At 45.4% G+C, this 122877-nt stretch overlaps 3 protein-coding genes across 5 annotated transcripts; 1 reads left to right on the forward strand and 2 right to left on the reverse strand.

Annotated features, from left to right (window-relative positions):
- Positions 1-4183: 4183 nt before the first annotated feature.
- On the reverse strand, positions 4184-12311 carry MARS2 (methionyl-tRNA synthetase 2, mitochondrial). The gene is made up of 3 exons (XM_067471528.1): positions 11975-12311; positions 10375-10709; positions 4184-7136 (listed from the first exon to the last, which is right to left on the reverse strand). The coding sequence occupies exons 1-3, from the start codon at positions 12198-12200 to the stop codon at positions 5985-5987; spliced, it is 1713 nt and encodes a 570-aa protein (XP_067327629.1). The 5' UTR covers positions 12201-12311; the 3' UTR covers positions 4184-5984.
- Positions 12312-14331: 2020 nt separating this feature from the next.
- AIFM1 (apoptosis inducing factor mitochondria associated 1) lies at positions 14332-39421 on the forward strand. Of its 2 annotated transcripts, none has more exons than XM_060756339.2 (17): positions 14332-14548; positions 19372-19514; positions 25805-25898; positions 27135-27164; positions 29295-29419; positions 29510-29640; positions 31727-31817; positions 33049-33133; positions 33368-33444; positions 33627-33735; positions 35040-35147; positions 35553-35641; positions 36068-36208; positions 37360-37502; positions 38450-38574; positions 38865-39061; positions 39172-39421. In XM_060756339.2, the coding sequence occupies exons 1-17, from the start codon at positions 14347-14349 to the stop codon at positions 39241-39243; spliced, it is 1962 nt and encodes a 653-aa protein (XP_060612322.2). In that variant the 5' UTR covers positions 14332-14346; the 3' UTR covers positions 39244-39421. The 2 variants fall into 2 exon arrangements, with proteins under 2 accessions (XP_060612322.2, XP_060612323.2); XM_060756340.2 differs by lacking the exon at positions 19372-19514 and adding an exon at positions 21471-21601.
- A 3010-nt stretch (positions 39422-42431) lies between these two features.
- Positions 42432-105748, reverse strand: BCORL1 (BCL6 corepressor like 1). 2 transcript variants are annotated; one of them, XM_060756338.2, is made up of 14 exons: positions 105614-105748; positions 70894-71026; positions 69094-69184; positions 65529-67946; positions 62972-63104; positions 59544-59624; positions 58976-59440; positions 52678-52898; positions 49533-49739; positions 49278-49444; positions 46568-46713; positions 46100-46177; positions 45635-45788; positions 42432-43908 (listed from the first exon to the last, which is right to left on the reverse strand). In XM_060756338.2, exons 2-14 carry the CDS (start codon positions 70977-70979, stop codon positions 43635-43637), a joined length of 4521 nt encoding a protein of 1506 aa, XP_060612321.2. In that variant the 5' UTR covers positions 70980-71026; positions 105614-105748; the 3' UTR covers positions 42432-43634. The 2 variants fall into 2 exon arrangements, with proteins under 2 accessions (XP_060612321.2, XP_067327630.1); XM_067471529.1 differs by lacking the exon at positions 105614-105748 and adding an exon at positions 82986-83273.
- Between the last annotated feature and the right edge of the window lie 17129 nt (positions 105749-122877).

The raw sequence follows: 122877 nt of genomic DNA on the forward strand, positions 1-122877 counted from the left end.
CTAGACCATGGCCCTATAGCCCAAAAAAACCCACAAGAACTGAGTATATGGCCATGTTCTAGAGGCATTCTCTCCTGACGTTTCGCCTGCATCTATGGCAAGCATCCTCAGAGGTGAGGTGCATCTTGCCATAGATGCAGGCGAAATGTCAGGAGAAATGCCTCTAGACCATGGCCATATAGCCCGAAAAACCCCACAAGAACTGAGTATATGGCCATGTTCTAGAGGCATTCTCTCCTGACGTTTCGCCTGCATCTATAGCAAGCATCCTCAGAGGTGAGGTGCATCTTGCCATAGATGCAGGTGAAACGTCAGGAGAAATGCCTCTAGACCGTGGCCACATAGCCCGAAAAAACCCACAAGAACTGAGTATATGGCCATGGTCTAGAGGCATTTTCTCCTGATGTTTCGCCTGCATCTATGGCAAGCATCCTCAGAGGGGAGGTGCATCTTGCCATAGATGCAGGCGAAACGTCAGGAGAAATGCCTCTAGACCATGGCCATATAGCCCAAAAAACCCCCCCACAAGAACTGAGTATATGGCCATGGTCTAGAGGCATTCTCTCCGGACGTTTCGCCTGCATCTATGGCAAGCATCCTCAGAGGTGAGGTGCATCTTGCCATAGATGCAGGCGAAACGTCAGGAGAAATGCCTCTAGAACATGGCCCTATAGCCCAAAAAAACCCACAAGAACTGAGTATATGGCCATGTTCTGGAGGCATTCTCTCCTGACGTTTCGCCTGCATCTATGGCAAGCATCCTCAGAAAAGTGGGGTCTGTTTCATCCTCAGAGGTGAGGTGCATCTAGATGGGGAACGGGGAATGCTAGAATGGCCTAGTGCGTTCGCTGCATATGGAAGAAAGTGGGGTCTGTTGGAACTAGGCAAAAGGGTTTATAATATCTGTGGAATGACCAGGGTGGGACAAAGGATTCTTGTCTGCTGGAGCTTGGTGTTATTATGCTTCTATTGCTGCAGCCTAGCACTACATTGCCTTGTTGTAGCTGCCACATCACACATTTCAAGACTAATGTATCCTTGAAGGCTTTCATGGCTGGAATCACTGCGTTGTTGTAGGTTTTCCGGGCTGCATGGCCATGCTCTAGAAGCGAAATGTCAGGAGAGAATGCTTCTAGAACATGGAGCCCCCGGTGGTGCAGCGGGTTAAACCCCTGTGCCGGCAAGACTGACAGGTCACAGGTTCAAATCCGGGGAGAAGCGGATGAGCTCCCTCTATCAGCTCCAGCCCCTCATGCATGGACATGAGAGAAGCCTCCCACAAGGATGATAAAAACATCAAGTCATCTGGGTGTCCCCTGGGAAACATCCTTGCAGACGGCCAATTCTCTCATACCAGAAGCAACTTGCAGTTTCTCAAGTCTCTCCTGGCACGACCAACAAAATAAATAAAATAAAAATGGCTATACAGCCCAAAAAACCTGAGGATGGCTGCCATAGGTGCAGGCGAAATGTCAGGAGAGAATGCTATAGAACATGGCCATATAGCCTGAAAAACCTGAGGATGCTTGCCATAGATGCAGGCGAAATGTCAGGAGAGAATGCTTCTAGAACATGGCCATACAGCCCAAAAAACCCGAGGATGCCTCCCATAGACGCAGGCGAAATGTCAGGAGAGAATGCTTCTAGAACATGGCCATACAGCCCAAAAAACCTGAGGATCCCTGCCATAAACGCAGGCAAAATGTCAGGAGAGAATGCTTCTAGACCATGGCCATACAGCCCGAAAAACCTGAGGATCCCTGCCATAGATGCAGGAGAAATGTCAGGAGACCTTACAACCTCTGAGGATGCTTGCCATAGATGCAGGCGAAACGTCAGGAGAGAATGCTTCTAGACCAGGGGTTCTTAAACATTTTAAACAGAGGGCCAGGTCACAGTCCCTCAAACTGTTGAAGGGCCAGATTATAATTTGAAAAAAGCGTGAATGACTTCCTGTACACACTGCACACATCTCATTTGTAGTGCAAAAAACACTTTAAAACAATAATTAAAATGAAGAACAATTTTAACAAATATAAGCTTATTAGTATTTCAATGGGAAGTGTGGGCCTACTTTTGGCTGATGAGATAGGACTGTTGTTGTGAGCGAGGGCCGTGTAAATGACCTGGAGGGCCGTATCCAGCCCCCCAGGGCCTTAGTTTGAAGACCCCTGTTTTAGAGGATGGCCATATGGGCCGAAAACCCGACAACAACCCCTATCAAGACTCTTAGATCCCTTTGACATGTATTGTTTTCAATATGGCCCTGGACTTCAACAGCCAGCTAAGGATCACAAAGGATGGCAGCTGCAGCCTCTCCTCATCAGGAAGATGGAGATTTCTCACCTGCTTTGCATACAAAGAAACAGCCTTTCCTCCTTGTGAAACAGATCTGCGCTAATGAAGTTCTTCACATCCATTATTAAGGCCTCTTCTTTCTTCAACCTGGAAAGAAGTCAGGAGTGCCATAAGCAGGGTTCCACTCTGGGCCCAGTCCTGTTCAGGATCTTTATTAATGACGTAGTCAGTGGTTCTCAACATCTGTTATAGAACTCTAGTACACTGATGACAACGTCATTTGTGCACATTCAGAAGAAGACCTACAAGTCACTCTAAACACCTTTGCAGAAGCATATGAGAAGCTCGGCCTGTCATTGAACATCGAGAAAAACCAAAGTGTTCTTCCAGCAGTCACTGGCCAATCCCTCTCCAATGCCAGAAATACAGCTCAATGGGGTAACATTAGAAAATGTTGACCATTTCCGCTACCTTGGCAGCCACCTCTCCACCAAAGTCAACATCAACACTGAAATTCAACACCACCTGAGCTCTGTGAGTGCAGCATTTTTCCAAATGAAGCAGAGTTGTTGTAGGTTTTTTCGGGCTATATAGCCATGTTCTAGAGGCATTTCTCCTGACATTTCGCCTGCATCTATGGCAAGCATCCTCAGAGGTAGTGAGGTCTGTTGGAAGTAGGAAAATGGGTTTATATATCTGTGGAATGATCAGGGTGGGACAAAGGACTCTTGTCTGCTGGAGCTAGGTGTGCAAGCTTCATCTGACCACCTTGATTAGCATACAATGGCCTGACTGTGCCTGGAGCAATCTTTTGTTGAGAGGTGATTAGATGCCCTTGTTTGTTTCCTCTCTGTTGTTGTGCTGTTCTAATTTTAGAGGGGTTTTTTAATACTGGTAGCCAGATTTTGTTCATTTTCATGGTTTCCTCCTTTCTGTGGATATTGTCCACATGCTTGTGGATTTCAGTGACTTCTCTGTGTAGCCTGACATGCTGGTTGTTGGAGTGGTCCAGCATTTCTGTGTTCTCAAATAATATGCTGTGTCCAGGCTGGTTCATCAGGTGCTCTGCTATGGCTGACTTCTCTGGTTGAAGTAGTCTGCAGTGCCTTTCATGTTCCTTGATTCATGTTCGGGCAATGCTGTGTTTGGTGGTCCCTCTGTAGACTTGTCCACAGCTGCATGGTACACGGTAAACTCCTGCAGAAGCAAGAGGATCCCTCTTGTCCTTTGCTGAATGAAGCATTTGTTGGATTTTCTTGGTGGGTCTGTAGATGGTTTGTATGTTGTGTTTCCTCATCAGCTTCCCAATGCGGTCAGTGGTTCCCTTGATGTATGGCAAGAACACTTTTCCTCTGGGTGGATCTTCGTCTTTATTCTCATGGCTTGTTCTTGGTCTTGCAGCTCTTCTGATGTCCACCTCAGAAGCAGAGAGTGTTTGAAGACCGGGACATCCGTAGGGAGCCCAAGGTGCTTGTCTATAAAGCTATTGTCCTCCCAACTCTGCTATATGCCTGAGAAACGTGGACTGTCTACAGATGTCACATGCAACTCCTGGAACGATTGCCTCCAAAAAATCCTGCAAATCTCTTGGGAAGACAAGTGGACAAATGTCAGCATGCTGGAAGAAGCAAAGACCACCAGCATTGAAGCGATGGTCCTCCGGCATCAACTCCGCTGGACTGGCCACGTTGTCCGGATGCCCGACCACCGTCTCCCAAAGCAGTTGCTCTACTCCGAACTCAAGAACGGAAAACGGAATGTTGTATGCTAATTGGCAGGGTGTACAATACCATTTGTGCAATATTTTCCTCCTCATTTCTCGTACTTTGGTATTCCTTTCCCTCCCTATTGTTTCTACCACATTTGTAACTCCGTTACCCACATAGTTTTGATAAATGTTTTTAATGTTTACGCATATTTATATGAATTCTTGTCCCAGCATTGAAGGAGGGCCCAAGTTTGCCCATGCCTGGTGTAGAGGAAACCCAGAGCAGTGTTTCTTATGGCATACATTATGTGTCTTAAAAGCGATACCAGTGAAACCATGAAAGGACAATGCGCTCCAACCATCCTGATTAGCTTTCATTGAAGCACTTGGAATACAGTAGTTCAGTGTTTCTCAACCTTCCTAATGCCGCAACCCCTTAATACAGTTCCTCATGTGGTGGTGACCCCCAACCAGAACATTACTTTCGTTGTTATTTCACAACTGTCATTTTGCTCCTGTTGTGAATCGTAATGTGAATATCTCATATGCAGGATGCATTTTCATTCACTGGACCAAATTTGGCACAAATACCCCGTACGCCCAAATTTGAATTCTGGTGGGGTAGTGATTGATTTTGTCATTTGGGAGTTGTAGTGGCTGAGATTTATAGTTCACCTACAATCAAAGAGCATTCTGAACTCCACCAACGATGGAATTGAACCAAACTTGGCACACACAACTCCCATGACCAATAAAAAATACTGGAAGGATTTGGTGGACATTGACCTTGAGTTTGAGAGTTGTAGTTCACCTACATCCAGAGAGCATTGTGGACTCAAACAATGGTGGATCTGGACCAATTTGGCACGAATCCTCAATATGCCCAAATGTGAACCCTGCTAGAGTTTGGGAAAATAAACCTTGACATTTGGGAGTTGTAGTTGCTGGGATTTATAGTTCACCCACAATCAAAGTACATTCTGAACCCCACCAACTATGAAATTGGGCAAAACTTCCCACACTGGACCAAATTTGACACAAATACCCAATACGCCCAAATTTGAATTCTGGTGGGGTTGGGATTGATTTTGTCCTTTGGGAGTTGTAGTTGCTGAGATTTATAGTTCACCTACAAAGAGCATTCTGCACTCCACCAACAATGGAATTGAACCAAACTTGGCACACAGAACTCCCATGACCAATAGAAAATGCTGGAATGGTTTGGTGGGCACTGACCTTGAGTTTTGGAGTTGTAGTTTACCTACATCCAGAGAGCACTGTGGACTTAAACAATGATGGATGTGGACCAATTTGGCACGAATCCTCAATATGCCCAAATGTGAACACTGATGGAGTTTGGGAAAATAAACCTTGACATTTGGGAGTTGTAGTTGCTGGGATTTATAGTTTACCTATAATCAGAGAGCATTCTGAACCCCACCAACGATGAAATCGGGCAAAACTTCCTACACAGAAACTCCATGAGCAACAGAAAATACTGTGTTTCCTGATGGTCTTTGGCGACCTCCCCCCCCAGGGGTCCTGACCCCCAGGTTGAGAAACGCTGTTCTAATGGGTACAGATCAGGCAAGGGTAAACTTTGGCCCTCCTGGTGTTTTGAACCCCACCAACGATGAAATTGGACCAAACTTCCCACACAGAACCGCCATGACCAACAGAAAATACTGTGTTTTCGATGGTCTTTGTTGACCCCCTCTGACACCCCCCTTGCGACTCCTCCAGGGGTCCTGACCCCAGCCTGAGAAACACTGCAGTAGCTAATTTATCCAGGGAATTCGTGTGAATTAAACTGGCAAAAGAGTGTGCATATGCATGCACAGTGCCAGCACTCATTTGTCACCAAGTCAGCATAAGATGAGCTGCTGAATTTCATCTTTTCGACACTCTCAGCAGCTAAGGTCCCCACATCTTCACCAGAAAGATTTTAATGAGCCTGACTGCCTTGGAAAAATCACATTTAGGTGTCCCCAGGGTTTCTGTTTTTGGGTTTCTCCAGCCGAGGAAACAGGAGGCCAGGATCAGGCCCAAGCCTCCTCCCTTCGAACGGGGACTTCTCACCATGGTAGCGAGAAAGAAAATGCAAGTTCCTGAAAGACCTCTCTGTGGAACTGACTCCCAACCTGGACAGGAGTTTATCAGCCATGGTTGGGATCACCGGTTGCAGGAGAACCCCATACACTCGAAGACACTCCAAAACAACATGGATGATGGTGTCGCGCCAGCGTTCCTGCTCAGGATCCTCACATTGCAGCTTCCAGGGCGCATGTCTCTGGATGAAGCCGTTGGTTTGCCTCACGCAATCCATGATGGATTCTAAGGCCTTGTAGATCTGGAAGCACTCGAACGAGGCGTTGACTTCTGAAGGGAGAGCTTCAACGGATGACACCAGCCTGTAATCCTCCGGCAAAGTTCTGCCAGATCCTCTCCTGGGGAAGCAGGCCTCTGAAAAGCCTGGGTAAGTCCCACTGGGGTTCAGACTGGGGGCTGTGCACCGGTTGAGGAGCCCGCCCAAGGCATCCGCCAGCTCCGCATTGACTAGGTTGATGGCCTTCTCATCGTAATAGTCACAGTCACGATCAGGGACGCCCTGCCTCAGCAGAAAGTACCTAAAGCCATCCACGGAGTACTGTTTGAAGCAGGCCACTGGGTCCACCACGTTGCCCAGGCTCTTGGACATCTTCTGCCCTTGAACCGTCCAGTGAGAGTGCACTAAGATCTGTGCCGGAGGCTCCAGTCCCACTGCCATGAGAAGAGCAGGCCAATAAATGGCGTGGAACTTGAGGATGTCTTTGCCCACAATGTGGTAGGCGTTGGGCCACAAGGCGTGGTGGGCCTCGGGATAGCCGGCGACGGTGAGGTAGTTCACGAGGGCATCCACCCAGACGTAGATGGTTTGGGTTGCGTCGCCAGGAACAGGGATGCCCCACTGGAGCCGGTTTCGGTCGCGGGACACGGAGAGGTCGGGCAAGTCCTGCTCCAGCCACTGAAGCACCTGCTGGTAGAAGGGCTCTGGGGTGATGGCCGCCTTGCTCTCCCGAAGCCATTTGAGCAATGGCTCTTGGAACTGGGAAAGTTTGAACATGTAGTTCTCCTCCTTGGTCCAATGTACCTGAGACACAAAAGATACGCTGATCACAACTTTACTCCTTATCTTTCTCTTCCTTCCGTGTATTGTAGGCATCGGCAATTGTGCTTCCACCATTTAGTAGCCAAACTGGGCTCTGACCAACTCACCAAATAGATCAAGTATGGGCAAACCCAGGCCCGGGGACCCAGATGAGGCCCCTTGTGCTCTTTCCTCAGGCCCTCCCCTCTCTCACCATCATATCCTTCCCTCCTTCTCTCTTTCCTTTCTCCTTCGCTTCCACCCTGTCATCTTTCCCTCCCTTTTTGTCTTTCCTTCTTTCTTTCATTCATTCATTCCTCCTTCTCTCCCTCCCTTGCCACCCTCTTTCTCCTTCCCTTTCACCCTTCCTTCCCTTTTTCTTTCCTTCTCTTTCCTTTATCATTTCCTTCCTTCCATCCTTCTCTTCATCCTTTTCTTCTTTTCTTTTCCCTTCCTCCTTCCCTTCCACGCTTTCATCCTTCCTTCCCTTTTGTCTTTCCTTCCCTATTTCCTCCCTCTCTTCCTTTCTCCTTCCTTCCCTTTTGTCTTTCTTTCCTTCTCTTTCCTTTATCCTTCCCTTCCTTCCTTCTCTTCATCCCTTCCTTCCTTCTTTTTCCTTCCATCCTTCCCTTCCACCCTTTTGTGCTTTCTTACTTCCTTCTCTCTTTCCTTCCTCCTTCGCTTCCACCCTCATCTTTCCCTCCCTTTTGTCTTTCCTTCCTTCTTTCTTTTGTTCCTTTTTCCCTCCCTCCCTTACCTCCCTCTTTCTCCTTCTCTTCCACCCTTTCGTCCTTCCTTCCCTTTTTCTTCCCTTTATCCTTTCCTTCCTTCTATCCTTCTCTTCACCCCTTTCTTCTTTTCTTCTCTTTTCCCTTCCTCCTTCCCGTCCACGCTTTCATCCTTCCTTCCCTTTTGTCTTTCCTTACTTGCCTATTTCCTCCCTCTTTTCCTTTCTTCTTCCTTCCCTTTTGTCTTTCTTTCCTTTACCCTTCCCTTCCTTCCTTCTATCCTTCTTTTATCCCTTCCTTCCTTCTTTTTCCTTCCATCCTTCCCTTCCACCCTTTTGTGCTTTCTTACTTCCTTCTCTCTTTCCTTCCTCCTTCGCTTCCACTGTCATCTTTCCCCCTTTTGTCTTTCCTTCCTTCTTTTGTTCCTCCTTCCCTCCCTTTCTCCTTCTCTTCCACCCTTTCATCCTTCCTTCCCTTTTTCTTTCCTTCTCTCTTTCCTTTATCCTTTCCTTCCTTCCATCCTTCTCTGTATCCCTTTCTTCTTTTTTCTTTTCCCTTCCTCCTTCCCTTCCATGCTTCCATCCTTCCCTTTTGTCTTTCCTTCCTTCCCTCTTTCCTCCCTCTCTCCTTCCTTGCTTCCCCTTGGTATTTTCTTCCTTCCTTATTTATTTATATTTATTTATTTACTGTATTTGTTTACCGCCCCTCTCAGGCTTCCGGCGACTCAAGGCGGTTTACAGGGCAAAGTTCAATACCATAGAAACACAAGTACTATATAAAAAAGTATTAACATCCATAAATCATTCTCTCTTTCCTTTATCCTTCCCTTCCTTCCTTCCATCCTTCTCTTCATCCCTTCTTTCTTTTTCCTTCAATCCATTTGTCCTTTCTTATTTCCTTCTCTCTTTCCTTCCTTCCTTCCTTCCTTCCATCACTGGGGAGCTAATATTAATTATTAGTATTATTATTACATTTCTTATTTTACTGTATTTATTATTATTATTATTATTATTATTAATATTATAACATTTCTTATTCTATTTATTATTTTGATTCTTATTATTATACTTATTACTTTAATCTATTATTATTAGTATTACATTTCTTATTTTACTCTATTATAATTATTTTAATTACATTTATTGTTTTACTTTATTGTTATTGTAAGGATACGTAAGCACATTTACATTGAAGGTTAGAATAATGGTTTTAATCAGAGTTGGGCAGTCTTATCTTAAATTACAGCATTATGTAAATATTCAAAAATATTTAACTTATGGATGCTTCAATTACTGTAATTTTATTGGTATCTATTTTTATTTTGAAATGTAACAGTGGCTGCTGCATTTCCTACCCTCTTTTTATAATCGAGTCAGATTGTTTTCTCAGTTTTTCTGTGGCAAAATTATGTTCCTCGGCTTATATTCGGGTCGGCTTATACTCAAGTATATACGGGTATTTTACTGTTTTAATGCTTGTTGATGTATTGTTTTAATTATGATTTATGTTTAATTGTGGTTTTACTATTGTAATTGTTTTTATTAGCATCATATCGGTGCCCAATGTTAGGTATTGAATTTTGCCATTATTTATGTGTAAACTGCTTTGAGTCCCTCCAGGGGTAAGAATGGGATTGTGGCGCAGCTGGCTGAGTGTCAGCTGCATTAAGATCACTCTGACCAAAAGGTCATGAGTTCGAAGCCAGCCTGGGTTGGAGTGGGTTTCCAACCAATTGTGTGTAGCCTGTTGTCGACCTTTGCAACCCGAAAGACAGTTGCATCTGTCAAGTAGGAAAATTAGGTACCACCTTAAAATGTGGGAAGGCTAAATTAACTAATTTATGAGGCCATAAAGAAGACTCTAGCAGAGCATTCCAGCGGGGAAGCATGCGGGGAATGCGGAAGTGCTTCATCAGCGTCGCAGATGGACGATGAAAGCGACAGCTCCCCTGGCGGCCAGAAAAAGTTAAATAGCCTCTGTGTATGTCTGTATATGTTTGTATGTCATTGGCATTGAATGTTTGCCATATATGTGTACACCGTAATCCGTCCTGAGTCCCCTGCGGGGTGAGAAGGGCGGAATATAAAAGCTGTAAATAAATAAATATAAATACTGTAAATAAATAAATAAATAATATTTTAATTCTGTTTTCACCACATTGTTACTATTTAATTGTTTTTTAACTTTTGTATTGCAGGGTTTAAACTTGTCTAGTGTGGGATTGTTAACTGCCTTGAGTCCCCACAGGGAGAAAGGTGGGGTGTATATATATAAAGTAAACAATAATAATCATTATCATAATAAGCCTGGACCATTGCAAAGAAGTCTCTGAGGCAAAGCCCCAAAGGCATTTCCCAAAGTGAAGAATTGCAAATAAGGCATTTCCAACAGTTAGAAATTCCCAACCACCATGCCCAGTGGAAGTTGCCCAACTTTTCCAAGCTCCAAGGTTTCCTCAGCATAAAAAACAGTAATTTTAAATAGAGAAAATGGTATGTTTAGGGGCTTGGTACCTGGTGGCCGCTCTCCAATGAAACTTTGTGGAGCTGGCCCTGGGAGTCAGGGCGCTCGGTGACCTGGGAGGCAGCCAAAAAGCTTTCCTCAGCGGTGCAGTACCAGCCTTCATAGTGAGCCTGGTAGAGCCAGCCCCGTTCCCGCAGAGCGGTCCAGAAGTGCTCCACAGCCCGCCTGTGCCGCGGTTCGGTGGTGCGGATGAAATCCGTGTAGGAGATGCCCGCCTGCGTGAAGAGCGCCCGGAACTGGGCAGAAACGTGGTCGCAGAAGCGTTCAGGGGAAGTGCCTGCCGCAGCAGCCGCCGACTGGATCTTCAGCCCATGTTCGTCGGTTCCTGGGAAAAGAAACAAGAGACTGCAATAGACACAATTGGTGCAGAAACAAGGGTTGTGTCGCACCCCAGACCTGAAGCCACCAATGGCCACAGCATCACACAGGAGTCCAGAGTAAAGGCAAGCAGTTTATTGTAAACAACACACAAAAGTAATAGGTAGTAAAAGCAGGAATAAGGAAAGCAGTTGTAAAATCCAAACAATCATTGTGGCCAATTGAAACATTCACACCTACCTCCAACAGACAAGAGTTGTCGAAGGCTTTCATGGCCGGAATCACTGGGTTGTTGTAGGTTTTCCGGGCTGTATGGCCATGTTCTAGAGGCATTTTCTCCTGACATTTTGCCTCCATCTATGGCAAGCATCCTCAGAGGTAGTGCATCCTCAGAACTACCTCTGAGGATGCTTGCCATAGATGCAGGCGAAACGTCAGGAGAAAATGCCTCTAGAACATGGCCATATAGCCCGGAAAACCTACAACAACCCAGACAAGAGTTCTTTGTCTCACCTGGACATTTCAGAGATACACAAACCCCATTATGTCCTGGTCTATGACCAAAATAAATAAATGATTTGAAACCCAATTTTCCTAGTTTCCAACAGACCTCACAATGTCTGAGGATGCCTGCCAGAGATGCAGGTGAAATGTCAGGAGAGAATGCTTCTGGAACATGGCCATAAAGCCCGGAAAACTCACAGCAACCCACTATCTCTTGGTCAGTTGCAAGGCCCAACAGGATATAGGGTCACAGCCTGTGCTGGAAGGGGTCACACTCCCCTTGAAGGCACAGGTTTGCAGCTTGGAAGTTCTCCTGGATTCATCACTGAGCCTGGAATCCCAGTTTGCAGCGGTGGCTAGGGGACATCCACAATGAATCCAGGATGGTTTCACTTTTGTTTCTACACAGAATGACTAAGTATTATTGTAGTTCAGGCTTGGGCCAAGTTAGGCCTTCTCTCCAGGGGTTTTGGACTCCAACTCCCACCATTCCTAACAGCCTCAGGCCCCTTCCTTTTCCCCCTCAGCCGCTTAAGCGGCTGAGGGGGAAAAGGAAAGGGCCTGAGGCTGTTAGGAATGGTGGGAGTTGGAGTCCAAAACACTTGGAGGGATGGCTCAAGTTTGCCTGCCACTTTTGGACTCTTGCTTGCTGAGTTGTTCCTGCCTAAGCCTACTGTAGTTGAAAACAAAGGGTTTCCTGTAATGAGAAGGAGGAGAGGCACCGAGAGCAAGGCATGAGGGCCTTGGGAGTGATGCAGATCTGCTCACCAGTGGTGAAGAGGCCTTCCCCTCCTTCTCCTCCTCCCTGGAGTAAGCGGTGCCTGTGCAAGGCGTCGGCCAGGAGGGCGGAGTAGAGGTGCCCAATGTGCGGGGAGCCGTTCACGTAGAAGATGGGCGTCGAGAGCAGCCTAGGCCCGAAGGACGAGGAGGAGGAAGAGGGCCTCCTCCAACTCCGCCACAGAGAGGACGCCTCACGCACCCTCCGCCGCCACATGCTCTTCCCAACGCACTGAGCTCTGTTTACCACTCTCGGACTTCATTTCACAGAATGCCTCCTCATTGGCCCAAACGGTAGAGGCTTCTGGGAGTTGAGGTTTTGAGGGGGTGGGAGAATCACTGGACGCGCCTGCGCAGAACAAGCCCTTCGCAAGGAGTGTTTCCCACACTTTGGACTTCATTTCCCAGAATCCTTCCTCATTGGCCCAAACGACAGAGCCTTCTGGGAGTTGGGGTTTTGATGGAGTGGGATAATCACTGGACGTCTTGCGTTGCCTTGCATTGGAGGCGAGTTTCCCACACTTTGACTGCATTTCCCAGAATCCTTCCTCATTGACCCAAACGGTAGAGGCTTCTGGGAGTTGAGGTTTTGAGGGCTGGGGAGAGAGGCAAAGACAGAGCGTTCCTGGACGCGCCTGCGCACAACATGCCTTGCATTGGAGGCGTGCTTCCGACACTCGAACTTCATTTCCCAGAATCCTTCCTCATTGTCCCAAACGGCAGAGGCTTCTGGGAGTTGAGGTTTTGAGAGCTGGGGGGAGAGGCAAAGAGAGAGCATTCCTGGACGCGCCTGCGCACAACATGCCTTGCATTAGAGGCGTGTTGTCCACACTTTGGACTTCATTTCCCAGAATCCTTCTTCATTGGCCCGAACGGCAGAGGCTTCTGGGAGTTGAGGTTTTGAGGGCTGGGGAGAGAGGCAAAGACAGAGAATTCCTGGACGCGCCTGCGCACAACATGTGTTGCATTGGAGGCGTGTTTCCCACACTCGGACTTCATTTCCCAGAATCCTTCCTCATTGGCCCAAACAGCAGAGGCTTCTGGGAGTTATTATTATTATTATTATTATTATTATTATTATTATCTTTATTATCTTTGCAAAATCTGTATGGTTTTTTTTTCTTTCTTTCTTCTTTTTCCTTTTCTTTTTAATCTCTGTGTTTGTTTTGCTCTGTTAGAATTGTAATACAATGGTTGCTGATGACACGATAAATAAATAAATAAATATTATCTTTATTTGTACCCCGCTAGCATCTCCCGAAGGACTCGATGCGGCTTACAAAGGCCGAGGCCCCAAAACACAACATAACAATACAAAACCTAAGGCAAATTAAAAACAGTTACAGCAATATTAAACAACAAGCAATAAACAATACATCAAGGCACAATAAAACTGGGCCGGGCCAGAGTAATGGGTACAGATTAAAAGTGCTGATGTGACAGGTGATATGTAAGGATTGTAGGGTAAGTGCAGTGTGCAGTGATCTTAATTCTAATAAAGTGCTTCTGGGACTTGGTATTGGAGTTTTCCTATTCTGGAAAGGCACATCGGAACAGCCAGGTCTTCAAGTTCTTTCTGAAGACTGCCAACGTAGGGGCCTGTCTAAGATCTTTGGGGAGGGTGTTCCGAGTTGGGGGGCCATCACAGAAAAGGCCCTGTCTCGCGTCCCCACCAGACGCGCTTGCGACGCAGGCGGAATCACGAGCAGGGCCTCTCCGGATGAACGAAGTGAGCGAGTGGGTTCGTAGACGGAGATGCGGTCACGCAGGTAGGCTGGTCCCAAACCATTCAGGGCTTTGTAGGTAAGCACCTGCACCTTAAATTGGGCTCGGAAAATAAACGGCAGCCAGTGGAGCTCCTTGAACAGAAGGGTTGACCTCTCTATAAGGAGCCCCAGTTAACATCCTGGCCACTGCCCATTGGACCAATTGGAATTTCTGAGCCGTTTTCAAGGGCAGCCCCACGTAGAGCGCATTGCAGTAATCCAATCTAGAGGTGACCAAGGCATAGACCACCCCAGTTGAGGTTTTGAGGGCTGTGGCGAGAGGTAAAGACAGAGCATTCCTGGATGCGCCTGCGCACAACATGCCTTGCCTTGGAGGAGTGTTTCCCACAGTCGGACTTCATTTCCCAGAATCCTTCCTCATTGGCCCAAACGGCAGAGGCTTCTGGGAGTTGAGGTTTTGAGGGCTGGGGAGAGAGGCAAAGACAGAGCATTCCTGGACGCGCCTGCGCACAACATGCCTTGAATTGGAGGCGTTTCCCACACTTGGACTTCATCTCCCATAATGCCTCCTCATAGGCGCAAAGGGTAGAGGATTCTGGGGGTTGAAGTTTTCGAAGGAAATCACTGGCTATAGGCATGCGCAGGCGAGCGGGGGCTGGAGACGGGCATGCGCAGAAGGCTCCTGGAAGGGCAGGGACCGGGAGCAGCCGGCGTGGAGGACGTTCTGTCGGGTCGGGGGCTCGGAGCGTGGCCGCCATCATGTTCCGGTGCCGCGTGGGCATCCGGCTGCTGAGGGGGCTGGGCCCAAAGTCTCGGAGCCGGGCTGGAGGAGGAGGAGGTGAGTGGGAAGGCCGCTCCAGAAGGAGGCCTCAGCCTTCCTGTCAGAGAAATGGGCTCAGTGGCTCTGGAGTTGGATTGCGGCCTACAAGACAACAGCAGCAGCAGCAGTCCCTCAGAATTACCTCTATAACTGCGTCTGGAATATCTTTCATTGAGTTTTCCTTACCCAGAATCCCCAAATGGGCCACTTGTGTGGCTGAGACAGTGTCACCCTTTGCTCCCAGGTGATCAAGACACACACAACTCAAAAACCACTGGACGAATGGACACCAAATTTGGACACAAGACACCTCTCAGGCCAACAAGTGACCATCACTCATAAAAACACTGGAAAACAAAGCGGAAGAGACTTAAAAAGCTAAAAAACAAAAATTACATTACAACGCATGCACAAAACCACATATATACGCAAACACATATACACAAATATATACATACACATATCCACATACATACATATACACAAATATGCATCTAGACAAGCACACACTTATACACAATATGCATGTACACATATAAGCACACAAATACACAAATATATACACACAAATATATACACACATATAATATGCATGTACACATCTAAACACACAAATACACAAATATATACACACACATATATACACAAATATATACACAATATGCATGTACACATATAAACACACAAATACACATATATGCACCCATATATAAGCAAACACACATATATATATATACACAAATATATACACACACATATATATATAATATGCATGTACACATATAAGCACACATATATACACAAATATATACACTCATATACACAATATGCATGTACACATATAAACACACAAATACACACACATATATATAAGCAAACACACATATATACACAAATATATACACACATATACATAATATGCATGTACACATATAAACACACAAATACACACACACACACATACATACACACATATATATAAGCAAACACACATATATACACAAATATATACACACACATACATATATATACACACAAAACACATATACACAGACTGGGCCACAGCAACGCGTGGCAGGGGATGGATAGTCTATATAAATGAAAATGTAATGTTCATTTGTGGGATTAATATAACTCAAAAACCACTGGACGAATTGACACCAAATTTGGACACAATACACCTCTCAGGCCAACAAGTGACCATCACTTATAAAAACACTGAAAAACACAGTGGAAGGGACTTAAAACACCCAAAAATAAAAATACATATAATGCATGCGCAAAACTACATATATAGATGCAAACACATAAACATATATACATACACATCTATATAAATAAAAATGTAATGTTCATTTGTGGGATTAGCATAACTAAAAAACCACTGGGCAAATTTACACCAAATTTGGACACAATACACCTATCAGGGCAATGAGTGACCATCACTCATAAAAACACTGAAAAACATAGTGGAAGGGACTTAAACAGCCAAAAAAGCAAAAAGGCACTACAGCCCATGCGCAAAACGACTTCCCCCCCTCCCAGGTAAACAAAACACCCAATAGCATATCCACATTCTCTTCCGAACTACAGCTCCCAGCATCCCCTAAACCAGGCCCTTTAGGTCTGTTTTTTTGGTGTGTTTTTTTTGGTTGCAGCAGCATTTATGCTTGTCCTGGAACAAGCCTTGCTGAAGTTGGTGCTGAACAGCAAGGCATAGAAGTGTGCTGTAAGGCTTGCGTTCTTAAGCTGACCATGCTGGCTGGAGATGAGGGGACAAGAATAAGGCAACACATTGGGGAAGGCTATGCTGAAGGACAGAAGTAGGTTTAGTAGGTCCCTTCCAAATCAGTTCATAAAATCTTAAACAACTTTGTCTACACTGACACAGTAATCCAGTTTGGAACCACTTTGGCAGGAACTGCCTTATAGTATGTTGAAAACATAGGCCCCATCTACGCTGCCAAATGACACAGTTTGGAACTGCATTATATGAGCAGTGTAGACTCAGTTTCACTGCATTCTATGAGTCTACACTGACCATATAATGCAGTTCCAAACTGCATTATTTGGCAGTGTAGATAGGGCATAGTCACTTAAGGAAATCTTTCCTGTTTGCTAAACACCAATATGTATTCCATGGACTCCATTAATAATATATATGTTGTTTCTTGTGAAATTTTATTGTGTGTTTTTTTATTGATCTGCACTGTTTTTTAAGTGTTTAGATATAAATAGTCTATATTTGGAGCCCCTGGTGGTGCAGCAGGTTAAACCGCTGAGCTGCTGAACTTGCTGACTGAAAAAAGGTCGGTGGTTCGAATCCGGGGAGTGGGGTGATCTCCCACTGTAAGCCCCAGCTTCTGCCAACTTGCCAAACTTCATGCTGGCCACATGAGCTTGGAGGTGCCTGCTGACAACGCTGGCTTCTGGGCTTAGAAATTGAGATGAGCATCACCACCCCCTAAGTCGGACATGACTAGACTTAATGTTAAGGGGAAATCTTTATCTTTTAGTATATATTTGGGTGTAAACAAGCCATAAATATTCCCAAATAAATAAAAACTTAGTAAACTATGGATTCTGTTCTTACTAATTAGAGTGAAATCAAATAACTTACTTTATTTTATTTTTTATTATGTGCATACTTAAAATTGTCATTTCTCAAGGTGGAAAAGTACAAGCTTTTTCAACCTAATAAGTAGAACTAATGTTTTTCGTTCTACTTATGAGTTCTACTTATGAACCGCATAAGACTGACATTTGCGTTACTCATCTGTGCTTTTCTCCTAAACCCTCAATTCACATCCATATGCAAGTATTCTTGAAATATTTAGAAACTTACGTTAAAACCTGGCATTGATTGCAACCGTGGTTCGCAAGTCGGTGCTAAAACGTTCATGTCAGATTAAGCCACAGGGAGAAGAGAGCAGAGCATAATTGGATGGAAAAATACAAAAATGCAGTCTGTAAGGAATATGGAACGAACTTAGCAAATGCTAAAGCAAATGACAGAAGAGCCATCATGTCTAAAGCCTTCCAGGTGGAAGTATTAGGATCTTATTTCCTTTGGTAGGGCTTGTTTCATTCCACATTTTCTTCCCTGCCTAATGTAATACAATATATTGTATATACATATAATATTTATATTGTAATTTAATACAATATAAAACTTATAATAATAATAATATGATATTATAATTACATATTTATATTACACTAGCTGTCCCCTGCCACGCGTTGCTGTGGCCCAGTCTGTGTATATGTGTTTTGTGTGTGTGTGTATATATCTGTGTATATATGTGTGTTTGCATATATATATGTGGGTGTATATATGTGTGTGTATATGTGTGTATATATTTCTGTGTTTATATGTGTGCATGCATATTGTGTATATGTGTATGTATATTTGTGTATATATTTGTGTGTGCTTGTGCTTGTCTATATACATATTTGTGTGTATATATGTATGTATGTGGATATGTATATTTCTGTGCATGTATATATGTATGTGTATGTATGTGTGCATATTTATTTTATTTATTTATTTACTGTATTGTATACCGCCTTTCTCAGCCAATTGGCGACTCAAGGCGGTTTCCAACAAATCAGTATAAATACACACACACAATACATAAAACATAATAGATAAAATCATGAAACAGTATAAGACATCACAAAAGCAATAAAAGCAACATCATCAGCGTCTCATTATTCTCAAGCATTGTCCAATTCCATTGTCAGGTCATTCGATTTTCTATATTAGCTACTCTGTTTTTGTAAACACTTGCTCAAATAGCCACGTTTTAACTTGCCTCCAAAACATCAAGAGGGAGGGAGCAGATCTGATTTCCCTAGGAAGGGCATTCCATAGCTGAGGAGCCACCACTGAGAAGGCCCTGTCTCTCGTCCCCACCAAATGTGCTTGTGACGAAGGCAGGACCAAGAGCAGGGCCTCCCCAGATGATCTTAAAGTCCTCAGTATATTTGTGTATATTTGTGTGTGTTTGTGCATATATATACGTGTGTGTGAATGAATGTGTGCAAATGTATATGAGTGTATGTATATATGGTGTATTTTTGGGGTTTTTTAAGTCTGTTCCACTGGGGTTTTGTGTGTGTGTGTGTGTGTGTGTGTGTGTGTTTATGGGTGATGGACACTCGTTGGACTGTTGGGTGTGTTGTGTCCAAATTTCGTGTCAATTTGTCCAGTGGTTTTTGAGTTATGAGTAACCCAAATATCCTTATATTTCACTTAACATACTCAGCACTTTTTAATCTGTACCCATTACACTTGGCCCGGCCTCAGTTTTATTGTGCTATGTGTACTGTTTTTAATGTTTCCTGTTATTGTTTTAATGTTTGATTTGCTTTATGGTTTATGTGTATGTGTTATATTGTTGTTTTATTGAGGCCTTGGCCTTTGTAAGCCGCATCGAGTCCTTCGGGAGATGTTAGCGGGGTACAAATAAAGTTAATAAATAATAATAATAATAATAATTATGTTAATCCCACAAACGAACATTACATTTTTATTTATATAGATGTAATATTACTAATAACATTACAATATAATGATATAGTACAATATAGTAATATTTAATACTGATATTGTACTATGCTAATAATATAATATATTGGATGTATTTATATATCTTGTAAGCCACTCTGGTTGAGAAAGGTGGCATATAAATGTCATAAATAAATAAATGTCCTTGGTAGGTTTGCAGAAATCTGCTGCAAGATTCAACTGTACTACCACGGATTTCAAACAAACGTAACACAGTGGTTTGTTTAAGGGTTTTGCGGGTGATTCTCCCTCTCACCAATTGTGTTTCCAGGCCTCTTGTGTCAGCGATGGAAAGTTCCCATAGAAGGCCAGCTGAGCCGGCACATGGCTTCTTATGGTGCTCCAGGGGGGAAGAGCGAAAACGTTGTCTTTGCTCTTCTTGTGGGATTCACCACTTTAGGAGCAGGGACCTATGTAAGTAGAAAGGCCGGGTGGCCAGTACGAGAACGGCGCAACTCCTGCTTCCTGGTGGCGGCTCTTTTCTTAGTGTTTACTTTTTTCATATCTCTTTGTTTTTCTCACTTCTCTGCAAAAAATCTCACAGGGATCTTAACTCTGTCAAGAAGCAGTGCTGTCCTTCTGCTCTGCATCAGTTTCTCTCCACGCTGGCATTGGAGGGACACTCACTAGAAGGACGCTGGTGTAGAATTAATGCAGTTTGATACCACTTTACCTACCATAAAAGATGGCCTTTCCCCCTCTATATTAAAAAAAAATTCTGATGGAACAGTAGGGTGCTGTGTTTTGATTGGAGATTATGACATTTTGGACTATAGCTTCCAGAATCCCCAAACCAGCATGGCCAAGCTCTCACCTAAAGTAAACAACAACAACAACAAATCTTTATTGATTAATAAATAATAATAATAAACCTTTATTTGTACCCCGCTACCATCTCCCGAAGGACTCGGTGCGGCTTACAAGAGGCCGAGCCCAAATACAATAGTAAAAACAACAGCAACAACAAACAGCAAAATAACTCAAAAAACAAAGCAATAAAATTGACAACACACAATAACACAATTAAAATCAATGGCAGTATAGATTAAATAATTAAATAATCTATACTACATTCATTATTTAAAACATCATTATTGAATAATAATCTAATGTTTGTTATTAAATAATAATGAATAATTATTAAATAATAGTAATATTTATTTATTTTATTTATTTCATACACTTCTACCCCGCCCTTCTCCCCCCGAAGCGGGACTCAGGGCGGCCTCACACACTGTACGATGCTATCACCAAATAAACAGTCAAAAAATACTTTAAACATTAAAACAATTCATTAAAACAATAGATTAACACACCAATTAAAACCAAATTCAAATCTGGGTTAATTCAATGTCGCGGATAATATAAAATAATGTTAATAATGATTAAATCTTTCTTAATTAATAATATTTAATCTTTGATAATTAATATTAAAATTATTAATCAATAATAATTATAAATTATCCTTAATAAAGATCGAACTGCAAAGACTGGCAAAAGCTAGTCAAGGCGGTCCCAGTTGTGATCGGCACGCTGGGCGCAGTGCCCAATGACATTGGCCTGCACTTAAAAACACTCGGTGCTAACAAAACCACCATCTGTCAGCTGCAAAAGGCCACCCTGCTCAGATCTGCATGCATTATTCGCCGATACATCACACAGTCCTAGACACTTGGGAACTGTCCGACGTGTGATCAAATACAAAAGCCAGCATAGTGATCTTGTTTGCTGTGGACTCATCTTGTTATGTATCTAACAACAACGACAACAATATGGCAAAGAGTTTGGCACAAACCAGTAAAGGTGGCCCCAGTAGTGATCGGCACACTGGGCGCAGTGCCTAATGACCTTGGCCTGCACTTAAAAACAATCGGCACTGACAAAATCACCATCTGTCTGCTGTAAAAGGCCATTCTACTTGGATCTGCACGCATTATTCGCCAATACATCACACAGTCCTAGATACTTAGGAAGTATCTAACGTGTGACCAAATACAAAAGCCGGCGTGGTGATCTTGTTTGCTGTGTACCAATCTGGTTGTGTAACAAATAATGTTGTTGTTGTTGTTGTACGGCACTACCATGCCTTCATTGCACAGGAGGGAGGCAAGTGCCTTCTTCTCTCCCCGTGGAGAAAACTAAATCCTCAGTGAATCAGGATGAAAAGAGGCCGCTGTTGATGCTACAAATGAATGTATTTTAATTTCAGTCACACTTTCTATCCATCCTGGTTACTGAAACAGCAGGAAACTCTTGCTTGGTCCACGATGTATCTAATCCAGTGTCCTTATTAAATACTCAGAGTGTTTGCTTTGTTTTTCTCTTTCTCTCTTTGCTCCTCTTTCCTTCCTTGCCTGTTCCCTCCTGTAGTTTTGCAGTGCCTGCATCTCCGATCCCCTTCTCGGTGGCTCATGTCTTCAGGGGCTCCCGGCAAGGACAGCGGCAGCAACCTAGTGTACTTCTTAATAGTGGGAGGAACAGTCGTTGGGGCAGGCGGTTATGTAAGACGCTTCCTGTTGCATTTGGGAGTGGGGCTGGGGTGGGAGGTACATGCTTGGGCGGGTTTAGCCTTTTGGGGCGTCCTGAGTCAGTGAAATGCCTCCTGACTCATTCAGTATATAAAATTATCCCTCCTTGGAAGTGAATTAAAAAAAATATTTTCTCCAAATGGGTAGCTTTTTTGGCATTCAAAACAGTGAAAAGATATAGGCACCCCAAAGGCTGGCATGTGATTCATGTGTTGTCGAAGGCTTTCATGGCCAGAATCACTGGGTTGCTGTGAGTTTTCCTGGCTGTATGGCTATGTTCCAGAATCATTCTCTCCTGATATTTTGGCCACATCTATGGCAGGCAACCTCAGAGGTTGAGGGGTCTGTTGGAAACTAGGCAGGTGAGGTTCCACAGATATATAAATTGCACTTATATAATAATAATAATAATAATAATAATAATAATAATAATAATAATAGATCACAAGCCAGAAACTAGGCAGGTGATGTTCTACGGATATATAAACGCCACTTATATAATAATAATAATAATAATAATCATCATCATCATCATCATCATCATCGACTTGTGATTTTGTGATACAAAATCCAGTGTATAGATCTCGTTTGCTGTGACATACTGTGCTTTTGTGTCAATAATAATAATAATAATAATAATAATAATAGTAAATGATCACAAGCCAGAAACTAGGCAGGCGAGGTTCCACAGATATATAAAACCCACTTATATAATAATAATAATAATAATAATAATAATAATCGACTTGTGATTTTGAGATACGAAATCCAGCATATAGATCTCGTTTGCTGTGACATACTGTTCTTTTGTGTCAACAACAACAAAAACAACAACAACAACAACAATAATAATAATATGAGATCACAAGCCAGAATCTAGGCAGGTGAGGTTCCACAGATATATAAACCCCACTTTAATAATAATAATAACAACAACAATAATCGACTTGTGATTTTGTGATACGAAATCCAGCATATATATAATCCAGCAGGTGAGGTTCCACAGATATATAAACCCCACTTACATAATAATAATAATAATAATAATAATAATAATAATAATAATGGATCCCAAACTGGAAAAAGATGTGGGTGAAATGTCAGGAGAGAATGCTTCTGGAACATGACCAGACAGCCTGGAAAACTCACAGCAGCCCTGGCATGTGATTATTTTGATGTCAAACCTTTATTCAGAAGGCTACTGTTAGGTCAAAATATGGAAAAATAGAATGTTTTCCATTTGGCAAAATCCTGAAATGTCAAGATATGCCACTGAATACCCATGCCATTGTATTTCTCTTATGTATAGTTGTGAAAACAGGACAGTGAAGAGTACTAAATAGGAAGAAAAGCCATTCTAAATATAGGAGAGCCCATGCATATATCCTTGGATGTGTAGACATTCACACTCTTCCTTTCGCAATCTGCATTTCAACATAGTTAGGTTTGTTCTTTATCCATCTCTTCCTCTTTGCTTTCTTCATTCATTTCTATATTTTCTTCTTGCTATTTGAGTCTTCATTTTTGCATGAAACTGAACTATTCTGTTTTTCCACTTTCAAATTCTTCTTTGAGAGCTGACATGGATTTGTGTATGTGTTGAGTGGGTGGGTGGATGAGCCTACAGAAGCATTATGAATAATCCCTTTTGCTAAGAAATAAACCCCTCCCCAGTTAGCAGCGGCTTTGGGAGCATATGGGAGAAGACTGTCTAACTAGACCCCTGTGGGGTCAGCATGCAGGCCGCAAGGACGCACACACTTTCCCCAAGGAAAGCAATCCCTAATATGTTGTTGAAGGCTTTCATGGCCAGAATCACCAGGTTGCTGTGAATTTTCTGGGCTGTATGACCATGTTCCAGAAGCATTCTCTCCTGACGTTTCGCCCACATCTATGGCAGGCATCCTCAGAGGTGGTGAGGTCTGTTGGAAACTAGTCAAGTGGGGTTTATGTATCTGTGGAATGTCTAGGGTGGGAGAAAGGACTCTTGTCTGTTGGACACAAGTGTGAATGCTGCAATTGATAACCTTGATTAGTATTTATTTATTTCGAACATTTTTACCCTGCCCTTCTCAACCCCTAGGGCAGTGGTTCTCAAACTGGGGTCCCCAGATGTTTTTGGCCTTCAGCTCCCAGAAATCCTAACAGCTGGTAAACTGGCTGGGATTTCTTGGAGTTGTAGGCCAAAAACACCTGGGGACCCACAGGTTGAGAACCACTGCCCTAGGGGGACTCAGGGCAGCTTACAATTGGCAACAATTCAATGCCGTCATAAAATACAATAGCAAAAATAACAATTAAAACTATGAACATTAAAATAAAAATTAAACAGTATACTTACGATCCATTTAGCTATTGCCAGTCTGGTGGCTATTTATCTAGCCATATACTAATGATAGCTCTGCTTCACTTATCCAAATCCTCTTCCAAGCCATAGTCAAATATTATCCATTGTCCTTTAACCTGATTGTCTGGTCCCACAACCACGATTTTACCTTCTTTCTGAAAGTGAGGAGGGATGACGATGATCTAATTTTCCCGGGAAGTGTATGCCACAGGCGGGGGGGCTACCACCGAGAAGGCCCTGTCCCTTGTCCCTGCCAAACGTGTTTGAGATAACGGCGGGGCCGAGAGTAGGGCCTCCCCAGAGGATCTTAAGCTCTGAGGTGGGACGTAGAAGGTGATACATTCGGACAGGTACACTGGTATTGAATAGCTTTGTAGCTTCAAAGCCTGGCTGTTTCCGACATTGGGGAATCCTTTGTTGGGCGATGATTACCTGGCCCTGATTGTTTCTTGTCTGGAATTCCCCAGTTTTCAGAGCGTTCTTTATTTACTGTTCTGATTTTAGGGTTTTTTAAAATACTGGTCGCTAGATTTTGTGCATTTTCATGGTTTCCTCTTTTCTGTGGATATTATCCACATGCTTGTGGATTTCAATGGCTTCTCTGTGTAGTTTGACATGGTGGTTGTGAGAGTGGTCCAGCATTCCTGTGTTCTCAAATAATATTATGTGTCCAGATTGGTTCATCAGTTGCTCTGCTATGGCTGACTTCTCTGGTTGAATTAGTCTGCAGTGCCTTTCATGGTCCTTGATGCGTGTTTGGGCGCTGCGTTTGGTGGTCCCTCTGTAGACTTGTTCACAGCTGCATGGTATACAGTAGACTCCTGCAGAAGTGAGAGGATCCCTCTTGTCCTTTGCTGAACGGAGCATTTGTTGGATTTTCTTAGTGGGTTTGTAGATTGTTGTGTTTCTTCATCAACTTCCCAATGCGGTCAGTGGTTCCCTTGATGTATGGTAAGCACTTTTTTCCTCTGGATGGATCTTAGTCTTTACTCCTTTGGCTTGTTTTAGGCCTTGCAGCTCTTCTCATGTCTGTGGTGGAGTCTCCATTGGCTTGTAGAGCCCAGTTTAGGTGGTTCAGTTCACCTTGGAGGAGGTGGGCTTCGCAGATTCTTTTTACGTCGTCTGCCAGGGCTTTAATTGTGCTTCTTTTTTGAAGCACAATTGGAGTTTTTATGTCGGATTCCCTCAGGCAGGAAGCAGCCAAGCTTTGAAGCTGCAAAATCAGGATAGTAAATAAAGAGCAACACTCAAAAAGCAGGGGAATTCCAGACAAGAATCAATCAGGGCTAGCTAACAGCTCCTAATAAAGGATTCCTCCAAACAGCAACCAGCCAGGCTTTGAAGTTGCATGGCCATTCAATGCTAATCAAGATGGCCACTGGCAACATTCACACCTGCCCAACAGACAAGAGTTCTTTCTCCCACCTTGGACATAATTCCACAGATATATAAACCCCACTTGCCTAGTTTTGAACAGACCTCACCTCTGAGGGTGCCTGCCATAGTTGTGGGGGAAAATCAGGAGAGAATGCTTCTGGAATATGCCATACAGCCCCAAAAACTCTCAGCAACCCAGAAATCCCTAATATCTTGGCCCCCAAACTGGATAGTTGCCAGTCCCAGTCCCTTGGCATCTGTTAATGTGAACTTTGTGTGCCCCCTTGTAGCTTATCCTCGCACCCCTGCCATGCACACCCTTCTTGCTTAGTGGGCAGATTCCGCTTTATTCCCTTGAAATGAACCCTCTTTTCTGAGCAGGCAGGTGGAGAGAAGCCTGTGGCTTAGCAGAATCCCTCACCAGCTTTATCTTACCTGTTTGGGCATTGTAGGTCTACAAAACCCTGAAGGAAGACAAGGAGAGGTACAATGAGCGCATTGCAAACCTGGGCCAGCGCCCCTCCCAGGATGCAGAGCCTTCAGCAGGTAAGTCCTTGGCCACTTTGCAATCTGGTGAACAAAGATGAGGAAAGTTGCCAGCTTCTACTTGTTGGAGGGGTCACCAAAGACCATCAGATGGTCAGGGAGTTTCTGTATGGGAAGTTTGGCCAATTCTATTGTTGGTGGGGTTCAGAAGGCTCTTTGATTGTAGGTGTACTATAAATCCCTGCAACTGCAACTCCCAAATGTCAAGGTCTATTTCCCCCAAACTCCACCACTGTTCACATTTGGGCACATTGAGTATCTGTGCCAAGTTTGGTCCAGATCCATCATTTTTTGAGTCCATAGTGCTCTGGATGTAGGTGAACTACAGCTCCAAAAGTCAATGCCCACCAAACCCTTCCAGTATTTTCTGTCGGTCGTGGGAGTTGTGTGTGCCAAGTTTGGTTCAATTCCATCATAGGTGGAGTTCAGAATACTCTTTGATTGTAGGTGAACTATAAATCTCAGCAACTACAACTCCCAAATGTCAAGGTCTATTTCCCCCAAACTCCACCACTGTTCACATTTGGTCATATTGAGTATCTGTACCAAGTTTGGTCCAGATCCATCATTTTTTGAGTCCTTAGTGCTCTGGATGTAGGTGAACTACAACTCCCAAACTCAAGGTCAATGCCCACCAAACCCTTCCAGTATTTACTGTCAGTTATGGGAGTTCTGTGTTCCAAGTTTGGTTCCATTCCATCATTGATGGAGTTTGGTTCCATTCCATCATTGATTGTAGGTGAACTATAAATCCCAACAAGTACAACTCCCAAATGACAAAACCAATCCCCTCCCCTAACCCTACCAGTATTCAAATTTGGACGTATTGGGTATTTGTGCCAAATGTGGTCCAGTAAATAAAAATACATCCTGCATATCAGATATTTACACTACGATTCATAACAGTACCAAGTAGCAACGAAAATAATGTTATGGTTGGGGGTCACCACAACATGAGGGACTGTATTAAGGGGTTGCGGCATTAGGAAAGTTGAGAACCACTGTCTTAAAATGAGATTAGATGGCCATCTGTCAGGGATGCTTCTCGGTTGGTTTCTTCCCTGGCAAGGGGTTGAACTAGATAAGCTTTGGGGTCTCTCCCAACTCTGTGAAGCCATGGCTGCCTTTATTAGCCACTGCAGATGGCCCCACATCAGTAGGTTGCAGTCGTGATGCAAAATGTGTCCTCTTACCTGCCCTGGGCACCTTTCCAAATTACTTCTCCTTTCTTTCCAGAGCCAGCTTCTGCCTCACAGAGCACAGCAGGTAAGGGAGGGCTTAAAGACGCAAAGAATCTGTTCCGATAAGAGTGGTTGAGCTTCTAGTCGTTCGGCAAGGCATGTTGGTAACGGTCCATCTGTCAGAGCAGAAAACACCTCTGATAAAAATGAATCTGTTGGTAATAAGGGGAGAATGTGATGAGCCTTGGGATTCACTGGACAGCTCTTGTTGGGCTGAATCCCCAGAATGGTTTGGGCCCTGCAAGAATAGAGGAAGCACCGGGACTGTGGCGTAGCTGGCTGGGAGTCCGCTGCATTAAGATCAGTACTGACCAAAAGGTCATGGGTTCAAAGCCAGCCCCAGTCGGAGTGAGCTTCTGACCAATTTGTGTAGCTTGCTGTTGACCTTTGCAGCCCGAAAGACAGTTGCATCTGTCAAGTAGGAAATTTAGGTACCGCTTATGCGGGGAGGCTAATTTTAGCTACCATATATTAAATGTTTTTTAATGTTTATGTATTGTACCCAGGCATTGAATGTTTGCCACGTATATGTTGTGCACCGCTCTGAGTCCCCTTCGGGGTGAGAAGGGCGGAATATAAGTGTTTTATATATATATATATATATATATATATATATATATACATACATACATACATACATACACTCGAGTATAAACTGACCCGAATATAAACCGAGGCACTTAATTGTACCACCAAAAAATGGGAAAACTTATTGACTCGAGTATAAGTCGAGGGTGGGAAATGCAGCAGCTACTGGTAATACAAAATAAATATAGATACCAATAAAATTACATTAATTGAGGAAACAGTAGGTTAAATGTTTTTCAATGTTTACATAAAACTGTAATTTAAAATAAGACTGACCAACTTTGATTAAACTATTACTCTAACCTTTTTCAGTGTCAATGTGCTTACGTATCCTTCCAATAATGAGAAAGTAAAATAATAGATGTAGTAACAACAATAAAGTAAAATATTAAATGTAATAATAATAAAAATAAATAGAGTAAAATAAATGTAATAAAATAATAATAGAGTAAAATAATGTAAATGTAATAATGCCAATAATAGAGTAAAATAATAAATGCAATAACAACAATAATAAAGTAAAATAATAAATGTAATAATAATAAAAATAGAGTAAAATAAATGTAATAAAATAATAATAGAGTAAAGTAATGTAAATGTAATAATGCCAATAATAGAGTAAAATAATTAATGCAATAACAATAATAATAAAGTAAAATAATAAAAGTAATAATAATAATAAATATAGTAAAATAAATGTAATAAAATAATAGAGTAAAATAATGCAAATGTAATAATGCCAATAATAGAGTAATAGAATAAATGTAATATAAAATAATAGTAATAACAGAGTAAAATAATAAATAACTTTGACTCGAGTATAAGCCGAGGGCAGCTTATGTATTATGTATGTATTATTACATTTATTATGTTACTCTCTTTAATATTATTGGAAGGATATGTAAGCACATTTACATTGAAGAAGGTTAGAATAATGGTTTAATCCGAGTTGGAGAGGCGTATCTTAAATTACAGTTTTATGTAAATATTCAAGCACATTTAATATAATAATAATAAATAAAACTTTATTTATATACCGATCTATCTCCCCGAGGGGACTCAGAGCAGTTCCCAGGTAACATCACGAAACATACTAAGTAAAAACAACATAACAATAAGATTAATAAACAAAATATAAGCATAAAAATTGTCGCCATAACACACATATATTAAAAGTAATCCTGCCTGTTCAAGGCAATTAAAAATTTAAAAGGCCGGGCCAACATTTAACCTACAGATGCCTCAATTAATCTAATTTTATGGGTATTTTATGGGTATCCTCGGTTTATACTCGAGTCAATACGTCTTCTCAGTTTTTTGTGGTAAAATTAGGTACCTTGGCTTATATTCGGGTCGAATTATACTCGAGTATATATGGTATGTTTAAATATATACTATATATATGTTGAATACAGTGCAATGAAGCTGAATCTTGTCCACCAGTAATTATAATCGCCATCATTGCTCCATCCAAAGTATTCAAATCACTGCTTTTGTGTTTCTGTTGTGTAGCTCTTCCTCCGTCCCCTGTTTGTGCTTGTGCCTTGACTCTCCATTTTGCTTGCAGCCCCAGCGGCAGAGGCAGCCCCTCTCCCAGAATTTCCATCCCATGTCCCTTTCCTCTTAATCGGTGGAGGCACGGCCGCTTTTGCTGCTGCCAGATCCATCCGGGCACGGGATCCCGCGGCCAGGGTAAGTCCCAGAAGCCACATCCCATTGACCGCCAATTTTGTGTTGGCCTTCAAGACGTGAAAGCTGTATTTCCGTCATCCCTCATTCCAGGTCTTGATTGTGTCAGAAGATCCTGAACTTCCTTACATGCGGCCTCCGCTTTCCAAAGAGCTGTGGTTTTCAGACGACCCGGATGTCACGGAAACACTGCGGTTCAAGCAATGGAATGGCAAAGAGAGGAGGTCAGTTGCCAAATCCTCTAGTCCCAGAAAATGTGAGAATTCCTGGGAGGTTGTGTTGATTCCAAATGTGGCTGAAGAAGGCAGCAGGACCCTAAAGGCACCCGATCATATCTGGTTGTGGAAGCTGAAGGTCGACCCTAGATTTTTATTATTATTTTTTCATGTCAGGAGCGATTTGAGAAACTGCAAGTTGCTTCTGGTGTAAGAGAATTGGCCGTCTGCAAGGACGTTGCCCAGGGGACAATGCCCAGATGTTTTGATGTTTTACCATCCTTGTGGGAGGCTTCTCTCCTGTCCCTGCATGGGGAGCTGGAGCTGACAGAGGGAGCTCATCCATGCTCTCCCCGGATTTGAACCTGCAACCTGTCGGTCTTCAGTCCTGCCAGCACAAGGGGTGTCACATTACCAGGGCTCTACCTTGTTTAGTTAGAGATGAATCAAAACTCCCAGTTTTATCAAACAGTTTAATTAAAACAGCACTTACTTGCTGTCTGTTTTAATAGACCAAAATATAAAACACAAAGATAGCACTTAGCTACAGAATAAACAAAAACTGATAGCAAAAATAACTTCGTAGTCAAAAGGGTCCAGTCCAGTGGTCAAATGCCGAGAGTTCAATAACAGAGTCCAGGGATCTAGAGTCTATACCGTAGTCAAAAGCCAGTCCAAAGGTTTGAGGTTCCGGGATTACAGGAGACAGATCAGGATACCGAAAAATCCAACAGACCTGGGGGGAAAACTAGCAGCATCCACCACCAAAATACAACAGATACTTTTCTCCCAAAAATCAGTCTCAAAGTTAGTTCCTTAAATCCAGTAACACCCAGCTGCAACCCACTCCTGCACACCTCCACCCTTAATTGCTTTTACCTGTAAACTGTTACTTACAAACTACTCAGCCCTTTAGAACCAAGACTTTCATTAACCCTTCCATCACCAATTTCCAGGTCTACCACTACCAACCACCATCAACTGTGGAACATACGACAGGGGGCTCCTAGATGGGAGATTGCCAGTGAATCCCAGGTGTTGTAGACCAGGGGTCCTCAAACTTTTTCAACAGAGGGCCAAGTCACCGTCCCTCAAACTGTTAGAGGGCCAGATTATAGTTTGAAAAAAACCTGAATGAATTCCTATGCACACTGCACATATGTTATCTGTAGTGCAAAAAACTATACAATAATTAAAATGAATAATTTTAACTAATATAAACTTATTAGTATTTCAATGGGAAGTGTGGGCCTGCTTTTGGCTGATGAGATAGGGTTGTTGTTGTTGTTGTGTGCTTTCAAGTCATTTCAGACTTAGGTTGACCCTAAGTGAGGGCCAGGTAAATGACCTTGGAGGGTTGCATCTAGCCCTCGGGCCTTAGTTTGAGGACACTTGCCTTAGGGCTGATGAGATAGGATTGTTGTTGTGTGCTTTCAAGTTGTTTCAGTTTTAGGTTGACCCTGAGCAAGGGCCAAGTAAATGACCTTGGAGGGCCGTATCTGGTCCCTGGGCCTTAGTTTGAGGACCCTTGCCTTAGGGCTGATGAGATAGGGTTGTTGTTGTTGTGTGCTTTCAAGTCGTTTCAGACTTAGGTTGACCCTAAGTGAGGGCTGGGCAAAATGACCTTGGAGGGTTGCATCCGGCCCTCGGGCCTTAGTTTGAGGACCCCTGTTGTAGACTCTATTTCAGAGGAAGGAACTGAGTGTATATTCCTTGCATAACAAAACTCTGAAATTCATAGAACCACAGATATTAAAAAGTCAATAAGTGACCTGAAGACACACAGAGATATTTTGCATTGTTTTGTTTGGTACGACTTCAAGTCAATTCTCACTTATGGTGACTTTATCAGAGTTTTCTTAGCAAGGTGTATTTAGAAAAGCACCTGTCATTGCCTCCTTCTTGTCTGCGTAAGGTGACAGAGTGGGATACTAGGGCTGACAGGAAGGATCCTTCCCCACTGTTGTGGGTCTCTCCTTCCACCACATGGAGAGATTAATCTATGTGGGTTGTGGGCCTTAGTGATTCCCTCCAGGGACTTACACTGGATCATCTCCTTTTCTGTGCCTTTCCTGTATCTATCTGTCCGTTGCAGCATATATTTCCAGCCGCCATCTTTCTACGTATCGCCTCGTGACCTGCCTCATATAGAAAACGGTGGAGTCGCTGTCCTCAGTGGAAGGAAGGTTAGTGCAATGTCGATTGTCACTGTTGTAGAAATGGGTTGCTGTGAGTTTTTCAGGCTGTCTGGCCATGTTCCAGAAGCATTCTCTCCCACGTTTCGGCCACATCTATGGCAGGCTTGTCATGCAAATCCTCCTTAGGAAATGCCTAGTTGACATAATTTGGTCTGTTTCTATTGGAGGGCTGCTCAGGACCAGAGGCAGGGCACCCCAATCTTTTTTATTTTTCCTCCCAGAGAATAAAATAATAGAATAATAGCATTGAAAGAGACCATATGGGCCATGTAGTCCAACCCTTACCAAGGGAAGAGATGCTGAGAGGTAAGAGATGGGAAAGCGAAAACACGGTGGTTTGAATATATGTTGTTGACAGCTTTCATGGCCAGAATCACTGGGTTGCTGTGAGCTTTCCAGGATGTATGGCCATATTTCAGAAGCATTCTCTCTTGACATTTCACCCACATCTATGGCACACATCCTCAGAGGCTGTGAGGTCTGTTGGAAATTAGGCAAGTGGGGTTTATATATCTGTGGAATAATGTCCAGGGTGGCCAACTAACAGCTCTCAACAAAGGATTGCGTCGTGGTGTTATTGTTTAATGTTTATTGCTATCGTTTAATGTTTATTGCTTTGTTTTATGAGTTTATTTATTGTTGTATTTGTTATGTTGTTGTTTTGCTGATGTATTTGGCCTCGGCCTCTTGTAAGCCGCACCGAGTCCTTCAGGAGATGTTAGAGGGGTATAAATAAAGGATTATTATTATTATTATTATTATTATTATTATTATTGGATTTCCCCAAGCAGGAAACAGCTGGGCTTTGAAGCTGCAAGGCTAATCAGTGCTAATCAAGGTGGCCAATTGCAACATTCACACTTGCCTCAAGCAGACAAGAGTTCTCTCTCCCACCTTGGAGATTCTACAGATATAGAAACATCACTTGCCTAGTTTCCAACAAACCTCACAACCTCTGGGGATGCCTGCCATAGATATGGGGGCGAAACATCAGGAGAGAATGCTTCTGGAACATGGCCAGACAGCCCCAAAAACTCACAGCAACCCAGGGATTCCGGTCCTGAAAGACTTCGACAACATATGTTGCAGATATATTGTGAGGTGACGGGGTTGGGGGGTAAATATCAGAAAGCAAGAGGGTGAATTTTACCAATGTTTCAAAGCTGTGGGCATCTTTGGGCCAGACCAAAAGAGACACAAACATGTGCTTGACTTGCAGGTGGTCCACATGGACGTCAGGGGCAACGTAGTAACGCTGGACAATGGCACACAGATCTCCTACGACAAGTGCCTACTTGCTACTGGTGAGGATGGACGCCCTGCAGCTTTTCCTTCTTGGCCTGCTGGGCAGTGGTTCTCTCAGCCATGGGTCCTCCTGATGCTTTCGATCCTGTCTATCAGCCCTGTGGACCAATGGCCCTCTTTACTGGAGTGGGACACATTTAGATAAGCCCAAACCACTGTCCTGAGGGATGGCCAAGATGCCAGAGACCTCTCACCTTCTCTCCATGACCTAATTCTCTCTTCTCCACCCTCAGGGGGTTCCCCAAGGAGTCTCCCAGTGATTGAGAGGGCAGGCAAAGAGGTGCAGGAAAAGCTCACGCTCTTTCGGAAGGTAGGCCTGAAGGGGTGGGCAGCCAACATCCATGGTATCATCAGAAATATTAAAAATTAACTCTCATGTGCATGTAAGCCTGCAAGCAGGGACAGGGTGAAGAAAGAAGAACATGAATTCATTGCAAGCTGCTGTAAACCTTTTGGGATGTAGTAAAATAATTCCTCTGCCCTGTCTTGTAGATTGAAGACTTCCGTTCGCTTGAGAAAATTTCCAGAGAAGTCCAATCGATCACCATTATTGGTGGTGGCTTCCTGGGCAGCGAGTTGGCCTGTGCTCTGGGACGGAAAGGTGAGTGGGAGAGTTTGTTTTTGATTCCAAAAGTGTGAGTCGAACACTGAAAGAGTTAGTAGGCCAAAGAGTCAGTGTGCCAAAGCTAGTGTTGTCCTGAGGAGTGTGAGGTAAATCTCTGTGTGAGGGAAGCCTCATGTGAGAAGGTTTCAATGTGAAGGCTGCTGTGTGTTTGTTTATTTGTGTTATGGAAACCTTGACTACAAAAGTGTGTCAAGCACTGAAAGAGTTAGTAGGCTGAAGCCTGTTAGAGTCAGTGTGCCAAAGCTAGTGTCATCCTGAGGATTATGAGGTAAACCTCTGTGTGAGAGAAGCTTCGTGTGAGAAGGCTTCAGTGTGGAGGCTGCTGTGTGTAAAGCTACTGTGTGTTTGTTTATTTGTGTTATGGATACCTTGATTACAAAAGTGTGAGTCAAGCACTGAGTTAGTAGGCCAAAGCCTGTTAGAATCAGTGTGCCAAAGCTAGTGTCATCCTGAGTAATGTCAGATTAACCTCTGTGTGAGAGAAGCCTCATGTGAGAAGGCTTCAGTGTGGAGGCTGCTGTGTGTAAAGCTACTGTGTGCTTGTTTATTTGTGTTATGGAAACCTTGATTACAAAGGTGTGAGTCAAGTACTGAAAGAATTAGTAGGCCAAAGACTGTTAGAGTCAGTGGGCCACAGCTAGTGTCGTCCTGAGGAGTGTGAGATAGACCTCTGTGTGAGAGAAGCCTTGTGTAAGAAAGCTCCAGTGTAAAGCTACTGTGTGTTTATTTGTGTTATGAAAAACTTGATTACAAAGTGTGAGTCAAGCACTGAAAGAATAAGTAGGTGGTGGAAGCTCCTTCTTTGGAAGCTTTTAAACAGAGGCTGGATGGCCATCTGTCAGGGGTGATTTGAATGCAATATTCCTGCTTCTTGGCAGGGGGTTGGACTGGATGGCCCATGAGGTCTCTTCCAACTCTTTGATTCTATGATTCTGACTGTGGGCCAAAGCTGGTGTCATCTTGAGGAGTGCGAGGTAAATCTTTGTGTGAGAGAAGGCTCATGTGAGAAAGCTTCAGTGTGAAGGCTGCTGTGTGTAAAGCTACTGGGTGTTTGTTTATTTGTGTTATGAAACCTTGTTGTAAATAGTGCAACCATATTATTTTACTACAAAGAAAAGCCTCCTATGAAAAGCCAGGAAACAACAAGGATTAAGTTTTGGTTTATAGTGGGCAATAAGGTGGCATGGGTAGCTTGGTACCAGGCTATACATCGTTCAAACTTTGCATTGTGCTCAGGAGTGAATTGGTGCGGCACCTAAGCTTTCTGCTTCCCTTTGCAGCACAGTCGAGGGGTTTAGAGGTGATCCAGATGTTTCCAGAGAACGGCAACATGGGCAAAGTTCTTCCAGAGTACTTGAGTAACTGGACTACCAACAAAGTCAGGCAAGGTAAAATGCCTCTTCGCTCGCCCTTCCCCTTTATCTTGGCAAAAATGTGCTTAGTCAAAAAACAAATAACAAGAGAAAATACGTTTTTTAGAGATTGGAGCAAATGAACATTTCTTGGCCAGTAAAGATTATGTTTCAGAATTGCATGAATTCCAAGGGTCAATGGAATAGGAAATTAATTCTCTCAAAGGATCTGGAACCATTATTTTTGCATGTATGGACTCAAAGACAAGTGTTAGTCTAAGTGATGTATCTTTAAAGGCCCGATGCCATTACATTCGAGAGTCATGGGTGCTGCAAGTTGTAGCCCCGTGTGCCTGAAACGCATTCTTCAGGACCTATAGGTCCTGTTTGTGGGGAGGCTGTGGTTTCAATAGCCTCTGAGTGCCATTTATTTCCTTTTAGAGGGAGTGAATGTGATGCCCAACGCAGTTGTGAAGTCTGTGTCTGTTGCTGGGAACCGGTTGCTCATTAAACTGAAGGATGGAAGAAAAGTGAGTACCACAAAGCATGGTTCTGTCCAAATCCTTCAATTGTTTGTGAATTGCTGTTTTCTCAGACGAACTTGCTTGGATGTTGATGTTTAGTGCTTTTAAAAATCCACATGCTCTTCATTTGGCTTCAGTTGTTTAGCTATGTTATGACGCTATAGTTTATATGTACCATTTGTGCTTTAAGTCCAAGTTTTGGAAGTTAGGAGGGGTATAAATTAGAGAAATAAGCTCCCTCCATTCCTAACATATTGCCCATGCTGGCTATGGCTGATGGGATTGGTAGTCCAGAATTTATGGAGCGAGCCAGACGACATATGACTAATTGGGAAATAAATCTCTGTATTTTCCCTCTTAAACATACCTCTATTTCATTGTCTGTCCTCTGTATCAAATTTCAGTTGAGTTTGCCCTTTTTCTGCCACTCAGGTAGAAACGGATCACATCGTAGCCGCCGTGGGCCTGGAGCCCAACGTGGAATTGGCGAAATCGGCCGGTCTGGAAGTGGACTCGGATTTTGGGGGCTTCAGAGTGAATGCGGAGCTGCAGGCTCGCTCCAATATCTGGGTGGTAAGTCAAAATGGGGTTAAAATTCCCTTGCTTTGGCTTCAGGTGCTAGCAGCAAGGCATTGGCCCTGATAAAAAGTGAAACTACATTCAGCACATTCCTTCAGATGTGTACTACTTGAAGGATGCAATCTGGCAATGCACAATTGTCAGAAATATTGAAAATTAACTGGGTATTTTTGATTACAAAAGTGCGAGTCAAGCACTGAAAGAGTTAGTAGGCCGAAGCATGTTGGAGTCGGTGGGCCAAAGCTAGAGTCCTGCGGAGAGTGAGTAGACCGAAGCCTGTTAAGAGTTACTGGGCCAAAACTAGTGTTGTCCTGAGGAGTGTGAGGTAAACCTATGTGTGAGAGAAACCTTGTGTGAGGAAGCTCCAATGTGAAGGCAGCTGCATGTAAAGCTATTATGTATTTGGTTCTTTTTTTTGTTTTTGGTTATGGAAACCTAGTTCTTGTAAATAGTGCAACCAGTGTTCTGAGGAGTGTGAGGTAAACCTCTGTGTGAGAGAAACTTGTGTAAAAAAGCTCCAGTGTGAAGGCTGCTGCGTGTAAAGCTACTATGTATTTGGTTCTCTCTTTTTTGGTTATGGAAACCTAGTTCTTGTAAATAGTGCAACCATATTATTTTACTACAAAGAAAAGCTTCCTATGGAAGAGGTAATATTGATCTGTGTGTTTTTGTTCTTTTCATCACTTTGGGCTATTGGTGCTGAGTCACATTGCTGATAAGTTACTCTACTATGCATTTATGAGGGTCTTTTGTTAACACGTCCACTCGCCCAACAAAGGTTATGAGCCCAGCATGCTTCCGTTGAGGTCCCATTCGAAAAAAAAGTGGCGATTGTATGTTATACGCCTTGTCCTCATTATGACCCTATTGTTCCCTTCTCTCCAACCTCTAAGGTGCTGATAATTTCAGCTAACTGAAGAAACAAACCACAAATGGGATATATTTGTTGGGCGGGATTCTCAATAATTCCTGCCTGGGACTGGTCTCTTCTCTTTCATTCTGTATCTCCCACATCACCTTCTTCAGATTGGGAATGCCCAAACAGCAGCTAGTCTGGGAGTGTGGGGAAGCCAAAATAGTTACGTTATTATTACGTCATTCCTTCCTGTCCCAATTCTCCCTCATTTGCCGTTGTCCTTGTCCAGGCAGGAGACGCCGCTTGCTTCTATGACATCAAGTTGGGCAGGCGGCGCGTGGAGCACCATGATCACGCCGTTGTGAGCGGAAGGCTGGCGGGAGAAAACATGACGGGGGCAGCCAAACCCTACTGGCACCAGTCCATGTTCTGGTACTGTGCTTTCTCTTTCTATTTTGTGCAGTTGGGAGCCTCCATCCCTTCTCTTTTCATGGTTTTCGTGTTGGAAGACAGGACAACATCCTTAAATAAATTCAGACTATTTCCTGACCTCATTACATCAGGGATTAGAGTCACGTAACCCCGCCAGTGCTGGGTTTTTGTTTCCGTTTGGTTGGGAAGGAAAGACTTGCTCCTTGTGTTATCTTCCAGGGGCAGCTCTTCTCCTTTAAAACAAAGGACAGCCTCCCTTGGGCCTTGTTTTGCACAGAAATCTTTCCCGGAAGCCCTCTTTAATCCATCATGGCCTTCCCTTTTGCCTTTGGCAGAGCAGTGAACCTGTAAGGTTTTGTCTTGGTGGTCCCATGCAAAAAACGGAAGCCAGAAGCCCACTTATGGTTTTGTAACCTCCCCTTTTGCCATAGCTATGTGATCCTGGAAAGAGTGCATCTGTTAGTGTAGGGCACCAGCAGGATTAGTTCTCCAGACTCTTAGGTGAAGAAGTCTATCCTCCTCAATACAGGGGAAGGAAACCCCTGGCTGCTGCCAAACTTCCCACACAGAACCCCCATGACCAACAGAAAATACTGAGTTCTCTGATGGGTTTTAGTGACCCCTCTGACAGCCCCTCATAACCCCCCCCCCCCGGGGTCCCGGTTGAAAAACGCTGAACTAGGAAGACATTTTGAGTATTAAAGACATTTCTCTTTTCCATTGTTCTTCTGCACTTCAATAGTAACAGCAAATGGCTTAGGCCAGTGGTTCTCAACCTGTGGGTCTCCAGATGTTTTTAGCCTTCAACTCCCAGAAATCCTAATAGCTGGTAAACTGTCTGGGATTTCTGGCAGTTGTAGGCCAAAAACATCTGGGGACCCCAGATTGAGAATCACTGGCTTAGGCCTTGCAAAATTAACCCCTGCAATTACATATTTTGTCTTTAGGAGTGATTTGGGCCCAGATGTTGGGTATGAAGCAATTGGCCTTGTGGACAGCGGCTTGCCCACTGTGGGGGTGTTTGCTAAAGCCACAGCAAGGGACACCCCAAAATCTGCCACAGAAGAGTCAGGTAAGGTTGCTCCTCCACTGTACTGTGCTTGGGAGGCTGGGTGCCATTGCTGGGGGCATTTTTGAGCTTCCCCAACACTTGCTTGAACTGGAGGCAGGCCTAAAAGTTCCCATCTGCAGTGCTAGAGGATTGTGTTTCAGGGTAGGGAGGAGGAACCTTTGTTTCATACTTAACCTTGCAGAAGCCCAACTTATGTAGGACTGACTGTGAGAGTCATCATTCAGACTGTGAGAGAAAGTTCTTCTTAGTGTGTGGGAAGTTCCCCAACTCTTTTCTCTCTCGGTATCTAGGAACTGGAATCCGCTCAGAGAGTGAAACTGAAATGGAAGCATCGGAGATCAAAGTCTCGGCTGCCTCGCCGTCCAGCTTGCAAGCGCCCCAGCAAGGGGAGGACTATGGGAAAGGCGTCATTTTCTACCTCAGGGACAAAGTGGTGGTGGGCATTGTGCTGTGGAACATCTTCAACCGGATGCCAATCGCTCGAAAGGTCAGTGTTTTGCTTGGACTAGGTGTTGTTTTCCCTTTGGGTAGTTATGTTGTCTGCCGCTGAGCAGTGGCTGCTGCTTTGAAGCTGAAGTCCTTTACTTTCTCTTGCAGATCATCAAGGATGGGGAAGAGCACACTGACCTCAATGAAGTTGCCAAGCTCTTCAACATCCATGAGGACTGAGCACCTTGCCCAGGGTTGGGGGGCATTTGGAAACTGGATCTGTGGCAGAGGAAGGACCCTGGTGCAGACCATGCGAGCGCCTTCCGTTCTGTGGCCCATGAGCGTGAATGTTCGTGAATGCTTGAAGTAGCCCTGAATTTGCACCGTGAATTAAACCAGATTAACTTCTGAATTGCAATCCAATTGCAGTCCAGTTAGTGCTTGCCACCTCTCTGCTCTTGGCTAGGGCTCCCAAGTGTGCTAAGAGGGGTCCTGCACAATTGTTCCCTTCTTGTGGCACCTTCTTGTGATTTGTATGTGTTTAAAACAACAAAGCACTGGCTTTGTATGTGGCTGAAAGAGGTTAACAGAAAAGAGTATATGGCTTCTCCTTGAAGATTACCATGCTTTGCTACTTTAGGTAAAGGTAGTCCCCTGACATTAAATCCAGTCATGTCTGACTCGGGGGTGTGGTGCTCATCTCCATTTCTAAGCCGAAGAGCCAGCGTTGTCCATAGACACCTCCAAGGTCATGTGGCTGGCATGACTGCATGGAGCGCCGTTTGCTACTTTAACCTGCAGGAAATATAGAAATGCAGGAAAACAGGCCACATGAAAACTCCAGATAGCATCCCCTGCAGCTGTTTGGACCTGCACCTTCCATATTCCCCAGCCAAGGGCCATGGTGCATAGATGTGATAGGCACTCTAGTTTAAACCATCTGTAAGGCTGAACAGAAATCTTTAAATCTGCCTTAAAATTGGAGCAGTACTGAAGGAAAGGACTTTCCTGACTTTCATTTTTGCCAAATAAATCTCACACACCATTATTTGCATTTCTAGTTTGGAAGGGATGCAGAGAAGCACAAGAGGGTGGCTTGGTTAGTATGAGCCCAGGCTCTGCCTTCTGGCCTCTTCCATCCCTTGTGGCCTCTGAACCCCTTCTTCCCTTCTGCCTCCATCCCCAGCAAAGCCATTAATGTGACGGTGCTTCTCAGTCCCTTAGACCAGGGGTCCTCACTTTTTAGACAGAGGGCTGGGTCACAGTCCCTTAAACTCTGGGAGGGTTGGATTATAATTTTTTTTAAAAAATGAATTAATTCCTATGGACACTGCACGTATCTTATTGGTAGTGCAAAAAACACTTTAAAACAATACAATAATTAAAATGAAGAACAATTTTAACAAATATAAACTGATTAGTATTTCAATGGGAAGTGTGGGCCTGCTTTTGGGTGAGGAGATAGGATTGTTGTTGTTGCGTGCTTTCAAGTCGTTTCAGAGTTAAGTTGACCCTGAGTGAGGGCCGGGTAAATGACCCCCTTTCGCCTTCCTTCCCTTTTGTCTTTCCTTCCTTCTCTCTTTCCTCCCTCCCTCTATTCCTTTCCACCTTTCCCTTCCTTCCTTCCTTCCTTCCTTCCTTCCTTCCTTCCTTCCTTCCTTCCTTCCTTCCTTCCTTCCTTCCTTCCTTCCCTGTTTCCTTCCTTCCCTGTTTCCTTCCTTCCCCGTTTCCTTCCTCCTTTTCTCCTTGGGAATGTTTAGCTGGGACATGAGAACCATGTTTCAAGATTTCAAAGGGTGTCCCATTAAGAAGAAGGAGGGAGGGGAAAATTCACTTTCTGCTGTTCTCGAGACCAGGGCGCAAGGGAGCAATGGGTTCAAATGGCAGGAAAGAGATGCAACTCGAAAGATTAGGAAGATCTTCCTGAGAGTAAGAGCTATTGGCGAGTAGCATAGACTGCTTTGAGTTTGGTGGAATCTCCTTCTCTGGAGACTTTTCCACAGAGGCTGTCTATTGGGAGTGCTTTGATTGTGCCTTCTTACATAGCTGCAGGGAGTTGGGCTGGATGGCCCTTGAGGGTCTCTTCCAGCTCTAGGATTCTACACCAGGAGTAGGCAATACAGGGTCTCATGGATACACTTTTTCCTCTCCCATCCACCATCTCATCTTAACCAAGACCAACCCTTTTGGGATCCAAATATTTCCCATCTTTCCTTCGGTTTCTGCCTCCAAAAGAGAAGAGGAAAGGACAGGGAGGGGGCTTGGGGAGAACCAAAACAAATGGATGCATGTCCTGGCCATTGACTGTAAATAAATGTGTGAAGCATGGCCATAGAAGAGGCTGGTTTAGTAAGTATGGGCCCAGCCTCTTCCATTCCTTGTGACTTGTGAACGACATACATTCTCTTGTTCCCTTCTTCCCCAGCAAAGCCATTAATGTGATGGTGCTTCTCACTCCCTTAGACCAGGGGTCCTCAAACTTTTTAAACAGAGGGCCAGGTCACTATCCCTCAAAGTGTTGGAGGGCCGGATTATAATTTGGAAAAAAAAGTGAATTCCTATGCACACTGCACATATCTTATTGGTAGTGCAAAAAAACACTTTAAAATATAATTAAAATGAACAATTTTAAGAAATACAAACTGATTAGTATTTCAATGGGAAGTGTGGGGCTGCATTTGGCTAAGGAGATAGGATTGTTGTTTACTTTCAAGACGTTTCAGACTTAGGTTGACCCTGAGCGAGGGCCATGTAAATGACCTTGGAGGGTTGTATCTGGCCCCCCGGCCTTAGTTTGAGGATCCTTGCCTTAGGGCTGATGAGATAGGATTGTTGTTCTTGTGTGCTTTCAAGTTGTTTCAGATTTAGGTTGACCCTGGCTGAGGGCCGGATAAATGACCTTGGAGGACCGTATCAGGCCCCCGGGCCTTAGTTTGAGGACCCTTGCCTTAGGGCTGATGAGATATAGGGTTGTTGTTGTTGTGTGCTTTCAAGTTCTTTCAGACTTAGGTTGACCCTTAGTGAGGGCCAGGTAAATGACCTTGGAGGGCTGTATCCAGCCCCCCGGGCCTTAGTTTGAGGACCCTTGCCTTAGGGCTGATGAGACAGGATTGTTGTTGTTGTTGTGTGCTTCCAAGTTGTTTCAGACTTAGGTTGACCCTGAGTGAGGGCCGGGTAAATGACCTTGGAGGGCCGTATTCAGCCCCCGGGCCTTAGTTTGAGGACCCTTGCCTTAGGGCTGATGAGATATAGGGTTGTTGTTGTTGTGTGCTTCCAAGTTGTTTCAGACTTAGGTTGACCCTGAGTGAGGGCCGGGTAAATGACCTTGGAGGGCCATATTCAGCCCCCGGGCCTTAGTTTGAGGACCCCTGCCTTAGACTATCAACACACAAGACACAAGACTCAAAGGATGAGACGGGAGACGGGGGTCCTGATGCAGGTTTTTCTGTACATAAGTGTTTTTGACACCAAAGCGTTGCTGAAGAATAAAACAAATCAAATGAATGGGGAAGAAAGAAAGGGGGGAAAAAAGAAACAGCAGCCGGAACACACTCACCAAAGGCGCCAAAGCCTTGGTGCAAAAGAGAAAAGGTAGGGAAACGGTCGTTTTTCCAAAGTGGGAGGCCGGCAGGGTCAGCCTGCGGAGAAAATGGCGGAGGGGACAAGGGGGAGGAGGAGGTGCAAAAGAAATGCAGCTCCAAAGTGGGAACACAACACAAAATAAAATTAAAAAATCAACACCCAAAGACCCCACCTGGTGCAGGGAAGAGCCAGGAAACAGATTGTCCAGTCCTTGTTAGCACCTGTACATTAAAACTGTACCATCTATACTACCCTCGCCCTCCTGCCGGGCGCCTTTCTCTGCCGCACTCGCCCCGCTTGGGCCACTGCCTTGCCACCTGAATTGATAGAGCAAAGGGGGCCTCGGGAAAGAAAAACCAGGGATGGGGAGGTGGCAAAGGGGCCAGGAAGAACAGCCGGGAATACCGGGTGCCTTTGGCTGTGTACTGATCCAGCCTCCGCCCCCCTCTCCTGCACTCCAGAGGCAAAACAACGTGAGAGAGAGGCTTGAGCAGAGGGCGAGGGGGGTGGAAGTGCCCTCGGAAGCCCTCGAAGGAAGAAGATGAAGCCTCGGCTCCCTTTCACGACGCCTTGGGGACGAGAAGGAAGCGGCCGACTCGCTCCTTATAGCAAATTCCAGGCCATCGAAATGCCTCCCGCCCGCCTCCTCCTGCCCCACAAATCACAGTGATACAGACTTTGCAGGAACAAAAAAAATAATAAAAAGGAACACCACAAATTAAATACTAATTAAATAAATACTCTGGAAGAGCCTGGGGCCGGAGCAGGGAAGAAAGGGAGGGGGGAGATGCAGTTCTATCACAGAGAGGCTTCCAAACCACCAAGGGCCAAACAATTCAGAGCCCGGGGCCAGGGAGGGGGCTGCTGCGTATCCTGCTGACCCCAAACTCTGCTCCAGCCGGGCGGGAGGCAAGCACCTGCCGACGGTCGTCACCAAGACCCCCCTGCCACCAATGCCGCCACCTCTGGCACAAAGGCCACCTTCTCCTCGGTCCATGGCATAGTGCTGACGGCAGAGGCAGAGGGGTCGTTCTGTGGGGCTTTCCTCGTCAGCTGCTCCAGGCCTCGAACGCCACTTCGGAGCCCAGCAACCGAACCAGTTCCGGCTCATAGCGCACCAGCTCCACCGTCTCTGCGGCGCCGGGCGGCACCATGTGCTCCTGGATTTCTTCCGGGGCCAGCACCTGGCTCAAGGACAGCTGGCGCTGGAACTCCGCCTTGGGGAGGGTGGCCACTTCAAAGTGCGGGAAGCGGGCCTGGAAGATGCGGGAGGAGAGCTTCAGCCGCTTCAGCACATCCGAGAAGATGAACCAGTTGCAGGGCCTGAGGGGGGGGGAGGAGGAGGAGGAGGAGAAGGAGGGACAGCCATCAGAGTGAGGGGAGGGGGCGCGCTCCCTGCACCCACAAGCCCCATCCATCCCCAGCCGTTCATCAGGGCTGCAAGGCATAAGCCTGCCTCAAAGCAATACCCAGCCATTTCAAGAAAAGGTCAAGGTTTCCCCTTGACATGATCCTTGGATCATGGCAGCCAATGCAATTCTTCCTCTGCTCTTCGCTGTATCAAAAGAGCCCCATGTGCAGCAGGGCAAGAGAATGTGGGAAGGGCCCTTTCCTCAAAAGAGGGGAGTGTGGAGAAAGGACAAGCACCAGCTCCTGATAGCATGGCCTTTAGCCTTCGTGCCAGAACTCTGGCAAATGTTAGTCAAGGTGAAGGTTTCTCCTGGCATTAAGTCTAGTCATGTCTGACTCTGGGGGTTAGTCCTCATCTCCATTTCTAATCCGATGAGCCAGCGTTATCCGTAGACACCTCCAAGCTCATGTGGGCGGCATGACTGCATGGAGCACAGTTACCTTCTCAAAGAAGCGGTGCTTGTTGGTCTACTCACATTTGCATGTATTCGAACTGCTAGGTTGGCAGAAGCTGGGACTAACAGCAGGAGCTCACCCCACTCCCCAGATTCGAACCAGCGACCTTTCAGTCAGCAAGTTCAGCAGCTCAGTGTTTTAACCCACTGTGCCAACGGGGGCTTCGGTGTTTGAGTACTGTCTTTATTTACCTTCCCACAGAAGCGGTACTTATTGGTTTACTCACATTTGCATGTATTCGAATTGCTAGGTTGGCAGAAGCTGGTCAGCAAGTTTAGCAGTTCAGCGGTTTAACCCACTGCGCCACTGAGGGGCCCATTTCAATAGAAACACATTTTCACACCAATGCAATCTATGGAAGCTGCTTTGGGAGGAGGCAAAACGGTGCCTATTACATCATTTGAAAACTAACTGAGATGCTCAAGACCTCTCCTGCACACTATAAAGCTAGTAAAAAGTGCATGCATTTTTCTGGGATCAGAACTGTGCAGGGAAATGGCTAAGAATAAAATTCTCCCTCCTTCTTTAGTATCTTGTTTGTCACTGGCCGTTGTAGGATGTAAACAGCCACTGACCACATTACAGAAGCTGAAGAAAATGCAGTTTACTCTGGTCAGACAGAGCTTAGCCTTCAGGGCTCCCACGGCCTGCAACTTCTGTCTTTCAAATGTGGAATAAGAGATGGAATGAGCTATGTGTCACTTATTCCGCGTACAGTCCAGTACCAAGCCTGGAATTATAATTTTTGCAGATGCAGGGTTCTCCCGCAGTCCCTAAACCCACTACCCCAAAGAATCAGTCCTTTTGGAAGGGCTCAATTTCAAAATGCAGAATGAAATGCATGCTGTTCTCCAGCACCACTTTTGTTTCTCTTTTCCACCCTGCCCTTTGCCACCGCAGGCCATCTGAATGCCTTTCTCCCTCCTCAGAGCAGCTGGCAACGCTCCCCTGTCCCCGGGAAGGCAAAAAGGGGCAGGTGGGATTGAGCTTGGCAGTCAGATGCAAATGCGCCCACTCCTTCTCCAAAGCTCCCCAAAGCCGCTCCTGGCTCCTTTGTCTCCTAATGCCCGGCCCCCTCCTTCCCCTACCGGTCAGCTGCCAATCAGACAAGGGAGCAAAGGGGTGGTCCGCTGGCACGGTCCCAAACGCCCGGCCAAGCTCTGCCCCGCCAGCCAGCACTCACCCCCGGGAGACGGACACTTGCAGGTTGTAGCAGGGGAGCAGCTGCTTGTCGGAGAACTCAAACACGAAGCGGTCCGAGTCCTGCTCGTCTTCCTCCTGGTCGGAGCTCCCGGGAGGGTTGAGCAGAAGGTCGCAGCCGATCTCCTCTTTCGCCTCTGAAAGGAAGGCCGCAGGGGAGGGGGAGGTGAGAGGAGGGGAAACAATCACAGTGCCCACACAAACCAACACCGCCCTCGCTCTACCCAGTTCACTTGCTGGATGGCCTGCCATTACCATAGCAACCCCAACACTGGAAACCCATTGCAGAGGGGTCTCCGGCATACCCAAACACACACCATCCCCATTTGGAGACCACCCACCCACCCAGACGTGGCATGTTGCATTTTCCCCATTGTGTCAGAAGCAGGAAAACAACCCACTATCCATAGAAACGTGGGGTTAAACACCCCAGGGGTCTCTGCCTCACCTAGCACAGCACTGCTGTAGAAGTCCCAGGCTGTGTGGGGGTCCTCGCTGGCCCGCCCCTGCAGATCTAAGAGGTAATCTGCAAGAAGACAAGAGAAACAAGTCAGTTGCGCTTTTCAAAGGTTTATGCATGGTGTATGAAAACAATATCATACAATGAATAATAATAATAATAATAATAATAATAATAATAATAATAATACTTTAATTATAGCCCGCTCCATCTCCCCCAGGGGGACTCGATGCGGCTTACATGAGGCCACGCCCATCAATACAGTACACAATTAAGCAGCTGAGGGGGGAAAGGAAGAGGCCTGAGGCTGTTAGGAATGGTGGGAAATGAAATCCAAAACACCTCCAAGGCCCAAGTTTGCCCGTGACTGCAATAGGTATATCCTCACAGAAACTTTGATGGAAGAGGGGGTAAAGGCAGGAAAAGAAAGCCAAGGCAAACTCAAGAATCTCTTACCATTAAGGAAGGTTTTCATCCCATCACTGCTGGCCAGCTTCAAGGCGGTCTGCCCTGAGTAGGTAGCCAAGGTGGGGTCAGCACCATAAGAAAGCAGGAGCCACATGGTCTCCAGGTTGTCATTCACCACTGCATCGTGGACAGGCCTGCACAGCGAGGAGAGGGGGCTCATTATGTTACATCATAACCAAAGATCTGGAGCAGATCAACGACTTAGAAAAATGGGTTGTTGTCATTTTTCTTCGGGCTATACGGCCATGTTCTAGAGGCATTCTCTCCTGACGTTTTGCCTGCATCTATGGCAAGCATCCTCAGAGGTTGTGAGGATGCCTGCCATAGATGCAGATGAAACGTCAGGAGAGAATGCCTCTAGAACATGGCCGTATAGCCCGAAAAACCCTTCAACAACCCAGTGATTCCAGAGGTGAAAGCCTTCGTCGATATACATAGAAAAATCATTTTTTTAGACTGCAACCCCCATGAATTCCCATCATGATGATGCTTGGTGGGGAATGATGGGAGTTGTAGTCCAAAAGCAATGTGCCCCATCTCTGGTCAAAGATCATCCAAGTCTCCCTAGTCTCTCCAGACATAAGGGACAAGGTGAAACATGAGAGCTAAGAGGAAACCTATTTCATTAACTCACAATGGGCACCATTCCACCTGCTTGTATCCACACAACACTGAGTGCTTTTCTGGGTTCCGGTTTTGCTCTTTCTCTGGCCAGATTCCCAGAATAGTCTTAAATGTGGGGAAATATGGCCAAATCTCAAAAGAACTGTTTCCAACACACCTCATAACCTGCACTTGCCTAGTTTCCAACAGACCTCACAAACTCCGAGGATGCCTGCCATAGATGTAGGCGAAACATCAGGAGAGAATGCTACTGGAACATAGCCAGACAGCCCAAAAAACTCCACTTGCCTAGTTTCCAACAGACCTCACAATCTCTGAGGATGCCTGCCGTAGACGTAGGTGAAATGTGAAGAGAGAATGCTACTGGAACATGGCCAGACAGCCCAAAAACTCCACTTGCCTAGTTTCCAACACATCTTCACAACCTCCAAGGATGCCTGCCATAGATGTAGGCGAAACGTCAGGAGAGAATGCTACTGGAACATGGCCAGGCAGCCTGGAAAACTCACAGCAACCCTGTCCTCAGTAAACTATGGAACCACTGAGATATAAATAAATAATGTAACGCTCTTTTAAATATCAGACAAAGGAGAAGAGACCTCACTTAGAGGCCAAGGAGAAATATTTTCTTTACATTCAGTCAAATCAGCTGAACAGACTTCTGTCAGAGACCTCGCTGCCAGTCAGTGAACCCATTCTGCCAATCCCTGCCATGGGTTGCCAGCCTACAGGGTCTGGAGAACCATGTGGAGCCAATTGCTGTTGCCTTGTGATGTCAAAGGCTTTCATGGCCAGAATAACTGGGCTGCTGCGAGTTCTCCAAGCTGTATGGCCATGTTCCAGAAGCATTCTCTCCTGATGTTTCGCCTGCATCTATGGCAGGCATCGTCAGAAGTTGTGAGGTCTGTTGGAAAGAAGGCAAGTGGGGTTTATATATATGTGGAATCATGTCCAGTGTGGGAGAAAGAACTTGCCTGTTGGAAGCCAAGTGTGAATGTTGCAGCTGACCAACTTGATTAGCATTGAACAGTCTTGCAGCTTCAAAGCCTGCCTGCGTCCTGCCTGGGGGAATCCTTTGTTGGGAGGTGTTAGCTGGCCCTGATTGTTTCCTGTCTGAAATCCCCCTGTTTTTTGAGTGTTGCTCTTTATTTACTGTCCTGATTTCAGAATTTTTGAATACTGGTGGCAAGATTTTGTTCTTTTTCATGGTTTCCTCCTTTCGGTTGAAATTGTCCACATGCTTATATAAACCTCACTTGCCCAGTTTCCAAAAGGCCCCTCAACATCTGAGGATGCCTGCCATAGATGTGGGATTAGGGTTAGATGTGGGCCACCTTGATTAGAACCAAATAGCCTTGCAGCTTCATAGCCTGGCTGCTTCCTCCCTGGGATAATCCTTTGTTGGGGGATGTTAGGAGGTTTGTTTCCAGTCAGGAAACAATCAGGGCCAGCTAACACCTCCTAACAAAGGATTCCCCTGGCAAGAAGCAGCCAGGCGTTGAAGCTACAAGGCCATTCAGTGCCAATTGCAACATTCACACTTGCCTCAAATAGACAAAGAGTTCATTCTCCTACCCTGGACATTACACAGGTATCTAAACCCCATTTGCCTAGTTTCCAACACACCTCACAAGCTCATAGGGGTGGGTGAAATGTCAGGAGAGAATGCATCTGGGACATGGCCATACAGACCGGAAAACTCACAACAATCCTGCTGTTGCTTTGTTCAGAATTCAGGCTGAAAACTGATCTGCTTTTTGTTTTTAGATTTTAAGCATTTCGACAGAGATCTCTCCTGCTGTCTGATTCAAATGGTCCAGAATTAACATGGATGAGCCCTTGGAAGTGAAGCAAAATTGCTTGATGTCATTCCATTTCTATACTTCCTTTCACTGAAGGAATTCAAGGCAACAGGGATGGCTTCCTTTTCCAATTTTATCCAAGGACAGGCTAAGAAATGACTACAAGATCCATCAGTTTGGATGGACCAACTAAGATTCTTTACTCAGAGGAAAACATGGCACCTTTGGCCACACCTCCAATGATTGTGGCGCCTGGCTGGCAGTGCACTTGCCTGGTGCCGTCCTGTGCGCTACAGTTGACGTTTGCCCCATGATCCAGTAAGGTGTGCAGGATGTCTATCCAGCCTCGGGCGCAGGCCTCGTGCAGGGCCGTGTAGCCGGCGTTATCCCGATGGTTAACGTCGTTGTTTTCCTTCTGCAGGCAATACATCACCACATCCTGAAGGAAGGACAAGCCACAACATCAGTAACAAGGCCCACCAGGCACCATTCGCCATCTTACTCTTTCCCATCCAAGTGGGACCCACCTTGTAGCCGAGACGGGCCGCTCTCTGCAGCAGCGTTTCCCCGGCGTTTTTGTTCACTATCAGGCGCCGGGCTTCAGGGGGCACCGGAGGGGCTGCGGTGGGCTCCATGTGTTTCTCTGAGCTGTGCGACCGGGATTTGCTGGTTGGGGAGGGCTCCTGAGCCTTCTTCGGGGAGCGGGGCTTTGACTGGTTCCAACGGGCCTTGCCCTAAAAATTCGAGACAGAGCAAGACTGATGGGACGGACTCAGGGCAACATTAGGTTGTGCTAATAATAATAATAATAATAATAATAATAATAATAAGAATATAAAACTTTATTTATACCCCGCCACCATCTCCAGTGTGGAACACATCTCACCACACTAAAACAGTAGATGTGGCTCTTAATGAGACATGCCGCATTATCACAGGGTGTCTGCGCCCCACACCACTGGAGAAATTACACTGCTTAGCCGGTATTGCACCACCTGACATCCGCCGGGAAGTAGCAGCCAATAGTGAAAGGACCAAGGCAGAGACATCTCCAGCTCATCCCCTGTTTGGGTATCAGCCAGCACGTCAACGACTTAAATCAAGACATAGTTTTCTTAGATCTACAGAGACACTCGCTGGAACACCCCAGCAAGCGAGAGTCCAGAAGTGGCAGGCCCAAACCCAGCACCTCAATTCATGGGTGATACCAGATGAGAGACTCCCCCCTGGGCACTCAGAAGACTGAGAGACTTGGAAGGCGCTGAACAGACTGCGCTCTGGCACCACTAGATGCAGAGCCAATCTTAAGAAATGGGGCTACAGGGTGGAATCCTCGGCATGCGAGTACGGAGAAGAACAAACCACTGACCACCTGCTGCAATGCAACCTGAGCCCTGCCACATGCACCATGGAGGACCTTCTTGGGGCAACACCAGAGGCACTCCAAGTGGCCAGATACTGGTCAAAGAACATTTAACCAACTACCAAACTCACAAAATCTGTGTGTTTTTTTTTTCTTTTTAATCTGTGTGTTTGTTTTGCTCTGTTAGAATTGTAATACAATGGTATGGCTGCTGATGACACGATAAATAATAACCATCTCCCCAAGGGGACTCGGAGCAGCTTACATGAGGCCAAGCCCGAAAATACATCAATAAAACAAAAAACAATATGCAAAACCAATACAATTAATATAACGTATATACTCGAATATAAGCAGACCCGAATATAAGCCGAGGGACCTAATTTTACCACAAAAACTGGAACAACGTATTGACTCAAGTGTAAGCCGAGGGTGAGAAATGTAGCTGCTACTGGTAATCCTCAGTAGGTTAAATGTTTTTGAGTATTGCCAATTAGCTTCCGAGCACAATTCAAAGTGCTGGTGTTCACCTATAAATGCCTAAACGACACAGGCCCAGTTTACCTGTCCGAACGTATTCTCCCCTATGAAACATCAAGATTGTTAAGGTCACCTGGAGGGACCCTGCTCTCGGTCCCACCAGCCTCACAAGTGCGTCTGGTGGGGACGAGGGACAGGGCCTTCTCGGTGGTGGCCCCTCGGCTCTGGAACTCTCTCCCACTGGAGATCAGAACTGCCCCTTCTATCCTGACATTTAGAAAACAGGTGAAAACGTGGCTCTGGAAACTGGCATTCGACGAGTGAGGCAATACCCTGTGATATGGATGGATGATGATGAACAACGATTTTATTGTGACGACTGACCACTGTTAATTATATGACTGTATTTTGTTCTTTTAATGTTTTAGTGTAATATGGAATATGATGTTTTAATGATTGTTTGTGATATTGTTGTTGGAAACCGGCCTGAGTCCCTCGATGGAGGTGAGAAGACAAAATTTCTAAATAAATAAATATTTACACAAAACTGTAATTTAAGATAAGACTGCCCAACTCTGATTCAACCATTATTCTAGCCTCCTTCAATGTAAATGTGCTTACCTATTACCTATAATGATAGAGTAAAATAATAAATGTAATAACATGTAATAAAAATAATAGAATAAACAATGGAAATTTAATAATAATAGTAATAATAATAAAGTAATAAATGTAATAATAACAATAATAAAGTAAAATAATAAATGCAATAAATATAATAATACAGTAAAATAATGTAAATGTAATAATAATACAGTAAAATAATAAATGTAATAACATGTAATAAAAATAATAGAGTAAATAATGGAAATTTAATAATAATAGTAATAATAATAATAAAGTAATAAATGTAATAATAACAATAATAGAGAAAATAATAAATGCAATAAATATAAGAATGCAGTAAAATAATGTAAATGTAATAACATGTAATAAAAATAATAATACAGTAAATAATGGAATTTAATCATAATAGTAATAATAATAATAATAAAGTAATAAATGTAATAATAACAATAACAGAGTAAAATAATAAATGCAATAAATATAATAATACAGGAAAATAATGTAAATGTAATAATAATAATAGAGTAAAATAATAAATGTAATAACATGTAATAAAAGTAATAATAGAGTAAATAATGGAAATTTAATAATAATAGTAATAATAATAAAGTAAGAAATGTAATAATAACAATAATAGAGTAATATAATAAATGCGATAAATATAATAATATAGTAAAATAATGTAAATGTAATAATAATAGTAATAATATTAATAAAGTAATAAATGCAATAATAACAATAATAGAGTAAAATAATAAATGCAATAAATATAATAATACAGTAAAATAGTGTAAATGTAATAATAATAATAGAGTAAAATAATAAATGTAATAAAAGTAATAATAGAGTAAAATAATGTAAATGTAATAATAATAATAATAATAGAGTAAAATAATAAAAAAATTTAAGCAGCTGAGGGGGGAAAGGAAAGGGCCTGAGGCTGTTAGGAATTGTGGGAGTTGAAGTCCAAAACACCCGGAGGGCCCAAATTTCTCCATGCTTGGGTTAGCCCATCACTCCCTACTTCAATTGGCAGTGCCCCCCCCCCCCCAAGGGTTCCGGATGTGACCTTCCCCATCTCCTGCCAATGGATGGTTTCTCATTTGGGAAGCCAAACAATACACTTCACCCATGAGCGAAGGACACTGCTTGAGTTCCCATCCCTGCTGTTTGATCTTCCCTCAGACCACCGCACTCCATACCTTTCCCTCTTCACAGGCGCTTGACAGGTGCTTGGTTTTGCACTTGCGTTTCCCGGAGGGTTTGTCCAGAACCGCCTGAAGGGGCGCCGAATCGGAGTGGTCCAGAAGGAATCCGTTGCGGAAGTCCAGGTGGTTCTGGAGGGCTTGAGGGAGCTTGCTCCGCAGGCACAGCTCGGAGCCCTTCCTGGATTCCGAACCCTTGTGCTTCCGATACCTGAAGTCTAAGGAGCAAAACAGAGAGGAAACAAGACGGTCAATGAGGATGGAAAACAGAGGAACTTGGTGAAGTGGCAGACTTTGGATGAGCATCAAATGACCTCCCAAGCAGAAAAAAAGAAGGGAGGAGCAGGAGCAGGAAAGATGGCACAGCCCCTTCGTTGCCTTTGTCAAGAGGCCCAGAATTGGACCCCCCGGTGGCACAATGGATTAAACCCTTCTGCTGGCAGGACTGCTGACCGAAAGGTCGGCAGTTCAAATATGTGGTGTGGGGTGAGCTCCCATCTGTCGGCTCCAGCTTCTCATGCAGGGACATAAGTGCATTTGTGTTTATTGTAATTTTATATTGTTGTATATTCATATGTAATTATGATGTTGTTTATTGTTTGCATTTTCGGTTTGCGTTCGGTCGTTCTTTATTGTAATTGTTGTTCGGGCTTGGCCCCATGTAAGCCACTCCGAGTCCCCATTGGGGAGATGGGGCGGGGTACAAATAAAGATTAGTATTATTATTATTATTAGTGACCATATATCCTATTTCTGTCTGTTCCATCCACAGTGTTGTCCAATCTCACTGTTCGTCTTTTCTGGACTCCTCCCTCACAAATATACTTTTTACTCTTATTTCATCCAGGCTTTTATCATTTTGTCTTGTGCCTTTGCCCTGCCCATGGCGTTTCGACTTGTTATGTTGTTTTGCACTGTTTATCTTGTTTATTTATTTTATTGTGTTGCAATTTTTGTTGTTGTTTTGTATTTTATTTTATTTTGCTGTATTGTATCTTTGGGCTTGGCCTCATGTTAGCCGCTCCAAGTCCCCTCTGGGGAGATGGAGGCAGGGTATAAATAAACTTTATTATTATTATTATTATTATGGACACAAAAGCACAGCATGTCACAGCAAACAAGATCTATATGCTGGATTTCGTATCACAAGTCGAACACTTCCCAAGCGTCTAGGACTGTGTGATGTATTTTCGAATGATGCGCGCAGATCCAAGTCAGGTGGCCTTTTGCAGTTGACAGATCGGGATTTTGTCAGTGTTTATTGGGTTGTTGTAGGTTTTTTCGGGCTATATGTCCATGGTCTAGAGGCATTCTCTCCTGATGTTTCGCCTGCATCTATGGCAAGCATCCTCAGAGGTAGTGAGGATGCTTGCCATAAATGCAGGTGAAACGTCAGGAGAGAATGCCTCTAGACCATGGTCACATAGCCCGAAAAAACCTACAACAACCCAGTGATTCCAGCCATGAAAGCCTCAATGTTTATTGTTTCCAAATGCCGGCTGAGATCTTTTGGCACGGCACCCAGTGCGCCAATGACCACAGGGACCACCTGTACTGGTTTATGCCAGAGCCTTTGCAGTTCTATTATTATTATTATTATTATTATTATTATTATTAGAGAAGGCTTCCACAAGGATGGTGAAACATCAAAACATCCTGGTCAGTGGGCAGTGTCCTTGCAGAGGGCCAATTCTCTCACACCAGAAGCGACTTGCAGTTTCTCAACTCACTCCTGACACACAAAGCTATGGATTGTAGCCTGGATGACAGGGCCTTCTCTGTGGTAGCCCCCCGACTCTGGAACTCTCTCTCCAAGGACATCAGACAAGCCCCAACACTGGCAGTCTTTAGGAAGAGCTTGAAGACCTGGCTGTTCCAGTGTGCTTTTCCAGAATAGGAAACTCCCAGCATCATGTCCCAAACGCACTTTACCAGAGATTTAAGATTGCCTGCACGTCACACCTACCCTAAAATCCTTACATTTCACCTGTCATGTCCAGCACTTTAAATTTATTCATTACATTTGGCCCGGCCCTAGTTTTAATTGTGTCATGATGTATGGGTTGATGTTTTACTGTTATTGTTTTAATGTTTATTGGTTTGCTTTATGAGTTTTATTGTTGTATTTGTTATGCTGTTGTTTTATTGAGGGCCTTGGCCTTTGTAAGCCGCACCGAGTCCTTCGGGAGATGTTAGCAGGGTACAAATAAAGATTATTATTATTATTATTATTATTATTATTATTATTATTATTATTGTGGGAAGCAGAGGGAGGCCAGGAATGCCACAAATGCAACAAGGGTTGGGAACAGAAGCTGCACTCAAACCCACACATTTTATGCCTATTTTTTGTTATTGTATTTTGTTTTTGTTTGTTTCCTATCAAGGCACACTCTGCTCTTTCTCAGCCTCAAGGCGCCTCTACGGATGCAGAGCATGTGCGGGGGAAGCCTGCCCCCTGGTGGACGCTGCTGCCCATGCGCAAAGAGGCTGTGGCGCCGTCCTACGCAGCGCTGGAAGCTTCGTTTCCCCCGGATGAACAGGGTCGCAGGCAACGGCTGGCCTTCCTGCAGCAGGAGGCACTTGGCAATCCTAAAACATCAGTCGTTCATCTGTCTTCCAGTGTCTTGTGCTTATAAAAATATATAAATGTGCACCAGAAGGACAGAGTAGTGACAACTACTTATTTCCCATCTTGTGAAGTATAACATTTAACATTCCAAGAGGGAGCCTTTCTTGGTTGTCAAGAATAGGACTTTTGGGCCAAAGTCCAGGTGAAGGAACACCAAATGGTTCATGAAAATGAACAAAATTTGGCTACCAGTGTTTACAAACTCTAAAATCAGGAGAATAAATAAAGAAAAACACTCAAACACCAGAGTCCCCGGTGACACAGTGGGTTAAAACACTGAGCTGCTGAACTTGCTGACTGAAAGGTCGCAGGTTCAAATCCGGGGAGCGAGGTGAGCTCCTCCTGTTAGCCCCAGGTTCTGCCAACGTAGCCGTTCGAAAACATGCAAATGTGAGTAGATCAATAGGTACTGCACCGGAGCCCCCAGTGGCGCAGTGGGTTAAACCCCTGTGCCGGCAGGACTAAAGACCGACAGGTCACAGGTTCGAATCCGGGGAGAGGCAGATGAGCTCCCTCTATCACAGTGATGGGCAACCTTTTGAGCTTGGTGTGTCAAAATTTGCCAAAAACCTGAGCATAATTTGGGCGGGGTGTCAACTTCAAGAAAAAAACAACATAATTTTGCAATATTTATAGTTTAAATAAGAAAAATGTATAATCCATGCTGAGTTATGGAGTGAACAATGCTCAAACGTGCAGATGTTAAATTGATAGAGCCTTTTTCCAAATTAAAGGATGGAATTAGATTGGCTCTTATAAGGTGTACTTCTCTGTATGCAGTCGCATGTGGCCACGTGCCATCAAAAATAGCCATGCGCGTCAGTGCTGACACGCATGTCATAGGTTCACCATCATGGCTCTATCAACTCCAGCTCCTCATGTGGGGACATGAGAGAAGCCTCCCACAAAGATGATAAAAACATCAAATCATCTGGGCGTCCCCTAGGCAACGTACTTGCAGACGGCCAATTCTCTCACACCAGAAGCAACTTGCAGTTTCTCAAGTCGCTCCTGACATGACAAAAAAAAAAATGCTCCGGTGAGAAGGTAATGGTGCTCCATGCAGTCATGCTGGCGAAATGAACTTGGAGGTGTCTGTGGACAACGCCGGCTCTTAAGACTTAGAAATGGAGATGAGCACCAACCCCCAGAGTCGGAGCACTATTACCTTCCTGCCAAAGAGGTACCTATGGATCTACTCACATTTGCATGTTTTCGAAATGCTAGGTTGGAAGAAGCTGGGGCTAACAGCGGGAACTCACCCTGCTCCCTGGATTCTAACCGCCAACCTTTTGGTCAGCAAGTTCAGCAGCTCAGCGGTTTAACCTGCTGCATCACCAAAGCACCTGATACTCTCCAAAATCAGTCAAGGAGGGCAAAGAGGTCTATTATACGCATTTCCTACTCTTTTCTATAGTTAATATGCCAGCCAGAGACCACACAGTGCCAAGTTTCCAGCACTGGAAATCAATGGACTGATGTGTTTGATAAGCCTATAATTTGGGCTTTTGTTTGTTCTAAGCAGGCCAGGAAAACCAACACTATCACGAAATCTCTTCACCTGCCAGGCTGTGAATTATATCATATAGAACAGCATTTCTCAACTTGGGGGTCGCAAGGGGGGTGTCAGAGGGGTTGCCAAAGACCATCAGAAAACACAGTATTTTCTGTTGGTCTTGGAGATTCTGTGTGGGAAGTTTTGGCCAATTCTATCATTGGTGCAGTTCAGAATGATCTTTGATTGTAGGTGAACTACAAACCCCAGCAACCACAACTCCCAAATGTCAAGGTCTATTTCCCCCAAACTCCACCATATGGGCAAATTGAGTATTCATGCCAAGTTTGGTCCAGATCCCTCATTGTTTGAGTCCACAGTGCTCTCTGGATGTAGGTGAACTACAACTCCAAAACTCAAGGTCAATGCTCACCGAACCCTTCCAGTATTTTCTGTTGGTTGTGGGAGTTCTGTGTGCCAAGTTTGGTTCAATTCCATCTTTGGTGGAGTTCAGAATGGTCTTTGATTGTCGGTGAACTATAAATCCCAGCAACTACAACTCCCAAATGACAAAATCAATTGCCCCTAATCCCACCAATATTCAAATTGGGGCGTATTGGGTATTTGTTCCAAATTGTTCATGCCCAGTGTTTATTTTTTAAATTTTAAACTATTACATTTGGCCCAGCCATAGGTTTTTAAATCCTTGTGTGTTATTGATTATATGTGATTTATATTAATTGTATTGTATTGTATTGTTTTTGTTTATTGCTTTCCTGATTTAGTGATGTGCTGTTGAGCTTGGCCTCATGTAAGCCACTCTGAATTCCTTGGGGCGATGGTGGTGGGGTATAAATAAAGAAGTTGTTGTTGTTATTATTATTATTGTTGTTGTTATTATTATTGGGTCCAGTGAATGAAAATACATCCTGCCTATCAGATATTTACATTACGATTCATAACACCAGCAAAATTACAGTTATGAAGTAGCAACAAAAATAATTTTATGGTTGGGGGTCACCGCAACATGTATTAAGGGGTCGTGGCATTAAGGTTGAGAAACACTGATATAGATCTTATTATTATTATTATTGGGTCCAGTGAATGAAAATACATCCTGCCTATCAGAAATTTACATTACGATTCATAACAGCAGCAAAATTACAGTTGTGAAGTAGCAACTAAAATAATGTTATGGTTGGGGGTCACCGCAACATGTATTAAGGGGTCATGGCATTAAGAAGGTTGAGAAACACTGATATAGATCTTATTATTATTATTATTATTATTATTATTGGGTCCAATGAATGAAAATACATCCTGCATATGAGATATTTACATTACGATTCACAACAGCAGCAAAATTACAGTTATGAAGTAGCAACAAAAATAATTTTATGGTTGGGGGTCACCGCAACATGTATTAAGGGGTCGCGGCATTGAGAAGGTTGAGAAACACTGATATAGAACTTATTATTATTATTATTATTATTGGGTCCAGTGAATGAAAATACATCCTGCCTATCAGATATTTACATTACGATTCATAACAGCAGCAAAATTACAGTTGTGCAGTAGCAACTAAAATAATGTTGTGGTTGGGGGTCACCACAACATGTATTAAGGGGTCGCGGCATTAAGAAGGTTGAGAAACACTGATATAGATATTATTATTATTATTATTATTATTATTATTATTATTATTATTATTGGGTCCAGTGAATGAAAATACATCCTGCCTATCAGATATTTACATTACGATTTATAACAGCAGCAAAATTAGTTAGCAACAAAAATAATTTTATGGTTGGGGGTCACCGCAACATGTATTAAGGGGTCGCGGCATTGGGAAGGTTGAGAAACACTGATATAGAACTTATTATTATTATTATTATTATTATTATTATTATTATTATTGGGTCCAGTGAATGAAAATACATCCTGCATATCAGATATTTACATTACGATTCACAACAGCAGCAAAATTAGTTATGAAGTAGCAACAAAAATAATTTTATGGTTGGGGGTCACCGCAACATGTATTAAGGGGTCGCGGCATTGGGAAGGTTGAGAAACACTGATATAGAAAGAAGGCTGCCAGAAAGATCAACAGTGCAGAGGTTAAGCCAAAAGACTCGTGCTCCACCCCGCCTTCCCCTTCTCGTTACCTGCTTTTGATTTCCGCCGCTTGTGGCAGCAGCTGGTGTGCTCTTCTTTCTCCCGCTCGATCAAGTACTCTCCGGTCTGGTACTTCCAGCTCTTCTGCCGCCGCCTTTTCTTCCTTTTGACGTGGCCGGCCTCCTCCTCCTCCTCTTCCTCCTCCTCTTTGCAGCCCCACAGTTGCCTCGCAGCGTCTTCTTGCCACAGAGAGTCCCTGCTTTTGCTGAGGGGGAAGGAGCCCCTTTCCGACCGGTCCCGCTGCCTGTCTCTGCAGCTCTGGTGAGCAGAGAGGCGGTGGGACTTCCTCAGTCGGTGATGCTTGGAGGAGAGCCCTATCTCTTCCTCGTCACTGTCCTCGTCACTGTCTTCCTCCTCCTCCATTTCCTCTTCTTCCTCATCCAGCATGGGCATGATTTCCTGCCCGGCAGCATCACAGTCCCCTAACACACTGCCTGAGGATCCCCCTATGCTCCCTGCAGGAAAAAGCATGAGAGAATGAGCATATATATACACACTTACTCAAGGGAAGGCTCGGGGTTCGATCAGCCCAGGAATCCCACTTGCTCAACCACTAACCTGACTGGCTGCGGGTCCGGCTGTTCAGCACAACCGGGATGAAGTCCCGGAAATTGTTCTTCGCCTTCTTCTCGGCGTAACCTGGGAATGGGTCAAAGAAACAGAGTGAGACATCTCTGAAAACCAAACCCAGCTCCCAAAAGACACAACTATCGACTCAGGAAATCGTTTCGCACAGACTCCAGCTCCCAGAAGAAAAATTTAAGTATCCAGCAGTGAGTCTGTCAAAGCCAAAGGGAAGTGGTTCTCAAACTTTTCCTCCTCAATGCAAGGGGGAAAGGTTTGCCACAGATGCAGGCGAAACTGCTTCTAAAACATGGCCATACAGCCCGAAAAACCTACAACAGTGGGTTGTTGTAGGTTTTTTCGGGCTATATGGCCATATTCTAGCAGCATTTTCTCCTGACGTTTCGCCTGAGGTCACTACCTCTGAGGATGCTTGCCATAGATGCAGGCGAAATGTCAGGAGAGAATGCCTCTAGAACGTGGCCATATAGCCCGAAAAAACCTGCAACAACCCAGTGATTCCGGCCATGAAAGCCTTCGACAATAGAAACCTACAACAACCCAAGTTAAAGTATGCTCCCAGTCTTGGCAGGCCATCTAATAAACATTTCTGCAAAGCACAGCACATTTAATTTGTGAATGCGGCAATTAATCGCTTTGATTAGCATTGAAAAGCCTTGCAGCTTCAAGGCCTGGCTGATTCCTGCCTGGGGGAATCCTTTGTTGGGAAGTGTTAGCTGGCCCTAATTGTTTCATGTCTGGAATTCCTCTGTTGTTCTTTATTTGCTATCCTGATTTTAAAGTTTTTTTAAAAAAATACTGGTAGCCAGAATTTGTTTATTTGTTTAACACCTCCCAACAAAAGATTTCCCCAAGAAGGAATCAGGCAGTATTTGAAGTTGCAATGCCATTCAGTGCTAATCAATTGAAGCATTCACACTTGCCTCTAACAGACAAGAACTGTTTCTCCCATCCTGGACATTATTCCACAGATATATAAACCTCACTTGCTTAGTTTCCAACAGACCTCACAACCTCAGAGAATGTCTGCCATAGATGTGGGTGAAACATCAGGAGAGCATGCTTCTAGAACATGGCCAGACAGCCTGGAAAACTCACAGCAACCCAGTGATTCCGGCCATGAAAGCCGTCGTCAACTCTCATAGTTCAAACATCAACTCCATGGGTCCATTGCTTTGAGCCATTAGTTAAAATGGTGTCAAACTACATTTAAATTAACAGTGTAGATGCTCCCTTAAACTGAATAATAAAAAGGCAAGTATAATGTATTGCTGAAGGCTTACATGGTCAGAATCACTGGGTTGCTCTACATTTTTTGGGCTGTATGGCAAGGTTCCAGAAGCATTCTCTCCTGACATTTCACCCACATCTACGGCAGGCATCCCCAGAGATTTTGAGGATCTCACAACCTTTGAGGATGTCTGCCATAGATGCAGGCGAAACGTCAGGAGAGAATGCTTCTAGAATCTGGCCATATAGCCCAAAAAACTTACAACAATCCAAGGTATTGATAGATATTAAATGCAGCTTGACACCATTTTAACTAATGGCTCAATGCTATGGACCCATGGGAGTTGAAGTTTGAACTATCACAGTTGACAAAGGCTTTCATGGCCGGAATCACTGGGCTGTTTTAAGTTTTTCAGGAGATAATGCTTCTGGAACATGGCTATATAGCCAAAAAAAACTTATAACAACCCAGGGCAGGTATAGATATTTAAAACTATTAAAATCTAAGCTACCTATAAATCAATTCAGAACTAGAAAAAAACAAACAAACCAAAGCAATAAAATCTACTAAATAGTGGCGTAGTGCACCGAACATTTAGTATACCTTTAAAAACTGGCATTAAACACTCAGAAAATTAAGCTATAGTCATCCGCAGAAGTGCCAATCAGTAATTTGGGGGGCTTTGCTGCTATTATTTATGTATGTATTTATTTACAACATTTATATTCCACCCTTCTCACCCTAAAGGGGGCTCAGAGCGGCTTACAAGTAAAATGTAAATACAATATATTATATTATTTCCATAGCATTATACTGTAATATTATTAGTAATATTACATGTAATACAAAATATATAATTATAATATCATATTATTATTATTATTATTATTAGTAGTAGTAGTAGTAGTAGTAGTATAATATTTTATTACATTATATTATCATCAATGTTATATGTATATACAATATATTATATTATTATTAGCTGATGTACAAGAAAACTGAAAAAGGCTTTGCTTCTCACCCCGAAGGGGGCTCAGAGCGGCTTACAAGTAAAATGTAAATACAATATATTATATTATTACCATAGCATTATACTGTAATATTATTAGTAATATTACATGTAATATAAAATATATAATTATAATATTATATTATTATTATTATTATTATTAGTAGTAGTAGTAGTAGTAGTAGTATATTTTAGTATATTATATTATCATCAATATTATATGTATATACAATATATTATATTATTATTAGCTGATGTACAAGAAAACTGAAAAAGGCTTTGCTTCTCACACCGAAGGGGGCTCAGAGCGGCTTACAAGTAAAACGTAAATACAATATATTATATTATTACCATAGCATTATACCGTAATATTATTAGTAATATTACATGTAATATAAAATATATAATTATAATATCATATTATTATTATTAGTAGTAGTAGTAGTATATTTTATTACATTATAATATTATCAATATTATATTTATATACAATATATTATTATATTATTATTAGATGATGTAGGAGCCCCCGATGGCGCAGTGGGTTAAAACCCTGTGCTGGCAGGACTGAAGACTGACAGGTAACAGGTTCGAATCCGGGGAGAGCACGGATGAGCTCCCTCTATCAGCTCCAGCTCCTCATGCGGGGAAATGAGAGAAGCCTCCCACAAGGATGGTAACACATCAAAACATCCTGGCATCCCCTGGGCAACGTCCTTGCAGATGGCCAATTCTCTCACACCAGAAGTGACTTGCAGTTTCTCAAGTCGCTCCTGACACGACCAATAATAATAATAATAATAATAATAATAATAATAATAATTAGCTGATGTACAAGAAAACCGAAAAAGGCTTTGCTTCTATTCTGAGCAATCTGACTAGAATGCTCCTTGCACATTTTTATTTTGACCTGTAAAACATCATAGGAACAAGGTTCTTGTTTATTTTTAATTTACACGCCTTGAGTAAGAAAGTGAAAAGATCCCAGTCCACAGCCAAGGACTGTTTCTGGAGCTGGTAATGAAGATCCCAAAAAAAGACAGAGAAAGCAAGGAAAAGATCCCTGCTCACATCTACCGAAGGTGTCCATTCGGTCGGCACAAAGAGGCCCGTGGGAAAGGGGAGGGGGCTGAAGCCCTGGCCCCAGCTGTCGCTCAATACCTTCTTCGTAACGATATCCTGGAGATGTTTTCCGCCGCTTGCGCTTGGCGCGGAGACTGCCCCGGTCTTTTGTGGAGCCCGAGCGGCCCTCCCTTTTGCTCGTCTCATGGAGGTCCCCATGGTGCTTCCGCCACTGCAAAGGGAGGGGACAGCACACAACAACTGTGAGCGCATTAGACCAAGGATTGGCAAACTTTGGCCTTCCCGCCAGGTGTTTTGGACTTCAACTCCCACCATTCCTGGCCTCAGGCCCTTTCCTTTTCCCCCTCAGCCGCTTAAGCGGCTGAGGGGGGAAAGGAAGGGGCCTGAGGCCAGGAATGGTGGGAGTTGATGTCCAAAACACCTGGCGGGAAGGCCAAAGTTTGCCCATTCCTGTTGTAAACTTTGCATATTTATCCCACGACTCCCTAATTTATTTATTTATTTGGTAGTTTTGTATACCGGTCTTCTCACCTCTATTCGAGGGACTCGGGCCGGTTTCCAATATTACAGACCGTCATTAAAACATCATATTTCTAAATCACACTAAAACATTGAAACAATTAAAATGGCAAAAATACATTCATATGATTACAGTGGTCAGTCGTCATTAAAGTCATTATTCGTCGCCATCCATCCATATCACAGGATCATGGCTCATTCGTTGAATGCCAATCCCAAAAGCCAGGTTTTCACCTGTTTCCTGAACGTTAAGATCGAAGGGACAGTTCTGATCTCCAGTAGAAGGGAGTTCCAGAGTCGAGGGGCCACCACCGAGAAGGCCCTGTCTCTCGTCCCCACCAGCCGCGCCTGTGAGGCCGGTGGGATCGAGAGCAGGGCCCCTCCAGACGATCTTAGCAATCTTGATGGCTCATAGGGGAGGATACGTTCGGACAGGTAAATTGGGCCGGAGTCACAAAGCCAAGTAAGTGCAGGAAATAAATATACCAGAGTACACCAGCAATTGAAACTAAATGGGAACTCATCAGACTCACAAAAAGTCTGCTTAATATACCTTTTCCCAACCTGGTGTTCGCTAGAATACATTGCATTATAACGCTCTTTGTCATCAACCATTATTGTCATGCAAATATAACATGCAAAGAGGCTCGGCTTTCCCAAGATAAGAAGAAAAATACAGGGACACCCTGAAAAGGGGCCTCCCCTGACTACCACCCAACCACAAAAGGCAGGGATTACCCTCATATGGCAAAAGCTTAGCGAGCTGGGCACACTGCCATGGGGAAAAGACAGCTCAAGAGATATCTGCCCACAATACGACGTGCGGCTTTAGGAAATGGTCGCAACTAGGCCTGCCCTCGGGGTCAGGTTGTGGTTTCTAGAGGGCAGAGACTCAACCTGGGACTGTGGTGAGCACTAGAGTGGATCAGAACCCTTTGTGGCACATGAAATACAACTATGTGCCTTTCGGTGCGTGTGGTATCTCAAAATACAGCCTCTTGGACTCAAGACAACACCTGCAAGAGAGCCTCGTGCACTCCTCTTCCAAGACAACACCTGCCATTTTTTGCATAGCGGAGGCCTGAGATGCATAGGGTCACAGCCTGTGTTGGATGGGGTCACACTCCCCCTGAAGACATAGGTTCTCAGTCTGGGTATGATCCTGGACTCATCGCTGAGCCTGGAACCCCAGGTCTCGGCGGTGACCAGGGGAGCATTCGCACAGTTAAAGCTTGTGCGCCAGCTGCGCCCGTACCTTGGGAAGTCTGACTTGGCTATGGTAGTCCACACTCTTGTTACATCTCGTATAGACTACTGCAATGCTCTCTACGTGGGGTTGCCTTTGAAGACCGTCCGGAAGTTTCAATTGGTCCAACTGACGGCAGCCAGGTTACTAACGGGAGCATCTCTCAGGGAGCATACAACTATAAAGCCCTATAAAACCCTAAATGGTTCTGGCCCAACTTACCTGTCCAAACAAATCTCCCTGTACAAACCTGTGAGGACCTTAAGATCGTCTGGAGAGGTCCTGCTCTCAGTCCTGCCATCATCACAAGTACGGCTGGCAGGGACGAGATCCCTGATATAAATTCTATATTTCCACAGCTCACACACTACCCCTAAATCTGACCAGAATGCATAGAGGAATAATCTGCATTTTGAAAATGCAAATAAAAATGTCATACTTGGCACCTTTTCATAGAGATTTCCCATGGATTAGTTTCATGAGCAGGAGGTGCCCAAGAAAAGACAAAAACTACATCAAAAACAGTCAAATATGATACTAACGTTAACAAACAGCAGTTATAACAACTGTAGCCTCATGCACTTGCCATGAGGTAGTTGTGACACAATCAGGTAAGGTATACCCCCAAATATTCCCAAATATTGCTATTAGGGCCATGAGAAAATCTCTTTGCTTGCAATGCTGAAAGAACCACCAAGGAACAGTGATCAGCATTCCCAATTAGTTGCTAGGAATCAATCCTTTTATCTGCTTTCAGGTGTCAGTTCTATTCCAACTGCTCTCGGCGATATCACTCAGCAAGGAACTAGTGCAGACGGAGGGTCCCCAATCCCACTCTGAAGCTGTTCCAGCAACTGCTGTGTCCCTTACCTTGCGGCTGTGCTGGCTCTGGCTGTCCGACTTGCAGGACGCCACCGATTCGTTGCCCATTCGGCACTTTGACTTCTTGTGGGCCTGACGGTCCGGTCCCTCGTGCTGACGGTTGGGCTTGCAGGGGAAGCCGCCTTCCACTTTGATGTGGGCCACCCCTTTGACCTTTGCCTTCTCGTGGGGGTCTCGTGGGGAGCCGCCAGAGTGCAGGCAAGTGCCGGAGGGAAACGAGATTTCTGGCTCCACCGGCTCCTTCTTTACCCGGCTCAGGTCTACCTGAAACACCGAGGGAGAGGTTTCTGTTTTCGGCTGGCTCCGGGGGAGCTCGCACCTCCGATCCTTGCGCTGGCTCTCAGCGGGGGGTGCTGATTCGGAGGCGGTTCGCACATTTGGCTGGTTGGCCAGGGGCAAGCCATGGGCCAAGTAGGCAGTCAGAAATTGATTCTTAGGTTTAGTGTCCGTGGTGCGTTTGTGCCTGCAGCCTTCTTGGGGTGCTTCAGCCTGTGGGGCGGCTTCAGCGACAGAGTCGGATGCCGCTCTCTCAGACTCACAGTTTGGGGCCACGCCTTTAGAGCCCCGGGCATCTGGGAGGCTGGTCTGAAGAGCCGGCGAGACGCACAAAGGGCTGGCTGCATTGGGCAAGGCCACCTTGCAGTCCTTGCCCTGAGTGGGGGCTTCAGGGGGCTTCTGCACCACTTGCGCAGGCTCAGCAGGCTGGACCGCAGGGAAGGTGGCTGGCTCACTAGCGCTGGCTGGCTTTGTAAGTCCAACGGGGTTCAGGGGCAGCTGCCCAGCTGCCGAGATACCGATGGAAAGGAGAGGCCCTGGCTGGAAGTGGGACCACCCGACAGGCAGGAGATGAGGGGTGGCAGGCCTCCCTTTGACCGAACTTCGAGAGAAAAGGTTGCCCTGGCTGGGGCTCCAAAGGGGCAGCTCCTTGGCTGGGCGCAAGACGGGCCCCGCAGTGCCTCGGCTAGGGAGCGGCTGCTTTGGAGGATCCGGCTGCCCCTCTCCAGTGCCCTTCTTCCCAGGTGGCGGCGGCACAATATTGCGAGGCTCCCCCTGATCAATAATGGAAATCACTTCCTGCTTGGGAAGATGGTGCGGGTCCTTGTTAAAGGTGACACCACCGGAATCCTTGCCCAGCAAGACGGAGGCGGGCACTGGGTTGGCCACCCCGACGTAGGTGCCTGGGATGGCGCTGATGAGGGTGGTGGAGCTCTTCACCCAGGGGCCCTGCTCCCCGTTGCGCAGGAACTCCGGGAAGATGACAAAGGGCGAGGCGGTGCCCGGGTTTCCCACAGCTTGAGCCAACCGCTGGGATTTCGGGAGGGCCGTGGCCAGGAGCGCTTTGCCGCTGGCGTGCACTGGGGTCAGCACAGGCATGGGGGGCGTCTTGCGCTGGCTGGGGGGAGGGAGTTTCTGCCGATTGGACTTGGAGGAGAGGTCGAGGGGCATCTCGCTGCATTCCGGGGAGGCCACCATCTCACGCTCCAGCTGTGGAGGGGATTTCAGAGGGGAGATGGAGGCCAGCAAACCTGAGGCAAGTTGCTCCGGGGCGGCTGAGGCCCTGGCAAGCACAGCGTTGGCCCCCGACAAGGGGATGGCCGTGGCACAGGATGACACCACCAGAGCAGGAGTGCTGGGAGAAAGATCCGAACCATTGGTGGGAAGGGAGGGGGCTGGGGGCGCAGGAGTGCTATTCTCTCCCGACGCCGAAGGGCAGCTCAACTGACTCGCCTCCACAGAAACTGTTTTGGGATCGGCAGCCATGGGCCTGGACACAGAGAAGGCATACGGAAAAGGACGCAGTTCGGAGGGGGTAAGGAGACCAGGAAGACAAGCGTCCTGCTGGAAGGAGGGTAAGACGGGCAAGGCGAGGGTGGAGGAGACCCCAAGTGTATTTGGAAGTGGTGGGAGGTAAACCACAGGCTGGCTGGGGGTGAGGACTGCTCCCGGGGGGAAAGAAAGGGCCATTTTTTGCATAGCGGAGGCCTGAGATGCTGAGAAGCAGACACTTTTCAAGGTGATGGTGGCTGGGACAGAGGCCAAGGTGTTGCCGCTGCTGCTGGCGGTTGGGGCAGCAGTGGAAGCAGTCAGGATTACGCCAACGGCTGGGCTGCTCTTCTCTTTGCCCGTCTGCTCGCTCTCCGGAGCCTTCGGGCAAGCGGGGGGAACGTCCGCCGCCTCCTTAGCAGAAGGCCACATACAGTCTGGGCTGCTGTTCTCCGGCTTTGCAGGTTCAGCCTCTTGAACTTCATCTGGCTTGGCATCGCTGCCCTTCAAGGCCTTCTTAGCACAGTCTGCTCCGCGGGACTGCTCTTCAAGCTTGGGCCCAAATTGCTCCTCCACGATGCCTTCAGCCTCAAATCCCTGGCTGCTGCTGCTGCCGCTACCCGAAACTGCTGTGAGCTCCACCTGCAACAGCACAGAACAGAGTAAGGGAACACTCGATAACTTGGGCATAAGGGTTCCAGATCTGGTTGGGGTGGAAGGGCTTTGGAGCTCCAACCTTAACATTTAAACTGGTGAGAATAAACCAGAGACATTGTATATGCAAAGCAAACACCTTGCTACTAAGGTTAGATCAACACTGCCATATGATCTAGTTCAATGGAGTTAATCTGCATTCTGAAACTAGATTACATGGCAGTGTAGATCGATCCTAAGATACAGAAAATAGACAGCTATGTTGGGTGAGTGGGCTTATTAATGAAGTTACACAGGAACTTCACACTAAAGCTTCTCACACTGAAGGTCTCTCTCACCAAAGCTTTTTCACACCAGGCCTTCTAACTCTGAGGCCTACTCATACTGAAACCTGCTAACACTGAGGCCTCTCTCAGACTGAGGCCTCTCTCAAACCAAAGCCTCTTCATACTGAGGGCAACTAACACTGAGGCATACTAAGCTACATTACATAAGCTACCGGCACATCCACGTATATTGAACTGCAGCTTTTGCTGAGCCATTACATCCATTTAACTTCCTCTCACTGAAGCTTCCCACACATGGCCTACTCACACCATGGTCTACTAACACACTGAGGCCTCTCTCACACTGAGGAAAACTAACACAAAGGCCTACTAAGCTACAGGCACACCTGCTTATATAGAACTACAGCTTTTGCTGAGCCATTTCATCCATTTAACCCTTTCAGTGCTTGACTCACATTTTTGTAATTCAAAATACCTAGTTAATTTTGAATATTTCTGACAAGCTACTGATCAGAGCTTGGGAAAGTTACTTTTTTATTTGCAGTATTTGGATACCGCCCTTCTCAACCCCAAAGGGAACTCAGGGCAGTTCACAGTTTTTTTGGCATATAGCTGGAAACTCTCATAGCATGACATGCATTTGCAATCCAGTCCAATCCGAACATCTTAACTTTTCTAAAGCCCAAGTATTGATGGACCAGCTTGTCCTCCACGGTTTGTCTAAGGCCCTTTTTAAAAAGGCATTGAAGTCATAGTCATTCTCACATTTTGCACCAGTGAATTCCTGACATTACTACTACAAAGTCAAGACTTGTTAACTTAGGGCTGCAACTGCTGGCTTTCCTCACCTTGGAAAAGCTGCTGCCGACACAGAATTCAGGGGAACCCAGATGCTGGGAGTTGCTGGTGCTGGATTCTTCATTAGAAAGTGGGGCTCTCCTGTTACAGAAAAAGAAGAGAGATACAGTGAGACTCCCAAATATTCTCTAAAACCAGAAAGAAATAGAGCTAGAACTGCCAACCCAAAATATGCACTCCCATCCTGTCTGTGGATAGCCTTCTGGCCTTTCTTGCCAACATGGCTTCACTAAGAGTGGGCAGAAATCTGTGATGGCCAAAGATGGTTCACAGACCATATCTTGCCAAGCCTTGTCCTAAAAGATGTGCAAACCAGGTGAAGTCTGCTTCACAAGAAGGGGCAAACACTCAAGGAAAGGGCAGCTTTGTGTTACATTCAAATCTGTGATAACAGTGAAGTGCATGAAAACAAGTCAAGAAGAATCAGAAAACAGAGTTGGGAGCAATATAACAGGAACCTTGTATTGCGATCAATTTGATCATGCTGGAAGAACAATCAACAACAACAAAAAATAACAGTATGGGAATCAAAATCAGTAGTTTGAAGCTGGCATGAGTACAAAGTACATGAAATTAACCTTCCACCCCCACCTGGGTTTAGGATTACAAGCGAAAACAACATTTCTCGCTATTTCAAAGGCCTAGCACAATTTCAGTATTAAAAGCTGGCATTTTTGGAATTTGGAACTAGATAATCTTGATTATGTGGCAGTGTAGAAGTGAGACATCCGGTTCCAATCCCCCATCAATGTTGTTCCCTTCTACACTGCCATATAAAATCCAGATTATGTGCTTGGAACTGGATTATATGGCAGTGTAAACTCATATAATCCAGTTCAAACTGGATAATCTGGATTATATGGCAGTGTAGAAGGGGCCCAGGAAGTGAGAGATCCAGTTCCAATCCCTCATCAATGTTGGTCCCTTCTACACTGACATATAAAATCCAGATTATCTGCTTGGAACTGGATTATATGGCAGTGTAGACTCATATAATCCAGTTCAAAGCAGATAATGTGGATTATATGGTAGTGTAGAAGGGGCCCAGGAAGTGAGAGATCCAGTTCCAATCCCTCATCAATGTTGGTCCCTGCTACATTGCCATATAAAATCCAGATTATCTGCTTGGGATTATATGGCAGTGTAGACTCATATAATCCAGTTCAAACTGGATAATCTTGATTATATGGCTGTGTAGAAAGGGCCCAGGAAGTGAGAGATCCAGTTCCAATCCCCCATCAATGTTGGCCCCTTCTATAAAATCCAGATGATCTGCTTGGAACCTGATTATATGGTAATGTATACTCATGTAATCCAGTTCAAAGCAGATAATGTGGATTATCTGTTTTGATAATCTGGATTATATGGTAGTGTGGAATGGGCCTATGAGGCTCACTTGCTGACCATAGGCTGTCCCACTAAACCTTGCCTATTTCACGAGGCTGTTCTCAGGATATGTGCAAGTGTCAGAGAAAGAAATAAACAACAGACCAAACTAATCCTGAGAAAAGAAAAGGAAAAGTAGAATTAAGATGGCAATCATCATTTAAGTTCCAACAAATGACTTCATTTCAAATCACTGGAGCAAAGAACGTGAGTATTTTTTTAAATGGAGCATACTCCCTCCCAATTTCCATTTCAGAAAGTACCCAATAATCACTTTATTAGAAATACTTCCATACTGCTTTCTATCTGTACAAACCTAGAAGTAGTTAACAACAGCACCAGAAAACAATCTAGTAAACACTAGTGAGCACAGCTACAAACATAGCCTCTCCGCCACATCTCACCTCTCTTCGTTGAGGCCGCACATGCGAATCCGCTCAGTGCCGGTCCAGTTGTGCACGCCGCTGTAGAGCGGTGCAGCAGAGATCATGACAGCTGCTCAGCACCAAAAAGGCCTGGTCCAGCCAGGGGCTCCGCCTGCAAAAAACCAAACCACATGGCATTAGGCCCAGATCAAAGTCAGGCTGCCGATTTGTTTTTATGCAGGGCTTCCAAGGGACAGTTTGGACAAGTAAAAAGGAAAGGAGGGAAGCTAAGATGAGATGCTGCTATGTGCAAAGAATGGTCTGGATGCACAGCGAAGGCATAAACGCAAATGGTACAGCCAGACAGTGGAGCATGGACATCCTGCCCCCCTAAGATGCTGAGAGAAGTGTAGAAAAATCCAAAATTTAATTAGGATGAGGGGTGGGAATCCAGGAGATGGACTTTTTACAATATATAAGTTCGGAGGTTTGAATACATGGAGAACGCAGATGAGCTCCCCGTCAGCTCCAACTCCCCATGTGAGGACATGAGAGAAGTCTCCCACAAGGATGGTAACACTCCAAAACATCACTTGTAGGACACCACATTTGACTTCAAATCTGTGAGATGGGGTGACCTCCCGTCTGTCAACCCCAGCTTTTCATGCAGGGACATGAGAGAAGCCTCTCACAGAATGGTAAAACACCCAAGCATCCCCTGGACAACATCCTTGCAGAGGGCCAACTGTCTCACACCAAAAGCGAGTTGCAGTTTCTCAAGTTGCTCCTGACCCTATATACATATATATATATAGAGAGAGAGAGAGAGAGAGTAGCTGTCCCCTGCCATGCTTTCTGTGGCCCAGTCTGTGTATATGTGTTTTGTGTGTATATATACATGTATATGTGTGTTTGCGTATATATGTGTGCGTTGTAATGTATTTTTTTTGTTTTTTGGCTTTTTAAGTCCCTTCCGCTGTGTCTTTCAGTGTTTTCATGAGGGATGGTCACTTGTTGGCCTGATGGATGTATTGTGTCCAGATTTGGTGACCATTCGTCCAGTGGTTTTTGAATTATGTTAATCCCACAAACAAACATTACATTTTTATTTATATATACTAGCCATCCCCTGCTATGTATTGCTGTGGCCCAGTCTGTGTATATATGTTTTGTGTGTGTATATATATGTGTGTATATGTCTGTGTATTTGTGTATATGTGTGTTTGTGTATATATGTGATTTTGCGCATGTGTTGTAATGTATGTTTTTGTTGCTTGGCTTTTTAAGTCCCTTCTGCTGTGTTTTTCAGTGTTGTTATGAGTGATGGTCACTCGTTGGCCTGATAGGTGTATTGTGTCCAAATTTGGTGTCAATTCGTCCAGTGGTTTTTGAGTTATGTTAATCCCACATAGGAACATTACATTTTTATTTATATAGATGTGTTTTGTCTGTCTGTGTGTGTGTGTGCTGTTTTCTCTAGCTTCCTACTCCAGTGAAGCCTGGCAGCAAAAATTTGAAGGGGGAAAAAAACATGGCTCCCTGAACAGAATTGCAAGACATTGGCTGTCAATTTTTTGCTCTTGAGCCACTTTGCGAAGCGAGGCAGGGAATTCTGATCAAACCAAAGGGGGGAATACTATGGCATCTCATAAGCGGTAGAAAGCACAAGTACAATGCTGAGACGGAACTCAAAGCAGAAGTCAGTACAATGCAGTAAGAGCGCAGAAACTGAGAAACGAACCCCTCAGGATCGGAATCGCTCACTCAGTTGCTGGGCGACTCTGATCTTTCGCTCCAGCCCACCTTTGAGCAAGTGACCATCCCTGCCACTCCTGTATAAGTGTGAACTTTCCTCCGTACAAGGCATTCAAAGATTTTTTTTTCTGGTTCACGAGGGCTTGCAGATGTAACACTCTTTCTTACAGCTTGAAAGCTGCTCTAACGTTTTTGGATATGCAAAGCCACAAAGCCAAAAAGACACACCTTTGGGGCCGAGGGGGAAGGAGAGAAAAAGGGGAGGGGGTTGCCAAAGGAAGAGCAAGAGTATGAACGACGGCAGGATTCCCCGGGGCCCAAAAGGAAAGCCCAGCGCTGGGCGAGACGCCATATATTTCCCAAACGCGCTAGGAAAGACAGGGTCAGAGGCAGCGCGAAGGCCTCTTGAAGGATGCAGCAACAGAAATGCACATTGTTGAACGCATTCTTTTTTTTTTCCTCCTTCTTCCCAGGGAGGATGTGGGAAGCGAGCCAGAGGCATTCCCTGGGAATAGAGGGGAGAAAGGGGGAGAGGAAGAAATCCCTAACCACCAGAAAAATGGAGTTCAGAGATCCAGAAGTGTATGTGTGTGTGTGTGAAGGGAGGAGAATAACACAAGGGAAAGTTCCCTAGGAGGCTGTGCAGGGTTTCCTTCTGGGCAGGAGGGAGGTGCCAAGAAAGGAGAGAAGTCCACAAAGGAATCTGTCAAAGTGCCCTCAGCAAAGGTTCACGAGACAGACCATCCCAATGGCAGCATCTCCTACTTCCGGCTGGGACATGCGGGCCATAAAAACAGGAACACAAGGGAGTGGTAGGTAGCTCCTTCCATTCCCAAAATGTCCCCTTGCTCTTCCTCACCACGAAGCCATAACATGCAGCCAGCTTCTTGTGGGCTCTCTACAGGTCTACTTTTGCAAAGACAAGACACTGGGATGGTCCCTTAGCTACAGAAGCAGAAAGAAAGAGCTGCAGAACTGGACTAGACCTTATTGGACTGTATTTCCCATCAGCCCCAGTCAGTTCCAACATGGTCACAGGCACGCTGGTTGGGCAGATAGCGATTGCCCAACTCACTTGTAGGACACCACATTTGGGAAGTGTGCAGTATGTGTTTGTGGCACTTGCACAACCACATTCCAAGCAGCACTCTGAATAGCAATGCTGTCCCCCCACCTCTTCCAGGTGAGCAGAGATTTTCAGATTCCCAACAACAACAATGTATTTATAATAATAAATACATTGTTGTTGTTGGAAATCTGAAAATCTCTATTTATTTTGAGTATTTGTATCCTGCCCCTTCTCAACTCCCGGGGGGGGGGGGTCTCAGGGCGGCTTCCAATCAGCAGCAATGCCTCAATATATACATAATAAAACAAACAGTCAATAATTATAAATAGTTAAAATGTTGAAATAATACAATTAAAATCCACTAAGAATTACCACTCTGCCACCTGTGTTTTAGAGTTGGGGGAGATGTAATGAGAGCTTCATAAAAGAAGTACACATCCTCAAGGAAAAATATCTAAATCCATTGCAATAAGTATAGTGCAATTATAGATTTATTTTTAACCATATACTAAACTGCTGAGCTGCTGAAATTGCTGACCAATTCAAATCTGGGGGGCAGAGTGAGCTCCCACTGTTAGCCCCAGCTTCTGCCAACCTAGCAATTCAAAACATGCAAATGTGAGTAGATTAATAGGTACCGCTTCTACAGGATGGTAACAGCGCTCCATGCAGTCATGTTGGCCACATGACCTTGGAGGCATCTACGGACAACGCAAGCTCCTTGGGTTAGAAATGGAGATAAGCATCACCCTCCAGAGTCGGACTCGACCAAACTTAACCTTTACCTTAAAAAATACAAAAGGCCCCTGAAATTTGAACACTAGATAGAACTCAGCTGACACCAACAACATTACAGCATGTTCAGTAAGACTTTTTTTTAGGACTGAGAGAAAATCTCAGATTAGCCCTAAAAACACTGGTTGATCCCAAACGAATACCCTCTTTCCATGCCTAACCTGCCTCCCGAAACTCTCAGCATACCTGGGATCATTCATATCTATAATGCCCCGAAGGTCTTTCAGAAAAAGCAGGATGAAAACATAGTCAATACCAACAATTAAATAACCCTACAGTCTTTGACAAATTCAGCTAGCTAATGTATTTTGTAATGTTTGTGACCTGCTTTGAACAGTCTTCTGTGGCAAATGGGAATATAAACACAACAACAATGAATTAACTAGGTGTCATCCCAGGAAGGAGATCTCTCAGCCTTCATAGGCAGTTATTTCATTGAGAAACTGCTCTATGGAGTTCTTAGTCATGTTTAGTCTACGCTTGACATGTACGTTTATGGCATAGCCAGGGAAATTACAACATTGACATCCTAGTACATAATCATCTGAAATATGATGCACAGGACTATGCTTTTGTTTTGTTTTTTTGGCACTGATGTTTAGGAATTCGAAACTCTTAAATCAGGAAACAAACTTTACTAGGACTTAGAACTGAACACTGGGATTCCCGTCCTTAGTGGAAAAAATTCTGCATGAATCTTGTTTCATGCCCAACAAGTCTCCCTGGAGTGGATTCTCGGCTGGATTGTGGAGCCCAGCATTGAGCAAAGGAATGGGATGACTAGCTATTCTGCAAAGTTTGTACCTTGTTTACGAACGTTGCGCAATAATGAAAGAGGGAAAAAAAACTATTAATAGGGATACATTGGTCTGCTTTATGGAAGCATTAATCAACAGAATGGGCGGTTTCAACTGCAGTTGCGTTCTAAGGGCCCTTCCACACTGCCCTTTATCCCAGGATCTGATCCTAGATTATGTTTTAAACTGGAATATTGGAGTCCCCACTGCCAGATAACCTGAGATAAACAGATAAACTGGAATCAGATCCTGGGGGCAGTGTGGAAGATCTCGAAGTTCGGTACCTGCAAGGTTTTTTTTGAAGCCCTCACATGGATGGCTTGGCAGTCATGCGCCATTGTGCAACGTTTACTGCATTTTGCTGTTGTTCAGTCATTCAGTCGTCTCCGACTCTTCGTGACCTCATGGACCAGCCCACGCCAGTGCTCCCTGTCGGACGTCACCACCCCCAGCTCCTTCAAGGTCAAGCCAGTCACGTCAAGGATGCCATCCATCCATCTTGCCCTTGGTCGGCCCCTCTTCCTTTTTCCTTCCATTTCCCCCAGCATAATTGTCTTCTCTAGGCTTTGCTTTCTCCTCATGATGTGGCCAAAGTACTTCAACTTTGTCTCTAGTATCCTTCCCTCCAGTGAGCAGCCGGGCTTTATTTCCTGGAGGATGGACTGGTTGGATCTTCTCGCAGTCCAAGGCACTCTCAGCACTTTCCTCCAACACCACAGCTCAAAAGCGTCTATCTTCCTTCGCTCAGCCTTCCCTAAGGTCCAGCTCTCACATCCGTAGGTTACTACAGGGAATACCATGGCTTTGACTAGGCGGATCTTTGTTGCCAGTCTGATGTTTCTACTCTTTACTATTTTATCGAGACTGGACATTGCTCTCCTCCCAAGAAGGAAGCGTCTTCTGATTTCCTGGCCACAGTCTGCATCTGCAGTAATCTTTGCGCCTAGAAATACAAAGTCTGTCACGGCCTCCTACTGCATTTTAGCCTATTAATAAATGCTAGCATCTCTTCACCAGCTCTTACAACAGTATTCCTCAGTTATTAAGTATCTAAAACAGCATTTCTCAACCTGGGGGTCGGGACCCCTGGGGGTGGGGTGTTAGAGGGGTCGCCAAAGACCACCAGAAAAAAGTATTTTCTGCTGGTCATGAGGGATCTGTGTGGGAAGTTTGGTCCAATTCTATCATTGGTGGGGTTCAGAATGCTCTTTGATTGAAGGTGAACTATAAATCCCAGCAACTACAACTCCCCACCAATTCTATCGTTGGTGGCATTCAGAATGCTCTTTGATTGGAGGTGAATTATACATCCCAGCAACTACAACTCCCCACCAATTCTATCATTGGTGGGGTTCAGAATGCTCTTTGATTGAAGATGAGCTATAAATCCCAGCAACTACAACTCCCAAATGTCAAGGTCTATTTCCCTCAAACTCCACCACTGTTCACATTTGGGCATATTGAGTATTCGTGCCAAGTTTGGTCCAGATCCATCATTGTTTCAGTCCACAGTAAGTGAACTACAACTCCAAAATAATGCCCACCAAACCCATCCAGTATTTTCTGTTGGTCATGGGAGTTGTATGTTGCAAGATAGTTTCAGTTCCATCACTGGTGCAGTTCAGAATGCTCTTTGATTGTAGGTGAACTATAAATCTCAACAACTACAACTCCCAAATGACAAATCAACCTCCCCGCCCAACCCCACGAGTATTCAAATTGGAGTGTATCAGGTATTTGTGTCCAATTTGGTCCAGTCAATGAAAATACACCCTGCCTATCAGATATTTACATTACGATTCAAAACAGTAGCAAAATGACAGTTGTGAAGTAGCAACAAATATAATTTTATGGTTGGGGGTCACAACAACATGAGGAACTGTATTACGGGGTCATGACATTAGGAAGATTGAGAAACAGTTGCTATTATTATTATTATTATTATTATTATTATTATTAGGCATTTTGCATTAGTACTTCTTCCAATAATTATGTGAGATGTGTCAATATTATCATTCCCATAGTATCAGCAGAGTAAGGCTAGGCTTGAGGGGAAAAATGGCTTGAATAAAGGCAAAAATCATGCGTCTTTGATGTAGACTGCAACTCCCAGAAGCCCTAGCCACCTAGGTCAGTAATGGTGAAGACTGCTGGGAAATACAGCTGTGCAACATCTGGAGGTCTGCATGGTTCCAATCTTTTAGAAACATCCTTCTGAGATAGTCTTGCACAGACAAACTACAATGCAGAAGTAGGAACTGTGGAACCCTTTGGATGTTGCTGAACTACAACTCCCAACAGTCCCAGCCATAACAGCAATAACAGACAAATAAAGTAGAGTCTCGCTTATCCAACATAACCAGGCTGGGAGAACATTGGCTAAGCAAAAATGTTGGATAATAAGGAGGGATTAAGGAAAAGCCTATTAAACATAAATTAGGTTAGGGTTTTACAAATTAAGCACCAAAACATCATGTTTTACAACAAATCCACAGAAAAAGCAGTTCAATACACAGAAATGTTACGTAGTAATTACTGTATTTATGAATTTAGCACCAAAACATTGCAATGTATTGAAACAGCTGTGGATCCGGAGGCAGACTGTGTTGGATAATGCAGAATGTTGGATGAGCAAAGGCTGGATAATGATAATAATAATAATAATAATAATAATCTTTATTTACACCCCGCCACCATCTCCCCAATGGGGACTCGGAGCGGCTTACAGACAACAAATTACATCAAAAGAAAACCAAAACATAAACAACAAGCAACATCATCAAAATTACATTAAGAAGAAAAAAAACACATGAATACAATAACAAAATAACATTACAATAAACACAGTCACAGTAACAGTGGGAGGGCCACATGTACAGGATAAAATATTTAAAACAAAAACTCTAATGAGACAAAAAGAGGAGCAAGTTAAGGATAAGCGAGACTCTACTGTAATGGTAGGGTTCACATTATTATTATTATTAGTAGTAGTACTACTACTACTACTACTAGCCGTCCCCTGCCACGCGTTGCTGTGGCCCACATGGGGGTTCTGTGTGGGAGGTTTGGCCCAATTCTATCATTGGTGGGGTTCAGAATGGTCTGTGATTGTAGGTGAACTATAAATCTCAGGAACTACAACTCCCAAATGTCAAGAATCTATTTTCTCCAAACTCCACCAGTGTTCGCTTTTGGGCATATTGAGTATTCATGTAGAGTTTGGTCCAGATCCATCACTGTTTGAGTCCACAGTGATCAATGGATGTAGGTGAACTACAACTCCAAAACCAAAGGACACTGCTCACCAAATCCTTCCAGTATTTTCTGTTGGTCATGGGATAACTGTGTGCCAAGTTTGGTTCAATTCCATCGTTGGTGGGGTTCAGAATGCTCTTTGATTGTAGGTGAACTATAAATCCCAGTAACTACAACTCCCAAATGACAAAATCAATTTTTTGAGTGATGGTCACTCGTTGGCCTGATAGGTGTATTGTGTCCAAATTTAGTGTCAGTTCGTCCAGTGGTTTTTGAATTCTGTTAATCCCACAAACGAACATTACATTTTATTTATATAGATAATTAGTGACTTTTACATAAAATATATAAAAAAGAAAGAGTGCAAATGGCATAATAGGGGGTGGGAAGGGGAGTCTCCTAAATACCCTGTTAATCCCACAAACGAACATTACATCTTTATTTATATAGATTATTATTATTCCCATTACTGCTACAGCACAAAAGCTATCTGGACACATCATGTTGTTGCAAGTTTTGCACCGATTCAATCAAAAAATTACCAAATATGTAACTGCAAAAAGTTCAAAACCTAATCAAAACAGTATTTTAATGCAAATTGGGAGTCCTACAGATGTATGGGACCATCATCCTACACTAATTGGAAGTTATAGTCATATTAGTTTGGGGCGGGGGGCTACTTTAATTAGCTTTAAAAACAGCCCCAAAATATATATAAACCCGTTTTCCCTAGTTTCCAACAGACCTCACAACCTCTGAGGATGCCTGCCATAGATGCAGGCAAAACATCAGGAGAGAATGCTTCTAGAACTTCAACTTCGGTTCTCCCTCCAGGTGTTTTGGACTTCAACTCCTACAATTCCTAACAGCCGTAGGCTGGCATCCTCAGAGGTTGTGAGGTCTGTTGGAAACTCCTACCGGCTGTTAGGAATTGTAGGAGTTGAAGTCCAAAACACCTGGAGGGAGAGCCGAAGTTGGCCCACGCCTGCAGCCTCCTGAGATCCCAGGTGTTACACATACCTGCCAACAAAGCCATCTCTTACACGAATCCCCCAACCCCTCACTGTGTTGCAAATCCAGCTACCAGAGATGTTCAAGGGGGGGTCTACCAAAAGGTAAAGAAAGCACACTCTCCGCTAGTGCCGTTTTTCATTCAGAAACATGCGCATTAAGACCCAACAAGGACTGGCAAGAAGAAAAACGAGGAGTTGACAGAGAAGGCTTCGAAAGACTCAACTCTTACAAGCCCGGATTTTTAAATACCCGAACAAAAAAACTCCCACTCCTATGTCAAAGAGTGCGATCTGGAGGCCGGCGGAAAGAACGCAGGACGCAAGTCTTTTTGGACACAAAAGCACAGTTCCCCGGTACGTACGCACATGCACACGGCGCTTGAGCACAACGGAGCCAGATCCAGACCAGAAATAACTCCGGCGACAACAACTTCCAGCCAGATTCAACGGCAAAGGCCTGGCGGAGGAAATCCCCATTGAGAGCTCCTTCCGACCAAACAACAGAAGTGTGCGCATGATGTGATGCCCACCATGGCAAGAAAGGGGGGGGGAGAGAAAGGGGGTCTTCTTTCCCTTTCGCTCCTGCTTCGTGCTAAGCCTCATGGCTGTGAGAAGGCATCCCTCCTTGACTTCCCAGACCTCTTTCTCTCCCCCTGGCCAAAAAGGCCCCCTCTCGCTCCTTGCTCCCTGCAGCTTGGAAGGGGAGGGAAACCATCGTTGCAGCCGCAGTTGTGAAAGGAAAAAAAAGGAGAGAGGGGGAAGTAGGAAGGATGGGAAGAGGGGAAACCAGGAAGGAAGGAGTGAGGGAGAGAGGGGGAATCGGGAAGGATTTTTTTTTCAGAAACTGCAAGTCGCTTCTGGTGAGAGAGAACTGGCCATCTGCAAGGATGTTGCCCAGGGGACGCTTGGATGTTTTATCATCCTGTGGGAGGCTTCTTTCATGTCCCCGCCAAGAGGAGCTGGAGCGGACAGATGGGAGCTCACCCCGCTCCCCGGATTTGAACCACCGACCTTTCGGTCAGCAGTCCTGCCGGAACAAGGGTTTAACCCACTGTGCCACTAGGGGCTCTGACATCGGGAAGGAAGGGGAGAGATGGGGAAAGCAGGAAGGAAGGGGAGAAAGGAGAGAGGAAAAATCTGAGAGTAGAGAGGGGAAATGGGAAAGGGAGAGGGGGGAAGTAGGACGGGGATAAACGAGAGAGAGAAAATTGTAGAGGAGAGAGGGAAATGGGAGAGGAAGAGAGGGGAAAGAAGGAGAGAGAGGAGACAGGAGAAGGGGAGAAGGGAGAGGAGGGAAGTAGGAAGGAAGGGGAGAAAGAAGGGAGCAGGAAGGAAAGGGAGAAAGGAAAGAGGGGAAATGGGAGAGGAAAAGAAGGGAAAGTAGGAAGGAAGGGGAGAAAGGGTAGGTGGAAAGATGGGAATGGGGAAAGGTGAAAGAAGGATGGGAAGAGGGGAAAGTAGGAAGGGAAGGGAGGGGGAGGAGAGAAGGAAAGGGGAGAGGGCAAAGTAGGAAAGAAAGGGAGAAAGGAAAAATCAGAGAGGAGAGAGGGGAAGGAAAGCAGGGAAAGGGAGAGAGGAGAAAGCAGAAGGAAGGGGAGAAAGGGGAGAGGGAAATGCAGGAAGGATGCAAAGAGGGGGGAGAAGAGAAAGGAGAGAGGGGGAAAGGGAGAGAGGGGAAAGTAGGAAAGAAGGGGAATAGGGGGAGAGGGAAAAGCAGGAAGGAAGGGGAGAAGGGAAAGTAGGAAGAAAGGGAAGAGGGGGAGAAAGGAAAGAGAGGGAAGGGAGATAAAGGAAGTAGGAAGGAAGGGGAGAGGGGAAAGGAGCAGAAAGTAGGAAGGAAGGGAAGAGGGGAGAAAGGAAAGAGGGCGAAGGGAGAGAAAGGAAGAAGGAAGGAAGGGGAGAGAGCAGAAAGTAGGAAGGAAGGGGAGAGGGGAAAGGAGCAGAAAGTAGGAAGGGAAGAGGGGGAGAAAGGAAAGAGGGCGAAGGGAGAGAAAGGAAGTAGGAAGGAAGGGGAGGGGAAAGGAGAGAGCAGAAAGTAGGAAGAAAGGGGAGAGGGGAAAGGAGCAGAAAGTAGGAAGGAAGGGAAGAGGAGAGAAAGGAAAGAGGGCGAAGGGAGAGAAAGGAAGAAGGAAGGAAGGGGAGAGAGCAGAAAGTAGGAAGGAAGGGGAGAGGGGAAAGGAGCAGAAAGTAGGAAGGAAGGGAAGAGGGGGGGAAGGAAAGAGGGGAAGGGAGAGAAAGGAAGTAGGAAGGAAGGGGAGAAGGGAAAGGAGAGCAGAAAGTAGGAAGGGAAGAGAGAATGGAAAGGGGTAAGGGGGAGAAAGGAAGTAGGAAGGAAGGGGATGGGGAAAGGGGGAGGAAAGAAGTGGGAAGGAAGGAGAGGGGAAAGGTGAGAGTGGAAAGTAGGAAGGAAAAAGGGGGAGAAAGGAAACAGGGGGAAGGGGAGAAAGGAAGTAGGTAGACAGGGGAGAAGGGAAAGGAGAGCGGCAAGTAGGAAGGGAAGAGGGGGGAAAGGAGAGAGGGGGAAGGGGGAGAAAAGAAGTGGGAAGGATGGAGAGAGCGGAAAGTAGGAAGGAAGGAAGAGGAAGAGAAAGGAAAGAGGGGGAGGGGGAGAAAGGAAGTAGGAAGGAACGGGATAGGGGAAAGGAGAGAGGGGGAAGGGGGAGAAAAGAAGTGGGAAGGACGGAGAGAGGGGAGAGAGTGGAAAGTAGGAAGGCAGGGAAGAGGGGGAGAGAGGAAGTAGGAAGGAAGGGGAGAGGGGGGAATGGGGAGAAGGAAAAGTAGGACGGAAGGGGAGAGAGACGAGAGAGGGGAGAGCAGGCCGCCCTGCCCTGCTTCCCCTTGCCGTGGTGGAAGGCGCTGCCCCCTCCCCGCCGTCAGAACACACCCAGGACACAAGAGGCCACCAACGGGGCCCTCCCTCCTCCTCTTCCTCGGCCCTTCTTTGTGGGGAAGGAAGGAAGGAAAGAAGGGCCCCAAACAGAGTCGCGGAGAGTCCCTGCCTTGCCCTGCCCTTGCCTTACGCACCCTCCCTCCCTCCCGCCGTCCCTTTGAGCTTGGGCGCCCGAAGAAGGGAGAGGAAGGGGCGCCGAGAGAGGGAGAGACCTGCCTCGGTCCGTCGTCCGTCCGTCCGCCCCGTCGGCGAGGCTGCGAAAGGAAAGGGCGGAGCCAAGAGCGAGAGAGAGAGAGCGAGGGAGGGAGAGAAGGAAGGAGGGGGCTCCCTCGCCCGGGAGGGGAGAGAGAGAGGGGGGGGCAAAGGTCAGGCCGCCCCTCGCTCGCTCGCTTCCTTCCTTCCTTTCCCGCCGGACGGAAGAGGAAGAAGGGACCAGGGCCCTGTTTCCATGGAAACCCCTCTCCACGCCCGCCCCTCCCTCCCTCCCTGATGGCGGCGGAGGAGGAGGCCGAGCGGAGGGGAAAAGAAGAAGGAGACGGGGAAGAAGGGACACGCACCTGCTCCGGCCAGGAAAGCAGGCAGGCGGTTTCCCTTCTCGCCGTCCCTCCTCCTCCTCCTCCTCTTCGTCCTCCCTCCTTCAGGCCGAAAGTATCGAAGAAGGAGGAGGAGAGAAGAAGTCTGGCGTCCGGCGCAGGCAGCGGCGACGGCAGGACTGACTGAGGAGAAGAGAGAGAGTGTGTGTGTGTGTGAGGAGAGAAAAAGAGCCACCGCCGCGGGGCCTGCCGGGAAGTGTAGTCCGGCCGCCCGCACGGCCCTGAGCAAAGCCCTGCCCTGCGGACTGCGGCTCCCAGGCTGCACCGCGGCCGGCCCTGCCCGAATACAGAGAGGAAGGAGGAGGAGGGAGGGGGGCCTCCCTCGCGCGGAGTCCGGAGAGGGGGCGGGGCTTAGCGCCCTGCCCGCGAGGGGGAGGAGCCAAGCTAGGGCGGGGGAGGGGGCGAGGAAGGAGAGAGAGAGGGAGGCAGGAGCAGAGGCTGGCCCGCTCCCAAAGGGGGCGCCCTCCCTTGTTTCCTTCCTTCCTTCCTTGTTTCCTTCCTCCCTCCCTTGTTTCCTTCCTTCTTTCCTCGTTTCCTTCCTTCCTCGTTTCCTCCCTTCCTCCCTTGTTTCCTTCCTCCCTCCCTTGTTTCCTTCCTCCCTTGTTTCCTTCCTTCCTCCCTCCCTTGTTTCCTCCCTTCCTTGTTTCCTTCCTTCCTCCCTCCCTTGTTTCCTTCCTCCCTTCCTTCCTCCCTCCCTTGTTTCCTTCCTCCCTCCCTCCCTTGTTTCCTTCCTTCCTCCCTCGTTTCCTTCCTTGTTTCCTTCCTTCCTCCCTTCCTTCCTTCCTCGTTTCCTTCCTTGTTTCCTCTCTCGGGACCTGGAGCTGCTCTCCCTTCTCCTCCTCCTCCTCCTCTCGGCACCTGCCTTCCTTCCTTCGCTTCCTTTCCGTCCCCGCTCGCTCCTTCTCTCCTTCCTTCCGCCCTCCGTCGGGACCCTTTCCCCTCCCTTCCTCGGCTGGATCTCCTCTCTCCTCTGCTCTCCTCTCTCGCCTCCCTCTCCCATCCCGATCTGAAAGGGCACGACGGAGGAGAAGGAGGAGGAGGCCCCGCGGAGGCATGTCGTGGCCCAGGGCGAGGCGGAAGGGGGCCCCGGTGGGACGGCCTCCCTCTCTCCCTCCCTTCTTCCCGTCCAGGCAGCGGGAGAGAACACAACGGGGGTGGGGGGGGGGGGCACCTGGAACACGACCCCGGCACGGCTTCTGTCTCTGGCTCTTCTTCCCTCGATCACAGGAAGGGAAGGAGGACGGATACGGGGAAAGGAGAGTGGGAGGGAAGGAAGGAAGGGAGGAAAGAAGAAAGGAAAAGAGAAGGGAGGAAAGAAGGAAGAAAAGGGGGACGCAAGCCAGAAAGGAAGGAAGGAGAAACAGAGGAAGGGAGGAAAGGAAAATGGAAGAATACAGGGAAAGGAGAATGGGAGGAAGAGATGAGGAAAAGGAAGGAGGGAGGGAGGAAGAGGACGAAAGAAGGGAAGAAAGGGAGAAGGTAGGAAAGGAAGAAGAAGAAGGGAGAGAGGAAAGGAAGAAGGAAGGGAGGTGGAAGTAAGAGGAAGAAGGAAGGGAGCGAAAGGGGAAAAAGAAAGGAAGGAGGGGAAAGGGAGGAAGGGAAGAAGAAAGGAAAGGAGAAGAGAGGAAAGAAGGAAAAAAAGGAGGACATAAGCAAGAAAGGAAGGGGAAAGGAAGGAAGGAGAAACAGAGGAAGGGAGGAAAGGAAGATGGAAGAATACAGGGAAAGGAGAATGGGAGGAAGAGATGAGGAAAAAGAAGGAAAGAGGAAGAAGGGAGGGAGGGAAGAAAGAGGAAGAAGAAAGAGAGGAAAGGAAGGTGGAAGTAAGAGGAAGAAGGAAGGAAAGAGGAAAACAAGAGAAGGGGGAAAAATAAAGAGAAGGGAAAAGGATGAGGGAAGAGAGAAGGGAGGAAAGGAGAATGGAAGGAAGGAGGTGGAAAGAAGAAGAGATGAATGAAGGAATGAAAAGAAGAAAGAGGAAGAAGGAAAGACAAAGGGAGGGAAGAAGGAAGGAAAGGAAGTAGGAAGGAAAGACAAAGAAAGGGAGGAAAGGAGAATCGAAAAAAGGAGGAAGGAAAGAGGAAGAAAAGGAAGAATGTAGAAGGGAGCAAGAAGGAAGGAAAGACAGAAGGAGGAAGAAAGGAGAATGGAAGGAACATAGGAAGGGAAGAGAAAATGTAAAAGGGAGGAAGAAGAAAGGAAAGGAAGAAGGAAGGATAAAGGGAGAGAAGAAGGAAGGAAAGACGGAAGGATTGGACAAAGAATGGAAAGAGGAAGAAAAGGAAGAATGTCAAAGGGAGGAAGGAGGAAGGAAAGACAGAAGGAGGAAGGAAGGAGGGAGAAAGGAGAATGGAAGGAAGGAACATAGGAAGGGAAGAGAAAATGTAAAAGGGAGGAAGAAGAAAGGAAACGAAGAAGGAAGGATAAAGGGAGAGAAGAAGGAAGGAAAGACAGAAGGAGGGAGAAAGGAGAATGGAAGGAAGGAACATAGGAAGGGAAGAGAAAATGTAAAAGGGAGGAAGAAGAAAGGAAACGAAGAAGGAAGGATAAATGGAGAGAAGAAGGAAGGAAAGACAGAAGGAGGAAGGATGGGAGAAAGAATGGAAGGAAGGAGGAAGGAGAGAGGAAGGAAAGGGAAGAGGAATAAAAAGTGAGGGAGGGAAGCATGGGAGGAGAAAAAAGGATGGGAGATGGAAGAGAAGAAAAGACGATGGGAGGAAAGGAGAAAGGAAGAAGAGGGAAAAGAAGGAAGGAAAGGGTGTGAGCCTGTCCACCTTTCAGCTCAACGCAGACCAACAAACAGTCCCTCTCCAAAGAGGCCAGGAATCAGGCCGAGGCCTTCCCCATACGACCCAATAGCCTCCGCCTGACACCGCCCCCCCCCCCCCCGGGTCATAGAATCATAGAATCAAAGAGCTGGAAGAGACGTCATGGGCCATCCAGTCCAACCCCCTGCCAAGAAGCAGGAATATTGCATTCAAATCACCCCTGACAGATGGCCATCCAGCCTCTGCTTAAAAGCCTCCAAAGAAGGAGCCTCCACCACACTCCGGGGCAGAGAGTTCCACTGCTGAACGGCTCTCACAGTCAGGAAGTTCTTCCTCGTGTTCAGATGGAATCTCCTCTCTTGTAGTTTGAAGCCATTGTTCCGCGTCCTAGTCTCCAGGGAAGCAGAAAACAAGCTTGCTCCCCCCCCCCCCCCCCGTGGCTTCCTCTCACATATTTATACATGGCTATCATATCTCCTCTCAGCCTTCTCTTCTTCAGGCTAAACATGCCCAGCTCCTTAAGCCGCTCCTCATAGGGCTTGTTCTCCAGACCCTTTATCATTTTAGTCGCCCTCCTCTGGACACATTCCAGCTTGTCAATCTCTCTCTTGAATTGTGGTGCCCAGAACGCAATATTCCAGGTGTGGTCTAACCAAAGCAGAATAGAGCATGGGGAGCATGACTTCCTTAGATCTAGACACTATGCTCCTATTGTTGCAGGCCAAAATCCCATTGGCTTTTTTTGCCGCCACATCACATTCCTGGCTCATGTTTAACTTGTTGTCCACGAGGACTCCAAGATCTTTTTCACACGTACTGCTCTCGAGCCAGGCATTGTCCCCCATTCTGTATCTTTGCATTTCATTTTTTCTGCCAAAAAGAAGGAAAGAGGAAGAAGGGAGGGAGGGAAGAAAGAGGAAGAAGAAAGAGAGGAAAGGAAGGGAGGTGGAAGTAAGAGGAAGAAGGAAGGGAGTAGGGAGGAAGAAAGGAGGGAGGGAGGAAGGAAAGAGGAAAAGAAGAGAAGGGGGAAAATGCCTTGCAACTCCCACCACCCTTCCTTGTTGCCTATTCTCGCTGAGGCTGATGAGGGTTGCAGTCGGCAACATCTGGCACCCCAGGAGGATATTTTTCTCCCACCAACTGGCTCTTCCTCCCCACTACGTATTATTTTCCATCTGCACCACGTACATGTGGGACGCTGCAAAAATTGCAAGGTTGGCTTCCTGGATCCACAAAGCTTGATCTACCTGAAAGATTATAGGATGGAGGTCAGGGGTGGTTCGACTATGGGACAAAATATGATGGGCATTAAATAGCCTTGCAGCTTCAAAGCCTGGCTGCTTCCTGCCTGGGGGAATCCTTTGTTGGGAGGTGTTAGGAAGATTGTTTCCAGACAGGAAACAATGAGGGCCAGCTAATACCTCCTAAAAAAGGATGGCCCCAGCAAGAAACAGCCAGGCTTTGAAGCTGCAAGGACATTCGATGCTAATCAAGGTGGCCAATTGCAACATTCACATTTGCCTCCAACAAACAAGAGTTCTTTCTCCCACCCTGGACCTTCCACAGATATATAAACATCACTTGCCCAGTTTCCAACACACCTCACAATCTCTGACAATGCCTGCCATAGATGTGGGCAAAACGTCAGGAGAGAATGCTTCTGGAACATGGTCAAACAGCAACCCACTGATTCCGGCCATGAAAGCCTTCGCCAACTTTCATACTGTCAATGTCAACAATGCTCACTATAGCCCAGTTGCTAGGGCCCTTGTAGTTCAGAACATCCTTGCTATGCAACGAATGGCCCTCCAGATATTGATGGACTACACCTCCCATTATTGCTACCACTGACTACGCAGGCTAGAACTGATGGAAGTTGTAGTTTGGAGACTAGGGCACAGAGTAATATATTCCAGTTGCACGAAAGGGAATTCCACCAGAACATTGATGGAAAGAGATGCTCAGCAATAGGATAAGCTGCTGGGTGTCCTGCTCCGGAGGCTATAAAGCAGAAGATGGATGGCCATCTGTCAGGAGGGCACTGATTGTGTGTTCCTGAAGGAAAGAGGGTGGGACTGGATGGCCTCTTGGGGTCTCTTCCAACTCTACGATTATACGATCTGGATGGCTGCACATAGCCCACTTCTGGCTGAGGACAAAGAAGCAGAAGAGCTGGGTTGCTGTAAGTTTTCCGGGCTGTCTGGCCATGTTCCAGAAGCATTCTCTCCTGACGTTTCACCCACATCTATGGCAGGCATCCTCATGGTCTGTTGGAAACTAGGCAAGGGAGGTTTATATATCTGTGGAATAATGTCCATGATGGGAGAAAGAACTCTTTGTCTGTTGTCTGCAAGTATGAATGTTGCAATTGGCCAGCTTGTATGGAATTCTCCTCAGGCAGCAACCAACCAGGCTTGATTAGCACTGAATGGCCTTGCAGCTTCAAAGCCTAGCTGGTTGCTGCCTGGGGGGGAATCCTTTGTTGTGAGAGATGTTAGCTGGCCCTGATTAGACTCTTGTATGGAATTCCCCTCAGGCAGCAACCAGCCAGGCTTGATTAGCATTGAATGTCCCTGCAGCTTCAAAGCCTGGCTGGTTGCTGCCTAGGGAGCCACTGTTGGGAGGTTTTAGCTGGCCCTGATTGATTCTTGTCTGGAATTCCCTCAGGCACCAACCAGCCAGGCTTGATTAGCATTGAATGCCCCTGCAGCTTCAAAGCCTGGCTGGCTGCTTCCTGGAGATCCATTGTTGGGAGGTGTAAGCTGGCCCTGATTAATTCTTGTCTGGAATTCCCCTCAGGCAGCAACCAGCCAGGCTTGATTAGCATTGAATGTCCCTGCAGCTTCAAAGCCTGGCTGGTTGCTGCCTAGGGATCCACTGTTGGGAGGTTTTAGCTGGCCCTGATTGATTCTTGTCTGGAATTCCCTCAGGCACCAACCAGCCAGGCTTTATTAGCATTGAATGTCCCTGCAGCTTCAAAGCCTGGCTGGCTGCTGCCTGGAGATCCATTGTTGGGAGGTGTAAGCTGGCCCTGATTAATTCTTGTCTGGAATTCCCCTCAGGCAGCAACCAGCCAGGCTTGATTAGCATTAAATGGCCCTGCAGCTTCAAAGCCTGGTTGTTTGCTGCCTGGGGATCCATTGTTGGGAGGTGTAAGCTGGCCATGATTGTTCCCTATCTGGAATTCCCTGTTGTTCTTTATCTACTGTCTTGATTTTCGTTTTTTTAAATAGTGGTAGAAGAATTTTGTTCATTTTCATGGTTTCCTCCTCTCTGTTGAAATTGTCCACATGCTTCTTGTGGATTTCAGTGGCTTCTCTGCATAGCCTGACATGGTGGTTGTGAGAGTGGTCCAGCATTTCTGTGTTCTCCAATAATATGCTGCGTCCAGGTTGGTTCATCAGGTGCTCTGCTATGGCTGACTTCTCAGGTTGAGTTAGTCTGCAGAGCCTTTCATGTTCCTTGATTCGTGTCTGGGCAATACTGCTACGTTTGGTGGTCCCCATGTAGGCTTGTCCACGGCTGCAAGGTATACGGTCGGCTCCTGCAGAAGAGCGGTCCCCTTGCTAGCTTCCAGACAGAGGAAAAGGGGAAAGCTACCACGGCATCTCAGCAGGCGTTGAGAAGGGCCTGCAGAAAGATGGAGAGAGTGAGCAAGAAGAGGTGAGGACAAGGAAGAGAGACGGCGTGGGCGGTGTGAGCATCCTTCTCTCTCGAGTGGTAAGAAAGAGTCAGGAATCCGGGATCTCATCTTGAGGATGAGGATTGCAGTCACACGTATCTGCGTGCACAATCCACAAACGATCTGTACACGAAGTACCAGGATGCATGCGTGACTTAACCGCTTGAGAGCTTCCATGTGCAGATAGACCACAACTAGACGGCAGGAAACAGCTCCTTCTTTGGAGGCTTTTAAACAGAGGCTGGACGGCCATCTGTCGGGGGTGCTTTGAATGCAATTTTCCTGCTTCTTGGCAGAGGGTTGGAATGGATGGCCCATGAGGTCTCCTCCAACTATGATTCTGGCGTGAGAGAATTGGCCATCTGCAAGGACGTTGCCCAGATGTTTTGCCATCCTGTGGGAGGCATCTCTCATGTCTCCGCATGCGAAGCTGGAGCTGGCAGATGGGAGCTCACCCTGCTCCCCAGATTCAAACCGCTTTCGGTCAGCAGCCCTTCTGGCACAAGGGTTTAACCCATTGCGCCACCGGCGGTTCCATTAATTGTGTGTTCCTGCATGGAAGAGGGTGAGACTGGATGGCCTCTTGGGGGTCTCTTCCAACTCTACGATTCTATACGATCTGGATGGCCACACGTGGCCCACTTCTAGCTATTTATTTATCGTATCAGGAGCCCCCAGTGGGTTAAACCCCTGTGCCGGCAGGACTGAAGACCAACAGGTTGGAGGTTTGAATCCGGGGCGAGCGCAGATGAGCTCCCTCTAACAGCTCCAGCTCTTCATGCAGGGACAGGAGAGAAGCCTCCCACAAGGATAGTAACAACATCTGGGCATTCCCTGGGCAACGTCCTTGCAGACGGCTAATTCTCTCACACCAGAAGCAAATTGAAGTTTCTCAAGTTGCTCTTATTATCGTATCAGGAGCGAACCAATGGTACAGTTGCAATGTATTTAAAAAGCAAACAACTACAAAAGAAACCACAAAGTTTGCAAACTTTGCATTATATTAAATGTCCTTTGAGCAGTAGCTGGCCACTTGGAGTGCCTCTGGTGTTGCTATAAGAAGGTCCTCCATTGTGCATGTGGCAAGGCTCACACTGCATTGTAATAGGCGGTCTGTGGTTGCTCTTCTCCACATTCGCATGTTGTGGACTCCACTTTGTGGCCCCATTTCTTAAGGTTGGCTCTGCATCTTGTGGTGCCAGAGCGCAGTCTGTTCAGCACCTTCCAAGTTGCTTAGTCTTCTGTGTGCCCAAGGGGGAGTCTCTCATTTGGCATCAGCCATGGGTTGAGGTTCTGGGTTTCAGCCTGCCACTTTTGGACTCTTGCTTGCTGAGGTGTCTCTGTAGATCCTAGAAAACTTCTGACAAATGAGCAGAAGAGCGGTTATCTTGCTAGATTCCAGCTTGAGGAAAAAGGGAAAGCTATCGTGGCATCTCAGCCGGTGTTGGGGCCTGCAGAAGGATTGAGAGGCTGAGGCCAAGGAAGAGAGACAGTGTGGGTGGTGTGAAGGGTAAGAAAGAGTCAGGAATCCAGGATCTCATCTTGACGAAGAGGATTTTTTTTCTGTGTGTCAGGAACGACTTGAGAAACTGCAAGTTGCTTCTGGTGTGAGAGAATTGGCCGTCTGCAATTCTGCATCCAGGGGACGCCCGGATGTTTTGATGTTTTATCATCCTTGTGGGAGGCTTCTCTCATGTCCCCACATGAGGAGTTGGAGCTGACAGAGAGAGCTCATTCACTGTTAAAATCCATTAAAACATATTCAAAATGGCGTTGTTGTTGTTATTATTATTATTGGCAAACAGTCTTACAAATGACAACTCCCATGATTAATCAGGATAAGCCATGACAGCGTGTCAGGAGTGACTTGAGAAACTGCAAGTCGTTTCTGGTGTGAGAGAATTGGCCATCTGCAAGGACGTTGCCATGGGGATGCCCAGATGTTTTCATGTTTTATCATCCTTGTGGGAGGCTTCTCTCATGTCCCCGCAATGGGGAGCTGGAGCTGACAGAGGGAGCTCATTTCCACTCTTTATTGTGATGTTATTTTGTTGTTTATATTTTATGTTGCTGTAATGTATCGCTGGGCTTGGCCTCATGTAAGCCGGTCCGAGTCCCCTTTGGGAAGATGGTGGCGGGGTATAAATAAAGATTATTATTATTATTATTATTATTATTATTATTATTATTATTAGAAACACAACAAGATGAGTCCACAGCAGACACTCTGCTGGCTGTTGAATTGGATAACATGTCGGACACTTCCCAAGGGTCTAGGACTGTGTGATATATCAGCGAATAATGCATGCAGATCCCAGTAAGGTGGCCTTCTGCAGCTGGCAGATGGTAATCTTGTCAGCGCCGATTGTGTTTAAGTCCAGGCCAAGGTCTTTAGGCACTGCACCCAGTGTGCCCATCACCACTGGGACCACCTTGACTGACTTGTGCCAGAGTCTTTGCAGTTCGATCTTTAAATCCTCATATCGTGTCAGCTTTTCCAGTTGTTTCTCTGCGATCCTGCTGTCACCTGGGATTGCAACATTGACAATCCATACTTTGTTTTTTAACACAATCGTGAGGTCAGGATTATTATTGTTATTATTATTATTGACACAAAAGCACGGTATGTCACAGCAAACAAGACCTATATGCTGGATTTCGTATCACAAAATCACAAGTCGAACACTTACCAAGTGTCTAGGACTGTGTCACCTGGGATTGTGACATCGGCATTATTATTATTATTAATATTATTATTATTATGTACCAGGATGTGTGACTTAACCGATTGACAGCTTAATGTATTGTCGAAGGCTTTCATGGCCGGAATCACTAGGTTGTTGTTGGTTTTTTTCGGGCTATATGGCCATGTTCTAGAGGCATTCTCTCCTGACATTTCGCCTGCATCTATGGCAAGCATCCTCAGAGGTAGTGAGGTCTGTTGGAACTAGGAAAATGGGTTTATATATCTGTGGAAAGACAAGGAACTCTTGCCTGCTGGAGTTAGGTGCGAATGTTTCAACTGACCATTTGATAGCCTGGCAGTGCCTGGAGCAATCATTTGTTGAGAGGTGATTAGATGTCTCAGATTGTTTTCCCTCTGCTGTTTTGCTATTTTAATTTTAGAGTTTTTAAATACTGGTAGCCAGGCTATCGAATGCTAACCAAGGTGGTCAGTTGAAACATTCACACCTAGCTCCAGCAGACAAGAGTTCTTTGTCCCACCCTGATCTTTCCACAGATATATAAACCTATTTTCCTAGTTCCAACAGACCTCACTACCTCTGAGGATGCTTGCCATAGATACAGGCGAAACGTCAGGAGAGAATGCCTCTAGAACAATGATGGGCAATCTTTTGAGTTTGGTGTGTCAATACTCGCCAAAAAACCAAGCATAACTCGAGTGGGGTGTCACTTCGAGAAAAACCCATAATTTCATGATATTTATAGTTAAATAAAAATATATATTATTGTAATATATAACTGTATTTAATAAATCAAAAACTAATTATTTAAGTTACCTGCTTTTTCTATAATGCCATATATCTCGGCATTATAGAAAAATGCTGGTGTAGGAGCCGAGGATGAAATGTCCTTCTTGGGATGCGGCCCCATCTTCTCTGTATGCGGCCACATGCGGTTGTGTGTCATCGAAAATGGCTACACGTGTCAGTGCTGACACATGTGTCATAGGTTCGCCATCATGGCTCTAGAACATGGCCATATAGCCCGAAAAAACCTACAACAACCCTGATTGACAGCTCGCATGTGTGGACAGACTGTAACTAGACGGCAGGAAAGCTACTTGACCAAACCGACGCCTGGTATCATCTTCTGGCGTGAGAGAATTGGCCGTCTGCAAGGACGTTGCCCAAACGTATCGTCTTATATATCGTGTTGCGAAGGGAGGCATGCGCTGCACCTCTCGAGTGATGCACAGATGGACCGACAGCCCTTCAAAGGAGGACGGCGGCTGTGCGAAAACGGCACCGCCTTGAGAGAATGGTTTGGAAAACAAGACGCAGACACAACTGTCTCCTGCGTCCGAAACGAACAAAAGGGAGGTGTCAATCCACATCGAGATGCCATGCCGTTCTGGTCACCGCAACTGGAAAAAAGGACATTACCAATTCGAAGAGCGCAACTAAAATATTCAAGGGAAACTTAGGAAACGTCCACGTATTTGCTCAGATCGGTGGAGGCACGATACAACTGCGAACGGGCAGAGAAAGGCTTTTCTCTTTTGCCCTCAATGGTGCCGGATGGCCAGAGGTCGGGAAAGATAAAAGGGGAGCCCTCTGTCATACGGTCCCGAAGAGAAACGCTGCTGCCTGGAATGGGGAGCATTAAAGGAAGATCGGAGATAGAGATGCTGCAGCTCAAGATAGCTGTAGCCCTTGAGTCTGAGTTGCAACTGCGAGCGAATACAAACAGGAAGTTGCCATTGCCCTCTTGTCCTCTTTGCAGACTTCCCATGCGGAGCCATTTGGAGACGACGACGACGACGACGAGGAGGGTGAAAGGGAAGGCTGCGCTGGATAGGCCTCAGGAGTGGGGTCCAGCAGCGCCCTTTTAAGGCTCTTAAAGAAGGCGAACTCCCGTTGAGTCTGCTTCGCAGGGCACCAAACGAACGTGGTTTCTGGGATGATACGGAGCACTCCTTCTCGGCAAACCTCCAGAGAGCCCCAGCCAAAGGAAACCTCCAAAGTGCAAAGGCAAAACTGAGCCATAGCAGTGTCAAACAATGTTAACTCTACTGTGTAGATCAGGCATGGGCAAACTTGGGCCCTCCAGGTGTTTTGGACTTCAACTCCCACAATTCCTGGGCCTGAGGCTGTTGTGGGAGAGGAGATTCCATCTGAACATGTGGAAGAACTTCCTGACTGTGAGAGCCGTTCAGCAGTGGAACTCTCTGCCCCGGAGTGTGGTGGAGGCTCCTTCTTTGGGAGCTTTTAAACAGAGGCTGGATGGCCATCTGTCAGGGGTGATTTGAATGCAATATTCCTGCTTCTTGGCAGAATGGGGTTGGACTGGATGGCCCATGAGGTCTCTTCCAACTCTTTGATTCTATGATTCTATGAGTTGAAGTCCAAAACACCTGGAGGGCCCACGTTTGCCCATGCCAGGGATAGATGCACCCTTAATCTGATCTTTACTCGTCCCCATGGTTGAATTGCGTCCTGTAGGATCCCCCTTTGGTGAACTATACATCCCAGCAACTAAAACTCCCAAATGTTAAGGTCTATTTTCTCCAGACTCCACCAGTGTTCACATTTGGACATATTGTGTATTAGTGCCAAGTTTGGTCCAGATCCATCATTGTTTGAGTACACAGTGCTCTCTGGATGTAGGTGAACTACAACTCCAAAATTCAAGGTCCGTGTCCTCCAAACCCATCCAGTCATTGTTGTACCAAGTTTGGCCCAAATTTATCATTGATGGGGTTCAGAATGCTCTTTGATTGTAGGTGAACTATAAATCCCAGGATTACCACTCCCAAATATCAAGGTCTATTTTCCTCAGACTCCACCAGTGTTCACATTTGGGCATATTGAGTATTCGTACCAAGTTTGGTCCAGATCCATCATTGTTTCAGTCCACAGTACTCTTTGGATGTAGGTGAACTACAACTCCAAAATTCAAAGTCTATGCCCACCAAACCTATCCAGTCATGGGAGTTCTGTGTATCAAGTTTGCCCCAAATATATCATTAGTGGAGTTCAGAATCCTTTTTGATTGTAGGTGAACTATAAATCCCAGCAACTACCACTCCCAAATGTCAATGTTTATTTTCCCCAGACTCCACCAATGTTCACATTTGGGCATATTGAGTATTCGTGCCAAGTTTGGTCCATCATTGTGTGAGTCCATAGTGCTATCTGAATGTAGGTGAACTATAACTCCAAAACTAAAAGTCAATATCCTCCAAACCCTTCCAGTATTTTCTGCTGGTCATGGGAGTTCTGTGTACCAAGTTTGGTTCGATTCCATTGTTGGTGCAGTTCAGAATGCTCTCTGTTTGTAAGTGAACTATAAACCCCAGCAACTACAATACCCAAATGTCAAGGTCTACTTTCCCCAGACTCCACCATATGGGCATATTGAGTATTCATGGCAAGTTTGGTCCAGATCCACCATTGTTTGAGTCCACAGTGCTCTCTGGATGTAGGTGAACTACAACTCCCAAACTCAAGATCAATGTCCACCAAACTCTTCTAGTGTTTTCTGTTCATCATGGGAGTTCTGTGGATACATTTGGTTCAATTCCATCATTGGTGGAGTTCAGAATATTCTTTGGTTGTAGGTCAACTACAACTCCCAAATGACCAAATCAATCCCATCCCAACCCCACCAATATTCAAATTTGGGCGTATTGGGTATTTGTGCCAAATGTGGTCCAGTGAATGAAAATACATCCTGCATGTCAGATATTTACATTATGATTCATAACAGTAGCAAAATTACAGTTATGAAGTAGCAACGAGAATAATGTTATGGTTGGGGGCCACCACCACATGAGGAACTGTATTAAGGGGTCACGGCATTAGGAAGGTTGAGAAATAGTGGATTAGAAGAGAGGGGTGCTTTGTGTTTGGTTCTGAAATGAAAAGGAACTCTGCCAGCCAGCAGACCTTCATTAGGGAAGCCATCCTGGGGTCCCCAAATGAAAGGAGGGGAGTAATGACTGCCCCTCGGGGCAAGCAGATTTCAAAGGAAATGGATCCCTTGCAAAGACCCTCCTTCCCCGGCCTCCAGATGTGCAGAACGCAACACTCAAAGCACTCAGCCAGCATTGGCTACGGGTGATGGGAGTTGCAGTGTAACCCAACCATAGGGTGCCGGGTGAAGGAACAATAAATAATATACATAATGCGAGAGAGCAGATCAAGAGTCAGCATGGCACAGGGAGGAGAAAGCTTGCGTTCAAGTCCCTACGAAGCTATAAAACCCAAAAAAAGCTGCCCAATCTATCTCTTAACTACATCAATCAAGTGTTGGAGCCCCTGGTGGCGCAGTGGGTTAAACCCCTGTGCCGGCAGGACTGAAGACGGACAGGTCGCAGGTTCAAATCCGGGGAGAGGCGGATGAGTTCCCTCTATCAGCTCCAGCTCCTCATGCGGGGATATGAGAGAAGCCTCCCATAAGGATGATAAAAACATCAAATCGTCCAGGCGTCCCCTTCAACAACGCACATGTACTAATTTCCAATGTACTAACTAACTAACAATGTCAACAAAGTATACCTCCAGGCAGCAACCCAGCCAGGATTTGAAGCTACTTAATGGCCTTGTAGCTTCCAAGCCTGTCTGGTTGCTGCCTGGAGAAACCTTGGTTGGGAGGTGTTAGCTGGCCCTGATTGATTCTTGTCTGGAATTCCTGTTTTTTGAGTGTTTATATATCTGTGGAATGATGTCCAGGAATGATGTCCAGGGTGGGTGAAAGAACTCTTTTGTCTGTTGGAGGCAAGTGTGAATGTTGCAATTAGCCAGCATTGGATAGCCTTGTAGCTTCAAAGCCTGGCTGCTTCCTGCCCAGGGAAGTCCTTTGCCCAGACACAATCATGAAAGGCACTGCAGACAAATTGAACCTGAGAATTCAGCCATAGCAGAGCACTGGATGAACCAACCTGGACACAGCATATTATTGGAGAACACAGAAATGCTGGACCACTCTCACAACCACCATGTCAGACTACACAGAGAAGCCATTGAAATACACAAGCATGTGGTCAATTTCAACAGAAAGGAGGAAACCAAGAAAATGAACACAATCTGGCTACCAGTATTAAAAAAAAAACGAAAGTCTTGGAAAAAATAAAGAGCAACACTCTAAAAATAGGGGAATTCCAGACAAGAATCAGTCAAGGCCTTCCAACAAAGGATTCCCCCAGGCAGGAAGCAGCCAGGCTTTGATGCTGCAAGGCTATCCAATGCTAATCAAGCTGGCCAATTGCAACATTCACACTTGCCTCCAGCAGACAAGAGTTCTTTCTCCCACCCTGGACATTATTCCACAGATATATAAACCCCACTTGCCCAGTTTCCAACAGACCCCTCAACCTCTGAGGATGCCGTCATAACAGCACTATTTTAGGTGTTGTTTCCAACGTGGCATTAAATGCAGTGGGTTGCTGTGAGTTTTCCGGGCTGTCAGGCCATGTTCCAGAAGCATTCTCTCCTGACGTTTCGCCCACATCTATGGCAGGCATCCTCAGAGGTCTGCTGGAAACTAGTCAAGGGAGGTTTGCATACCTATGAAACAGCTAGCCGTCTCCTGCCACCCGTTGCTGTGGCCCAGTCTGTGTATATGTGTGTATATATATATGTGTGTGTTTGTGTGTATATGTGGTTTTGCGCATGCATTGTAATGTAATTTTTTTTTGGCTTTTTAAGTCCCTTCTGCTATGTTTCTCAGTGTTTTTATGAGTGGTGGTCACTCGTTGGCCTGAGAGGTGTCTTGTGTCCAAATTTGGTGTCAGTTCGTCCAGTAGTTTTTGTGTTATGTTAATCCCACAAACGAACATTACATTTTTATTTATATAGACTAGCTGTCCCCTGCCACGCATTGCTGTCGCCCAGTCTGTGTATATGTGTTTTGTGTGTGTGTATATGTATATATGTTTGTGCATATATTTGTGTGCATGTGTTTATGCATAAATACACATGTGGTTATGCCGAAGCCCCCAGTGGCGCAGTGGGTTAAACTGCTGAACTGTTAAACTTGCTAACCGAAAGGTCGCAGGTTCGAATCCGGGGAGTGGCATGAGCTCCCACTGTTAGCCCCAGCTTCTGCCAGCCTAGCAATTCAAAAAAATGCAAATGTGAGTAGATCAAAAGGTACTTCTCCAGTGGGAAGGTAACGGTGCTCCATGCATTCATGCCGGCCACATGACTTTGGAGGTGTCTACGGACAACGCCAGCTCTTGGGCTTAGAAATGGACATGAGCACCAACACCCCACCCACACCCCCGAGTCGGACACCACTGGACTTAATGTCAAGGGGAACAATGTGGTTATGTGCATGCATTGTAGTGTATTTTTAATTTTTTTGGCTTTTTAAGTCTTGTCTGCTGCGTTTTTCAGTGTTGTTATGAGTGATGGTCACTCGTTGGCCTGATACGTGTATTGTGTCCAAATTTGGTGTCACTTCGTCCAGTAGTTTTTGAGTTATGTTAATCCCACAAATGAACATTACATTTTTATTTATATAGATGTCCAGTGGGGGTGAAAGAACTCTTCTTTTTTGGAGGCAAGTGTAAATGTTGCAATTGGCCACCTTGTTTAGAACTGAATGGCCTTGCAGCTTCATAGCTTGGCTGCTTCCTCCCTGGGATAATCCTTTATTGGGAGATGTTAGGAGGTTTGTTTCCAGTCAGGAAACAATCAGGGCCAGCTAAGACCTCCTAGCAAAGGATTCCCTCGACAGGAAGCAGCTAGGCTTTGAAGTTGCAAGGCCATTCAGTGCCAATTGCAACATTCACACAAACAGACAAGAGTTAATTCTCCCACCCAGGACATTCCACAGGTATATAAACCCCACTTGCCTAGTTTCCAACACACCTCACAACCTCTGAGGATGCCTGCTATAGATGTGGGCGAAACGTCAGGAGAGAATGCTTCTGGAACATGGCCAGACAGCCTGGAAAACTCACAGCAACCCACTGGCCATGAAATCCTTCGACAACACATTAAGTGCAGTGCTTCTCTGTAACATCTCTCTTGAATTCTTTTTGCTTTGAATGCCAGTGTTGATTCTGCGTTCCAATAGAAAACAATGACCAGCACAGATAAGAGAATTCTGTACATTGAAGAAAGGAAGGCCTGAGAACATTAACCACTGCGGCTCAATGCTCTGGAATTATGGGACTTTTTGTTGGCCAAAGACCTTATAAAACTACAATTCCCATAATCCCAGAGAAGAGGGTTTCTGGACTCCTCGCTATTGCATTTTGCTAAAAAAAAAAAAAGTCCCTTTATTTATTATGTGGCTGCTTTCCTTTCCTTCCTAAGACATTTCAAATTATCGTTTCAATTTAACTCTGTTCTAATATTTGGTTGCTTTGCTTTCAGTTAAGCTCGGTTCCATCATATTATGAACTAGCCGTCCCCTGCCACTCATTGCTGTGGCTCAGTCTGTGTATATGTGTTTTGTGTGTGTATATATTTGTGTATATGGGTATATATGCGGTTTTGCACATGCTTTGTAATATATTTTTTATTTTTTGGCTTTTTAAGTCCCTTCTGCTGTGTTTTTATGAGTGGTGGTCACTCGTTGGCCTGGCAGGTGCCTTGTGTCCAAATTTGGTGTCAATCCGTCTAGTGGTTTTTGAGTTGTGTTAATCCCACAAACGAACATTACATTTTTATTTATATAGACTAGCTGTTCACTGCCACGCGTTGCTGTGGCCCAGTCTGTGTATATGTGTTTTGTGTGTGTATGGATGCATATATATATATATATATATATATATATATATACACACACACACACACACACACACAAGCCATCCCCTGCCACGCATTGCTGTGGCCCAGTCTGGGTATTTGCAAAATAAAGCAATGAGAAAGTGTTGGTTTCTAATATATGTAATGTCTTTATGCTTGTGGGTAAACAGTATTTCTTGCTGTTTCTTTGTCAGTGTCAAAGTGGAGATTGTCTGATTTGCCTACTCTGGGATATACAACATATCATTCTCCTTCTTTAGGGGTCCCTTTCAGATCTATGATACTATATCTATGTGTGTGTTTGAATCATATCTATCTATATCTATGGCTGGATGGCTCTTTGTCAGGAAGGCTTTGTTTACGTTTTCTTGTCCAGGTGAAGGGGGTTGGACTGGATGGCCTTAAGTATTTTCTGCTGGTCATGGGGGTTCTGTGAGGGAAGTTTGCCCCAATTCTGTTATTCGTGGGGTTTGGAATGCTCTTTGATTGTAGGTGAACTATAAATCCCGGTAACTACAATTCCCAAATGTCAAGGTCTATTTCCACCAACCTCCATCTGTGTTCATATTTGGGCATATGGAATATTCATTCCAAGTTTGGTCCATCTCTATCCTTGTCTGAGTCCACAGTGGTCTCTGGATGTTGGTGAACTACAACTCCCAAACTCAAGGTCAATGTCCACCAAACTCTTCTAGTGTTTTCTGTTGGTCATGGGAGTTCTGTGTCCCAAGATTGGTTCAATTCAATCATTGGTGGAGTTCAGAATGCTCTTTGATTGTAGGTGTACTATAAATCCCAGAAACTACAACTCCCCAATGACAAAATCAATTTTTTTTAGTGGAGGACATACACTGGATTGTTGGCTGTATTGTGTCCAAATTTGGTGTCAATTCATCCAGTGGTTTTTTAGTTATGTTAATCCCACAAACAAACATTACATTTTTATTTATATAGACTAGCCGTCCCCTGCCACGCGTTGCTATGGCCCACAGAGGGGTTCTGTGTGGGAGGTTTGCCCCAATTCTGTCGTTGGTGGGATTCAGAATGCTCTGTGATTGTAGGTGAACTATAAATCCCAGCAACTACAACTCCCAAATGTCAAGATTCTATTTTCCCCAAACTCCACCAGTGTTCACATTTGAACATATTGAGTATTCATGTAGGGTTTGGTCCAGATCCATCATTGTTTGAGTCCACAGTGCTCTCTGGATGTTGGTGAACTACAACTCCCAAACTCAAGGTCAATGCTCACCAAACTCTTCTAGTGTTTTCTGTTGGTCATGGGAGTCCTGTGGGCCAAGTTTGGTTCAGCTCCATCATTGGTTGAGTTCAGAATGTGCTTTGATTGTAGGTGAACTATAAATCCTAGCAACTACAACTCCCAAATGACAAAACCAAATTTTTTGAGTAATGGTCACTCCTTGAGTTGTGACCAAATTTGGTGTCAATTCGCCCAGTGGTTTTTCAGTTACGCTAATCCCACAAACGAACATTACATTTTTATTTATATAGATTGCCACGGAGCCCAGTGGCGCAATGTGCAGGCAGAACTGAAGACAGACAGGTTGGAGGTTTGAATCCATGGAGAGCGTGGGTGAGCTCCCTCTGTCAGCTCCAGCTCCCCATGCAGGGACATGAGAAAACCTCGCAGAAGGATGGTAAAACATCCAGACATCCGCTGGGCAACGTCCTTGCAGGTGGCCAATTCTCTCACACCAGAAGCGACTTGCAGTTTCTCAAGTCACTCCTGACATGATACGACAGCAGATCTGAATCCAATCAATCAATCACGAGACTGACAGATAGACACTCACCAAGATGGCTTTGGATATATATCTAAGCTAGTAGCTTAATGTTCATACCATACTGTGTTTAATATAGTGGGCATTCTACCTTGTTGTTTTGATTAATTGTATAGCAGTTGTGTTGTTTTGTTGTTGTTTAAGTAATTAGGTCTGGGTGGGAATACAATAAGTCGACTGCCGGAAGGGAAGGGGAAAAGAGAAGGGCTTTTACAATGCAAATCCAGGCTGATTCACTCAAAAGATGTCGTAAACACGCCTCCAAGCAAGCGACACTAAATTGAATGGAAGCCACTCCAAGGTGTGTCTGCAAAGGACGGGAACATGTGGCCTGATCCAACTCCCATCAGCCCTAACTCATGGGGAAAGATGCTGGGATTGGGAGTCCAACAACTTGTACGTACTTCTGTTTACAGAATTGAATATCCATACGACTTTGGTGCAGCAAACTAGGTAATGTGCTCACTTTTTGACCATAAATAACACAGATCTTTAAAACACTATCCAAAAATTAAGAACTAAATGGTTGGCTTCAAAACAAAGTACATGTACTAGGTTGCTGTGAGTTTTCCAGACTGTCTGGCCATGTTCCAGAAGAACTCTCTTCTGACGTTTCGCCCACATCTATGGCAGTCATCCTCAGAGGTTGTGAGGTCTGTTGGAAACTCAGCCAGTGAGGTTTATATATCTGTGGAAAATATATACCCAATTTTCTTAGTTTCCAGCAAACCCGAGGATGCCTGCCATATATGCAGGCGAAACGTCAGGAGACAATGCTTCTGGAACATGGCCAGACAGCCCGAAAAACCTAGGTGGCCAATTGCAACATTCACACACGCCAAAAGCGGACAAGAGTTCTTTCTCCCACCCTGGACATTATCCCACAGATATATAAACCCCACTTGCCTAGTTTCCAACAGACCTCACAAGCTCTGAGGATGCCTACCATATATGCAGGCGAAACGTCAGGAGACAATGCTTCTGGAACATGGCCAGACAGCCCGAAAAACCTAGGTGGCCAATTGCAACATTCGCACACGCCAAAAGCGGACAAGAGTTCTTTCTCCCACCCTGGACATTATCCCACAGATATATAAACCCCACTTGCCTAGTTTCCAACAGACCTCACAAGCTCTGAGGATGCCTGCCATGTATGCAGGCGAAACGTCAGGAGAGAATGCTTCTAGAACATGGCAATGCAGCCCGAAAAACCTACAACAACCCAGTGATTCCAGCCATGAAAGCTTTCAACAATGTTGCAATTGGTCAGCTTGTTTAGAATGACTGGCCTTGCAGCTTCAAAGCCTGTCCGGTTGCTGCCTCGAGATATACTTTGTTGACAGGTGTTAGCTGGCCCTGATTGATTCTTGTCTGGAATCCCCCCAGCCTGGCTTGTTGTTGCCTGGGGGAATAGAAGACAAGACTCAAACACCTCCCAACAAAGGATTCTCCAAGGCAGTAACCAGCCAGGCTTTGAAGCTGCAAGGTTACTAAATGCTAATCAAGGTGACTAATTGCAACATTCACATCTTCCTCAAGCAGAGAAGAGTTATTTCTCCTACCCTGGACATTATTCCACAGATATATAACCCCACTTGCCTAGTTTCCAACAGACCTCAAAACTCATAGGTGTGGGCGAAATGTCAGGAGAGAATGCTTCTGGAACATGGCCATACAGCGCGAAAAACTCACACAACAATCCAGTGGTTCTGGCCAGGAAAGCCATAGAAAAGTGACAACAGATTAGTTGACAACTAAGTTTTGCTTTGCCAAAAGAAAGAAACTACAAAGTTATTTTCACAAGCCTGGAAAAAAGCTATGCGCGCGTCCTCACGAGGCCATGTTCTGATAGAACGCATTGTAATGAATAGTAGAAGAATACATGGAAGGTGTATTTCAGTGGGAGGAGTTTGTCTCTAGACCGATCTTATTCTGATGGGTTGATTCCCTAGCAAAGCTCACGTAAGACACTCCTTTGGGGGCATCCACATTGTGGAATTCATGCAGTTTGACACCACTTACGGAATCAGGGAGTTGTGGTTTTACGGTGGCCTTTCCCCTTTCCTCGCAAAACAACAAACCCCACTATTCCATCAAAGTGGTATCAAACTGCATTAAACCTACAGTGTAGATGCACTCCTTATTATTCAGTGTAGTCACCCCCATACAGACCTTCTCTGCGCTGCTGCCTCACCAAACTAGAAATCCCACTATTCCATCAGCAGTCAAAGTGGTATCAAACTGCATCACACTTCCAGTGTAGATGCTTTATTTAGTCACTCTCATATAGACTTTCTCTACCACTAAGCGTTGGTGCCTTGGCAAACTAGAAGTCCCACTGTTTCATTGGCAGTCAAAGTGTTATCAAACTGCATTAAACCTACAGTGTAGATACACTCCCAATTGTTCTATTTACTCACCCTCATACAAACTTTCTGTGTCACTGAGCATTCGTGCCTCACCAAACTAGAAATCCCACTATTCCATCAGTAGTCAAAGTGGCATCAAACTGCTTCAAACCTACAGTGTAGATGCACTCCCAATTATTCTATTTAGTCACCCTCATAAAGACCTTCTCTGTTACTGAATGCAGGTCCCTTGCCAAACTAGAAATCCCACTATTCCATCGTCAAAGTGTTATCAAACTGCATTAAACTTACAATATAGATGCACTGCCAATTGTTCTATTTACTCACCATCATAAACATTGTCTCTGCCACTCAGCATTAGTGCCTCACCAAACTAGAAATCCCTCTATTCCATAGCCTTGAGCCGAGGCAGTCAAAGTGGTATCAAACTGCATTAAACCTCCAGTGTAGATGCACTCCTAATTGCTCTATTTAGTAACTCTCATACAAACCTTCTCTGCCATGGAGTGCTGGTGCCTCACCAAACTAGAAATCCCACTATTCCATCAACAGTCAAAGTGGTATCAAACTGCATTAAACTTACAGTGTGGATACACTCCCAATTGTTCTATTTACTCACCATCATAAAGATCTTCTCTGCCACTCAGCATTAGTGCCTCACCAAACTAGAAATCCCACTATTCCATCAGTAGTCAGAGTGGCATCAAACTGCATCAAACCTACAATGTAGATGCATTCCTAATTGTTCTATTTACTCACCCTCATACAGACCTTCTCTGCCACTGAGCACTAGTGCCTCACCAAACTAGAAATCCCACGATTCCATTGGCAGTCAACGTGGTATCAAACTGCATTAAACCTACAGTGTAGATACACTCCCAATTGTTCTATTTAGTCAAACTGATCTTCTCTGCCACTCAGCATTAGTGCCTCACCAAACTAGAAATCCCACTATTGGCAGTCAAAGTGATATCAAACTGCGTTAAACCTACAGTGTAGATGCACCCCTAATTGCTCCATTTAGTCACCCTCTGCCATTGAGAAATCCCACTATTCCACAGCCTTGAGCTAGGGCATTCAAAGTGGTATTAAACTGCATTAAATTTACAGTGTAGATACAACTTTATGTTTGTTTGTTTCCTTTCGGGGCCATGCTGTTTATTCCTAACCATTTCCGGGAAGTAACACGAAGAGACGGAGTCCTTTTTAAGGGTCTTGCCAAACTACAAATCCCAGGTTTACGGGTCTTGCCAAACTGCAACTCCCAGGAGTCCAAATGAGTTTCAAGCGGCGTCAAACCGCGTTAAGGCTGCAGCGGAGACGGGGAAACAGCGTCAAGTGTTGTTTCCCGTCCGCCAAAGAAACTTCTACAAAGTTGCATCCTCATCATCATCCTCATCATCCTCCAAAACAACAACAACAACAACAACAACAACAAGAAGGGCGAGAAGCACGCGGGCAATGTCCTCCAAGGGCAGGGAAGCCGGAGGCGGGACCTTGGCTTCCTTCCCTCCCTTGGAACTCACCTCTGGCGCAGACACGTGTCTCTGGGCGCACGTCGGGACGCGTTCACGGGGAAAGGGCTGCGAGGGGCTGCTTCTCCTTCCGCGGCATCCCTCCCGGGCGGAGAGAGAAGGAGAGAGCGAGGCGAGGCGAGGCGGGCCGGGAGGCGGAGCCGAGCGAGGATCATGGGAGATCGGGCCCGGCCCAGGACTACACATCCCAGGATCCTGCAGCGGGGACGCTCCGGGGGAGGCAGCCAAGCAGGCAGGCAGGCAAACGCCCATGCATCCTGCCAAGGCGACAGAATTCGGGATGGGCGAGGCAACAGCACTCTTTGGCAGGCTCCGGACCTTGTGAAACTACAGTTCCCAGGCAGTACAAAGGGTGCCAAGCATCAATTCATTCCTCCCATTTGGCTCAATGCTATAGAACCCTGGAAGTTGTAGTTTGGCGAGGCAACAGCACTCTTTGGCAAGGAAGGCTCAGGACCTTGTGAAACTACAGCTCCCAGGCAATAAACAAGGTGCCATGCATCAATTCATTCTGCCCTTTGGCTCAATGCTATAGAACCCTGGAAGTTGTAGTTTGGCGAGGCAACAGCACTCTTTGGCAAGGAAGGCTCAGGACCTTGTGAAACTACAGCTCCCAGGCAATAAACAAGGTGCCATGCATCAATTCATTCTGCCCATTTGGCTCAATGCTATAGAACCCTGGAAGTTTTAGTTTGGCGAGGCAACAACACTCTTGGGCAGGAAAGGCTCCCGACCTTGTGAAACTACAGGTCCCAGGCAATAAACAAGGTGGCAAGCATCCCTTCATTCTGCCCATTTTGCTCAATGCTATAGAACCCTAGAAGTTGTAGTTTGGCGAGGCAACAGCACTCTTTGGCAGGTTAGGCTCTGGAACTTGTGAAACTACAGCTCCCGGGCAGTACAAAGGGTGCCAAACATCCCTTCATTCTGCCCATTTGGCTCAATGCTATAGAACCCTGGAAGTTGTAGTTTGGCGAGGCAACAACACTCTTTGGTAGGCAAGGCTCCTGACCTTGTGAAACTACAGCTCCCAGGCAATGTACAAAGGGTGCCAAACATCCCTTCATTTTGCACCCTTGAACTGCCAAGTCTCAGTACTGTAGAACCCTGGGAGTTGTAGTTTCCGGAGGCTCCAGCACTCTTTGGCAGGAAAGGCTTCAGACTCTGTGAAACTACAGTTCCCAGGCAGTACAAAGGGTGCCAAACATCACTTCATTCTTTCCATTTGGCTCAATGCTATAGAACCCTGGAAGTTGTAGTTTGGCAAGGCAACAACACTCTTGGGCAGGCAAGACTCCAGACCTTGTGAAACTTCAGCTCCCAAGTAGTACACAGGGTGCCAAACATCGCTTCATTCTCCCTTAAGGGAAAGAGCAAAACACAGACTTCATTCCTTGAGCTGAACCTGAGCAAAGCAGCCACTGAATCGGACTCCGGCAATACCATGAAATCTCTTCCTTTGGAGGATTTTTTAGCAGAGGCTGGATGGCCATCTATCAGGAGGGCTTGGATGGTGCCTTCCTGCCCAGCAGGGAGTTGGACTGGATGATCCTTGGGGTCTCTTCCAACTCTAGGATCCTATGATTCAGAACGGGCTGCCTCTACACAACGGAGAGCAAGCAGCGAATAGGACTGCCATACGGTCCTTCATACTGCTACGATCCTACTTTAACTGCCATGGCAACAGCCTGGGACAGACATCTGAGCCAGAGAGTTCTAGCACAGCGATTCTCAACCTTCCTAATGCCGCAACCCCTTAATACAGTTCCTCATGTTGTGGTGACCCCCAAACATAAAATGATTGTTGTTGCTACTTCGTAACTACAACTTTGCTACTGTTATGATGTAAATATCTGATATGCAGGATGTATTTTCATTTGGTCATTCACTGGACCAAATTTGACACAAATACTCAATACGGCCAAATCTGAATACTGGTGGGGTTGGGGAGATTTATTTTGTCATTTGGGAAGTTGTAGTTGCTGGGATTTATAGTTCACCTACAATCAAAGAGTATTCTGAACTCCACCAATGATGGAATTGAACCAAACTTGCTTCACAGAACTCCCACGACCAATAGAAAATACTGGAACAGTTTGTGGGCATTGACCTTAAGTTTGGGAGTTGTAGTTCACCACATCCATAGAGCACTGTGGACTCAAACAATGATGGATCTGGACCAAACCTGGCATAAATACTCAATATGCCCAAATGTGAACACAGATGAAGTTTGGGGAAAATAGACCTTGACATTTGGGATTTGTAGTTACTGGGATTTATGGTTCACCTACAATCAAAGAGTATTCTGAACTCCACCAACGATGGAATTGAACCAAACTTGGATCACAGAACTCCCATGACCAACAGAAAATACTGGAAGGGTTTGGTGGGCATTGACCTTAAGTTTGGGAGTTGTAGTTCACCACATCCAGAGAGCACTGTGGACTCAAACAATGATGGATCTGGAGCAAACCTGGCATAAATACTCAATATGCCCAAATGTGAACACAGATGAAATTTGGGGAAAATAGACCTTGAGATTTGGGATTTGTAGTTACTGGGATTTATAGTTCACCTACAATCAAAGAGCATTCTGAACCCCACCAATGACAGAATTGGGCAAACTTCCCACACAGAACCCCCATGACCAACAGAAAATACTGTGTTTTCTGATGGTCTTTGGCGACCCCTCTGAAACCCCCTTGTGCCCACCCCAGGGGTCCCGACCCCCAGGTTGAGAAATGCTGCTCTAACACTTAAAACAGAACCATAGTGCAATATATCCTCCCAAATTTCACCATGAAACCAGGGCACAAGCGACCAAACAACGTCAAAATGTGGTGCAGATGGTAAGAATTGAATGAGGAAAGACAAATAATTGCTAGGACCTCACCTCTGAGGATGCTTGCCATAGATGCAGGCGAAACGTCAGGAGAAATGCCTCTAGAACATGGCCATATAGCCCGAAAAAACCCACAAGAACTGAATTGCTAGGATTGCCTGCAGGGATTCCTTTTCGCCTGAACTTCCTGCTCTTCTTCTCCTTTCCCAGCCCTAAATAGGGTCCCTTGATCTCAGTGTTGGGGTCTGCAAAAATGGTTAACAGTTAAAAGTTTTCCGAGCATCACTTCGTGGTCGTTTTAGACATTTGCATGAATCTGTTGTGCGGTGTTTACAATGGACTCTGCAGAAAATGCTTCAGCTGGACTTCATAAAAATCAGCTTGTTTACCAAGCCATGCAAAGATTGATTTGTTATCAGTATTTGTGTGATTTTAGATCAGTGTTACTCAACTTTCTTCATGCTGCGACCCCTATAAATCCCAGCAACTATGTCTCTCAAATGTCGTGGTCTATTTTCCCCAAACTCCACCAGTGTTCACATTTGGGAATATTGAGTATTCCTGCCAAGTATGTTCCAGATCCATCATTATTTCAGTCCACAGTCCTCTCTGCATGTAGGTGAACTACATCTCCGAAACTCAAGATCAATGTCCTCCAAACCCTTCCAGTATTTTCTGCTGGTCATGGGAGTTCTGTGTGCCAAGTTTGGACCAATTCTATCGTTGGTGGAGTTCAGAATGCTCTTTGATTGTAGGTGAACTATAAATCTCAGCAACTACAATTCCCAAATGTCAAGGTCTGTTTTCCCCAAACTCCACCAGTGTTCACATTTGGGAATATTGAGTACTCGTAGCAGGTTTGGTCCAGATCTATCATTGTTTGAGTCCACAGTGCTCTCTGGCTATAGGTGAACTACAACTCCAAAACTCAAGGTCAATGTCCTTCAAATTTATCCAGTACTTTCTGTTGGTCATGGGAGTTCTGTGTGCCAAGTTTGGTTGAATTCCATTGCTGGTGGACTTCAGAATGCTCTTTGATTGTAGGTGAACTATAAATCCCGGCAACTACAATTCCCAAATGTCAAGGTCTGTTTTCTCCAAACTCCACCAGTGTTCACATTTGGGAATATTTGGGATTCATGAGTCGCCTAAGGGCTGAGAAGGGCGGTATACAAATATAGTAAATAAATAATAAGTTTGGTCCAGATCCATCATTGTTTGAGTCCACAGTGCTCTTTGGATGTAGGTGAACTACAACTTCAAAAGTCAAGGTTAATGTCTTCCAAACACTTCCAGTCTTTTCTGTTGGTTATGGGAGTTCTGTGTGCCAAGTTTGGTTCAATTCCATCGTTGGTGGAGTTCAGAATGCTATCTGATTGTAGGTGAACTATAAATCCCAGTAACTACAACTCCCAAATGTCAAGGTTTATTTTCCCCAAAAATCCACCAGTGTTGACATTTGGGCATATTGAGTATTTGTGCCAAGTTTGGTCCAGATCCATCATTGTTTGAGTCCACAGTCCTCTCTTGATGGTGGTGAACTATAACTTCAAAACTCAAGGACAATGCCCACCAAACCCTTCCAGTGTTTTCTGTTGGGAGTTCTGTGTGCCAAGTTTGGTTCAGTTCCATTGTTGGTGTTCAGAATGCTCTTTGATTGTAGGTGAACTATAAATCCCAGCAACTACAACTCCAAATGACAAAATCAACCCCCCACAACCCCACCAGTATTCAAATTTGGGCATATCGGGCATTTGTGCCAAATTTGGTCCAGTGAATGAAAATCCATCCTGCATATCAGATATTTGCATTACGATTCATAATAGTAGCAAAATTACAATTATGAAATAGCAACGAAAATAATTTTATGTTTGGTGGTCTCCACAACATGAGGTCTCGGCCCCAAATGAGACCCTTTCATTCAATGTTGGGTGACAAAGACATTTGGCCAAAGGTTCCTAAACACCACCAATTTTGCCCCAATGTGTCAGCCACCTTTTGCAGAGTTGACGTGGGTCCAAGAAAAGGCGTATCGGTGCATTTAGCAAGCCTTGAGAAGGCGGATTTGTCATCAGGAATGTTTCTAACTATTCTTCTGGCAAGGAAACTAGTCCAATGTGGGCTAGGCAAAACTACGGTGAGGTGGATCTGTAATTGGTTAAGTGAACGAACACAGAGAGTGCTCACTAATGCTTCCTCTTCATCTTGGAAAGAAGTGACAAGTGGAGTGCCGCAGGGTTCCGTCCTGGGTCCGGTCCTGTTCAACATCTTTATTAACGACTTAGATGAAGGGCTAGAAGGCATGATCATCAAGTTTGCAGATGACACCAAATTGGGAGGGATAGCCAATAGTCCAGAGGACAGGAGCAGAATTCAAAACGATCTTGACAGATTAGAGAGATGAATGGCGAAAACTAACAAAATGAAGTTCAACAGTGACAAATGCAAGATACTCCACTTTGGCAGAAAAAATGAAATGCAAAGATACAGAATGGGGGACAATGCCTGGCTCGAGAGCAGTACGTGTGAAAAAGATCTTGGAGTCCTCGTGGACAACAAGTTAAACATGAGCCAACAATGTGATGTGGCGGCAAAAAAAGCCAATGGGATTTTGGCCTGCATCAATAGGAGCATAGTGTCTAGATCTAAGGAAGTAATGCTACCCCTCTATTCTGCTTTGGTTAGACCACACCTGGAATATTGTGTCCAATTCTGGGCACCACAATTCAAGAGAGATATTGACAAGCTGGAATGTGTCCAGAGGAGGGCGACTAAAATGATCAAGGGTCTGGAGAACAAACCCTATGAGGAGTGGCTTAGGGAACTGGGCATGTTTAGCCTGAAGAAGAGAAGGCTGAGAGGAGATATGATAGCCATGTATAAATATGTGAGAGGAAGCCACAGGGAGGAGGGAGCAAGCTTGTTTTCTGCTTCCTTGGAGACTAGGACGCGGAACAATGGCTTCAAACTACAAGAGAGGAGATTCCATCTGAACATTAGGAAGAACTTCCTGACTGTGAGAGCCGTTCAGCAGTGGAACTCTCTGCCCCGGAGTGTGGTGGAGGCTCCTTCTTTGGAAGCTTTTAAGCAGAGGCTGGATGGCCATTTGTCAGGGGTGATTTGAATGCAATATTCCTGCTTCTTGGCAGGGGGTTGGACTGGATGGCCCATGAGGTCTCTTCCAACTCTTTGATTCTATGATTCTATGATACCTGGGGTCAGGTAAACATGAGGTCAGGAGACATGGGACAGCACTGGGCCATTGCTTCCTATGAAGCTGGATTCACAAAGTTCATTCATGGGCCCAACACTCTTCAGTATCTTTATTACTAGCTGTCCCCTGCCACGCATTGCTGTGGCCCAATCAGGTGATCTGGAAAATAAAGTAATGAGAAAGTGTTGGTTTCTAATCTATGTAATTTCTTTATGATTGTTGGGTAGACAGCATTTCTTGCTGTTTCTTTGCAGGGTTGATATTGAGATTGTTTGGTTTGCCTACTCTGGAATATTTAACATATAACTGTCCTTCTTTAGGGGTCCCTTTCAAATCTATGATAATATATATCTCCCTGTGTGTGAATCAAATCTATCTATATCTATGGCTGGATGGCTCTTTGTCAGGAGGGCTTTGATTACGTTTTCTTGCCCTGGTGAAGGGAGTTGGACTGGATGGCCTTAAGTATTTTCTGTTGGTCATGGGGGTTCTGTGTGGGAAGTTTGCCCCAATTCTGTCATTCGTGGGGTTCAGAATGCTCTTTGATTGTAGGAGAACTATAAATCCCAGTAACTACAACTCCCAAATGCCAAGGTCTATTTCCCCTAACCTCCGTCTGTGTTGATATTTGGGCATATGGAATATTCATGCCAAGTCTGGTTCAGATCCATCACTGTTTGAATCCAAAGTGCTCTCTGGATGTAGGTGAACTACAACTCCATAACTCAAGGTCAGTGCCCACCAAACCCTTCTAGTGCTTTCTGTTGGTCATAGGGGTCCCGTGTGCCATGTCTGGTTCAATTCCATCATTGGTGGAGTTCAGAATGCTCTTTGCAACTACAGAATGCCCAGCAACTACAAGTCCCAAATGATAAATTCAATTTTTTTGAGTGATGGTCACTCATTGGGTTGTTAGGCGTATTCTGTTCAAATTTGGTGTCAATTAGTCCAGCGGTTTTTGAGTTATGTTAATCCCACAAACGAACATTATATTGTATTGTCAAAGGCTTTCATGGCCGGAATCACTGGGTTGTTGTAGGTTTTTTCAGGCTATATGGCCATGGTCTAGAGGCATTCTCTCCTGACGTTTCGCCTGCATCTATGGCAAGCATCCTCAGAGATAGTGAGGTCTGTTGGAACTAAGAAAAAGGGTTTATATATCTGTGGAATGACCAGGGTGGGACAAAGGACTCTTGTCTGCTGGAGCTAGGTGTGAATGTTTCAACTGACCACCTTGATTAGCATATAATCCCTGTAATAGGCCTACTACAGGGAAAACCAGCTGATCCCCAATCCATCTAAAACACAGACATGTGCTTTTATCTCAAGAACAGAGAAGCATCCCGAGCTCTGAAGATCACGTGGGAAGGAATCCCACTGGAGCATTGCAGCGCACCCAAATACCTGGGAGTCACTCTGGACCGTGCTCTTACCTACAAGAAGCACTGCCTGAACATCAAGCAAAAAGTGGGTGCTAGAAACAATATCATAGAAAAGCTGACTGGCACAACCTGGGGATCACAACCAGATACAGTGAAGACATCTGCCCTTGCGCTGTGCTACTCTGCTGCTGAGTATGCATGCCCAGTGTGGAACACATCTCACACACTAAAACAGTGGATGTGGCTCTTAATGAGACATGCCACATTATCACGGGGTGTCTGCGCCCTACACCACTGGAGAAATTACACTCCTTATCCGGTATTGCACCACCTGACATCTGCCGGGAAGTAGCAGCCAATAGTGAAAGGACCAAGGTGGAGACATCTCCAGCTCATCCCCTGTTTGGGTATCAGCCAGCAAGTCAACGACTTAAATCAAGAAATAGTTTTCTACGATCTACAGAGACACTCGCTGGAACACCTCAGCAAGCGAGAGTCCAAAAGTGGCAGGCTCAAACCCAGAACCTCAACCAATGACTGATACCAGATGAGAGACTCCCCCCTGGGCACACAGAAGACTGGGCGACTTCGAAGGCGCTGAACAGACTGCACTCTGGCACCACAAGATGCAGAGCCAACCTTCAGAAATGGGCTACAAAGTGGAGTCCACAACATGCGAGTGTGGAGAAGAGCAAACCACTGACCACCTGCTGCAATGCAACCTGAGCCCTTCCACATGCACAAGGGAGGACCTTCTTGCAGCAACACCACAGGCACTCCACGTGGCCAGATACTGGCCAAAGGACGTTTAATCAACTACCAAACACACAAATTCTGTATTTTGTCTGTTTGTTTGCTTTGTTCTGTTAGAAATGTGATATAATTGACTGGTTGCTCTGACACGAAAAATAAAATAAAAGCATATAATGGCTTGACAGTGCCTGGAGCAATCTTTTGTTGAGAGGTGATTAGATGTCCTTGTTTGTTTCCTCTCTGTTGTTGTGCTGTTGTAATTTTAGAGTTTTTTAAATACATTTTTAGTACATTACATTTTTATTTATATAGATGTGGCTGATGGAGTAGAAGGTCTGCCTATCTAATCATCAGATGACATTGAATTGGGAGGGATGGCGAATGTCCCAAATGTCTGATGAGAGCAGTGTTACTCAACCTGGGGGTTGGGATCCCTGGGGGAGGGGGTCGCAAAAGGGTTTCAGAGGGGTCACCAAAGACCATCAGAAAACATATATTTCTGATGGTCTTACTAACCCCTTAGGACAGTGGTCCTCAACCTTCCTAATGCCGTGACCCCTTAATGCAGTTCCTCATGTTGTGATGACCCCCAACCATAATGTTATTTTCGTTGCTACTTCATAACTGTAATTTTGCTCCTGTTGTGAATTTTAATGTAAATATCTGATATGCAGGATATATTTTCAGTCCCTGGACCAAATTTGGCACAAATACCCAATACGCCCAGAATTTGAATACTGGTGGGGTTGGGGGTGATTGATTTTGTCATTTGGTAATGCTGGAGTTGCTGGGATTTATAGTTCACCTTAAATCAAAGAGCCTTCTGAACTCCACTAATGATGGAAGTGAATCAAACATGGCACACAGAATTCCCATGACGAACAGAAAATACTGGGAAGGTTTGGTGGACATTGACCTTGAGTTTTTGGAGTTGTAGTTCACCTCCATCCAGAGAACACTGTGGAATCAAGCAATGATGGATCTGGATCAAACTTGGCACAAATACTCAATATGCCCAAATGTGAACACTGGTAGAGTTTGGAGAAAATAGACCTTGCCATTTGGGAGTTGTAGTTGTTGGGATTTATAGTTCACTCACAATGAAATACTATTCTCAACCCCACCAACAATACAATTGGACCAAACTTTCCACACAGAACCCCCATGACCAACTCAAAATACTATGTTATCTGATGGTCTTTGGTGACCCCTCTGACACCCCCTCTTGAACCCCACAGGGGTCCCGACCCCCAGGTTGAGAAACACTGCCTTAGGACAATGGCTAATTTCTCAAATAGGAGGCACCTGACAGATGCTCTTGTTGTGTGCTTTCAAGTTGTTAACAAGATGCTATGCCTTTAACGCCTATGCACTTGCATTCTGCTTGCATGCAGACATGGAAAGGGGGACATGGATAGAACTGGGAGGCAATCTGTCACTTTCGGTTTGACCTACCTTACAGGATTGCTGTGGTGACAGGGCCGTGCACGCCACCTTGTGCTCACGGAAGGAAAGGCCGGATGTGGTTGCAAGCACAACTGGATTGTAGTGACATTAGCACAGGGAAGTGGATTCTCCAGCCCGTGAAAATAGTATTGGGAAACTAACCTTGACCATGCCCAGTGACTTCAAGCGCTTTCAGTATTACCAGTAATGCAGGCACAGCATATTATTTGAGAACACAGAAATGCTGGACCACACCAACAACCACCATGTCAGACTACACAGAGAAGCCATTGAAATCCACAAGTATGTGGACAATTTCAACAGAAAGGAAGAGACTATGAAAATGAACAAAATCTGGCTACCAGTATTAAAAAACTCTAAAATTACAACAGCAATTACAACAGCAAAACAACAGAGAGGAAACAACCAGGCACAGATTAACACCTCCCAGCAAGAGATTTTCCCAGGCTCAGGCAGATCTTCCGGGGGGGGGGCTGCTCTCGGTCCCACCACCCTCACAATCACGGTTGGTGGGGACGAGAGACAGGGCCTTCTCGGTGGTGGCTCCCCGGCTTTGGAACTCCCTCCCACTAGAGGTTAGATCTGCCCCCTCCCTCTTGACATTCAGGAAATCGTTAAAAACATGGCTCTGGAATGTGGCATTCAAAGACTGAACCTAGAACCTTCCCTGTGATGAATTATGATGAACTGTGACTATGAATATGATTATGACCATGACTGGATTGACGATTTGGCATAGGAAACTGTAATGATGTAATGATGAGGTTTTTATTGTACTGAGTTGTACTATTTTAATATGTAATGATTTGTATTTGCTGTTTTATATGATTATATTTGATATGCACTGTAAACCGACCTGAGTCCCTCGTCGAGGTTGAGAAGGCCGGTATAGAAATCTTCTGAATAAAATAAATAAATAAATTCAAATACTAATGAAGGTGATCAGCTGAAACATTCACACCTAACTGCAGCAGGGAAGAGCTCCTTGCCCCACCCCAGCCATTCCACAGATATATAAACCCATTGTCCTAATTCCAACAGACCTCACTACCTCTGAGGATGCTTGCCATAGATGCAGGCGAAACGTCAGGAGAAATGCCTCTAGAACATGGCTCTATAGCCCGAAAAAACCCACAAGAACCTAATGCAGATAAAACTTGACATCAGGACGAGGGAAATGTTGTGACTCTGGATGTTTTGGACTACAACCCTCATGGCATCTGGGACGCCCAAAAAATTCTGGAGGGAGAAAGACTCCAAAGCCCTGCTTTAAAATATACTATGTTCTGGTTTTTGGAAGTTATGAGGTCAAAACTTTGTCGTGTCAGGACAACCAGTCAAATTATAATACATTTCTAACAGAACAAAGCAAACAAACAGGCAAAATACAAAATTTGTGAGTTTGGTAGTTGATTAAATGTCCTTTGACCAGTCTCTGGCCACTTGGAGTGCCTCTGGTGTTGCTGCAAGAAGGTCCTCCATTGTGCATGTGGCAGGGCTCAAGTTGCATTGCAGCAGGTGGTCAGTGGTTTGCTCTTCTCCACACTCGCATGTCGAGGATTCCACTTTGTGGCCCCATTTCTGTAGGTTGGCTCTGCATCTCGTTGTGCCAGAGCGCAGTCTGTTCAGCGCCTTCCATGTCGCCCAGTCCTCTGTGTGCCCAGGGGGGAGTCTCTCATTGGGTATCAGCCATTGGTTGAGGCTTTGGGTTTGAGCCTGCCACTTTTGGACTCTCGCTTGCTGAGGTGTTTCAGCGAGTGTCTCTGTAGATCTTAGAAAACTATTTCTAGATTTAAGTCGTGGATGTGCTGGCTGATACCCAAACAAGGGATGAGCTGGAGATGTCTCTGCCTTGGTCCTTTCACTATTGGCTGCCACTTCCCGGCGGATGTCAGGTGGTGCGATACCGGCTAGACAGTGTAATTTCTCCAGTGGTGTAGGGCGCAGACACCCCGTGATAATGCGGCATGTCTCATTAAGAGCCACATCCACTGTTTTAGTGTGGTGAGATGTGTTCCACACTGGGCATGCATACTCAGCAGCAGAGTAGCACAGCGCAAGGGCAGATGTCTTCACTGTGTCTGGTTGTGATCCCCAGGGTGTGCCAGTCAGCTTTCGTATGATATTGTTTCTAGCACCCACATTTTGCTTGATGTTCAGGCAATGCTTCTTGTAGGTCAGAGCACGGTCCAGAGTGACTCCCAGGTATATGGGTGTGCTCCAATGCTCCAGTGGGATCCCTTCCCAGGTGATCTTCAGAGCTCGGGATGCTTCTCTGTTCTTGAGATGGAAGGCACATGTCTGTGTTTTAGATGGGTTGGGGATCAGCTGGTTTTCCCTGTAGTAGGCAGTAAGAGCACCTAGAGCAGTGGTTCTCAACCTGTGGTTCCCCAGATGTTTTGGCCTTCAACTCCCAGAAATCCTAGCAGCAGGTAAACTGGCTGGGATTTCTGGGAGTTGTAGGCCAAAACATCTGGGGACCCACAGGTTGAGAACCACTGAGCTAGAGCTTCGGAGAGCTTCTATTCTACCATCTCAAAGCTCCCTTCTTGAGTGGTGATGGCACGATCATCAGCATATATGAAACTCTCTGTCCTTTCTGGCAGTGGCTGGTCATTTGTGTAGATGTTGAACATGGATGGAGCAAGCACACTCTGGCAGATGATGTGAAAGGCAGTCAAGAACCAACATTGAGGGAAGTCAAGAGTAGTAAACTGCAAAAGACAAAAATACCATAAAAACACAATTCAGAGGAAAAGAGAAAACTGGCCAAAGAAGGCTCTCCATGGACAGTTCCTGGGAAAAATGGAGAGCCAAATTGACAAAGAAGAAACATGGCTGTGGCTCACAAAAGGAACTTGGAAAAAGGAGACAAAGGAGGGCCTGATTCTGGCAGCCCAAGAACAAGCCATTCGAACCAATGCCATCAAAGTCGACAACAGATCGCAAATGTAGACTCTGCAAGGAAGCAGATGAAGCAATAGATCCCATCCTTAGCTGCTGCAAGAAGATCGCGCAGACAGACTACAAGCAGAGGCACAACACCCTTGCTCAGATGATTCATTGGAACTTGTGCCACAAATACCATCTGCCTGCAACAAAAAACTGGAACAAGAAGTAACTGGAAAAGCTGACACGATATGAGGATTTAAATATTGAACAGCAAAGATTCTGACACAAGCCAGTCAAGGTGGTCCCAGTGTGGATCGGCAAACTGGGTGCAGTGCCTAAAGATCTTGGCCTGTACTTAAACACAATCAGCACTGACAAAATTACCATCTGCCAGCTGCAAAAGGCCACCCTGCACTCATTCTTCACCCATACATCCCAGCCCCAGCTTCTGCCAACCTAGCAGTTCGAAAACATGCAAATGTGAGCAAATAGGTACCACTCTGGCGGGAAGGTAGTGGTGCTCCATGCAGTCATGCCAGCCACATGACCTTGGAGGTGTCTATGGACAACGCCAGCTCTTCAGCTTAGAAATGGAGATGTGCACCAACCCCCAGAGTCAGACACGACTGGATTTAATGTGAGGGGAAAACCTTTACCTTACACCATTCCAGGAGAAAGGCAAAAGCAAAGTTGACATCCTGACAATGCAATAGGAGTGTATACATTCATCCGCTTCGGTCACTCAAGCCAGAACAGGGTTAAAGATGTTACATCAAAGGAAGCAGAATTGTGTAACTAGGATAACATGGCTCAGTTAGGTTTATGCGCAATTGCTTTTTGTATGTATTTACCCTCTTCCTGCTGCCAACAGTGAAAGGGAAGGCAGGGCAACAGGGGCTCCTTCTACACTGCCATATAATCCAGATTATCAAGACAATCATCCACATTATTTGCTTTGAACTGGATTATTGGAGTCCACATTGCCATATCATCCAGTTCAAAGTTAAGAATCTGGATTTTATATGGCAGTGTAGAAGTCAGGTGGTCCATGCTCGTTACATCTCGAATAGACTACTGCGACGCACTCTACATGGGGCTGCCTTTGAAGACTGTTCGGAAGCTTCAAGTGGTCCAACGGGCAGCAGCCAGGTTGCTCACCAGAGCGGTGTTCAGAGAGAGGATATCCTTCCTGTTGCGCCAGCTCCACTGGCTACCAATCTGCTACCGAGCACAATTTGAAGTGCTGTCTTTGGTCTATAAAGCCCTAAATGGTTCTGGCCTAGCTTACCTGTCCAAATGGAGCACCCTCTATAAACCATGTCGGGGGTTAAGGTGAGAACAGGGCCTCATCCAGAGAGGCCATGTTCTCAGTCCCACCTCCTTCGCAGGCACAGTTGGTGGGGACGAGAGACAGGGCCTTCTCAGTGGTGGCCCCTCGGTTGTGGAACTCCCTCCCCTGCAACATTAGATTGGTCCCCTCCCTTCTAGACTTTCTTTTTCCACCAAGGACAATAACTACAGTGCAACTAATTTGGAGCAGCACGCGTTGCTGTGGCCAACCTTCCCTCCTTCCTTCCCTCCCTCTTTTTCTTTCCCTTCTTCTTTCTTCGTTCTCTATCCGTTTCTTTTCTCCCTTCCTTTGCTCTTTGGTTCCATCCTTCCATGTCTCTTTCCTTCCTTCCCTCCCTCCCTCTTTCTCTCTTTCGTTCCTTCCTTCCCTCTTTCACTTTATTTCATTCTCTCCCTCCTTCCTTCCTTCTCTACCCTTCTTTCTCTCCTTTCCTCCCTCTTTCCCTCCTTCCTTCTCTACCCTTCTTTCTTTCCTTCCTTCTCTCACCTCCTTCCTGTGTATATTTTGTGTGTGTGTATGCATATATGTGTGTTTGTGAATATATATGTGGTTTTGCGTGTGCATTGAAATGTATTTTTGGGGGGGTTGGGGGATTTTCCCTCCCCCCTTCTGCTGTGTTTTTCAGTGTTTTATGAGTGATGGTCACTCATTGGCTTGAGAGGTGTCTTGTGTCCAAATTTGGTGTCAATTCATCCAGTGGTTTTTGAGTTATGTTAATCCCACAAACGAACATTACACACACAGACACACACACACACATATATGTGTATGGTCCCCTAGTGGCACAGTGGGTTAAACCGCTGAGCTGCTGAAAGGTTGGCAGTTCAAACCTTGGGATCAGGGTGAGCTCCCACTGTTAGCCCCAGCTTCTGCCAACCTAGCAGTTCGAAAACATACAAATGTGAGTAGATCAATAGGTACTGCTCTGATGGGAAGGTAACAGTGCTCTATGTAGTCATGTTGGCCACATGACCTGGGAGGCATCTATGGACAATGCCAGCTCTTCATCTAAGAAATGGAGACCACCACCCAGAGTCAGACATGACTAGACTTAATGTCAAAGGGAAATCTTTACCTTTACTTTAATACTCAAACCAAATCACCTTCAGTTGGTCAAGCAAGTGCCCTGCCTCTTTCTGAGCAGCACTGAGGACTCCATTTCTTGGGTGTATAGGGAACTGGGGGAATCTGGGGCAGCTTCCTCCTTCTCTGCTAGAAAGGAATGGGGATTCAGGTTGGTGACTGTAGGAAGGAGGTGCAGATCTGGGTAATGACAATAAGACTCCAGTCCAGTTGAGGCAGATATTTAATTTTGTGCCACAGTTCACAGCATTCCAGTTCATTCACTAGGCCGACTGGGGCTGATGGAATGTGAAAGCCAAAATATCTGGAAGGCTTCCCCAGATTGGAGGAAAGTAAGACTGTGGAACCAGATGTGCAATACCAGATGGAGGCCCCTTCTATACTGCCATATGAAATCCAGATTGCTTTGAACTGGATTATATAGCAGTGTAGACTCATATAATCCAATTCAAAGCAGACAATGTGGACTATCTGCTTTGATCATATGGCAGTGTAGAAGGGACCTGAGCATCCACCGAGTAGCTACTCCCAACTGGAGTAAACCTAATGAATCAGTGGTATTTATTTTACATATACAGTAGGGTCTTGCTCATCCAACCTTTTGTATTATCCAGCGCAGTCTGCCTCCCGCTCAGATCCACAGCTGTTTTAATACATTGCAATGTCTGGTATAGACACCGATAACTAGGAGGCCCTGGACCTTAAGGGCTCCAGCTGGAGGTCAGCTGTGACCAGCAGTGCTGTAAAATTTGAAGAGGCCCGAATGGAGGGTGAAAGAGAGAAACGTGCCAAGAGGAAGGCGTGCCAAGCCAACCCCAACTAGGACTGCCTTCCACCTGGAAACCAATGCCCTCACTGTGGGAGAAGATGCAGGTCAAGAATAGGGCTCCACAGTCACCTACGGACCCACCACCAGAACACCGAACTTGGAGGTAATGAGATTAAGAACGGAATGTTGGATGACAGGAAAAGAGTTTTAAAGATGGACTCAAAGCCAACCTTAAAAACTCTGGCATAGTCTCTGAGAACTGGGAAGCCCTGTCCCTTGAGAGCTCCAGCTGGAGATCAGCTGTGACCAGCAGTGCTGTAGAATTTGAAGAGGCATGAATGGAGGGCGAAAGAGAGAAACGTGCCAAGAGGAAGGTGTGCCAAGCCAACCCCGACCAAGATTGCCTTCTACTTGGAAACTGATGCCCTCACTGTGGGAGAAGATGCAGGTCAAGAATAGGGCTCCGCAGTCACCTACAGATTCACCAGTACACTGATCCTGGAAGACAACGAGGGATCACCTAACTAACCTTGCAATGTTTGGGTGCTAAATTTGTAAATACAGTAATTACTGCATAACGTTACCATGTATTGAACTGCTTTTTCTGTCAATTTGTTTGGATGTTTTGATGCTTAATTTGTACAACCATAATGTAACTAGCCGTCCCCTGCCACGTGTTCCTGTGGCCCAGTCTGATGATCTGGAAAATAAAGTAATGAGAAAGTGTTGGGTTTCTAATATATGTACTTTCTTTCTGCTTGTGAGTAAACCGTATTTCTTGCTTTTTCTTTTTCAGTGTGGATGTGGAGATTGTCTGGTTTGCCCACCCTGGAACATGCAACATATCATAGTCCTTCTTTAGGGGTTCCTTTCAAATCTAGGATACTATATCTGTGTGTGTGGGAATCATATCTATCAATCTATATCGAGTGCTGGATGGCTCTTTGTCAGGAGGGCTTTGTTTACGTTTTCTTGCCCTGGTGAAGGGAGTTGGATTGAATGGCCTAAAGTATTTTCTGTTGGTCATGGGGGCTCTGTGTGGGACGTTTGCCCCAATTCTGCCATTGGTGGGGTTCACAATGCTCTATGATTGCAAGCGAACTATAAATCCGAGTAACTACAAATCCCAAATGTCAAGGTCTATTCCCTCCAAACTCCATTTGTGTGCATATTTGGGCGTATGGAATATTCATGCCAAGTTTGGTCCAGATCCATCATTGTTTGAGTCTACAGTGCTCTCTGGATGTAGGTGAACTACAACTCCCAAACTTAAGGTCAATGCCCACCAAACCCTCGTAGTGTTTTTTGTTGGTCATGGGAATTCTGTGTGCAATGTTTGGTTCAATTCCATCATTGTAGTTCAGAATATTCTTTTGTTGTAGGTGAACTATAAATCCCAGCAACTGCAACTCCAAAATGACAAAAGCAATCCCATCCCAACCCCACCATTATTCAGATTTGGGCGTATTGGGCATTTGTGCCAAATGTGGTCAAGTGAATGA

This window comes from Anolis sagrei, chromosome 10 (genome assembly GCF_037176765.1).
Source record: "Anolis sagrei isolate rAnoSag1 chromosome 10, rAnoSag1.mat, whole genome shotgun sequence".
NCBI lineage: Eukaryota > Metazoa > Chordata > Lepidosauria > Squamata > Dactyloidae > Anolis > Anolis sagrei.

What these genes read in the sequence shown, in the direction of transcription:
- MARS2 (XM_067471528.1), bottom strand. Translation starts at nt 12,200, where the DNA reads ATGTGGCGGCGGAGGGTGCGTGAGGCGTCCTCTCTGTGGCGGAGTTGG. An exon ending in GGAAGGCCTCTTCACCACTG is followed by an intron (nt 10,710 to 11,974) that starts GTGAGCAGATCT and finishes TTCTTTTCCCAG; the next exon opens with GAACCGACGAACATGGGCTG. An exon ending in CATTGGAGAGCGGCCACCAG is followed by an intron (nt 7,137 to 10,374) that starts GTACCAAGCCCC and finishes TTTGTGTCTCAG; the next exon opens with GTACATTGGACCAAGGAGGA.
- AIFM1 (XM_060756339.2), top strand. Translation starts at nt 14,347, where the DNA reads ATGCGCAGGCGAGCGGGGGCTGGAGACGGGCATGCGCAGAAGGCTCCT. An exon ending in GGATGCAGAGCCTTCAGCAG is followed by an intron (nt 25,899 to 27,134) that starts GTAAGTCCTTGG and finishes CTTTCTTTCCAG; the next exon opens with AGCCAGCTTCTGCCTCACAG. An exon ending in TGCCTCACAGAGCACAGCAG is followed by an intron (nt 27,165 to 29,294) that starts GTAAGGGAGGGC and finishes TTTTGCTTGCAG; the next exon opens with CCCCAGCGGCAGAGGCAGCC.
- BCORL1 (XM_060756338.2), bottom strand. Translation starts at nt 70,979, where the DNA reads ATGATCTCTGCTGCACCGCTCTACAGCGGCGTGCACAACTGGACCGGC. An exon ending in TGCGGCCTCAACGAAGAGAG is followed by an intron (nt 69,185 to 70,893) that starts GTGAGATGTGGC and finishes TTTCTGTAACAG; the next exon opens with GAGAGCCCCACTTTCTAATG. An exon ending in CCGGACCCGCAGCCAGTCAG is followed by an intron (nt 59,441 to 59,543) that starts GTTAGTGGTTGA and finishes TTTTTCCTGCAG; the next exon opens with GGAGCATAGGGGGATCCTCA.